Source organism: Opisthocomus hoazin, chromosome 2, assembly GCF_030867145.1.
Source record: "Opisthocomus hoazin isolate bOpiHoa1 chromosome 2, bOpiHoa1.hap1, whole genome shotgun sequence".
Classification (NCBI taxonomy): Eukaryota; Metazoa; Chordata; class Aves; order Opisthocomiformes; family Opisthocomidae; genus Opisthocomus; species Opisthocomus hoazin.
Genome location: NC_134415.1, coordinates 38,189,967 through 38,311,862, shown reverse-complemented (window position 1 = coordinate 38,311,862; position 121,896 = coordinate 38,189,967). Strand labels below are relative to the sequence as shown.

The 121,896-nt window shown below is 47.1% G+C and overlaps 3 protein-coding genes across 3 annotated transcripts; 2 read left to right on the top strand and 1 right to left on the bottom strand.

Annotated features, from left to right (window-relative positions):
- The first annotated feature begins 2,786 nt into the window (after window positions 1-2,786).
- Window positions 2,787-41,823, top strand: ACSS1 (acyl-CoA synthetase short chain family member 1). Its single transcript, XM_075413231.1, has 14 exons — window positions 2,787-3,084; window positions 6,851-6,947; window positions 17,314-17,513; window positions 19,154-19,329; window positions 22,042-22,194; window positions 23,919-24,066; window positions 24,370-24,507; window positions 25,101-25,193; window positions 29,732-29,844; window positions 30,781-30,907; window positions 32,565-32,692; window positions 34,764-34,827; window positions 35,405-35,523; window positions 37,345-41,823. The coding sequence occupies exons 1-14, from the start codon at window positions 2,787-2,789 to the stop codon at window positions 37,516-37,518; spliced, it is 2,028 nt and encodes a 675-aa protein (XP_075269346.1). The 3' UTR covers window positions 37,519-41,823.
- A 2,229-nt stretch (window positions 41,824-44,052) lies between these two features.
- Window positions 44,053-60,657, top strand: APMAP (adipocyte plasma membrane associated protein). The gene is made up of 9 exons (XM_075413230.1): window positions 44,053-44,377; window positions 48,232-48,348; window positions 51,426-51,541; window positions 53,641-53,733; window positions 55,740-55,856; window positions 57,116-57,290; window positions 57,949-58,083; window positions 58,442-58,634; window positions 59,720-60,657. The coding sequence occupies exons 1-9, from the start codon at window positions 44,286-44,288 to the stop codon at window positions 59,927-59,929; spliced, it is 1,248 nt and encodes a 415-aa protein (XP_075269345.1). The 5' UTR covers window positions 44,053-44,285; the 3' UTR covers window positions 59,930-60,657.
- Window positions 60,658-67,972: 7,315 nt separating this feature from the next.
- On the bottom strand, window positions 67,973-73,730 carry CST7 (cystatin F). The gene is made up of 4 exons (XM_009939940.2): window positions 73,652-73,730; window positions 69,144-69,316; window positions 68,744-68,860; window positions 67,973-68,260 (listed from the first exon to the last, which is right to left on the bottom strand). Exons 1-4 carry the CDS (start codon window positions 73,725-73,727, stop codon window positions 68,183-68,185), a joined length of 444 nt encoding a protein of 147 aa, XP_009938242.1. The 5' UTR covers window positions 73,728-73,730; the 3' UTR covers window positions 67,973-68,182.
- Between the last annotated feature and the right edge of the window lie 48,166 nt (window positions 73,731-121,896).

Below are 121,896 nucleotides of genomic sequence, written 5' to 3'. Positions count from 1 at the left end.
AGCAATTCCATAACCTGTCTTTTATCCAGCACCAGCATTTTCTGGCATAATCAAGTGCTGTACTTGATGAGAATTGCTGTAACACGCCTTAGTTCTCAAAAGTCAACAGCCTGATGACAGCCTTCACCACCAGAAAGCCATAGCTAGGGCAAGTAGGCATCAGAAAATCCCAGGGACTCATTCTCCCCTCTCCTCAGCTCTCTTGGAGGCAAGAAAGGAGATTTGGGGTTGTGCTTGTCCTGCCCAGCAATCCAGTTGAACAGGGAGATGGGGTGGCCTCTAGGCTGGATTACATCCGAGCTGTGATGGTCACGGCTTGCTTTGAGGAAAAAGACAGTCAAAACTTGAGGGTGAGGGTGTGGTCTGGCAAAGCATGAGAAAAATAAAACTCGTTGGTGGAAAAGGAAAATCAGCCTTATATGGAAAAAATCCAGAGATAGGCACCTTGCGCAGAAGATTTCAAGGTCTACAAATGAAGCAGCTAGGTTTTCAGGCCAAAGTATTTAAATTCAAGCTCAGTTTTTTTGACAACTCATTTGCTTGTTTTGTGAAAAGCATTCCTCCCAAATCTTGAGGAGTAGGGGGTGGCTTGCATAGAAGTATTGTTTGATGGAAATCTTTTGATCAGTCCTTAAGCAAAGCAAGCGAAGGCTGAGCAGCGCTCCGTGCTGCGGTCTGGTGCCAGGCGGCACAGGTGCTGCGGTTCAAAACTTTGCACTTTGGCAAACCCATTCACTTGGCGTTTTGAAACACAAGGAAGGAATGCCGGGCCGCAGCAGCACTGCGGTAATGCAAACTTTATGAGGAAGTTCAGGGTATATTTATTCTTGCATGTTACCTATAAAACACAGCTACAAACGTCACAAGCGCCAGAAATCCAAATCCTGATAAAATCTGTATTTTTTACCTAGATAAAGTGTCTGGTGATGTTCCTAGAATAGGAAAACTTTACAGAAAACACTGCCTGTCACTATCACTGCTAGAATAAGCTTCAGCTGAGCATAAAGAATAAGTTCAAGTCTTTAACCTTGAACGTGAAACGTGCTTTGTCTGCCCAGACTCTGGGAGTGAGCTGAGCTGGCGATCAGGTAGCTTGGCACTTCTTAAGGATGCCCAGACCTTGCTGCTCGAACACCAGCTTCCAAACTCTGTGCTGGGAGGCTGGACCAGGCTGCCTCTAAAAGAATCGATTTCTTCATGTCCAGCAAAGCTGTCCGTACTGTGCACGGGGAAGAAGCTCTGTGTTACCTGCTGTAAAATCTCGCTGCTCATCCTTGAGTCTTTGCGCTATAAAGTCAGGGCTAAACCTGGTGCTGAAATTAAGACAGAGGACAAAGTAGTGTGATACCAAAGCCAGGAGCTCCACGTTGTGGTAACGACGATGCTCACAGAGCTGCCAAGCAGAGAGTGGACATGTACCTACTCGGAGAGACTTGCCCCGCTCCGAGCAAAGCAAGGACGGGGGTACGACGCGTGTCAGTGCGCAGTGTGTTCACACCTACCCGCGGGCACAACCGCTGTCCGTGCACGAGGGCTGGGCACGCCAGTTGAGGACCGCACCACCGCTGCTGTGCTGGCTTCGTGGTCAGTGTCCAGGCATGTGGTGACATCCCACCGCTGCTGTCGTTGGCAGGACAGTGTGTGTGTGCGCCCAGTGCTGCTCTGTGCGCCTGTGCCTGTGGTGATGAGGGTGTGTGCAGGGGGTGTCCCCTGGGCAGTGTCAGGGCAGGGTGTATCTCTGTGGGTGTCGTGGGGGTTGGGGGTTGCTCCAATTAAGAGGAGTGTGGCCAGCAGGTCGAGGGAGGTTCTCCTTCCCCTCTACTCAGCCCTAGTGAGGCCCCATCTGGAGTACTGTGTCCAGTTCTGGGCTCCCCGCTTCAAGAAAGATGAGGAGCTACTGGAGAGAGTCCAGTGGAGGGCGATGAGGATGGTGAGGGGACTGGAGCATCGCTCCTGTGAGGAGAGGCTGAGGGAGCTGGGTTTGTTCAGCCTGAAGAAGAGAAGGCTGCGAGGGGACCTTATAAATGCCTATAAATACCTCAAGGGTGGGTGTCAGGAGGATGGGGCCAGACGCTTTTCAGTGGTGCCCAGCGACAGGACAAGGGGCAATGGGCACAAACTGAAGCAGAGGAAGTTCCGTCTGAACATGAGGAAGAACTTCTTCCCTCTGAGGGTGATGGAGCACTGGAACAGGCTGCCCAGGGAGGTTGTGGAGTCTCCTTCTCTGGAGATACTCAAGACCCGCCTGGACACGGTCCTGTGCAGTCTGCTGTAGGTGACCCTGCTTCAGCAGGAGGGTTGGGCTAAGTGATCCCCAGAGGTCCCTTCCAACCTCGAACATTCTGTGATTCAGTGACACAAGGGTGCACTTGGGCAGGTGTCTCTCTGGGTGGAGGGCACCTGTGTGAGCGCTGCGGGTGTTCCCAAGGCTGTGAGGACGCGTCTCTCTGGATGCGGGGTGATCCGGAGCCCATGCGACTGCGGGGGGGGGGGGGGGTCTCGGGGTGCTCCCGGGGCCGTGAGGGTCCAGGGGGGTCTCTCGGGGAGCAGGGGTGCCCCCGGGTGCGGGGCCCGTGCGGTTGCACGGGTGTCTCGGGGTGTGGGGTGCCCCCGGCCCCGCGGGGTGCGGGTACCCTCCGGCGGCGGGGCGCTCCCGGGGCCGCCCCGCCGGGGGCAGCCCCTCCCCGCAGGCGGTCTCTCCCGGCGGGCGGGGGCTGTTCCTCGGCCGGGGGCGGCGCCGGGGCCGGGCGCGGCGGGGCCCCGACGGCGGCGGAGGGCCGTGGCCGATGGCGCTGGCGGCGGCCCGAGCGCGGGTGCTGCGCGCCCTCAGCCTCCCGCTCCCGCCGGGACGGGTGGCGGTCGGCGCCCGGCGCCGCTGCAGCAGCGACGCGGGGGGCCCCGCTGCGCTGCCGCCCGGCGGGTACGGGGTCTGGCGGGAGCGGGCGGCCCGCGACCCCGCCGGTTTCTGGGCTGAGGTGGCCCGGGGGACGCTGCGCTGGGACAGCCCCTTCCACACGGCCTGCCAGGCCGGCCCGGCCGCCGGCGCCGCCCGCTGGTTCCTCGGCGGCCGCCTCAACGTCTCCGGTAAGGCGCCCGCGGGCCCGCGCATCCCTCCGCGCCCCGCCGCGCCCCGGGGGCCGCCCCGCCCGCCGCCGCCTTCGGGCTGGCCGGGAGGTTTCGCTCTGGGGTGCTTTTCCCTCTCTGGGGGGGAAAACCCCGAGGATTTCGGTCGGGCGGCCCTCGGGGCGGGTCTGCCGGGCGTTGCGAAACGCGGGGGAGCGGGGAGAGGACCCGAAGCCGGGGATAACCCCGCTGAGCCTCTGGCCCTGGGGCGATGGCGAGAGGAGGCCCCGGCCGTGCCCCCCTCGACCCCGGCTGCGGGGGGCTGCTTGGTGCCGTGGTGGGCTCCGCGGCGCCAGGGTGAACCAAGGCTGGGGGACGGTGCGAACCCCCATCTTCTGCCGGGGGGGAAGCTGCAGCCTCTTCTCGCTCTGAAACGAGGAGCTGGGTCTCTTCCTCCAACTTGGCCGCACACGCGAAGGAGCAGAGAAATTGGCGGTGGCAGTCCTGACCGCCTCTGAGTTTCTTCCTGGCCGTGGCTGCCTCGGAGGCTCTTCTGTGCCGCGGCCGTGCTTCGTCCAGCGGGAGCAAGCCCCAGCCCTGTCCAGGGTACAGCTCGGTGGTGAAGTCTTGTAACGTTTCTTAATTTCCCATTCCCGAGAGAGTGCTTGCGTCACCGGTTCAGTAGTGCGGGAACTGGGACATCCCTGCCCACCTTTTTTCACGGCGAAAGAGCAAACCCTCCTCAGGTCTTTCAGAGAACATAGGGGAGGCGTCCCCTCCCAGGAGATGATTCCCAGCAGCGGACCCCAAGTTAATGGAGGTGTGTGTGCAGCCCTGCTTCTAGCACCCAGCCATAAGAGGAATTTTAGTCAGACTTTTGTTTTCATTGATTCCTGTTGAAATGAAGTTCTTGGCTGAGCGCAGGGACTTTCAGGGATCCGTTTCTTTCCTCTGTAGAGTGGAATCGGCACTTTCTTCCAGATCCCATGTGGGCCAGGTGTCCGAAATCCAGAAATTTCTGCACCCAATTTTAGATAATGTCTTGGGTCTGGTTCTTGTGCAGGCAATAAATGCCACTCAGTTTTCTTTCCATGGGTTAAAAAAACAATCATAGACCATTGAAACACAGATGCACAGAATTAAGCAATTTCTCTATTGCTGGTTTTCTTCTTTTAAAATGTGATGAAGGTGGTATTCGGCCACAGCCAGGTGACTGGTTTTCTGTTGGGAGGCTCTGGTTTTGCCCCTTAATCAATTGATTGGAATGCTAGTTGCAGAAACATTGCAACAGTTCTGGTTCCTGACCCAGAGCATGCTGTGTGCCCGTCTCCCAATGCAGCTGGACCACAGGCAGCAGTCATCTGCTGCTTTTTGCTTGGGGAGACCTTGTGGTAGGATGTGGGGGTGCTGCGAGCTTCAGCGCTTCTGAATTTGTTGCGCTGTAGCTGCTGGCCTGGAAAATACCCCAACAAACTACCGCCATTCCAAGGCACTGGGTGCTCAGGAGAATGTCTTACCAAAATGAATCCTTTCCAAGCATTGTTGAGGAGGCAGGAAAATGTATGAAGAAACGATTAGGGTATAGCAGTAAGGGGAAGGTTGTTACATTCTGTTTTGTGAAATGAGCAAGAGGCTCTCGTAAGCCTAGGATCAGCATGGAAATAGATAGCATTTGGTTCACCTGCCGGTTCTTCCTGAGCAAAGAGCTAAAGCTCTCACTTGGCTCAGCAGAAGCAGAAATTCCCTCTGAAGGCTAGTACTGCTGCTCACAAGTAAGAAATGCTGCTTGGGCAACGAATCCCCTTTAATGTGATTTACTGTATCATGGCGCAGTACGTGAGGGTGTTGCTGCAATGAGCTCGGAGGTGGGAGTTGCTAAGGGTCGTGTACCAAGCCACAGCAGATCCAATTACCTGTGGATGGACAGCAGAGGAAACCAGTGGGGATCTTGTAATGCTTATAAATGTCTCAGGGGTGGGTGTCAGGAGGATGGGGCCAGACTCTTTTTCAGTGGTGCCCAGCGACAGGACGAGGGGCAGTGGGCACAAATTGAAGCAGAGGATGTTCCGTCTGAACATGAGGAAGAACTTCCCTCTGAGGGTGACGGAGCACTGGAACAGGCTGCCCAGGGAGGTTGTGGAGTCTCCTTCTCTGGAGATATTCAAGACCCGCCTAGACGCGGCCCTGTGCAGCCTGCTGTAGGTGACCCTGCTTTGGCAGGAGGGTTGGACTGGGTGATCCCCAGAGGTCCCTTCCAACCCCCACCATTCTGTCATTCTGTATAACTGCTTAAAGCGCTCCCCATTAGAGCTTTTGTCCTGTATCGTATGAGGATGACCTAAGATGGCTTTGTCTCCTTTAGTTTTATAGTATTGTATATTACAGTATGTAGTATATGGGAATTTACATAAAAAAATAAAAGACTTTAAACAGCCGAAGAGCGTTTTAGCATATTTTTGAGACTGATAGTTGTTCTTCTAATGGAATATGCTGAATTCTGAGGGATTTCTCGCTCTGTGCACCTTTAGGGGCTCTTTCCCACCCGACATATGGTGGTGTAAATCAGCTGTGATCACAGAACAGTGGAGGCCGACTCCTGGGCTGCAGTGTACTTAAACTTCACAAATCATGACAGCAATAGGCGGCTTTCGTTGCACTTAATTTGTCTGGAAGAATGAAATCTTTCCCCACCAGTATTAATGTTTCCAGGAAATACGATCTGAAACTCAGAATTTTTTTAAGGGTTTTCTCTGAATTATACAGCAGTGTGCCTGACTGGTTTTTAATATTTGTCTATCGAAATAAAGTAACTGCCTTTGGAAGATTATAATGAAATAATAATCTTTATTATTTATATAATAAATAATATTTATATTATAAAATATATTATAAATATTTATATTTATATAAGTGGTTTAGGCTTGGAATTAATGCTTTGCAAGGTTAATCTCTAACAGGTGGGCAAGATGCTGCTGAACATGCAGGCAGGTTTGTTGGGTGGACTCTCTATAAGTTTCTTCAGGGTGGCTGCTCTCCCCAAGTCCGCTTGAGCGTCTCACATTGCTGTTCAGGTTTCCTCTACCTCTAGCTGTTGGAGGAGAGATATACCTTCAGAAGGTAATTTTATACCTTCAGGTTTTAGGAGGTGTAGCACACAGCTTGAAACATGTTCGTCTTTCCCAGATGTCTGGTAATGTGTAGATGTCTGTACTCCGTGAGTTTACCCTAGATCCTAGATTTCAGTTATTTTCAGTTAGTTGAGATTCAGCTTTTCCATTATACTTTGGAATAAAAATGTTTCACCTAGGCTTTAATTAGAAAATTCAGATGATGCAGTGCTAAAAATGGAAGCTGGGGAAGACAGTCTGTCTGATTTATGTAGTGAAATGCTGCTCTGTGGAGCAAAAACACCAAAAGAATGTCGTGTCTTTGTGCTGCTGGGAGCAGGGGAGAGATTTGGGCTGGTTTAAGCTTAGCTAGTGGAGCTAAGCTGAGCTGAATCAGCTCAGGCCTCTCGTGGGGATGCTGTCTCTAAGGCAGCTGTACCAATTAAGTGTAGTATTTGTAGTATTTGCATACTACAGTTATCGCAAAGGACAGCTTTACCAGTGCTACAAATGCTATCACTGTAAAGGACAACTTCCAAGTGTCATAAATGAGCGTGTGGCTAGCTAGCTAACAAATGCTGTTTCGTCTTGTGCTCTCTTGCTGTTACACTTGACCAAGCTAAGTTTACAGAACACATTGCATGTGGTCAGACGTTGTTTAAACCTCTGTTTTCTTACAGTAAATTGCTTGGATCAACATGTTGAAAAGTCTCCGAACAGAGTTGCTTTGATTTGGGAGAGAGACGAGCCTGGCACCGCAGTGCATATCACGTACAGGTATGGCATCTTCTCATGAGGCTTTACGATGCTTGACAATGTGGTGGGGTGGGGAGAAGAGCTGCTCCTCTGATATCAGACCCCTGGGAAACTCTACGTCCTTCCAAGGTACTCCAAGCCTGTAGGACACGCAGCTGCAGCGCTGTGACTAGGTTGTGGTGTCATGGTGAGATAGCTCCTGAAAAACGGAGGCATGTTCCCACTGAGAAATAATATCTGTCCCTTGGCTTCTTCATGGAGAGGGCGCCCTGATCTTAGACACCTGTATATAATAAGCATATTACAGCGTGAGAGGTACACTGCATGCACGTTCGTGACAGCTGCTGCAAATTTCAGATTGAGATCTGGCATCATCTTGTGGTTATGGTGGCCTGCCTGTAGATTCCCTCTCTCTAAGTGAGATCTTTTAGAAGAGAAAGGCTTGTTTTTTCTCCCTGGCTTGTGTACTCACCTACTAGTTTTCTTTTTGCTCGTTAGAAGTGTTCATGGGAAAATTTCTGTGAGCAGCTTTCAGTTTTAGCACAGCAGCAAATGTCTTGGTACAAACATCTTGTGTTGATGGTCAATAGCATGATACCAAGTCCTGGCTGGAGGGGATTTTGAAGCTCCCTGTGTTTCTCTTCCCCGTCCTCAGTGCAGTTTAGAGCAATCTTGAGGGTCCTCTGAGGGATGCTGACTTGTAATTGCTGCTATGGATTGTAGGGTTTGTGAGAATATTGCAGTTTTGAAGCATATTTTTCTTCTCCCTGCTATATGCCCTTATTTAGGAGGCAGATCTGTCTGAAAAAATGCGTTTTACGTCATCTGCCTCTCTAGTGAGGGTTGAAGGTTTCCCAGACCTGTACATTCCTCACTGCATATTTTAGCGAGCCATTTGTTTGATCTGCTGGATCAGAAAGCAGAGGAGATGTAGGAAATCCTAGCATATGTCTTTTGTACAAAATGTTTTCTGTAGCTCGTTGATAGTTAGGAGCTTCTTGAATCTAAATAGGTTCTGGTGGTCTGGTTCACCTCTAGCATTTATCAAAGCCCCTGAAAACCTTATTCGTTGGATTGAAGAATCTGGATAGCAGGGAGGAGTGGGTGTACAAATAGCTTTGAGAGATTAGTGCTCCATGCAACAGAAATAAACATTGGCTGATGTAAAGCTGTGGAAGGAGTGGATTGGTTTTAATCTTGGTATTGTTATTTGACAGGCTGTGTAGGCATGTTATGATATAAATGTGTTGTAACCAACTGGGTAGCTTGGCTAAGTGCTTTGAGTTTTGCTTTTGCTGTTCTGGTGGTAGAAAAGCAGATTGAACCAAAGGTTTCTCCCAGAGTTTGGGGTGGTGTACGTGCTTTTATCACTCTCTTCGTGCCCCAGGTGTGAAAATGGGGGTAGCTCAGAGTTGGGAATTGTGCTCTGATTAACGTGAGAAGGAGAGCAGCCTGTTAGATAGCACAGCCTCATTCAAGGCAACTCTAAGCTCCCCCTTAGTCTGTGCTACTTAAAATGTGCTGAGCTGCTCCAAGCCCTCAAACTGTCTTCTGGGGATCTCTGGAGAAATGAGAAGGCCTTTCTGAACAGTAACAGAACTGATTTTTTCTTGGCCATACCGAAATGTATTTGGAGGAAAGCGTATTTTCAGCCTGTGGATCTGTGATTGCTGTGGCTTGAAAACAAGTAACGCACATCTGAAAACTGAATCCATCTTTGTGTGGCCTTACAAAGACACAGTAATTAGCAACCAGAAAGAAGAACATCCAAGTGAAGGACAAGTTGGCAACCTCTATTTTGAAACTGCTGCTTGTATTTGAGAGCCACGTTCCTGTTTCTGCCTGATGCTTTTGGTGAGACGTGGCTGCATTTGAGTGATGGTTTCTCCTACAACATGGTAAAACAGGTTGCTTGGTTGTCTGCTTATCTCATGAAGTCAGGAATAGCTTTGTTGAAAACAGTGATGATATATGGTGTGTGCACAAGGAGAGAATCAAGTTTTGCCTCTTCTGTGACCTTTGGGCTGCATTTTTAAAGGTTTTAAATGAATCGCTAAGGTTTTCAAAGGCATGTTGGCACTGACCTCCCTTTGAGGCCGAGCTTAGTTGAAAACTTTCTGTAGTAGCATCTTCTTCTAGATAGAAGTTTTGTGAAGGAAAGCATAGCAGAAAAAGAGGTGGCCCAGAAACTGTGATGTTGGCTGAGTAGCACTCCGAGAGCCTTCTGTAGCAGAGTGATCTCTGCATGCCAGCCTCAGTGCACGACAGCCCCAGTGTGAAGAGGGCGTGAGTGGGATGCTGGATATCAGGAGGACCCAAACTCTGCTCCCTGTGGCAGAGGAAATGTGCCTCTTTCCTTAGGATTTGGATGCTCTGTTAGTGGTCCAGCAGCCGTGAATTCACGTGCTAGGAAAGTGAAGACTTTAATTTGGTCATTGCCTCATGGACCGGCTTTGAGGAAGGTCCTGGAATCTCAGCTGGGAGGTGTCCCGGTCTTATGTATAGAGGAGTACAAGGCACCAGTTTGTTGCATTATTTGCTTTGCAAAGCTTGCTGCTATGAGCTGCTTCTCCTCATAGATAAGCCCTGAGTGGCACAAGGAAAGACACACTGGTGGCGTGGGTGTTATCCCTTCTCCTCTGGGCAGCCATCAGGGGCCAGAAAGCAGCTGAGCGCTGGCCCCGTTCCCATCACGGCCAGCAAAGGAAGCAGACGGCTGTGCAGGAAAAGGGCTGGAACGGGCTTCCTCCTCCCAGAGGAAGGGGAAGGCCTCGACCAGTGGGGACTTCTCTATGCACTGGCAAGAAAATGCAGCCACACTGGAAAGCACTGTCCCAGCTTGCTCATCCTTGGGAGAAGTAAAAGCCACCGCTTGCCCCTGCTGCCCTGCTGCCTGCCTCGCTTGCAGTGAGCAAAGAGCTGGTGGGGCTGTGCCATCAGTCAGTCTACGGCCCCTTGCACGCTTGTCAGCAAGGTCCGTTGTGTTTGTGCAACTGGGTTCTGGTGCTCTGCTAGGAGAGGAGTTCAAACACCTCCTTATTGGCAAAGATGCACAAAACTGTGGGTGAAACGTTTTGGTTTCGGTTGAATGACGATTGCTGCCCTTACAAGCTCGGTTGTGACAGTCTTTTTCACTGCTGAGTTTTGTCCTGTCTCTCCAGCTGATGCAACTCAGCCTTTTGGGAAAATAGCTTCCCTGGTGCCTCTGGTGCTTTTTCTCCCCTCTGGCTTTCATTTTTATCAAGCAGAAATCCAACAAAGTTTAAAATTATGTCCAGGTTTGAATGGGAAGACAGGAGACTTGTTTTGTTACTGCTTTGTGTTAACAGGGCATGCAGCCCTCCTGGGATTTGGTGACTGCAGTCAGCAAAGTGGGGACAGATCATGCCAACCTTTTATCAAGAGTTCTGGCTCTCTGGAGACTAAACCACCATAAAACCATTGTAGGGCAGTAGCAAAGTAGCAGTTAACCCGCAGGAGCGTGCCACTGTGAGCAGCCAGCTGAATTGGCAGAAGGGTCCATCAGGCCTGGGAGTGTTTTGTTCTGCTCTGTGGATGTTGTCAGGGCCCAGGAGCTTTGAAACCTTGCAGAGGAATTCCCCAGCGCATTGCTGAGCCTGGGTTTTGAAGGGCACTATGTTGTGAAGTGCCTTATATAAGCAGGCAGAGTTGGTGGTTGGAGCTGTTGCGTTGCAGCCTTTGTAAGCTCAGCTCCAAGGAATGCTAAAGACAGCAGTTAAAGTTATGCCAGACCTCCCCCTGTCTCACAAGAGGTTATTTATTCTCTCCAGTGTTCCCTTGTTTACCATGGTCTCCACAATTTAGCCACCTGTGAGCCAGTGTTTCCTAGCACTGCAAAATCCTATGGATATTGCCAGAGGGAGCCGTGCGAAGAAGTGGGCAGCAGTACTTGTTAGCTAACCTGTTTTTGCGAAGGGTTGCAAGCTGGGTCTCAGCAGAAGGGTTTTAATTTACAAAGGAGCTCACTCCGGGGCAGAAAATGTTGCTGGCAGAGCGAATGTTCAAAATGCAGAATTTAAAGTAGAGAGAGGAAAGCAGAAGCTGAGGGGCCAGAAATCAGGGTCCTAGGTAGCTTTTCATAGGGTCCTAGGTAGGTGGAAGAGAAGTCATTGGACATGTTCATTAGCCACATCACAGCTATGCCTTTAACAAGCCAGCAGATGGTGGTTCCTCAGCCTAAGCTGAAATGATTAAAATTGTGTTAGAGATCCCAGGGAAGACTGCAGCTGGAAGCCACGTGGGTACTTACCAGGCTATGCAATGCAGAAGGTGTTTCCCATTGACAGCAAACTCTCACTTCTTTCCAGAGTTGGCTTCTGAAGTTAATTTGCAAGTGAACCTTGCCCAGGCTTTTGGCTTTCTCCATCCAAGGCGTCTCAGGGACTTTTCACTTTCTCACCTGAAAAAGGTCACAAGGGGTTCTCCTTGCCTTGGCTTCACGGTATCTGCAGGAAGGCCGGAGAATTGTGCTCGGCTTAGCAATTGAACCTACAGCTGAAAAATTTCATGTTGAGCTTTATATTTTTCAGTTATTCTCACTAAAATGGAAAAAATGTTGAGTTTTCCTTTTGGGGAAAAAAGGAAACGGATGTTTTATCTATTTAGCAAAAAGAGAGGGAAATGGAGGGTTAAACTGAGGCACTGTCACTGAAGCTGCGGTGAGGGTGGAATAGGTTCGTGCATTATCCTTGTGGCCAGAACATTGACCCACGAAGAAGGGATGGGGTGTGAAGACCTACTGTGTCCCGGGGGAAACTGAACTCACAGCTCAAACAACAGTGCCTGTGGAGTTGTGATTGCAAGGTAGAGGCAGGCTTTGAACTCTGCTGCTCCACAGTAATTCATGTAGAGCAATGGCTAGGAAGTGAGATGTGAAGATGTTGGGCTGAGAGATGCCCAAATCTGGTTTGGTATTGTTTTGTTTTACACTAATCTGTCTGGGGCATTTGACCTGAATTTTCAAATACTTTCAGCCTGATCCAAACTATGTTTCCAGGAAATGAACAGGTCACTGCAAGAAATGCTCAACCCAGCTGTAGTGCTGAGATGGCAGAGAGCATGGCTTGTGCTGAACCTCCTAAACAGTCACTGTCAAAGCCCATATGCAGCATTGACTATATTAGGGAAATGTCTAGAAATGCTTTGCAAAAGGCTGCTTCACAAAGAAAGTCTTGATGCGATTTTTTTTTTGGATGTGAAAAGAACTGGCATCCTTTGTTTAGAAAGCTGCAGGCTGTCTTGCGGTGGCGAAAGATAGCATCAGAATTCTTGGAAAAATGTTTCTGCCAGGCATCCCTAAAATGCTGCAGAGAAGTGCCACGTGCCAGTGATGGGTTTTACAGGAGTCGTTGTTCCAGACACTGAGCGGTGGGTTTTGGAAACACAGGCACCACTGTATCTGGGGAGGGATCTGCGAGGAATATCATCTGGTAGTTTCTGAATAGAGATGTAAAGATAGGATGAGAAGTGCTGTGTTTATTAGATTAAACAGAAGTACTGGCCTGAACAGTGATCTGCTGGCTCTGCTGAGGGCACAGCCTTGCAGGTCTTGTGCTTAGAAGTGACGCTGTGATAGCCGAGGAGCTACCTGCATAAAGGGTGATGAGTCTGTAGCGAAGAGCAGTGTCAATGTTCAAAGTCTTGTTTATGGGCAAAAAGGAGGAGGCACACGTTATAGAGAGGGCGCCAAGAGTTTATTCTTAGTGTAATTGAACCCATAACATTCTAATCCTACTAGTCAAGATCTAATTATTACAGAAGAAGAAAGAAAGAGGTCCTGTTGGTTACCCCTGACCCCACTTCTTTCCAGTGTCGGGTCCACATTGACTGGTCGTTTGCATTGTGGGGCCACCAGTTCCAGCCTGTGCTCCATCCCTTGTTGTCCCACGCCTGTTCTCCTTCACGCCATGTACTGTGCCTCCACTTCTCAAGGCCTCTTATCATACCAGGCCTGTATTTCTTTATGCTACCTCATTATGCTAGGGTTGTAAACCCGTGATGGTAACATAAAAAGATAAAGAAGCATAAAAAAAAAAATTAGCCATGGTTACCTGGTCAATTAGAAGAATTGCTGTTGCAGCTAAACCAAGTGAAACAAAGCTGCAGGTAGGTCGTGAAGAGCTCAGACAGACCGAGCATCACAAGCTGTGTTCCCAAGACCTTGCAAACTCAGAACAAAGTCTGTGGTGTATTGCTTGCCATGGCAGCTCTGTGTCACAGGGCTTCAGGGACACAACAGGGTCAGACTGCTCTGTCCTTGAAAGGAGATGGTTTTCCGTGACGGATCGTGACATGAAATAGCTATGTGAAGGGCTTGCTCCAAAGCTGATGGAAATCAGCAGGCAGCAGGTCAGGAGAGCAAACCCAAGAGCAGTTCTGTGATGGGATGGTGGTTACGAACATGGAGGGGGGGATCTGTGTGCAACCCAGCCTCTCCCTGCTCACGTTTCCTGCTGGCACAGCAGGAGAGCTCTTGTGCATGGCATTTAAAGCCTGCCAGTGTGTCACCTGCACCATGAGCAGAAGTGTCATTGGGGTAAGGCGGTGCTTCCTGCTGATTTTGGAGGTGCAGGCTTGGGATGGGTAAATTCACATGGAATCTGTGTTCAGCAGCTATCTACCCTCATGCATGCGGTACAATGAATGGTCTGGACTTGTCTGCATTTTTTGATCTGATCTTACGATCTGATTCTGCAGGGGATCTGCAGGGGATCTGCAGACCATTGTGCCGTGAACTGACTTTACAGTTTCTCGGCTGTCTCTGTTCAGAGGGGCTGGGCGCTTCCTTTCTTTGCAGCATGTTTCATTCTCCTGCAGTGGCTCTGCTGAGATCCTCCTGTTGTCTGCCTGGCTTGCATGCAGGGACGCGCCCCGGGCGTCCTGGGACCCTCTGTGTGCCCTGTGGCTTTGTCCATCTTCGGCAATTGTCCTGCCTGCCTCTGCTGAGTGTAGTGCCCTGCTCCGTGCTGTCCCTTTGGGCAGTTGCACTGCAATCCTTTAGGGTGCGGGCAGGCTGCAACGCTGTGAGCATCCCCTGGGCTTTTGCTCTTCTCCCTCTGCTTGTGGTTTGCAGAAGCAGTGCACCTCTGCTCTGAGCCTCTAGCCATCCTCTGTCCTTCGCTGGCAACAGCTGAGCTCTTCTAGAGTAGCTGTTTTCACTCTAAGCCTCTGCTTCATCTACCCTTCCTCTGTACCTCATGTTTCAGTGCAGACAGAAACTAAGTGAAGATGACTCCTTTTGCACTGTCTCATGGGCTCCAGGGTGACAGTGTCTAACTCTGTTCAGCATCTGGTGTATGTTTTTGGTAGATGTGCCCCGCTTCCAACACAGCTCCTGGCTGTGGATGGGAGGCACATCCTTCCGTGTGCCCAGCCTGCCGGAGTTCGATGGCATTGCTTCTGTGCCAAGGGTGGGGCAGTGCTGGGCCAGAGGCCAGAATTGCTCTTGGGTCTTTTAACTTTGTGTGATGGAGAGATTCCAATGCCAAGCTTGGCAGCAGTAGCAGGTGGGGAGGGTAGCAGCCATGGTTTCCTCCTGCTCAGTTCATTTAGGTCTATCCCACCCAGTTCTGCAGGGCAGTGACCCTGCAGGGTGCTCATTCCATCCCGGGATGTGTCTAGGTTAAGTACGGGAAATATGTAACCTGCTGGCCTGTACTGATTGCCTGCCTGTTAGACAGCAAAATGTGTGTGCAGGAGTGAGGGAGTCAAGGGGAGGATTCCCAGCATGGCATTTCTGCAAACTCCCTTTCCTGAACTGGAGGGGAAGCCTGGGTTGCTTCTACAGGAGCCAGAAGACACACCTGATGCTCAGGGATTTGTGGATTTCTTTGCTGGAGTTCTTGGCCTCACTTTCTCTTTGCCTTTGTGTCCGTTACCCCATGTGCTGCACCGCCAAGGGACCTCCAAGGCCTTCCTATCTGGGCCTTTGAGCACACAAGAGAAAGCAAAGCGAATAGATCTGGGGGTGAAGACTTGGTCCTTATTGTCTGTCAGCTTGCTCACACACTCTCATTAAGCAAACGTTAAATTGGGGTTAATCATAACAAAACACCGAGAGCTTCTGCCGTCATGGTCACTGAATCCTGAATAAGCAAGCGAACCACGGCGTTGCTCAGAAAGGACGCCCTAGCCAGAGCTCTGCTGGCCTTTCTGTTCCAGAGAAAGAGGCTGCAGCTCTGAAAGCACTTGGGTATTTTCCATCGCGGATAAGTGGTTTTTATTTTGCTTTCTCACAGCTGCCTGTGTGGGGCTTGTTTCACTTCCTGTGCTCTGCAGTTGAGCAGCTTAGTTTCGTTTTGCCTCTTTAATATTTATCCACATTGAGATTTTTCTCTAATCCAGCGGCCGATGAATTCTGCGACCTTTTAGTACAAGGCACAAAACCAAACGTTGGGTGGGAGTTTATGGTTATTGCGTGGACTCGCTCAGTTCATGAAATTAGTAAAAGTAAGCGAAATAATACCTCTAACAGACTGTGCGCTTATGTAGATAGCAGGAACACACACAGTAATGAAGCACTTGGGAAGAGGTATTGAATGTTGTGCTTCAGAGTTTAGGCTGATCTCTAGGTGTGAGGGATTAGGAGGAAATTCGGTCCAGGGTAAAGCCACTCCATGTCTGCTCTCTGCAAGGTTGTGGTCTCTCTGCGATGGCAGCTGTTGCCAGCAACTGCCAGACAGCAGGCGCTGAGCATGCCTGGCTACCCCTCTGAGTTCCTGTGCTTCAGGAGTGGTCTATTTACTTGATGCTACAGGAATAGTTGTAAAATACATAACGTAAAGTGCAGTGGCTGGGATTCAAGGATCATTTTCCTTATCTTCCAGAAGATGGCAGGGAAGTGGTATCCCTCCAGCCATCACTGTATCTGTCTTCATACTTTCTCGACGGCTGTGTTGCTTCACTGCCCTCACAGGGCAGATGGAGTTTTATCCTAAAGAAGTAAGATGCCAAGTTATTCTTAGCCCATGGTTTTGTTATGACATTTCCAAAGTGGAGCACTTGGGCTTTGCCTATTTCCAACTTGCATTAGTTTAAAAAAAGAGATGAAACAATTTTTCATGGACCAGAAACAACATTTCATTTTATTTGCAGCTTAGCCAGCAGCTGAAAATTGGTTTTGTTCATGTTATTTTTTCACAGCTATGGCCAGTTCTGGGAGATAAAGACACATTGGTAGATTCATGCTTTACAGCATGGAATTCAGACCCCCAGAATTCATTTGTTCGTTAACAGCTTTTGAAGTCCCTGGTGGCATAGCTTACAGACCCCTGAGGGTTCACGGGTGACAGGTGATTGTTCTAGGGAGCAGAAGATCTCTCCCCTCTGGGCTTCAGTACTCAGTGAATTCCTGAACCCGGAGGACAATTTTCGTTCCTGATGGTCTCGGCGGGTCTTGTCCTCTGAGCTGATGACTGGCACCAGTAAGGGGTGCTCACCTCGTTCCTTGGCATGGGACCACTCCTCGCTTGGCACAGTTGTCTGTCTTCTTCTTAAAGCCCTTCCACTGCAGGCACACAGAGCTGTTCAGTTCATGACAGCATCTTGGTCCCAGGCATGCCTGCAATCCTGTTATCCCCCATGCAGGCATCAGAATAAATGTATGTGCAAGTCCTTGCCCACAAACTGCTTTTTCCTTCCTTAGAGGAACGTTTCTGCTATTAAGTCAGCGTGTCGCAGAGGCAAGCCGTGTGAAAAGAGCCTTTGTTCCTGTTCTCCGTGTTCCCGAGTTTCTCTATGCAAGAGCAGCTGCGGTTCCACTCAGAGCAGTATCTCTGTTCTGCGAGGCTGTTGTGTTCTGCGGCATGGCAGGGTGAAGTGACAGCGGAGGAATTTAAATTGCAATTTAAAGAGAAGCTACTAGTTTTGAAGCATTTCCAGCAGTTCCCAACATAAACAGTGCTGGGACTCTTTGGACAATGGCTTCCATTTCATTCTGTGTTTATGCCACATGTATTTTCAGTAGCTTCTGACTGAGCCTTGTGGGTAAAAAAGGCATCAAGGGTGGCTAAAATGGACACTGACTTCTGGAGGTGGCAGGACAGCCACTGGCTTGCTGGCTGCTCTGCCCACACCAGAGGCTGGCAGCTCTGGGCAGTGCCTGCGGCTCGGTCGCTTGCACTTCTGCAGCAAGCGCGGCTCTCTGTCCCCCTTTTCTTCTCTCCCCAATGGCAGCAGCAGTCTGGCTCTCACCACACCCCAAGCCACCCTTCTTTAAGATGCAAAAGCTGTCGTGCCCTATACTGCTGAGATGACAAGGTCCAGAGGTGATTGTGATGCCTCGCTCGGTTCAAGTTCATCTTTTTTTTTGCTTCCCAATGTAAAACAGGTTGTGCGGTCGCATGACAGTGTTGCTTCTGTGCCGCAGGGAACTTCTGGATCTGACTTGCCGTCTTGCCAACACCTTGAAGAAATATGGGATACAGAAAGGGGACAAGGTGGCCATCTATATGTCCGTGTCTCCCTTGTCTGTGGCAGCCATGCTGGCTTGTGCCAGGATTGGTGCTGTTCACACTGTGGTCTTCGCTGGATTCAGCGCGGAATCCTTAGCTGGGAGGATCATCGACTGTAAGTAGATGCAGAATGGGGAACAGACCCCTCCAGACAGTGCTCCAAGGCATTTCCCAATTCTGTGTTTGCTAGGTAGAAATAAGAAAAGGTTCATTCTCAGCTGGTGGGGTGGTTCGCTCTCCTTTGCAAAGTACTGTGAAGGGCCTTTTCCTTAGCGGCAGATGCAGTACCCTCTGGCCGTAAAATACTTTAGAAATTGCTCAACATTCAGTCTGCACTGGGTTACTGCCAGACAACAGTGAAGCTGGAAGGAAAACAAGAGCTCAGGAATGGGGTCTGATTTGTTCTTTCGCAGTATAATCACAGTGTTTCTTTGATGCTCCTGCACAGTGCTAATTTTGCAGTCGAGATTGTGATCCTGTGATTTATGCATAGCAATGGAAGTGTTGGCAGCCTGCCCCCACTCTGTTAGCCGTTGTACCAACAGACAGAGCTGTGCTTAGCCCCATGCACTTGTAGCGTGTTTAGGTAAGAAGTAATGGTAAAAATACCAGCAGAACAAAATAGCAAGGGGCTCATGTCCTAGCACAAGTCTCTTTATGGCTAGTGTGAGGGAATAAGTCTTGCAGCAATTTTCATGCTTTTTTTCTGTTTTAGTAGAGTTAATCTGTAGAGAGCAGGTACACATTTTGGTTATCCTTCACTTTTGGCCGCTTGTGTGGAGATGATGAGCTAAAGAGCCATTTCTCTGCAGCCACGGCTCTGTAATTAACGTACTGCGGTACAGTTTGTAGTGCTCTGCCAGAGTGCTGCTGTGCCCTGTGGCTTCCAGGAGGTTTCCCCTCAAGGTACAGGTGAGTTTCAGAAGGCTGCAGATATCTCGGAGCAGGGTAACCCCTCCGAGAGGCTGCTGAGTTTGGTGCTGTTCGCTTTAGTTTGCAATGGACAGTTATATGCAGTCCCAGTGAGAGGATGAGAGAGGGGCGAAGAAGGTGCTTCACTGAGGTCATAGGAAGTCTTGCACTGGTTTCAGTGTGCAAGCTGTTAGGGTAGAGCAGCAGTATTCACTATAACACAGATAACCGGGAGGAGACTGTTCTGCATGCCAGCTTTGCAAGGCAGGAATTCACAGAATCACAGAATGGTAGGGGTTGGAAGGGACCTCTGTGGGTCATCTAGTCCAACCCCCCTGCCGAAGCAGGGTCACCTGCAGCAGGCTGCACAGGAGCTTGTCCAGGCGGGTCTTGAATATCTCCAGAGAAGGAGACTCCACAGCCTCCCCGGGCAGCCTGTTCCAGTGCTCCAGTGAGTGATGCATGGACTAGGCTTTGGGAAAGACTTTATCATATTTGTGGTAGGTGTTGGAGTGGACTGGTGGGGAGGGGGAGAATAGCTGCCGCTGAAGTGTTTTAGGAAGATGAGACTGACAGCTGTCAGAAATTATTTAGCTGGGATGGACCCTGCTTTGGGGTGGAGGAAGTGGACTAGATAACCTCTGGCGGTCCCTGCTACCCCTAATGTCTGTGGGTCTCAGGTTTTAAAGTGTTTTTGTCAGTGACACTGACTGTTTTTGATTGATAGAAGTTCTGAGTATTTGTCACACATGTTGTACTATACATCCTCCCCAAAAGCAGTGAAAGCAGGGTGCATATGTCAGAAAGCAGTCTGGTATGTCTGCTAATTCTTTCTCTTTTTAGCTGGATGCAAAGCAGTTATCACCTACAACCAGGGAGTCAGGGGAGGCCGAACTGTAGAGCTGAAATCGACTGTGGATGAAGCTGTGAAGAACTGTCCAAGCATCAAACACGTCTTTGTGGCTCAGAGGACAGATAACAAAGTCCAGATGGGCGACCGTGATATTCCCCTCGAGGAAGTATGTTGGTGTTGGTAAACCTTGCCTGTTTCCCTTGCTGTTTCTTGAAGTATGTGATGTTTACTGCACTGGGGGAGAGAAAAGCAGCGCACTAATAAATGTAGGGACCAGCTAACACAGACATCTCTGAGAGACCTGATGCAGGGCTGTCCAGAACAGATGTGTGAGTGTCTTACTGAATGTGTAGATCATCCACACTCTGGTATTTGGCTTTGGTCTTTGATCCGCTGTAGGCTACACTGGGAATCGGTAGCCCAGGAAGATCAGGCAGTCTCTGTACTTTCCTTGCATATGGGTGCTGAGCTAAAAGCCTATGAAGCAGCTGCTGCACTGCGGCTCTGTACTCTAGTGTAGCCGCACCAGACCTGCCAGCAGTGACTGGCCTTTACACTGCTTCTGGAGCAGGTTTTCAGTGTGTGCTGCTCCTCCCGTGCTGCCACAGTAGGCTGGTGGGCTCATGGATACAGCTTGTTGCAGTGACAGCATCTGTACGTTCCTGCAGTCACCTAACTCTGTAGACACCCACTCGCACTCTGGATAACTCCTTTTAGATCTGAGGGTTGACTAGATCATCTCTCTCTCCATCTGTGCCTTTTGGACCTGACTTCTGCAGGCAAAAAGAAGGTGCCACTTATGACATACGGTCTTCATCCTCAAATGGATTGTCTGTATTTACAGTCTGCTGGGATTGTGAGTCGAAGCAGCTCAATCTATGTCTGATTCAACTCAGCATGGGCAGGGGGTATGCTGCTCCATTTCAATAGTCTTGCAAACAGTGCTGAGATTTAAGGAACAAGCGTTTCCTGAGACCCAGAGTGCACTGATACCTTTGCCATTTTTGTTATTCTGTGTTCAGACACTCTGTTCTGCTTTGTCATATGCACTCATAGACTGGACACTGTTGAAAGGCAGTGCAGAAATAATCAAGTCCTGGAGAGACTTAATATAGCCTATGGACAGTGTTGTGATTACCCCTTGATGAGAGCACAGTGATGGCTGGGGAATACTTAGAACCTGTGCTTCCTGGGGAAGAAAACAGCAGTCATTTCAATGTGTTTAGCTAGTACACAAGGGACTGCAGCCTAATGGAGAAGTAGTTTTATCAGTTTGCCGGCAGCAGTAAACAGAAAGTCCTCATTGCCATAATGCCTGGAAATCGCCTGTCTGCAGCCAATATAATTACGCAGGAGTCCCTATGCTGGTCACATGAGATAGGAGCAACTACTAAGGTAAGTTAAACAGAGAAGGCAGCTTTTATTCGGAAATTATCTTACTCCTTCTTACTCCACAAAGCACATTCTGATGATTTTCCTTAGTTTGCAAACAGCCTGAGGCGCTTTGGTGATCCAGAAGCTGAGTTCAGCCCATTGTCAATTGTAGGGTCTGAAACATAACAAGAATTAAACCATTAATGCTGTTAACTCTGTCATGACTGATATTTATGGCAGTTGTTCTTTCCAGCTCTTTTGCTATGGCTTACTGCAAAATTTAAGCCCATGTTGTATTGGAGCATATGAAAACTCCATCTTAGCTTCAGAAACTGGCAAGTCAACCAGCATTGGCAGTGCTGAAATGTCACAATAAATACCTGAGGTGGGCAGGAGGGCTGTAACTCAGAGGCAAAGAATTACATCTGACCCTATCAGTTCTTCGTATTTTACTAAGCTTTGTTTGCCAGACATTTATAAATGGTTGGACCTGCTGTTGGTAGTGTTCACTTGTAAATATAGCATGTTTACAGTATATAGTTGTAAAAAGGCAGTGCCTAGAAATCCCCTCAAAAAGCCGCCTAATAACCCTTGTGTGAATCATTATTCATCTAGGACAGTACAGAGCTCGAGAGAAGCAAGCCAGCTTTGCTTTTTTTACAGCCATATGTTGAGCATCTGGAACACACAGTGATTATTGCAAGTTTGTACACACGTAAGAAAAATGTTCCACCTCTTCCTGAAAAACCTACAGTCCGGGCAGACAAGCCCTCTGCTGCTACAAGGTGCAGTGACCACAAGCATCTCTTTCAAAGCACATTATTTCCCCTTTCTCTGCTGGACTGGGGACACAAGCTGGGCCAAAAGTTTGCTCTGACTTAGTAGAACATTGCCTCCTTCCCTTCCGTGGTTCTGACCTTAGTGGTGAGGAGAGGATCTCACCCACCCGGCCAAACAGTGGAGTATGAGGAGAGAAAAGCACTCTTCTTCTCATGGGTAGAAGCAATTAGAATTTGAGGATCAAATGGACAGGATAGTCATTCACTGCTGGCGCCAGAGAAAGGAGATGAACGCGCAGTTTAACTGTAAGCACTGCAGTTTTATAAGGAAAAGGAAGGTCCTAAACAGTATCCAGTCAGCCTTGCTGCTGCTGCCAAGTGTGATTCATGTTTGCAGTCACACTTTGGTTCTTTACCAGCAGCTTGCAAAGGCTTGAAATGTAAGCTATGACCTTCCATTTTTCTCCTGAAACATTATTTAGTCTGGTCAATTCCCCTTGACTTCTGCACCCAGCAGAGGTATTGGTGGACAGGCTGGGTGCTATATGTCCATGGGATCCTTACCACTGTGTAAGCACATATAACCAATGATACCTTCATGGACTTTATGAGGGGGCAGGAGCAATGGTGGTTCTTGTCCCTGGACACTGCTGACACGCTTACAGATGGAGTATTGGTTGGCTCTGTATAGCCAAAGTCTTCATTACCACCTTTTTTTGCCTTAGGAGATGGCCAAGGCAGCTTCTGTATGCACTCCAGAGAGCATGGACAGCGAAGATACCCTTTTCATGCTGTATACTTCGGGGAGCACTGGGAAACCCAAAGGAATCGTTCACACCCAGGCTGGATACCTGCTGTATGCTGCAGTCACGCACAAGGTAACTCAACTGCATGCTTAGGAAAAGGTTCACTTACCTTCTGACAGTACTGAGAGGGACTTGGACTGAGGTGGGGGTTGCTGTGTTCTGTGTTCGCTGTCCGATTGGGTTGCTGGGTGTAAACAAACTGAAAAATGTCTGAGAACATGTAATTAACCTTCAGGATTTATTCCTGGGGAATACAATACTATGGAAACCAGAGCCTAGAGTTATGAAAGCAAGGAAACTGCAGTGCTGCTACTTTTGCATTTAAAATGTGCTAGTGTTGCAGGCCAAAAGTTGCGGACATTAAAGTGATGCAGCTGAGGAGATTCTGGTAAGTATCTTACTGGCATTGGTAATGTGGATATTTCTGTAGTATTCTGCAGTGGGATGCAGGCCTTTTTAATTTCAGAGAGGATCAGGACTCTTAAAACAACCTCTTTGCTTAGCACTTCTTGTCTGCAGATCAAATATTACGTTCATGCTCTGTGGTTGCACCTTTTTGCTGCTTTTTTATGTGATCTAGGCTAAATGGTTTAAACCCCTTTCTCATGAGAATAAAAAAAGGTACTGCTTCTTGAAGCTGCTGATCTGAGCTCTGCATATGGGAAGGTAACAGTGAAATGTGGAGAGGATTGCAGTGAAAGATCTCCATCTGGCTTTAGCGGTATCACCCTGTTTGTAATCACACGCAATTCAGGCAGAGGTTTTCTTTCTTCAGGCTGACGCAGTTGAATTTTTAGAAGATTTGAATGTGTGAGGGTCAGATTTCTCTGCATGAAGGGTATTTGTTACATCAGCTTTTCTAAGTGGCAGTGTAATTGCCAAGGCATCTCTTTTTTAGTCCAGAAGGTAGATCCTGCACCCTGGTGCAGATACGTAGGGAGGCACTGGGTGCAACTGTGGTCCCTTTAGAGGTACTTCAGGGCCTGACAGGGAAATGCATTTGCAAAGGTGAGGTGAGATTAGCTCTGCTAGGTAGAGGGATCCGCTGACCTGTGTGGCCTTTGTGGTCTTTGCACACTCATGTGTGACACTTTGTCATACGCTCAAGGGTTGTTTTTTTTAGTTCTGATCCACTTCCTTTCATTTAAAACATAAAGCTGACTCTGCCTTATGAGTCAGGATCTCTTCACCATACGGTTGAGGAGTTAGATTTACAGTGGGAAGCATTTTCCATAACCAGGACAAGATAACGAGTTCTCCAAGACCTTTATCTTGAATTTGATGAGCAGGGAGAGGGGAGCATCTGAAAAACAATACACCGATAGAGAAGCTGAGCAGCTAAGAATGTTTTTCAGAAAATGTTTCCTGGGCATGTATCAGTTTCTCCAGCTTTCTCATGGAAACCTGTTTATATTGGTGAGGGGTCTGAGCCTCCGAGGCCTGCGGCTTCCCTGGGGTTCAGGGTCAGCTCTTGCACGTGGGTATACTGGAGTAGGCAACCTTAGGTATCCAGGGCTTTGGTTGTAGCTTTGTTGCTCCAGTCTGAGCAGCTCCTGGTACAGCCATGCTCCCTGTATGTTTGCAAAAGCGATCAGGAGATTGGAAGCCCTGGTGCTGGTCCCTCTGACTTGCTTCACCTTGGACTGGCCTTTGTGTTGGTGTGTCCTACGTGCCTGGCTCCACTCGCCCTGTGCGCTCCCTTGCTCCTGCTTGGATGTATCCAGTCCAGCACCTTACCTTTAAGCTCTTTGCTCCTGCCAGCAGAAAGTCAGCTGGCCTTACATTTATCTTTGCAGTATGTATTTGACTACCAGCAAGGCGATGTTTTTGGCTGTGTGGCTGACATTGGCTGGATCACGGGACATAGCTATGTTGTGTATGGACCACTCTGCAATGGAGCCACCTCTGTCCTGTTTGAAAGCACTCCAGTGTACCCCGATCCAGGTGAGGAAGTGGTGGGCAAAGGTTTGGCTAGACATGGCAGTGTGACAAAGGAGATTTAGAAACCTGTCCGGTGCGACTTGCCTGCTCAGGGGAGGTAAGCTCCATTTCTTCAGAACATGTGTCTACAACATCTGGGAACATCTGTGCATCCAGGGTGAAACCCAAAAAAAGAGTTGCCATTGGTTTTGCTCAGTACTCAACAGTAATCACAGCTTTAGCTTTGGCTGTTAACCTTCCTGCTGAGCATTTGTGGCAGTATGTCAGTGTGCTAGACAGATAAAAAGCTTGTTTGTGATCTTGCAGGTCGTTACTGGGAAGTGGTACAAAGGTTGAAAATTAATCAGTTTTATGGAGCACCTACAGCTATACGCTTGCTGCTGAATTATGGAGAAGAGTGGGTGAAGAAATATGACCGATCTTCCTTGAAAACCTTGGGATCAGGTAAGGGGCATGAAGTCTTCCTCTGAAAAAGACAAAGGGTTTTAGCTGGTGAAATGAAGGTACCAGAGGAGTTCGGCTGACCAGATGGGATGTGGTTAAAAACAGATAATAAAGCAGGCTCCCTGTCTGGCTTTTCAGATATTTTCTTCGCAGAAGGAGAAACAAACTGAAGTTGGGGCCATTGAACCTTAGTGTGACTGCCTGTTTCCTAGCTTATTTTGCAGGATGGCGTTCTTTGCTAGAAAGATTTATTCAATGACATCACTTTGAATTTTACTGACTTAGGTGACCCAATGAGCATTTTCCTGCATTATTTAGGATTCTAGAGGTTCTTATACACGACCTGCATTGGTTAGTTACTTCCAGTGATATTTATTGCTTGCCTTTTTGTCTTTCTGGGAAAACTCAGTCCTCAGTTACATGAGTGCATTGCAGTCCTTTGCACATCCCAGTGAATATGCTGTAAGCATTTTGCTTTTAAATATGCATTCAGTGTGTTGTGCACCAAAAAGGAGAATGAACTGTCTGCAACCTCCAGAGTCTCAGGCTGCTTCCTTTCCTTATTCCTTCCTTCCTTCCTTATTTTGGTCTAGTGGGAGAGCCCATCAACCACGAAGCTTGGCAGTGGTTCTACCATGTGGTGGGAGAAGGGCGCTGCACTCTCGTGGACACGTGGTGGCAGACAGGTAAAGGCATCCTCGGGGAGAGTGGAGGGTCCTGACCATTGACAGGTTGCTGTTGGGTAGAGGAGGATTAATACATTTCAATTCAATTCGATGAGTCTGTCAAAAAAACCCTCCTGGCATTTTGATCAGCTTTTGGAAGTCGCTGGGGAGTTTCAGCACATAATAGCAATATAATGGCATGGAAAAGCAATGGCAGTGGTGTTTGTTTTTTTTCATTTTCCACTCTAAATGTTCTTTGATATTTTGAATGCTGGAAAATCTCATTTGGTTCTAGAAACAAGAGGCAGAGACTTAATTTCTGGGCAAAGCTGGGAGCAGGCAGCTTGAATTGGAAACCTGCTTTTCAATTATTTATCCAGCTGTACTGACCTTGATACGGTCTTATCATGAAAGGGCATTTACAGCACCATATAGCCACAATCTGTACTTGGGCGTGCTTTGTTTCCCTTCCTGGGAACGGTCAGAGGAGGATGGAAAACTAAGCTGTGTAGTCAGAGGGACCTAGTGCAACTGCTGTGGTGGATTGGAAAGGAGTGAGTGGAGGCTTGCTGCCTGTGCATCAGGTGGGTAGGGGATGGCAGTTGTCACCCACCTGGGAGCAGCTTCTCCCTGCAGTGGAGTAGTATGCTGTAGTTGCTTTGGCCCTGGACCTTTGATACCTCAAAAAGAACTGCAGTTCTGTTTTGGCAGCGTGCCTGGCCCAGCTGCGTGCATCAGTGAAGGCATGTTGTCTGTTTACAACCTGCTGGACATAGTGACTGGCTCTCACAGATCCCTGTCCGGTTGGGGCAGTGCTGGTCCCTGCCTCCTGCCCTCCCTGGGCAGCAGCAGAGAGCGGCCACTGTGCTGCATTCTGGCTGGGGCTGTGCTGCCTGGTGGGGCCCTGTGCTTGAAGGAGTCCTGCAGCTCCTTCCCAGCCACCTCAGCACCCGGCCCTTTTTTCTGGGCACCAACATTCAAGAGTTGTTACAGGTGTCTTGCAAATATGTCCCTCTGAACTCATGAACCACACAGTTTTCCATGGAGCCAGGGACTTCAAGGATGCAGCACAGCTGCTGGCATTCTGCCTCTGCTGAAAAAAAACCCCGTCCCTACTATTAAATTTCTAGCTGCCATTGGGCAGAATATTGATTCCCTTTCCAGTCAAGCTGCTCCTGATTTCATCCTTGTTCCTGCTAGCAGGCTGTCTCTTCAGGAATCCCTGTGGCCCATCTCAATGTAATGAATTAACTTCTGGCACACAACCACGTTCTGTTTAATCCAGACCAGACTTGCAGACTCTTTTTATTTTCAGATTTGAAATAAAACAACCTCAGAATTCAGAGTAGTAGTGTTAACAACTGTCCACTTCAATTACTGATCTCTTAAACCGTCTGGGTTCTCACATGCTGAGCAGAAGGAAAGCTGACTGGCTAGGTGCTGTGTGCTTTCATCCTCACTGCTCTGAAATAAAACACCATGGAGAAGCAGTTGATTACTGTACAAAGACGGAGTTGCGAAGAATCTTTTTTTGCCCTAACGTTTTTTTGTTTGTTTATCTTCGGTTAACTGGTGTATGCAGTGCCCATTCTCAGTGCCAAGTCTCCTATTTCCTCTAAAGTACAGGTTTAGATCTTGTATTAAATGGTATTTCTCCTGGGTTTTTGGAGCACCAGCTGTCAGGTGAGAGGTTAAAGAATGTTTGCTGGACAGTCTGCAAGTGCCAAGTGCTGGATCTTACCTTGAATCAGGCATGGTTTTGCAAGTAAACAGTTACCAGCTGCTGGAAGCACAATATAATGATGAATATTCATTACATCGATTTTCTTAGAAAGTAGAATCAATGTTTCTCTACAGTGGATGCTTCCAGTGAAGAGGAAGCCAAATTAATCTTGGAAGCATTATATACGCCATTTGAATATAAAGGGAGTGTGGAAAGAGATCATAGAAACAGTCTGACGGATGCTGGTTCTGGTCCTGCAGTCTCACCTCTTGTGGACAATTTCAGTATAGCTTGTTAATTGTACTGTCGTATGCATTGTCCTCTACGGTATGTTGCTCTGAGAAGCAGCAACCTGTTGCCAGCTAATAGAGGATGGTAGGCGTAAAGATCAGCAAATGGTGATTTAAGAATCCACTTGAAAGTCTCTGGATGAGCAAATGAGTGAGGCAACAATTATGAGAAGCAATTTAAGTAGTGTGGTATGTGCAGATGAGAAAGACAGAAAATTCCTATGGCTCTTGCTGTTAAAATATTAGGTAGTGCTGTGCTGTGATTGACAGTAATAGAATCAAAGCTGTGTTTGAGTTTCCGGTGTGTAGTTCTTCCCAGTGCAGAAGAGACACTAGGTATTTTTACTTTTGTCACTGGTTTTGTAAAAAAAGTACAGCTGTTGCATGCAGCTGTGAACAAAAGCTGTTTTTTAAAGACATATCTGAATAGGCCCTGAAAGCTTTTGTTGTTGGCATCATCTTACAGCGATTTAGACTGGGCTGGTGTTTCTGAGATGGATTCCCCCTGAAGTGGTCAGTCCAGTCTATCTGTAGTGGCGAAGACAACGGTGGCAGAGAGTACATGCTCCACCCTGCGTGCCAGAGGTGATTTACCCACTGCAGAGGGGAGCCTGTTGCAATGCATCCCCCTCCCTGCTCAGACTCGGCTGTCCTTGCTTAAAGTCTGGGTGGATTTGCACTACGATGACAGCATGGGCACAGGTGATGTAGAAAGATGTCTTTTCTTCTGCCAGCTCTGCCTCTGAGACAGACTTTGTAAGGGCTTAATAGATCCTAGAAGCCTTGCTAGCCATCATTTGTCAGTGGCTAAAATTGGTACTTTTAAACCAGTTTAAAATAGGTCTTTCCCATGCAAATAATTTTTAAAGCACCCCTGCCACCATGCAGTTGCTTCTGGAATGTGACTTCACTGCCTTATGTGCAGCTGGCTGCAGGATGTGTAGGATGTGGCAAAATGCATGTTGAAACATGGCTTGCAGTGCTGTGTTCAGAATGAGTACTGGCTTAGGAAGAGCAACCACCAGTTTAACCAGGTTCCCTGCTCTGATGCAGATTTTGTCTGTGCAAAGAACAGCAGGTGTCTGGGGTGCTTTTTTCTTTTTCTGAAAAAATTCAAGGTGACCCTTTGAAAATAAACAGAAACATGTGGAGTGGATGCATGCCCATCAATGAAATGTGAAATAATTTTATGGGTAAGCCACATGTGAAACTGTGTTCTGCAGGTCTGAAGCTTAGGGTTCTTCAGAGATCCTTCCTCATAGCTACGTCAGGGCAGCTGCATGCAAATTCAGTGTCAAATTCAGCCTTTCCAACCCCTGGTTTCAATTTTCATAAACTCAGCAAAGCCAGCAGAGGAATGCACTCTCAAAGTGGCAGAACATACCTTTATTTATAGAGCTGTTTTTGTTTCTGTCTTGTGTTTCTGAATTAGTTTTAGAATAGAAAAGATCTGACTAAAGTTGGAATCTGATTTAATGTTCATCCCAGGAGGAATTAAAAAGGATGATTAAAAGGTTCAATTTCAAACAGAAGATAAGCTCAACTTGCCTGCAAGGGGTGGGTTAATCTCATACTCTGTAATAACAGTAATTCAGACTCCTGACGTGCTTTTTATGCTAACCTCAGACAGCTGTAAAAACAGCACAGGGAGATAAATCCCCTGATGTGCTTATACTTCCTGTAAAATCACTTCTGGGGTAGGATATGGGGCTGGCGAGTACTGCCCCTGCCACCAGGCAGCCCTGTTAGTGTGAGAAGGACCCGCAAGGGTGTAAGTATGTGTTGGAGCTGCCTGCATTCGCTGCTGGTTGGTAGCTGGGGGAATGGATTTATCTGTGAGCCAACTTAGGGCCAGATGTAGGGAACAGAGCATGTGGGTTGAATCGATGGGGTCTTCACTGTGCCCGATTGGTTTGCTCCAGACAGGACTGTGGAAAAGCTCTTCAATGCACACGTTGTGGCTGCCGCTGCAAGGTCCACAGGCCTTCTGGTGCAAAGCCAGCCACTGTAGCCAGTGTACTGCTCTCCTCTGAGTGTTTGAAGAGCTAAGCCAGACATCAGTGATCCCAATGCTTGGGGGCCTGGTGAGCTGCTCTTCCCCTGAGGCAGCTGCTTGGCCCTACTCTGTGGTTTGTCACTGTTGTAAACAGTGGCAAGTGATTTTTGCAGCAAGCACTGAATGGGGCCAACAGAGAGTAGAAGTAGCTCTTAATCCAAGCTCACCTAGGGGGGACCTGCATGCAGCTCTCCGCTGTCTACCTACTGCAGTGTGACCTGTAGACACTGCAGACCTTAGTGTTGTCATCCTGGCTGGCCAGATGTTTTTCTGTGTTTAAGCCTTTCTTATATTCAGAAAGAGTTCTTGGTTTATCAGGTCTGTGCTGCTTTCAGGTAGCTGTGCTACTTGATGTTGTATAGTTTCTTCCCAGTGGCTTTTAGTTGCAACGTGGCTTTGCTATTCTCTTTTTTAACTAAGAAGAGCTGGCATTCACATTCACGTAGCATTAAATGGACCCCAGATATTTTGTTTTTCATTATTCTTCCAGAAACTGGTGGTATCTGCATTGCCCCACGGCCTTCAGAGGAGAAAGCTGAGATTGTTCCGGCTATGGCGATGAGACCCTTCTTTGGGATTGTGCCTGTGCTGATGGATGAGGATGTGAGTCGAGGCTGTGCTGGGTGCCCAAAAGAGAAGCTGCTGTGTGTTTCTGTCTTAGTTGCCTTTCTGATGGCAGAGTAAGAGGATCCGGAGGGATGTTTGTTCCTCCATTGAAATGATATGATAGATGAGCACTTTATGTATTGAGCATTTCTCAAATGTCCATACAGATTGACAACTGGGCATTGCAAGCTGTCTGCAAACCTCTAGGGAAGTGTTTGCATTTTCAACACCACCTTTTGGTCTTACACTGCTTCTGATTAAGAGCTGCTGCCTCCATTTATGAGAGCAATCAGAAGTCACAGAGCTCCTGGGAACCAGGGAGCTGAACAGTTGGAGCAGTGCATGCGACATCCAGTGATGTGGCAAGACTGGAGCAGCCAGAGGGACTGGTGGAGTTTTCCAAGGAGAATGCAAGGCATGAGGCCCTGCAACTGTGTGTGCCTGTGAGAAAACTGGTGCTGGTCTGTGAAGCTGTGCCAAGCGATCCCCATCTGCGCTCCAGTGCCCTGTTAAACAGTAAAGCATGTAATCTCCTCCATATACAGTTTGGTAATTGAATGTGGCAGTTAATAAAAGTGAAAGTGGAAGGCAGGGGTCCAGGCAATTCCCTGTTAACCTCATCCCAGGCCTCCTCTGGCTGCTTGGCACATCTTTGCTGTCATCTTTGCAAGTCTTGCCCTCCAGAGAATCACAGGACTCACTTTTAGTCTTACAGCTGTCTTATCTGCTGTGCCACTGGCCTTAAGGGGTGAGGAATGCATGATGCAGACAGTGCGTAGCAGCTCCATGAGCGGATTCGTTTTCTCCACCTGTGGCCCTCCCCTGGCAGTCTGCAGTGAGCAACAGGGTGACTCTTGGCAGATCAATGACAGAGAAGCACTTTCTGTTCCTATTGTGTTCACCTGATCATCCTTCCTGTGCTTGAACCTGCAGGGAAAGGTTATAGAAGGCAATGATGTGTCCGGTGCACTCTGCATTGCCCAGCCATGGCCTGGCATGGCAAGAACAATCTATGGAGATCACCAGCGATTTGTTGATGACTATTTCAAAGCCTACCCAGGTAAGGAAAGCATCAAGGAAAGGAAGTTTGCACTGCAGTGTAAGCATATGGAAAGTTTACAGCAGCGCTTTGTGATATTTCTGTACTGGCCAGATCTTGGCTCTTTGGGCTTGTGTGTCATGTGTTGCAAGCGTGCACTAATGGCCTTAGATAGTGTTGACCTTTCAAGCTGCCAAAAGGGAATGTATTTTTTAGAAATTTTTAATGCCAAAATTTTGAAGTCCAAATACCTTTTCTTTGGGGCCATTTGTGTCTTGCTTGGAAATAGGCATACTGGATGGGAAAGTACTGTCTACATTACTGAATCTCACTGCTGCTGTCACAGGCTGTGTTACGTCCTTCCTTTTTTGAAATGTAGTCAAGTTGTATCTGGCGAGTAATTAGAAGAGGCAGAAAAACATTTTTTGTAGGAGATTGGACACTCGGAGGAGAAGCTGAAACGGGTTTGAAAGCTACAAGGTAGACAAGAATTAGAGAGACAGTCCTGTAAGTTGTACAAAAAGGGCTGGAAAATAAGAATAGGAAACTGGTGGAAGAAGTTGCATGAGCCTGTATTCCCTTACTAGTCACTACATGTTCGCATCTGAAAACGTGTTGGTATTTAGTTGATAGTTGTTTAATTGATTTGGAAGGGCAGGAGGCATGGCTGAAAGTCCATGAATTGGCCAGTAATGGGTCCTGGCAAGAACCACGTTCAGATTTCGCAGCACTAGCTGCCTGCTGCTGCTTAGAAGTGCCATGGGAACAGATGCGGACATGGCTTTGATGAAAAGCCAACACAATCTGTGTCACCAGATATGTCCTCAGTGTCACTGGAGTTTCCTGGAACCAGTGGGTCTTTTTCAGTTTCCATCAAAAGTTTGAGACTCTCCAAACACCATGCTTATCATGAGGTGGGGTTTTTTCAGCTAATCTGATAACAGTGTTTCTGCCATGCTCATATGCTGGAGAGGGACAGTTATCTGGGATCTGAATCCTTGTTAGCCAGGAGGGAAAATGCCTTTTCATCAGTCCCAGTGTAAGTGATTCAAAAAATTGGCAGTGTTCCCATGTACAAAATGTAATAAAACTGCTTCCTTTCAGCTGGACAGTTTTCGTTTTCCACGAGCGCTGAGGTGTAGCTAGCAGCAGACCTGAGTTTGACCAATAGCCCACGGCATGATGGCAGATGCCATTTGAAGAGGTTTTATCTTAGAGCTGTATGCACCGGGCCTGAGCACACAGTTGCTGTGCAGCTGTAGGCATGTAAAGCCTAGGGAGATCAGAGAGCCCCCCTTGGTTTTGTAAATCCAACAAAGCATCACTGTGTTGTGTTGCTGGACTTGGTTTTAGTACGGGGAATATCAGCCGCTGTTTGCTGCTGATTGCCTACAGTGATTTTGCCCATCTGGGCAGAGATCTGACCTCCTCTGTCTTGGTGCTGCTCAGGTGCTTACTAGGAGCTGGCAGAGCCCAGACAGAGCAGACGAAGGTTGGGGATGGCAGAGGGAAGTGGTGTGTGGCAGGTCACACAGCTGTCAGTTTAAGAGTCCCTGTGAGCTGCCGGATCCACCCTGCCCTCCTCGCCATCCTAGAGCATAGTCTGTTCTGCATCAGAGCCCAAGGCAATAGGCAGGCACACGTCCTGCTGCTGACCACTCACGTGTCTTTGCTGTAGGTTACTACTTCACAGGGGATGGTGCTTACAGGACCAAGAAAGGCTATTACCAGATAACGGGCCGCATGGATGATGTCATTAACATCAGTGGACACAGGCTCGGGACGGCAGAGATAGAAGATGCAATGGTAAGTTCTGAGCAGGTAGAGGTCCCTTGACAGGGCGTATCTGTGGGGCAGGATGGCCCCTTGAAAGAAGCTTTATGAATTAAAATAAATGCAGGGTCTGGTGTCTTCAAACCCCTGCCCCTGCATACACAGAGCAGCTTGATGCATAATGAATAGCAAATGTGTGAAAGGAAACAGCTCCCTTATTAAGGAGATAACAAATGGGCAAGTGAGAGAGCAGTCATGTCGGGATGTGGTTTAGTAGGCATGGTGGTGTTGGGTGGATGGTTGGACTTGATGATCTTAGAGGTCTTTTCCAACCTATGATTCTATGATTCTATGATCGTGGGCAGTCCCTGCAGTTGAACTGTCAGAGCTGTGTTTCCTCTCAGTGATGTTGTATTGTTGCAGTTGTAATTTTGGATACTGTTGGAGTGCCTATAAGTGATTGTATCTCCTGTTTGTTCCTTCCCCTCTGCTAACAACTAACTGCTCCTTCCCAGATCTGTGGTTCTTGCTCATCTGAACTAGCTGAGTATGCCTGAGAATTCAGCAGTGTTAAATATGAAGTAACCTTGATTCATGTCAGCTGCAAAGCTAGCCTGTCATTTTGAGAGAAAATAATATTAGCTCAGGGGATTGAAAACAAGAAGTCCTTAGAGAATTTATCTTCAAAGCTAGACCTGAATATTTATTTCTATATTATGTGCCTTGCCTGCAAATGGCACTTAAATGTAACATTTGATAAACCTGAGCTATGTCTGCATGGCATACAGGATCCTACTATCTCCTCTGTGAGTAAAATTTTGGCTGTTAGGGTTTCTGATGGTAGATACAGGATCCAGTTCCTCTCCTAGTCTGTGTATGTGTGTGTATATGCAAATACATTTATATGCTTAGATTGTGATTTTTTTTTCATATTTTAATCTAATTTAAGACAGCGTAATCCAGTTTTTGTTTGGGATTCAGATATGCGATTTCTTCAAGGCTGTACACAAATTGTCTTCTCACTGCAGAAGGACATTGAATTAAACTCTGAAGTGGGGAGATACGGGTTTGATGGGTGGACTATTCAGTGGACAAGGAATTGGTTGGATGGTCGCAGCCAGAGGGTAGTGGTCAACAGCTCGATGTCCAGATGGACGTCGGTGACAAGTGGTGTCTCTCGGGTCCATACTGGGACCAGTGCTGTTTAATATTTTCATCAATGACATAGTGAGATCGAGTGCACCCTCAGCAAGTTTGCAGATGACACCAAGCTGAGTGGTGCAGTTGACATGCCAGAAGGACGGGATGCCATCCAGAGGGACCTGGACAAGCTGGAGAGATGGGCTTGCATGAACCTTATCAAGGTCAGGTTGCATGGGGCTCTGAGCAACCTGGTCTAGTTGAAGATGTCCCTGCTCACTCTAGATGACCTCTATATGACCTCTAGAGGTCCCTTCCAACCCAAAGCATTCTATGATTTTGTGATTCTAAGTGAGACAGAATAAATCACTGCTGTGTAGCATAATAATAAAAATATGCAATTGGCAAAACAACCCTTCCCCTCTTCTGCAAAGATGAAGAAGCCTGATTCTTTCTGCCTTCTGGTGTGCTTTAGGCACTTATAAACACCAGTCAAATGTGGACTGTGATGTTTGCAGCTTCACTTTCGCTCTGCTGGCAACAGTTCCTTGTGCCACAGAGCAATGCAGAACTGGTTTTACTTGTGATTTGGCCATGGCTGGTCACCACTTTGGACTGTAGCCATGCACACACAAGAGCATAGACAAAGAAAGAGAAAGTAGGTTCTGAGCTGGTGCAAATACAGCTTGGTGTGCAGCAGGCTTAGCAGTGCATGTAAGAGTACTGATTTGTGTGTTTAAAAGCAGGGTCAATCCAGTGAGTAAATGCTAGTCTCAGAGATGTGGCCATGGCTGTGGCCTCCAGCTGACCATGCAGTAGGAAGGCAGTTGGGCTTTCAGCAGGATCTGCCAAGGGAAGGGTGAGATATGGCAAGGTGTTTTGTTCCTAGAGCAACTGATGCAAACTCTGCAGGGCTTGAAGCAGTTCTTATGCTCCATGTATTTTTGTTTCTCTTTTTGTGAAGGCTGATCACCCTGAGGTCCCTGAGACAGCTGTGATTGGGTATCCACACAAGATCAAAGGAGAAGGTATGTGAAAAGCAGTGTCCTGACATGACACCTACATACACTTTCCTTAATTTCTAACCTGGGCTCCGTGTTAGGAGGTGCCTAGGGAATGGGATGGCAGTTATTCTTAGGTTGACTGGCATTGCAGCCCCAAGAGGCAAAGACTGCCGTGAAAATAACCACATGTTCCTAAGCTGGGTGCAGGTATTACTCCCTAAACTGTTTTCACACATAGTATTTAGGTATGCGGTGGAGCTTCCTTTAAAAGGATTGTGCTCAGAGGTGTCCTTTGAACAGAATGGGAATAGCTGATTTGTGTTGGCCAGCTTTTGATCCCAATGACACTTCGGTAATTTATGTTGAGTTGTCATTGTCACTGAGATCAGTCTGGCCCATAGATGCCAAGACAAGGCTGGGCCATTGTTTGAGGGCTGGAGTCTGACTCTCTTCTGTAAATAGGATCTATGGTTTTCTTGGCAGTCCCCAGATTGTGCATAGGAATCATGTGAAACCTTCCTCGGCATTTGAATGAGCATCCCTGGTCTTGCCAGCCAGGATCTAATATGAGGTGTGTGGCTTCTGCTTATTTGTCTTCCAGGTGCCTTTGCTTTCATAGTGTTAAGGGAGCAGACAGCTCATACAGACCGTGTCAAAGAAGAGCTCAAAACCATAGTGGCTTCCAAGATAGCAAAATATGCTGTTCCTGACCACATTCTGGTAAGTGGGAGACTGTAACTGGTACCAGGAGCAGGAATGGTCATATTGAGCGAGCCTCACCTTCCTGCCTGCAGTGCTGCTGTTGTCCCTCTCTGGCAGGGCAAAGAAGCAGGAAAACAGAACTAGCTAGAGGGATCCCTAGGTAGGGGAGGACAGGTGCAGTGGTCTGCATGTGCTGCTTCTCCATGCCTGAGGATCAGCAGTGACCCGGAGGCTCGCTGGGATATTACAGCTGCTCCAGCCTGTGGAGCAGCTTCTTGGCGAGGCAGTTAACAGAGCGTGTTTTAGAGCTACCCTGAAGGCTGCTCCATTTGGGCCAAGTGTTGAAGAACCCTTTAAATGGCGTGCACTCTCGCATTGTGCTTGGCAGGAGCTCTGGCACAGGAGAATCCCAGGCCCACTGTGTGCCTTAAGATGCACTTGGTGTCCCTGTTCACCGTGCAACAGGATTACTGTTCAATATAGCTCTTGCCCTCAGCTAAACCCTTGCTGAAGCAATGTAGTACTGCTCTCTGTGGCCCTGTGCAATGGATCACATAAAACCCCACCAAACTGTAGATAAACACCACAACCTTCAGCGTCAACGAGAGGCAGAATGACAGTTTCCACTGCCCAGCTATTTTGTGTTGATAATTAGCATCAACCCCAGATCTCAAAGCACTGGCTGTTTCTGTTGCATAGCTCTGACAGCTGTGCAGCCTGACCCTGGGAGCACTGATGAACTCCAGGCTCTGTTTCAAGCCTCCTCACCTTTCAGCAGCTCCCTTTGTGTGTTTGGGGAGAGTGCACAAAGCTGCCCCTTAGCTGCCCCTCAAGGCCTGCCTGCATCCATTCCACTCCGTGCTTGGAGGCAGTGACCAGACCACTTCTCTGAGGGGCTCTGCTTTAGCCACGTGCTTGGAAGGTGGACACCGAGAGACAGACTACAGAATACAACAGGAGCAGGCAAGGGTGGCTCATTCAACTTGGAACAGCCCAGGACTTCCTCAGCAGATTGGAGCAGTTTCCAGAACTTCCAGGTTTGCAAGGAAACACCTCTGTTTCCCTGTGTTTGGGGATAGTCCTGCAGAGAAGTCCTACAACTCTTTCCTTGCATGTTAGTTAATGCCTTGGAGTTTTGTAGCCTACTAGCCTGATGATGTAGCAAAATGTGAGACCTGCTAGTGTCTCTGTTCGGTGCTTGAGGACTCTTTACCAGGCTCAAGTTTATGCTAAAGCCTTTGAATCTGCTGCTAAGTTCTTTGCAGGAAGCATAGCCAAGGCGTTTAACATTCTTGTGGCTATGAAAGAAGGCGTGTAGGCTGATAGATACAATCAGGCAGAGAGAGACATCAGACAAGAGTTATGGCTTGAGTAGGAGACCCTGTAGTTGGCGTGCAGTAGTGTGCTTTATATTCCTGTCCTGCGAAGGGGAATATGTCTGTCTGTTCTGGTAATGCGTTGAGATCTGTGTCATCATCAGTGCCTGAGTTTTCAAGTGTAACTAGCTTTCTAGTTCAATAGTTAACAGCTTATTCAGGACCTGATTCTCCAGAGCGCCGTGTGTCCTGCAGCACCCAGCCTGGAGATACACAGCAATGAGTAAATGGGGAACAAAGTCCACTTAAAGAATAAAATGTATAGCACTGGGAATTGATGCTAGTGACACTCCTTTCCTTGGACATAAACTAGTGTGCTCAATGGTCTAGGATTTCCCAGGACCCTCAAAGGAGCTGTGGCCATGAGATAGTGTGCCAGGCTTAGGACAGTTCAGCCAAATTTCCTTGTGGTTTCCAGCAGGACGTAGGTTCTAATACACATGTGTCTTTCCCTTCTGTGCAGGTGGTGAAACGTCTTCCTAAAACCCGATCGGGGAAGATCATGAGAAGGCTGCTGAGGAAAGTAGTCACAGAACAATCAAGCAACATGGGAGATGTCACAACACTTGATGATCCAGGTGTTGTCAAGGAGATATTGGATGCCTACCAGAAATACAAGGAGAAGAGTTCCGCGTAACAGGCAGCTCTGGAATCTCTCCCCTCTGGAAATGTGGAAGGTCTCAAATAACCAGGCAAATGACACAGTTCTCTCTTGGTGTTTTTTATAAAAACTCTTTTCCCTTCTAGGGGAACAAGATTTTCTGCTCCACAATGTATTTTGAGATGCACAGAGCTAGGAGCAGTCTGCAGTTTTGCACAGTCAGTGAGATCCCTTTCATTGCTTTTAGGGCTGTTGTAGAGCAGCCATTGGTGGTTTCCATTAGCTATGATGAAATTTAATACTAGCTGAAGCAAGATGCAGATGTTAATATTTCTCATTTTAATGTTACTGTACAGGGAAATGTTTTTATACAATACTTTTGCTGTTTTAAAAGAAGCCCTGGAATACACTTCAATTTTTCCTTCAGCTTGGATATCTGAGTTCAAGTAGCTGTATTTCACTGCAATTGTTGTGCCTTTTCAGCAATGTTGGGTGTTCTAGTAGATGTTTCACGTGTGTTATTAGGGAAATGAGAAGGACATGGCTAGTCTGATAATTCTTTCTTGTGTTTACCCAGTTGTTCTAATACCTCCTTTGGCTTTTCTCATAAGGATTTGTTCCTACCACTATATATCCTGGGACTTGCCAGACATGGTGAGCCTCTGTCCCATCATGTCCCACCTAGGCAACCCAGCACTAGCACTTCCAGCTGCAAAACTGAGCCACAAAGCCTACTGCTGGACTGTTCCTACAAGTCCTCAATGCATTGTCAGTTGCGTAGGAGGGGGTCTGGTCCCACATTTTTTTTTAATTCTGCCTTGAGAAACTGAGATCACCAATTGGGCTTTTAAAGTAACTGTCCTCTTCCTCATTGGTGATGACAACTGGATCAGTGTTGTCTGTTGTAGTTCACTTCTGCATATTAGGAGCGGTGGTCTACAACTGCTAGATCCTTGTTGCCAGTTGGTGATTTGTGTAGGTGCCTTTGTTACTAGAAGTCACTATGAAAGGGGACGATGTTTGCTTGCTGTCTGTCAGAGAAGCATTGGGAAACAAAATCCTGAAGTGCTCAAGAGAAGTTTGAAGCTGAGAGGGATGTGCTGGAGGGTTCATTGTGTCTTGCTGGGCTGTGTGATTCCTGACCAAGGAATGGTTATTTGGCCCACTCACAAATGGCCGGTAATCTTGTTTGCTTCAACAAAGACAGGCTCCAGTTTGAAGGTAGGTTGGTTCTCTTGTCAGAAGTTACGACTTAGTCCTTATTGTTTCAAGTTAGGCCCTGCCACTTCTGCCCCTTCTGCATGCTGTCGTGCTGATCTTCCAAAGAGTTAAGTGACAGGTGGGTACCCGCAAATTGCACAGTCCACAAAGAAGGAAGTGCCTCTTAGATGCCTTCTGGGAAGCAACAGTAGCATTCTAGACCAGTAACCTCAGAACAGCAGGGAGCAATAGCCTTAGTCTTTCATACGCTTTCAAAACTGCAACTAATATATTCAGTGTTTTACTTCTGGACTTGTTTTATCATTAAAACATTTTGATTGAAGCACTCCTTATATTTGGGCCATTCAGAAGAATTTGCTAGTAAGGTCATCTGTCCTCTGCTACGCCTCTGAAGGTCATGGAAAAGCCTGTAGGTGCTGAATGCCTTTGAGACTTCTGCCACTGCTAAATTTGGTTGAGGGTTTCAGAGTGGATGGAGGGGCCACAGAGCATGCCAGGAGGGCGTGGCAGGAGACTCCTCCCCTCTCCCTGGGTGCAAAAGCTGAAGGTATATGCCAGTGTAAAGTGCACAGTGCTGATCCTGGGAGTGTGTCCCACAAGGGCCGAGGCAGAGCTGCTCCATCTTAACCTGCCTAAGCCAAGTGACTGCTAGCCAGCATTCCAGTGCTGTGGCTGGGGTCTCTCCATCAAACTTTGCACTCCTGCCTCTGTCTTTCTCAGATGACAGTCTCCTCAGTTTCATGGAGCTGTGTGTTTTGGCCTGCCAAACCCCTGAGTAAATGGCACAATCGCAAATTTGTGCCCTAGTTTTACAGGAGTGACTTAGTGCTGAATTTAACTGGAGCAGCACTGTCTTTTCCAGTGGGATTGTGTACTGGAAAGACAATTTGTGCACCTAACTGGAGGCAGAAAAGGCAGGAGGGAAATGGCTAGGTGATCCTGTAGGACTGGGACAGGTGGTGAGTGAGTTTTTTGGTCAGCAGAGATTCTGGTACTGAATGGGGAAGCAGGCTACTCGTGGTACGATGTGCTCTCAAAGACAGGCATGTTGATTTAGATTCCAGAGTTCCTCCTGAGTACACTAGCTGCATTTGCTGTTTCTTTTTTAAAATTTATTTTAAATGTCTCTAGGGACTGGCTAATACAGTAGGGAATATTGGGCTTCATTAAAATTCCCATCCTTCTGACTGCAGTCCATTTTTGCTTAAGGTAAGTGGACACGCTGTGGACTTTGTGGGAAGTTAAAGATCAGAAGGTTTGATAGAGTTGACAGAATGTTAATATTTTGTGAGACAGCCACTACACATATCCTCTATTGCCATTGCAAAAGAAAAAACCCTCCTGCTTAAGTGATTTTCACATGGGAAGCAGCCAGGAATTACTGTTTTTTAATACTTTCAGAAAAAGTAGACTCCCTTGTTTAAACAAGCTGTCTCCATGCAGTCTGAAATGCAGCATGGAGGAAGAAAAATTACTTTTGAACAAGATTACACACTTTCCTTTTAGTCAAGAAAGCCTTTCCTATATTATGGATATAGAATTTCCTTGTCTTGTTGATCTGAAATTTCCATGCTAAGATGTGACCCAGTGGTCACAGACACATGGTTGAATTCATCTGAACTGTCTCACGAAGAGTAGCTATGTGAGGAGCAATGTGCTTTGGTGCATTGAGACGTTCGTCGTACGATTCCTCTGCTCAGGGAAAATGGGAGGCAGGCACGCTCCCTCACCTGCATCCCTGTTGTCTCAGCTTGCATGGGCTTAGGGACCATGGCTACCAGGGGGGTTACAGACTGGTCAGGTAGCTGCAGCAGCCCAGTAAATTCACAGCCTTGCCAGCTGTGGTGTGTATAGACTGTAGGTATAAACAAGCCTCATACTGTGAACTTCTGAAGCCTTACAAGCAGCTTTGCTAAAATCTTGTCACCAGCATGTGCAAGATTTAGAGTGCCACATGCCTGCCATCCAGTACCCCAATGACCGCTGTGTTTCTTCCCTGTGCATTTCCACAGCCGACCCATGGTCCTTGGGGTGTCCATCTGCTCAGAGGCCCCGTCAGGGTATTCAGAGAGAGCGGGTGGTTCTGTTTTGCTGCCCACATGGTGTTCTGCAGCGGACACAGCTTCTGCTGTGCAGCCTCAGCCCACATCTCTCCTGGTGAAACTGCACTTCTCCAAGTACACCAGCATCAACCCTTGGAGCCAGCACCCCGTGCTCAATTCACCGAATAGCACCCTGAGGCTGGTAGTAAGAGAGCTAGACAGAGCTTGGAACTGGTACTTCTTACAAAAAGAAGAATACTGTGCTTCACTGGGTAGGCTACTCATAGAAAGCTTTGCCAAACATGAAATTTTCCAGCCAGAGAACTCCCACTATCTTCTTTTTCCCCATGATTTCTGCTTACTACAGCAGTTGCATCTTCAGTGCAAGCCTGAGTCAAGATTTGCATTTTCATTATTCCCTGGACGTCATGAATATCAGCGCTGGTGCATGGCAGCAGTGCCTTCTGCTTCACATGCAGCAGTCTCACCCTCCCCCAGGCTTGTGGTTCAGGGAGGTGTTCAGCCTGCAGAACTGGCGCTGATGTCCTCAGTTCCTCAAATGCTAGCAAGGAGGGAGCCTGCGAAAGACCCTGGGCCTGCAGTCTTAAGAGCTGATCTTCACTGATCAGTGAAGGAGGTAATGATATATGGAATACTTTACAGTGGGATCGTGGGACAAACTTGGGGGTAATTGCTTCATTTAGAAAAGCAGAACTGTTGAATTCTTCTAAACCTTTGCGTGTCCATGTGGGTTATTTACCAGATTGCCTTTGTAGCTTCATTAAAAGAGATCGGGAGTCAATTTTACCTGTTGCAGTTTGTTGCAAAGGGCAAATGTGCTTGCTTTCTTTCCCCACTTGGTTTTGCCATTGAGACCTGGTCATAGTGCCTTTACCCCACTGGAGATGCAGACCATGATTTTCTTAATTTTAGAAAGGGAAAGTCTGTCTTTCTAGAGATGAAGTGTGTGTTGTACAGTCTAATGTGTTAAGCCTTGAACTTGATTTTGTTTTCTTGCAATTGTGCTTTAAACACATTTATTGTCCTTGAACAAAACCAGTTTCTTCAATGATCTCTGTAGTCATATTTTCATTAAAGGAAATACCTTCCTCTGTGTGATGGGTTGGCTTTGCATCATAGGTGTCCGGCCCTCCACACCCTAATGGGTCTGGGACTTCTTCAGTCCTTTGGACTTGTTTCTGCCTGTCCTTGTTATTTTAGTCTGTCAGCACAGACCAAAGAAAGGCAAAGGACTTTGAGATCAGGATGAGTTATCTTGTGGTCCACACTGCTGTTTTGCTTTGCTACTTTTCTCGAAAGAGTAGGTCACAGGAAATGAGTTACTGCCAGAAAACTGCCACAGCAAAACAACTCAAAAAGTTGAAGAACTAGAATTTGCGTGTCAGTAAGCTGCATGTCTTGTGTAAATGCTGAGATCCCACTGCCCTACACTCATTTTCCTGGGTGATGCAAACAGAGAACAATAAGTGGGAACAATTAATTACCATTAATTGGTATGGACGGTTCAGTTACTAACCTCCTGGTCTTGTGCACAGCATCCACAAGTAGAAAAGGAGTGAAAACAGGATGTGTATGGGGAACATGAAGAGACCCCATGGTGTAGAAAGTGAGTGTGTATCTGTCTCAGAGTCGAGCAGATGAGAAAAAATTTGTTTCTAGGTGTCGTGTATCGCTTGGAAGTGCCAGGAACATATCCTCTGCAGGCCACCTTGTCCATTAAGAAGTGAGGAAGATGGTGTTTCACCCTGTGCGCACCACATGGATAACACTGTCGTTGTAATGCAGGGACAGACACTGAACATCCTCATTAGCCACTTCTCCTGTTACCTCCAGCAGCTGCTTCTGGTAAGCTTCCAATGCTGCTCTTAGCTCTTGCAACCCTCTGGCAAGTGTCTCCGACAAGTCACGGAAAGGGCTAGATAGAAAGCCAGGTGCCCATCTCCTCACTTTGTGTTTCGCTACGGCAGCTGCCCTGATTTATTTACTGGGAATTTATTGGTAAAATGGAGGCTGTTTTCCAGCCTAACACAATTATATTCAGGGGCTGTCTCTGGGGCCGGTTAAAACCATGGAAACTGGTTTCAGCAACAGGTTCCTGTTTTTAAACTAATCGGGGACAGATGATTCTTTTTCAGCTTGAAAACAGACAGTCTGGATGGGGAATTGTCTTCTGGCTGAGTCTAGAGGCGCAGCGTGTTTTCATGGCAGTGAGCCTAGCCCTGCTTTGTCCTGGATAGAAGGATTTGGGGATGTAACCACCTTTTGGGGTGGAAATAGTGATGGCTATGCAAAATTACCTGCCTATAAACACTGGTAATGAATGATCTGCTGCAGCAGCTTTTTCACTCTTGCTTGTGTTCCTGTGCAGCTGGTGTGTATCTCATTGGACTTCTTGCATCTGCAGTGACAAAGCTTACTTTGGCTTTTCGGTCTGTTGAGGCTGGGAGAGTGGAAACCCCGTGCTTTTTAGTGCTCATTGAAGACTCGATTACTTTGTTTTTCTACCTGTCGAACCTTGGGGATGCCATTTTACTCCTCTGTGCCTCAGCCCTCTGCACCCCGAGCACGACAGTGGCCTCACAGCAGAGCTCGGAGGAGAGGTTGTGAAATACTCTTCACAAGGTCCTGAGGCGAGATGGCTGTTCTGGAAAGCGAGTGCCTTCAGGGAACAGTGCTGCTAAGCTCTCTTGCAGCTGCCGGGCCTGTTGCCTGAATTCAACCCGAAGAAAAGCTGTGCGCTTCCCCCTTCCTGGCCGCAGCCCCTCTCTGTGGAAAACCCACACGTGTTGTTATGAGGCACGATGCCAAACAGCCTTTCCCGCTCCTTGGCAGCACGCAGCTGGGGCGGTTCCCCCTTCCAGGCCCAGTCTGTTGGGCTGCGCTTGCCGAACCGCCGTGTTTTGTCCCATCTTGGCGCTGACCCCCGGGCTCCTTCCCCTAACGCCGCTGCTCCTGAGCAAGGCAAAGCAGACAGAAATAAAAATTGAGCACATCGTGTTGCCCCAAAAGACCGAGACAGGATCGGGGGGGGGGGGCGCGGGGGTCACCCCTTGCATCTGGGGCTGAGTCACCCCATGGGCGCGCACGTCGTTGAGGGGGCCAGGCAGAGGCGAAGAGAGGCCCGGCAGCTCCGGGAGCCGGCGGGGGGATTTGCCTTCCCCGTCCCGGAGCCCCGCGGCGACCCTCTGCCTTCCCGCCCCGCCGGGGGCCGCTTTCCCGCCTCCTTCCCTCACGCTTCCCTGGCGCCATCTTGTGGGCCCCGGCGAGCCCAGGCCGCGCCCGGGGGAGGGACGGCTGCGGCACCACCGGCGCTACCCACGGGAGCCCCGGGCCGCCCGGGAGGCGGCGGTGGATCTCGCGGAGACCCAGGGTAGCCATCAGCACGGACTGCCCAGCGGCAGGGAAGGACCCCACAGCGGCCGCGGGACTGGAGCACCCTTCCCCTCCCGCCCGGAGGCGGGGCCGGCGCCCTGGGGGCGTGTGCGGAGGGCGGAGGCGCCGGTGCGCGGCGGCGGCAGCATGAATGAGGCGGAGGGTCTGCGGCAGCGCCGGCCGTTCCGCCCGCAGGTCATCACCGAGGACAGCCCGGCGCAGGAGGCCAAGGAGGGCAGGTAGGGCCCGGCGCGGTGCCCGTCGACGGGAAGGGCAGAGGGGCCCGCCGCGACCGTGGGAGCGGTTCAGGCCTAGCCTGAGGGGAGAGGAGGGCCGGGCTGCGGTGTGACGGGGGGGGATGCTGAGGGCCCGGGCCTGGCCGGTGGCTTGACCCGGGAGAGACGCCCGGCCTGGCCGGGGAGCCAAGGAGGAGGGTGCGTGGTGGGTGGGCTGGGGGGCTCGGCCCGGTCCGGCCCGGCCCGGCCCGGCCTGGCCTGGCCTGGCGTGGCGTGGCGTGCGGTTGTACGGCGGTGGTTGGGCCCGGCCTGAGGGAAATCTGCCTGGGAAGCGTGCTGGGAGGGGACATGCCCCACCGGCCTGGCCTGGCCCGGGTGAGCGAGGCCCTGGTCTGGGCCGGAGTGCCCTGACAGAGGTTGTCCTGGGTGGGAGGGGCTGGCAGACTGCCCCGGGGCTGAACAGGCGCCGCGGGCGTGGGGGGCCAGGCCTCAGCTCACCCCCTTGGTGGGTGTCGGCCTGGGGGTACCGCTGCCTCCCCGCACTCCGTCTCCGCAGCGGGTGCTTCTCACCCAGTGCTCCTGCTTCTGCTGGAGGTGGCTGACAGAGGCAGGGGGGAGTTTGGGTAGGGCCTGCACATCTGCTCCTGCCGAGCTGCAGGAACAGCTTTTAACTGAAAAAGTGGTTTAATTTCTGGCTGGGTTTTTTGTGGTTTTTTTTTTTCTTTTTTTCTCAATGGGTCTGTTTAAGTACTGTTTATCTTTTGCTAGTCAAGAAATAGCAGTTGTCCAATTGTGGCTTGCACAGATTTATTGTGGGTGGAATGAAGTCCTGTTTAACTCTGGTGAGTCTGCTTACATTTGGCAGTTTAGTTTAAAAAGTAGTCTGCAGTTGAAAGACTAGTCCATATGTGTCTGAGCTAGAATAAACTTATAAACAGTCGATTTGTTTGTGGCTAAGTTAAAGAAGATTCCGTTGCAATTTTCTGTGTAGGAATTTTATAAAAAAAAATTAGCTTCACTGAAACCAAAGGCAATGGCTGCAATAAGAAAGTGGTGATGTTTGCTTTGCCTTCTACTGAATGAAGCAGTTGATGACGGGTAATACTTTGGTTCACCATCTGTTACGTCTCTTCTGATTTGAGTACTTTGCAGGTTCTTATCTCTGCCCTTCAGGGTCATCAGAATGAAAGACTGTGTGTGGTGGCTTGAATGTGTAGACTCTGTTTTTGAAAGAGACCATCAGGATGTCTTAGCTTGAGAGACTGCTCTTCCTGGCATCAGCCTCTTGGTAACTGCTCAAATCAGTTGAATTTCTAGGGCTCCAGCTATGATCCAGAGTATCCACAGGTCCTATGCTTGTGAGACTGTCCTGCATGAAACCAGTGGAAGAAGTTCTAAAGGTTGTCCTTTTCCTGGCTGGGAGCTGTGACAGAAGCTGTTGATAACAGTTGCTAAGGCAGGCTGGACTTCTGGCTATGGTGACCCACAGTGTCATCTTGCCAGCCTACTGTCTGTCTTCAGTAACTGGTGCAAAGGCTTCTCTTTTTAGTTCTTAGTGACAACTGAATTGCTGTTTTTATAGCTGGAGTCCTGGTAAGTTGCATTATTGAGGTTTGTGGCTGGAGTCTGTGTACAGTTAATTATCAGAGATACAATTAGCTAAGGATTTCTGTTTTGCTTATCAGCGTTGGTGAACCATTACTTCAGTGATTCTTTCCAGTGACCAGTCAGTAATTTACAGTTGTCAGTGTTCTGTATTGGGTATGTTTTGTTTGTCTGCTTTTAAAAGGATTCTGAGCCGCTGACTTTTTTTTTTTAGTGAGTTTTTGGGTTTTCTCTAAATTCTTGTGGCTTCAGCAGTGTCTAAAATAGGTCTTGCAGTTTGCAGGCTTGAAATGTGAGTTTGCTTGTAACCTCATTCTTCCTGCTTTTTTCCTTTATTGGCAATTCCTTGCAAGTTTGAATGAGGATCAGAAATAAGACCTTTACTTACATCATGCCTACAGGAGCTTTAATTAGGCTGGCTTTGGCAGATAAGTTCCCATTCATCTTTATCTGCTTCTTTTTGTGTGAGCTGTTCTCAGCTGTCGCAAAGATGCTCAGATGTCTGCTGACAATACTTTTATAGTATTGAGCTTTCATCTTTTGAAGGATAGTGGAAGGACAAAGCTGATAGCTGAAGTCTTTGTGTAAACTTGGGGATCGCCTCATATCTCCCAGGCACTCTCGAATCCAGATCCAAGGGAAAACAGACTGGGAGGCTGTTGCTTCCTCGAGTCATCTACTGTTAGAGCAGGAAGTGCTGAATTCTTCTAATTAATTACAAGGGCACTCTGGCTCTTGTTAAGGGTGAAGAGGTCGGTGCAGATGAGAAAAGCTTATTTGAAGCAGTTTCCCAGCCTGGTCCAGCTCAGTCAGAGACAGGCTTAGTGCTATAACGCTGCTGAAATTCATGATGGGAATGCTGCGCTCTTAAGTACAAGAAATAGGTATATTGAAAAATAGATTTTGAGCAGGATTACTTGGGCATGCTGGTGGAAAGGTGGTGCTCAGGTGGTGAGTGCCTTGAGGGAGCTGGGGAAAGTTTGATGACCAACAGCCGCAGTGCTGCTTGGAGCAGGCTGAACTGTCGGTGGCTTTGGGCTAGCAGCGGCAGCAGCTCTTGTCATGGCAGGCTGTCAGCACACTTGTAACAGTCACCTCAGCACAGCCTAGTGATTTGCGCAGTGGCTTGTGATGGCTTATCGGGTTCTGTGCAGAGCTGGGAAAACTGGGGCAGGCCTCCATCCTAACCACCCATGTCTGCTGCCAGAAGAGAGGGGCTGGCAGCAGCTGTGCTGTCAGGAAAGAGCTGTGGTGGATTATGAGTATTCCAACATCTGTACATTGTGCATGCAAGCAGTGACCAAATCCAGTTCTAGTTCTCTCCTTGCTGTTCCACCTGATAATCCCAAAAGTCACCTTGATGCTGATATCAGTACTGCAAGTATGTGTCATTAGCTCCCCAGTTGAGACATTTGTGCTCTGGGCGCTAGTTTGTATTTCATACTGTCTGGATGACTGGCTAATGAAGGACAGAACAGTGGAAATGGTCCAAGGATTAATGCAGAACCATGAGGCACCATTTGCCTTTATTTAATTGATACTGCAAGGAGACTAGCTGGCTCTGGCAGTGGATGGTTCAGAGTAGCTAAAATGGTGGGAGCTGCTTTTCCAGTTCAAGGCTAGGATTTGTCGAGTGTGGCTCCGTGCTTTCCTTTGTAACTGCCTGATTGATGCCTCTAAACTTGTTGACTACAAAACCTGTTTTTCTCCTGTGGAAGAAGAGTTTTTACTTTTTTTGTAGTGTGTTTTGATGGGTAAACAGAAGATACTTGGTTCCTTCTCTGTGCTGGGGCTTGGATTTCAAACCAATGTTGGCTAAATTAAGCAAGCATTCATTTAACTTCCTCTAATGTTTGTTGCTGAACTTTTCATCCAAAATTTGTGCTGGGATGGGAACTGTTGCCAAAACTGAAGATCAAGTTGAAAGAACCCCCAACCAAACAACATCACTTCCCCTCAATTGTTGGTTGTTTTCTTCTTTTTTAGTCAGCTGTAACTTGTAGCATACATGAAACCTGTACATGAAAATACTCTGCCTCATATGGTGCCGGTATGCAGAGACTGGATAAATACCCCTTTCTCTTAACCTGATGAGTTCAAAATGGAACTTAAAGGTCATTCAGGATGGTGGTTGGGCAAAAGTATTTCTGGTTCCTTTTGGGAAGAAAATAGGCTGTTAAAGAATTTTTAAAGACTATTGCATCTTACAACAGCTTAGCATGCTAATGCTGTTTTTTGTCTGGTTTTGGCAGTACTTACAGCAGCAAAGTGTTCCGTGTTACCTTCCTGACTTTGGCTGCGTCTTTAACTGTGCCCCTGCTTGGAGTAACTGTTCTACTGGATTGTCCTATAGACCCTCAGCCTATAAGGTAAATTGTTGCATTGTTGTGAAATAAATGTTACTGAAGCGTAACCTTCTGGTATGTGTTCTGTTGGTTTGTTCTTTTTTTTTCCAGCAAACAAGAGTCAACTGTGCAAAGTGGTTCTAACTGAATTAAGAAATTGGGGAGTGATTGCAGTATTATCCATTGCCATGGCTTGCTTTGCATACTCAGTGTGTTTCTGAGCCATCTTGTGCAGTTGTGTGTCACTACTGATCATTGAAGGAGCTGAATTACTTTCTTTGATCGTTAATCTAGAAAATTATTTTCTGCTGTCCAAGTTGTCAGTGGAGCTTGTGATTACTTACGTGCATTCTTGCCTTCTGTGAGACAAGAACTGCATTTTCACTGAGGACCAAGCTGTACCTCCGCTATTACAATTCTGTCAAAGATAGACTGTTACCTGAGGATGGAAATTGAAATGAATAACCTGACTGGGTTGATTTGGTGCTTTGTACTAGCAGAACCATGTGGTGATGTTGTATTTAAGTGCAGATCTCATAAAGCAGTGCAGCTACGTGATTTCTGCCCTGTCTGAATTCATAAACATCTGAATCGAGGTCGGTATCAAATGTGTAGTGTAACAGTGAATCACGTACATGGGAAGATGTGACCTGTGTTGGGAGAAGTTGTCTGTGAAATGCTTTGGCTGCTAGCGTAGGGTGGAGTCGGGCTGTTTAGTGCTCCTGGCATTTTGAAATAATTGAAAATGTTCAGTCTGCTAAATATTTATGATCAACTTGGTAATTCCTTAGTGAAAAGGAACAACAACACTGTAAATATCCCTAGAGTTGAAAGAAACTGTTAGTGTTGTAGGGTAGTACTTACAAGTCTTGCCAGTAGGCTATTAGATCTAAGCTGCCTCATTGCAAATCATAATGAAATGCTTTCTGCTCTGGTTGAGTTGAACAAAACCCAATTTCCTGTACTACATTGCAACTGAACAATAATTCTGAAAGCCAATAGGATATGTCTATAATGCTTTTCTTATTATATAGTCCTGGCGTAATTCTGGTCCAGGGTAACAGTATTCTGCATGCTTCCATTTCTTACTTTAAGTCCATTTTACAAGACCAGGAGAACTATTCTTCCCTCTCAAATCCCTGGCTTATATTCTTAATTAGCTTCTTAGCTTCTCTGCCAGAAGTGGTTCCAGTCTGTGCAATAGATAGGATGATTCTGTATGATGTTTATGAAATGTTTTGAAAAAGCTCAAGGAGGTAGATGCTGTCTGATTCAATCCCTTCAGTGAAAGAAAACATAGAAATCTCATTTGCCAATAGCGATGTTATTCCTGTAAGCCACTGAAAATAATGAGGAGTAAGAGGGGGGAGAAAAAAGCAGAGTGATCTGTGAAACTCCACGTGAAATTCCTGCAACTCTGATTTATTTCAAGTTCTTTCTGTATGAGCCTGTCTTGGATAATATTGATCCCAGGGAGGATTTTTTGCTTGCAAACACAACTGTCCAAAGTTCCCAGTAAATTAGTTCCTTATCTGAAACCTGTTACCATCTGAAACTCTAATGCTTGGATGAAGGGATGGAAAATGAATTTGTGTTAGCATTGTGAAGACAACTCTGCTGTAAATCTTCTGTGGACAGGACCTAGTAATTCAGTTGGCTTTGCTACTGTGGTAATCTATGCAGAAAGGGAAGTTTGCTGTCTGTAGCCAGACAGATAAAATTTTTCTCTCCTTCTGAATTATTTGTGTTGTGAACCTGTTTTCCTTTATTGTCATGGCTTTTATAGTTTGCAATTTCAGTTGCCTTTTTGCCCCTAGTCACTGAAGCTCTAGAAATTGTAATGATTTTCCCCATATGAGCAGTAGAGCTGCAATGTAGTTGGTGACAAACAGGTCCTGCATCCTGTGAACTTCAGCGGTTTTGGAGTCAAACCTTGACTTTTTAAGATTTTACAGGTGGAAGACATTTGCGTATGGTCATATAAAGAGTTAAAAAAAAAAAAAGATTTAAAAATTCTTTCTAAACTTGGCCTAGGGAGCTTTAGCATACTCTTGTGAATGAACACCTAATGAGCTTGCCACCCTGAGCATGTGTGCAGCTTTTAGTAATAACTTGAACTTCTTAACTCATGGAGACTGAGGTGACTGATGTACGTGTTTCTAAGAACCTAACATATTCGAGTTTGTCAGTACAGTAAAGGCTGGCTTTGAAGCACAGTGCTTTGGAGCCTGATATTTAAGTTGAAGTTGTGTAGGCATCTTACTACTACACTTCTCCACATTACTGTAGTTGGTTGAAACTCCAGTTGGCTTGAACCTGGCTATTTATGTGAATAAGGGCTTGCAGGATTGAACCTTATTTTGTAATTTTGAGATTTCAGTTCAATACTCTTTAAGTTTATGTGCAACTTATTCCATTGAGTTGGTCTTTCTCTATGGGAATGCATTCAAGTCATGAACGAGAATGTATGTTTCAATATGGTACGAAAACATGTGTGTCCTAGTGCTCAAACTACTGTAACACTTTTTTCCCTAGTTATATGGGATATACATATGCTAGTTAGCAATTAAACATTACTTTTTCTCCATGATGGAAATGCTATACAGTGTCAGATCTCAGTGTATTGTAAAATTTCAGGCTTTTAAATTTTTAAACCTTTTTGCCTAGGAATTTGCGTATATCTAATTAATAAAAATATTCAGGTACAAACAACTCGTTCAGCTGAGTAAGAAAGCAGTTATGCTTTTGTGTTATGGCAGTGCAGAAATCCTTTGCCTTTGTGTAAGATAGATGAACTGGAAACGTGTTGTTGGACTTCAAGCTGTATAGATTTTGAGATGCATCTTAGAAACACATAACTGCAACTTTTCTTATCAGCAAAACCAGCAAATTCTCATCCTTGATAAACAAGTCAGTTTTTCAGCTTGTCAACTGTGTTTGCTTTTTTGAAATATGCTATATTTAGCATATAATAATATATAATAAGCTTAGATCAGGTTTGTGGGAGCTGGTGAACTAGGAAAAAAATAATCCAATATGTTGCTCAAGAGTGTTTGCAGATTTGTGCAGAGAATCATGGGGCCTGTGTTCTGTTTTTGCAGTTTGAAGGAACCTCCACTGCTGACAGGTGTGCTAGAGCCGAATATCAAGTTACGGAAAGCTGAGAGGTTATGGGAGAATCAGCTGGTCGGACCAGAGTCCATTGTCAATATTGGGGGTAAGCAGAATCACAGAATAGTAGGGGTTGGAAGGGACCTCTGTGGGTCATCTAGTCCAACGCCCCTGCCGAAGCAGGGTCACCTACAGTAGGCTGCACAGGATCTTGTCCAGGCGGGTCTTGAATATCTCCAGAGAAGGAGACTCCACAGCCTCCCTGGGCAGCCTGTTCCAGTGCTCCGTCACCCTCAGAGGGAAGAAGTTCTTCCTCATGTTCAGACGGAACTTCCTATGCTTCCATTTGTGCCCATTGCCCCTTGTCCTGTCACTGGGCACCACTGAAAAGAGCTTGGCCCCATCCTCCTGGCACTGGCAAAATAAGCTTTTAAAGAAGAGTCTTTAAATGTTGCTCCATTGATAAGTGTTTGTTCAGCAATTTAGCTCTTATATAACAGACTCTGGAAGTTATTTTGAATATGCAGGTTTTTTAAAAAATAATTGTGTTATGCAGCAAAACCTGGCTACTGTATACTGCTTTCCTCCTCTTTCCCCAGTATAAAATAAATCTTGTTGCCACATTCAAAATCCCTGTCTTCCAGGACTGAAAGCATCAGCAATATAGTCAGAGGCTGCTTATGTTTAGAGGAAGTGGTCCCGTTTTTCATTTGGCTAGCTCTTAACCGGGAATTAATATTTACAGGGTACTACCTACTGTTTTAATGCTCATTGCCTCTGAGGCAGCTGAGTTTTGTGGTGTTAATTTTTGCCTATATGTCAGAAAAAAAATCTCAAATTGTTAAATAGCATATTTACATTTTAGTGCTGTGGCATGCATTACAGGTGCCATCCTATACTTCTCTCTTATGGCATGTGTGTTCTCCCCAAATCACAAACCCATGCCACCTCTGGGCAGTTTCTTAATGAGGTGGCTAGAGTTGTAATAGCATGACATCCACTTAGGAGGAAACCAGCTTTGTGCAGGGGTTGTTCACTGTGCCTCCCGAAGGGGGGTAAGGCTAGAAATTACTCTTGCAAGGAGTCATTGACTGTTTTAATGTGAAAAGAAAAGGGCGTGGGAGTTGCAAGCAAGGCCCTTACTGAAACATCGTTCAGTACAAGAGATGCTCAGTAGCCATATGATTTATTTTCCTTCTGCTAGATCTTCTAATAAATTAGTAAAATATTTAAAAAAATTATTTTACCCAGCAAGAAACTTCTGTAAAATCCTTCCCCAGATTACGCTTTTTCTACCTCTCTCTGTTAACAATATGCTAAAGTAATTAGCTGAAGCCACTGATTCTTTACTGTCATCTAGTTCCAGCAATCTCATTTGAAACTTTTCAAGGGAACCTTCCTACAAGGGATAACTGACCTTGGTGAAATAATCAGCCTCACTGGGAATAAGTTTTGTATGAATAAATGTTGAAGTAATCTTATTCCCTTTTGAAAGTATAATTAGCAAACTCAAAAATTCAGTTAAATTGGAGATGGAAAAGCCCAAGCAATGGACTTTATTAATCCAACGCTCTTTCATTTAATTTGATTGTATGGAAAAGTTAGTGTGTTGTTTGTGTTCAGTGAATATCTCTTATGCTATCACATGGCATGGCATGAATACAATAATTGGGCAATGCTTTTGGTTTGAGCAGTTGTTCGGTTGTTGTGGTTTTTGTAATTCTCGAGAACGGGTACAATATGGGCATTGGCAGGTGTCCAGCAGCCTGTGTGGACTGTATCAGAATGAAAAGTTTTATCTCGTCGGTGTCTTGTTGAAGAGTGGTAAGATGGATGCAGTGCCTGGTCACATTTTATGATGACATTGAAATTTGGCCAGAGGGATCAATCCAATGATAGCCATTAAGTTGTTACATCCACTTTTAACCAAGGATTTGGACCACTTATGGGTGAAAAGCTTCATGTCCCATATTCATAACTCGTAAGGCTTAAATCCTTCCTCTTCTTTTTGAGTTGTAGGAAATCTAACCAAACACTCTTACCTGCCTTCATCTTTCCCATTCCCTCTTTATTCTTTTGCTATGACTGAAGAAGACTGTTACTTTACTACATCTTAAACACAAATTCTACTTCAAGTTAGTAAAAGGATCAAGTAGAAGGATGTTGGCCACTACTGTTTTGTGATCACACCAGTTGTTTTTGCAGATGTGGTGTTTACTGGGACAGCTGATGGGAAGATTGTCAAAATTGAAGATGGGGAAATAGAAACAATAGCCAGAATTGGCCATGGTCCTTGTGGTGAGTGACAGCTCCTGAACATTAGTGTACCTGAAAACATCTGGGTCAGGGCTTGGGTTGATTAAACTGATGTTCTGACTGGATTGCTCGTGCAAATGTGTATATTCTTCTGTAGAGATTTGTAGCAGAAATACTAATATATTTGTATGAATGAAGTATGAGTGGAAATATATATAAGTACTGCAAGGAACAGTAGAACAGAGGGCCAAAAGAATAGGAATGGGTGCTCTAGATAACAAAGGACACTGTTCTCAGCAGTAAAATTTAGGAGTGTGTGGTTTTTATGTGATGACTACAAGGCCTGTGCTCTCGAAAGGCTGCATTATGGATGACGTGTTGGTAGAAGATGCTGCATTTCATCAGCAGGAGGAAGGCAAGGTTGAAGTGCATCACAAATAACATTCCTTTTCCTGTTAGTCCATCTAGAAAAAGCACGTATCCTAAACAAGAAAAAAATGAGCAGCAACCTGGCCCAATATTTATGGAAGCTGAAGGCAGCAAGATTCTGAGGTGAAGGGCCACCCCATAAAAGCTGAGGACTCCTAAGCAAGTGTGAGTGAGTGAACTCTGAGATAATGTGTGAGTGGGAAAGATCACCTTATTTAGAGATTTTTGAAAATAAATATCACCTTCCCCATCTACAGAATTTTGCCTTGCATTTTGTTGTACAAATTTCTCTTCCTCTGTTTGCAAGTACGGTGGGGGGCTGTGGTGGCTGCCCCTACTTTAGCAGAGATCTTCTGCTGGTCATTAGATTTCTGTTTTCTCCCTACTAAACTACAGTTATGTGTTGTTGAATTCCACACGTCTTTGTGAACTGCTTATTTGCTTCATTTAATGAGATTTTGGGAACTGAGAAGAACTGGTAGTGGCTTGTTTATTAACAGAACTCTTTTTATGGGGAAGCTTAATGTCAGCCATCTCAGTACTGCCTGGGCAATCTGAGAGGCGTGGCTGGTGTTTGTGGGGCTGTGGGTAGTTTTGTTTGCGGTGACACTGTAGAAGCTTACACGAGGTTCTGCAGCCCCATGCTGGTTGCCAGTTAGACAGAAATTATGGGCAGGAGCTGTTGCTGTCTTTATATAGCCTGCATGGACATGTTTGTATTTTAGCTATGTAATTTTACTTGGATGTTCACATGATCCCGCTCTGAACTGATTTGGAAGCACTCTCTTGGCTGCCTACCAAGTAGGACAGCCTTGGTGCTAACAGCCAATGAAATCTGCTGCCAACTGATAGGAAGCTGGACTTCCAGCTGCTGCTTAGGCATGAATGTGGTTTGGGATGGATATGAAGAATCACCTCGCCACTGCTCATTTCAGTTGGACTTTTACAACTTGGGGGAGGTGGGAAGATTAGACTGTCCTATTTCTTTGGGGCCAGAGGTAGTGGGGACCCTAGACTTCTGTCTTGCCCTCCTTGAGTTGGGGAGGGAAGTGGAAAGGCTGTAGCTGACTACCTTCTCCAAAAGTTTCTCTTGCTGATCTTTCAAACTACAGATGTTCTGAAGTTCTTAGTTCCCCAGGACTCAATAGGCAAATTTTTCAGATTTGCAGTATTCCCTTTCCTCCTCATTTATAAGTCTTCAGTGTCGGTCTGAGAAACCGGCTGTTTCATGACAGCGTTGGACCTTTCCAGAAAAACAAAGTTTCAAGATGTGCATGTATTTTTTTTTTTTTATTTTGAAAAGAAAAAGAAACCTGTAGTAAAACAGATTCTTTCTGAGAAGAAGCATTTAATTAAATCCCATTTTCTGACATTCAGCCCTACTTGGGGCAGCTGTTATCTAGCTACCAGCCTGGCAAATCATATGATTATCTCTAGACTGGTGAAAACATGGGGATATCCATTTCACTCACACCTAGGAAAGTAAGAATGATTTCTTTAATGAATGTGTGTGGTGCTGGCCGCAGAGTTTTGTTAAGCTACATTTTGACCTACGTAGGTAGCCTGAATGCCTTGTATTTATTTCTATTTGGAAAACCATTTTAAAATTGTTTCCTAAGGAACCCGTGAAGATGAGCCAACGTGTGGAAGACCACTTGGCATTAGAGTGGGACCAAATAACACCCTTTTTGTGGCAGATGCTTATTATGGACTCTATGAAGTTAATCCTGGTACAGGTATGACTTTTCTGCTCAGAAGTTCTCTTCCGCTGACAAATCTGGACTTCATTTGCAGTTTTGCCAGACACTGCAGGCAAAACAATGCCTGCTTTCTTTGTAGAGCGGTTTGGAGCTGTCTGGATGAAATATGCTATGCAAGAACTTGATAGTTATTTTCTTGTAGCAGTCGCTTCCTCTCTATGTCTGTCTGGATCAGAGTTACCAGTGGTTTATCTTCGGGTGACATATACTTTTGGTTGTCAAAATTGGTACCTCAGGATCCGTGAATAAATTTCTGTGTAGCTGTTTCAGTTTTCATAAAGAGAAAAAAAAAATATTGCTGTTACGTACACTTTTTGTCATGTTTGCTGTACTTTTGTTTCTGCCTTGATCTCACTGTGTGGTAATGAAGAGCGCTTAACTTCCATGTAACCCCAATCTGTAGAAAGTGAAGAAAGATGTATTTTGGTGTGGCTGAAGATCAAGTGGATTGTTCCTGCTGAGAAAGGCACTGCTGCATCATGCCCTTCGTTGTATGTCCCTGAGCCAGATCTCAGTTTTAGGAGCTGTGCTGTCAGAGAACAGCAGTTGCTTTCCTGTAGGGTTGATTTTCTGACAGTTCATATCTCCAGATTGGCTTCAGGTGGGGAGAGGGAGGCTAGCTAAATGCTAAGAGAGATGTGGGAGGGTATGATCAAGGTCTCCCCTTTTGATGGCAGACAGCTGCCGTATTAGCTCAGTCATGATGAAACCAAGCAAACAAACCAACCCAAACCCCATGCCCAAAGATGACTTCAATAGATTTTGGTTAATTATTAGAGATTTGACGTTAATAATTTGCCTAGTAATATGTAGCAGAGCTGATGGTGTCAGAGCAGTTTAGTGAACCTGCTGTTGTTTCAATATGTAGAAAGTACTACCCTTTGTTCCTGCAGATCTATGGGGAAAGAGGGAGTAGTGATTGGCTTGCCTGCATCCTTCTACAGGGTTGGGACCTGAGTTTGCACTTGGTTTCATATAAGCTTCAGAAACGTGAAAAGTCTGGCGCTTATCGATAGGGAACATCATCTGCTGTTTTTCTGAAGAATATTTTCTTCTGGTCATTGATGTTTGGTGTTGAGTTCCATTACAAGCCAAAACCATATTACTGAAGAGGTAGGAATAGAAAAAATGTGAAGTGCCTGTGAATTTCATGTTAGTATTGAACTCCTTTTCAAGGCAGAATATACAAAAGCTTGTCTTGCATGTTTTTTTTTTTTTCTTCTTTTTGTAACCAGGTGAAACAAAAATGCTTGTGTCAACCAAAACACTAGTTGAAGGTCAGAGGTTGTCGTTTGTGAATGATCTTACAGTGACCCGGGATGGGAGGAAAATCTACTTCACCGACTCCAGTAGCAAATGGCAAAGACGGGACTACTTATTCTTGATTATGGAAGGCACAGATGATGGGCGGCAAGTATCTCTTCCCCAAGGCATTTAACATATTGTAAGCTCAGCTGTAGGAATGGACTTCATCACTTCACAGAATCACAGAATGTTAGGGGTTGGAAGGGACCTCTGTGGGTCATCTAGTCCAACCCCCCTGCCGAAGCAGGGTCACCTAGAGCAGGCTGAACAGGGCCATGTCCAGGCGGGTTTTGAATATCTCCAGAGAAGGAGAATCCACAACCTGCCTTGGCAGCCTGTTCCAATGCTCCGACACCCTCAGAGTGAAGAAGTTCTTCCTTGGTCTTCAAGTTTTTTCTCTTTATAAACCACCTGTGCAAACACTGCTCTGCCCAGGAGAAGGTCAGAGAATGTGTGGATGTTGCTAATGAGACCTGCAGTGAAATAAATGAGATTCCCCTTTTTCCTTCAAGAGGACTTGCATGGAACATCTGTTTTAGAAGGGAAGGTGTTAGCATTACGTTCAGCCTAAATCCTTCATGAATGCTGCCACTCTGAAGTCCCTTAGTATTTCTCCCGTGTTCATAAACTAATGCTTCCCAGCAATTCTGCCTTTTTACTTAGGTGAAGTAAATGTGAGAAAAGATAGAACACCTGGAGAATGAAGCCAAGATGAATAAATGTTTGTCTTCACTTAAAACCATATACAATGCTTTCTTTTTAGCCTGCTTGAATATGACACAGTAACAAAAGAAGTGAAAGTCTTAATGGTGGGGCTGAGGTTTCCCAATGGTGTCCAGCTCTCTCCTGCAGAAGACTTTGTCCTGGTGCAGGAGACAACCATGGCTAGAATCAGGAGGTGAGTACGACTTTGCTGAAATTATTACTACTCTCTGTTTAGAGATTGTTTAAATAAATTAGTTGAGTGACAAAATAAACCCTACACTCTATTCATGCCTAGTTATCAATGGCAAAGAAGGTGGCCTTTCTCAATACTTAAATTTTTTCTTTCACTGTAAACATCTGGACCGCATAATATTTCCATTGTATGCTCCTTAAGCATAGTAGAGTAAGCTGACTTTTTCTGGGGAGAGGAATTTCCCTGTACCAGAACAAGGGAAAAGAAAATTATTTAAGTGAATTCCTGCTGGGACTTTTATTTATTACTTAGACTGTTTGAGTTAAAATGTCCTAATCCTACTGTCTGTAACTTTCAGGTATTATGTGTCTGGGCTGATGAAAGGTGGAGCAGATATGTTTGTTGAGAACATGCCTGGTCTCCCAGATAATATCAGGTTAAGCAGCTCTGGAGGATATTGGGTAGCTATGCCAGTTGTCCGGCCCAATCCTGGATTTTCTTTGTTGGATTTCTTGTCTGAAAAACCGTGGATTAAAAGAATGATATTTAAGGTAAAAAAAAAAAAAAAATTAAAAAGAATTGTTAAAAAAATCACCTTAAGTGTAGGAATGGAAGTGATAAATGTTTGTTTGTTCTGTTTCTTCTTCCTCAAGGAAGATTTTTAAAAACTTTCATGCTGTGGTTAAAACTGTTGTGGTAGAACAGTCCTTATATATTCATAGGTAGTAAAACTAACATTTCCTCCTCTGAGTAGGAGGTACACATCTCTTAAGTTGCCTTCCATCTTGATCTCAGGAAAGAAAAAGAGACTATCTCTGCCATAGCCATGCAGCAACACAAGATCTACATTTGGCTATGTGAAGACTTCACCTTTGTACTTGAAGTGCCTAAACTACTTTTTACCAGGTGTCTGGAGAGCATTTGGGAAGTCTGACCTGTTCTAGTGACTGCCTTAGGCATCCTAGGAGACTGTGTGTACGTTATGTATGCTGCTAGGTGACACTTTGTTCTGACTCCATATGCCAGTTGTTATGTCACATCCCACTTTAGGATAAGGATGAACAAGAATAATGTACTTTGTAAGGGATATCTGATGCTAAAGAAACAGCATGGTGCTTTTTGAACAATGTGAAGACTTGAAAATACTTCCGTTCTCAAAAAAAAAACCACCCAAAAAACAACAAACCCAAACCCACAAACCAAAAGCAACAAGCAGTGTATGGGATGGAAGTGCCACTTCAGCTAAATGAACTCTGTGATGTCCCTATAAAACCTGTTGTCTCTCCTGGTGTGATGCCAGAGCCTTAACGAAATGATGCTGTGAGGAGCAGAGCATGATGTCTGCTGCTTGGCATCAGCTGCACCAGAACAAGCTGATGTCTCCTGCGTGGACATCCTTTCAGTCTAGTGGATTATGCTTCTGCTGGTCTTTTTTTTTTTTTTTTATAGTTGGCTTTTCAGATGTTAATGTGTTAAGCCTGTGTAATAGTGTTTATTCAGAATGTGCACTTATGTTCTTAGCTGCTTCTTCCAGGGAGTGTAGAATGTATTTGAGTGTATAAGTGTCTGAGATCTAATTGTGGAGGACAAAATATTTTATTGTTAATTTTGTTTTTCTCTTTTCTTTTTCTTTTAGTTGCTGAGTCAGGAAACCGTGACAAAGTTTGTGCCCAAATATAGCCTTGTTGTTGAACTTAGTGAGACAGGATCCTACAGAAGAAGCTTTCATGATCCCAGTGGAGTGACAGTGGCTTATGTTAGTGAGGCACATGAGCACAACGGATATCTTTACCTGGGCTCCTTCCGGTCTCCGTTTATTTGCAGACTTAATCTTCAGCATGTTTAAATGTCCATCCATGATAAAGTGTCACTGTCCTACAATACTCCAGAGTACAAAGGAAGCGTGTGCTTGAAGCAGAGTGTGACCAAGGACAAAAAGTGAAAGAATCTGTTAATGTGCAGTAGCACTGTTCTGTTGCCCTAGGAAAATGTACAGCTTGCTGTACCTGTCCTCTTCCTTGATTTCACTGCTCTTGCTTTGGAGTTGGTATGGGTAATTATTAACATCTGAGGAGCGTGGTGGGGCATCTTCATATGGTTATGTGCTTCTTAAAGAAAATCCCTCCCCAGCCCTGTTTGGAGTCGTGTTAAACAGGCATCGTCTGTCACCTTTAATGCAACTGTATGTCTTCTCATGCTGGAAGGATATGTGATGTATGGAATTTAACTGTATATGATTTGGATTGAAGAGGATGTCTTGCATGTGTTGATTTCTGTTTTAGAACCTCCTGTTTAGGAGTGATTACAGTGCATGTTCTGATGTCATACCATGGTGCTGTGGTAGAGGCAGCAGCATCCAGAACATGACTAGAAATCTAGCTATGCCATTTGGGTTTCTTCAATTCCAGCCCGTGTAATCAATGTCAGACAGTACAATTAACTGTTAATTAACGTGCAGAACAAATTTGATCATTATCTGTAGACTCCTGTGTTTCTTTATAGTATTGTAGTCAGATGATGAATGAAAGTTGCATTTTCTATGTTATTAAAGACTAGTTCCAGTGGGTTTATAAAGGGTCACTTGTAGTATTTCTTCCGTGTTTGCCAGGTCCTGTAGGTCTCCTGTTCATGTTGTAGGTGGCCATTCCTGAGAGAAGTGGGAGGGAAGAGGAATCCTCTTCAGCATGCTTTTTATGGAGAACTGGTAAAGATTTCGGCAAGGTTGGCATCTGAGGATGGATGTGGACTGAAAGGGCCCGTGTAAAATCTAGTAATCTAGCTTTGGTGGGAAATCTTGAAATGCGGTAGTAGCTCATGGATGCTTTCTGGCATCTCCAGAGGAAATAGAGAAAGTAAACCATAACAGATACTCTGCCTGGTAAATCCAGAGAATGCTTTTCTGTAAACCACTACGAAGGAAAGGCTGTGTTGTTACGTTCTGAATACAAGGTTTTGCATCTTGAAGAACTAAAGAGGTTACTTCAGCAGCTGTGTGATTTAGTGGATTGATTCATGCTTTGAGATTGAAGATTCTCCTGCTTTCTCTTTTTCTGCCACTGGGTGATAGTCAAACATAAACTTACGCTATTGCTCAATTTCCTCACCTTTGAAAAGGAAACAATATTTGCTTGATAGGTAATGAAAAGCACCAGAGAAGGGGAAGATGATGTTAAAAATGTTGTCTGCTTTGATTGCCCTTCTACGCTTGTCTTTATTAGTGGAGGGATATGCAGATGAAAGTGATTATTTTCTGTCAGTGCTTCTGTCACCTTGTTCTGTGTTACTACCAGGCCGCAGCAGTCCTGTGGCAAGTAGCTCTTGGTTGCTGGGTCAGGCTGGCTTGTTCCTGTGCAGGCCAGGGGCCCCAAGCCCTTTTGCTTGGCGTGGTGGTTACTGGAGGCAAAAGAAGCCTAGCAGGTGAGTTGCTGAAGGATCTGACCTTTGGTCCAGCTGAGTCCTATCTTAATTTGTGGACAGTGATGGAGTGACACTATGATAAAATTGAAAGGCTGGAGAGGCATGACCTGCTGGGGGGAGGGGGTTGGGGAGGGACAGACTTGTTGCTGCAGGAACCCTGAAGAAGGGCTGAGCACCGGACATGCAATGTCTCTTTCTCAGAAAACCCAGCACAGGATAGGCTGTTTAGACAACAGTTGGTTAGCATTGCTCTGTCAGCCTTCGCAGCTATTTGTCCCATTCTGGTGGGATATGAAAGTTGAAGTTGATAGGATCTTAAATTGAGGTTGCAAAGCAAGTCTGTTGTGGGGTTTGTTTCATACTGGTGCTTTGGTAGCCCTGGGGCAAGCACAGCTTTGCCTGTTGTTACATAGTTACTTCTAGTGATTAATTTGCCAAGGTATCCAACTGAGTAACTTGTGCTGTCTTTTGTAATGTAGTAGACCTCATCTGTTTTGGCATGCCAAGTGTGATGGCTTTTGTGTGACTAATTCTCTTTTAAGATGTGGTCCCTGAAGTTATGAAGTGTGAAAGAAAATAAGTTGTAGTGCTGCTGATGCTCAAGGGGTATAAGACTCACGAAGAGTTGTCTCTTGAGAGTTTTTCGGTCTGATCCTTCTACTCTTCCACCCCATCACTCCTTCCTGGCTACTGTTGGACACTAACAGTACACTGATGATCCTGTGATCCCACCAAAAAGTTCTTGAGTCTGTTTTAGTTCTCTCTGAGCTCTGTAGCAAGTACAGCACACACAGAGGTCATGTGAATAACTTGCCCTTCTTGGGAAGGGGAGAAGAGAATGCCAAATATGAGAGGTATCTAGTAGAGTGTGGCTTTGTCTGGTGTGACTTTTCGGTGGTCTAGTCCAAACTGTCAGACAGTGGCCAGTTATAAGTATCTCAGGGGCAGGTGTGAGAAAACTAGAAATGGTTAATCATGGTGGAACTGAAGCACAGAAGCAGCTTCCCGTAACACGAAGAGAGTTAATGCCTTTATTCACTGGGGCTGTTGCCCTCTGAGCTCTTCTCTTAATCCTGTGGCAGCAGGGAGGGTTGTTCTGCCAAGTGCTACTGTCCGGAAAGGAGACTGGACACCGTGAAGATGTTGGAGCTGTCTGCACAGTCTTCCCTATGGGAGCCCTGTAAAATCCAGCAAGTCAGTGATGAAGGCTAGTGCTGTAGCAGGAAGCTGAGTTGATGCTTTGGGCACCTGAATCCTTTGGCCCTGGGGTCTCATAGGAGTTCAGCCACTACTCCTTTCTGACTGGTGGTGCAGATTCTTTGCTGGCCAGACCTCTCCAGCTGTGCAGAGTGGGCCTTTAGCTACAGCCACATTAGGAATAACTGCAGGCAGACAAAAGGCAGGCTCTGCACTGAGGGCAGGAGGTGAATTCTGGGAGTAGGGTTCAGAGGCAAGCAGGAATTTGTGCCTGTACCAGTCTTTATGGTTTCTGATGTCTTGCCCTGCCTGTCATTGTGTCTGCCCTGGGCAGTAGAAATTTTTCATTGTTCTTGTCTGTGCTCCATTGGAAAGTAGTCGAATAGCTGTCAGTCTAAATGAGTTTGTCTAAAGGTTAAGCCTTTGGATAGAGTGTGCAGTTCTTCTCAGTTTAATTTCTCAGAATGAATAAGGCCTGTCTGTTCAGCCTCTACAAACAGAGAGAGTTCCCTGGGTACAGGTCCAGACAATCAACAGTTCCCTTAAAAAAAATAAAGACCACTGAGGTCTGTAAAGCACCAAATCTAAACTGTGGTAGGTGGCACAACTTAATATCAGTCTGAGCAACAAACTTTGCATGGTGACAGCCTGCTTAACCAGGCCATTGGTATTTCATTTGTCATAAGAACCTTAACATTTCATTTTAGCTGGACATAAATTTGGGTCAGTCTTTTCCTCAGAGGGAGGTGACGTGCCTGTCTCCTGTGTTTTGATAGTGACTTGTTGTCTGCAAGGTTTTTTGGTGCTGTGCCCTGCAAGATAGAGCTCAAGCTGAAGCAGAGTGGGATGGTGGCATGTGAGGCACCAACGTCTAGGAGAAAGTCAGTATACTTGATGCTTCCTAGTGAGAGAAATGTCTGACCCAAGACTGCTGATGCCTCCATGGCCACTAAAATTGAAAGGAGGTCAATTACTGCCATGATGGCTGCAACATTGGCAGGGGACCAGGGTGGAACTGCAGTACCAGGTAGAGGTGTCATTGTGCAGTTTAAGGATCTTATGGCATGTATCTGAATGCAGGGTCTGTATACCTCCAGTCCAAGGAGACCCAAAGTCTGCAGAGGCTGAAAGGAATGCCTTTCCTGAGCTCAGATGGTATTGGCTCCCATTCCTGGTGCTGTGCTGGATCCTGATAGTCCATACTTTGTATGGAAAAGTGGAGTGGTCTGCTGTAGAACCCAGGTGAAACAGGTTGACTGACACACAGCTCTTTCATTACTAAGCATAAGGGGTGCTGAAGAATAGTATTTTCATAGAACCTCAGGTGCTCTTAGATCCTCAAATGCAATACTTGCAGAGTAATGCAGCAGCATTAAAATGCCTGTGGAACAAAAAAAACTGCCATGAACTCTTGGTGCTTCTGTGAAGACTGCTTTTATGGGCTCATTCTGCTTCCACAGAAGTGTGAATCAATGGCATGTTAAGTTTTCAGGTGGATGGCAACACATCTGCCTTGAGCAATGGGGAAAGGTGGAACAAGTTGGACTTGGAAAAAAAACGGCTCACTCTGATTGATGGTGTCAGTGCAAGAACATGACACCTTTGCAGCTCTGAGGCTGGCTCTTCTCTAGCGTGGACACATCACCCACACTGGAAGAAGCAGGAGCATTTACAGCAGTATCTAAAGATCTTGTCATGGCAAGATTGTTTCTTGGTGGCAGGAGACGGGGGCTGTGGCTTGCGAAGAAGGGAGGAAGCCCTCTCTGCACAACTCCCAGAAGAGCCTGAGGGTGCTTTGTGTGTGTCTTACTCAAGCTTCTTTTGGGACAGACTATGGGACTATGGGAACAGTGCCTGGTCTCCTGAAGAACTTCGGGATGTGTTTGCATTAGCATAAAGCCCTGCAGTAAAACAGCCTAAGGAAAAGGAACTGAGCTGAAGTATACCACAGCTGTGCATTTTAAGGATGTATTTTGTTTTGCTGTGTTGGTGGAACAGATGTTTCTGTAGGGCACAAATTTCAAGAAGATTTTGCGGAAGCTATTTTAAATGCTGTTCCACAGCCAACTGCCCTGTCCTCTTTCTGGTGCAAACTTCCCCTGTAGTAGAGTTGTTGGAAGATAACTCATGTATACCGCTGATGCTTTTATGCAAAGGTTGGTATCTCAGTGTAAATGACTGATGAAAGTGATTGCAAAGCCTTGGGATAAATCCGATTCCTTTAAATCTGTCTCTGCTTTGTGGCAGTAAACTTTGCAGATGAGATAATGACCTCCTAAGCTCCTGGATCTGTCTGATCAGTGATCACAACAGAGATCTGATGATGCTGACACTTGGACGTGCTCATCTAACTTGCTTAGAAAACTGGGTGCTGTAAAAGTATAAGCACATGGAGCAGCTCATTTTGCTGCTCTGTTTGATGTAGGGACTGAAAAACTTAGCGGTAGGTGATTGTAGTTAGCCATATACAAGTTTTTTCCTCCCAGCCAGCAGAATTCTCCTTATCTAGCTGCTGCCAGTTAACCTTGTCTTGGTTCTGTGCAGCTGTGTTCATGACTCCCCCAGCTGTCAGTGGGTCCTGGAAGTCAGTCAGGTTGTGAAATTGGGTACAACTGTTGTAGAAAGGCCTTCCAGGTCCTGAATGTGCTGCTGATGTGAAGAGAATGCAAAGTCTGTCAGTCAGCAATGCCGTGTATTTTGGTGGCAGGCAGTTTGTTTCCTATGCAATTTAAAAAGTAGGAGTGTGAGAGGAAATACTTGCATAGCAAGGCTTTTGAGCAAATGCAGATCTCTGTCTGAGGATCGCTGGGCACAGCAAAGCTCTGGTGAAATGCAGGCTGGCTTGGTTTGAGTAGCGCTGTGTGTGTGGAGGTCTCCTCAGTGTGCAGCTGGTCCCTCCATGTGGCAGACTGCTAGGGACCTCTGGTTCAGGTGAGGCTAAGTATCCTCATAAGCATGTGAGCCAAGAAAGTATATCGTACACTGAGCTCACTTCTTCCAGCATACTGGAGAGAGAGCTCTGAAGCTCAATGAAGCCACCTGTTCAGCTTGTTTGTAGCACTCCTGTGTGAACCCATACCTCTGAAGCACTAGCTTTGGTTGTCCCAGAAGCTCTTAGTGTCACTGCTGGAATTGCTCATTTTTTTCTTCAGCACCTGGGACTGGCAGGAACAGCTTCCTGTTCTCTCCTTGTGCCCTAAATCTTCACTAGAAATATTTATTTTTATTTAATTGCCTTGGTAGCCTGGAATAGATGTCAGAGCTTCAGCAAGCTCTGCAAGGGTATGAACTCCCTGGAGTGAACTGGTGAACAGTTAACCTTGTTGTAAATTCTAGCAAAAATGCAGAGAACAGCGACATGGGCTTTTTTGACTGCTGCATGTCGTTGTGATTAAATGGTACTTAGCTGCAGTACTTCAGGTCTGTGCTAGCAGTGTTCTCCTGATGCAAGACTCTTTAATTGTCCAAATGCTTCTTGAACAAAGTTCTCTGGGGTGGTACACAGAGCTCAGTTGACTTTAGCTCTGCTGCTTTCTTTGGTGCTTATGAGAATTCCGTTACCTGTGGGGGGGATGATCGATGCTGCTATTCCAGTGTGCCTTTCTTGTTGTAATGTTACACCAAACACTTTGCTGCAACTGTAAACATAAGGCTAATCTGTCTTTCTCAGAAGGTGCTTGTCTCCTTTCCTACTGTGTTGGTTGCAATGAGCTCATCTGTGTTGCAGTAAACGCTGGCAACAGTTTCATGTAAAACATGCTTCCAAACAAGCCTGTTTGGATAGAGGGGTCTGTATGATCTTGCTGCATTTGTCTTGAGAGAGCAGCAAGCGTATGTTGGGTTTGTCAGCCTGCATGATGCCAGGTTCACCTGGCTTTTACTTTTGTTCCTTTGACAAATGGGGAATTGAGTCAGTGAGGAGACTGAGATGAAGCCCATTATGCCAGGGGTTTGAAGGGCCACACGTGGGAGACTGTTCTGTGGTGCGCTTACTGCCTGTATGGATCTCTGCGCAGACCTGAACTGATTGTGTGCTGCCTTCTTGCCCCACTGTGGCACGTCGAAAGGCCGATGAAACCTGTCACTGAGCACCAGGCTGTCCTGCTGGCTGAAGGGAGAAACGTGGATCTGCCTGGAGCTGACAACCTTATCCAGCTAAGAGACTGCTGCCCTCAAAGATAAGATGAAACATAGCTGTCTCTCTGGCAGTGTATGCTGAATTTGAACTGCTTCTGAAGCAGAAGTTTAGACTAGCACAGCCTGCAAAGGTTTGCTTTGGGACTACTTGGAGCAGAGACCTCAGTTATGCTGTTAATAGATCCATCTGTCTTAAGATCCCTGGACCTTGGCCTGGAGCCTTTCTTGACTGAATGGTTGTTATAAAGGCTGAAAGTGCAAGTGTCACTGCTAATATGAGTTGCAGTATTGCTGCAGAAAGGCAACAACTATCAGAAGAAAAGGGATGTTTGTGGAAATAGTGTTTTTCATAGCTTAGATCAGGGCCCTATCATTTCGAAGTGCTGCTCTGTGTATGACTGAACATGGGCCCAGAATTTTTTGCTGTTTTAGAGGAGCAGTTACCCAAATCCAAAATAAAGGCTTTAGTCCAGTGTAAGCAATGATCTGCCCATGCATGAAGGGTGAAGGCTGAAGGAATGGTGGATGCCCACCTGGAGAAGACCATCATTCTACTAAACTTCAATATAAGCTATGGTCAGCCAGAGATTGAAAGTCTTATATTGACCTGAATGAAACTACCTGCTTTAACCTCAGCAAAACTGTGCTGTGGGAGTATGTTTGGGTTTATTTGTCTTGGCATTTGCAATCATGTACTGGTTAGTCTAACTAGTGCTTCTACTTTAATCAAAAGCTGTGTAATTTCTGGGTTGTGGGTGTGTTTCAAGACAGCCTTATCCATACTCTTGTCTTGAAGAAAGAACAACTCTACCTCACACATTTCTGACAGATATGTCTAACCTTTTCTCTAGCACTGGATGCTCTGAAGACTTTGTGTGTGTGTATCCCCAGGCAAAATATGTAATTGTTGTAAAGCTTTCCTTAGTATTGTAGCCACTTGTGCCGTGGTTTAGACTTGTTTACATCATAGCTGCATGAAGATTCATCACAGAGTAAAGCAAGTCCAACAGAGCTTCCTGGGTGTGTTCACGCTCCTTGGAAATTCAGCAAGAGGGTGGATGGCTCTCTACTGAATGAATGACAACATGCTCTCATCTGCAGTTTAGTTTTGGAAAAACAGATACATGACTGGATAGCAATACATTCAGTTAAGGCAGGTCTCCTCTTTGTCACTCAGATTTTGAGCAACTTTCTAAGGGAGAAAAACAGCCATATGCTTTGAGAGAAAAGCTCAGTGGCGATTCTGTACAGCTGTTCCCCACTTCAGTTTTGGCCTCAGCAGTCCAGGCAAGGAAAAGGTCGTGGTGGTAGATCCCCTGCAAGTCCGGCTCTCATGTGGAAAGGTGACTCAGTGACAGCGAGCAACGGCGACAGATGCTTTATGTAACCAAGGCGTTATCCAGACCTCAAAATAGCATCTTAGCATCTGCAAGTAAAAGGGGAATTGGTGATGAAGTTCAGGTGGCTGATGGTTGTTCTCAGCATTGTGGGCCATGATGGAGTAGGAGCGAACATCTTTTTGTCTGCCCCCCTTTATTCTAGGAAAAGTACTTTTTGCTAAGCAATTGTATCTTAGTGGGAAAGCCCCTGAAAGGATTTCCCCCACCCAGGAAATCTCTCTATTTACCACATACTCTTATTTCTGCACAGTTTCACTCATTTATCCAGGAATATGAGCTAGGTGGCAATGTCTGGTTCAACTCCTTGTGGACAGGAGCTGGCCCTGGACTCATGAGAAGTACTATGCTGCTTGTACTGATAACCCTGCCTTGCCCCAGCTGGCTCTGCACAGAGGAGTCTTGTACATCTGTGGGGACATGGCAGAGCTGGTCTGAAGGTGACTACACAGCTAGAGATGGCCAAGGTTCACCTGCAGTTACTGGGTATCCCAAAGTAATGTGACACATACCTGTTGCAGGATTTTTTTCCTCTGGAAGTGACAGCTGTCTAGGTTGGAGTGTTCCCTCTTCTCACACACGGTGCGTCCAATTTCCACGTGGAGCATGTATTTCAGTCCTCTGACAATCTAGAGATAGTAATAAGGGATGCCAAGATTTTAGCTAGGAGTCGAATGCTACATCTGTGAATTGTGTGTGGTGGTGTGGATAGAAGTGTGTTATGTTGAGTTACTAGGGTGGTGGAGCCCTCCCATGCAGCAGTTGAATGGGATAGAGGGACATGTGCTGTTTATCTTCGGGCACGCACAGCAGTCCTGAGGAGGATCAGGGCTCCCATGTCTTGGGTGCTCTGTAGGAGGGTTAATTGGTAAATGGTTTGGGAGGACCAGTAGAAGTCTGGGCTCTGCTTACCTGTACCATGGCTTTGTTTATCTGTGATTCCTTAAACAGAAAGAGGTCATTGGAACTGTTGTTGTATCTGTAAACCCCAAAGCGAGCTGCCTTGCGAACGCCAGGATTGTCGGTGTTCATCGGGACAGGGAAGCCGGGGTTCACAGTCGAATGAGGTGGTGGTACATATGTAGCTGAAACAACAGAAAAAATGAATGCAAAACACATCAGGTGCCTGCAACAGTGGGAGCTTCAGCCTTCTGAAACAATGCTAAACCTTCTTACTTGTCCCATGCACCTGTGCTGAAGAAGGACTCTGCTCACATCCATTTCAGAGTAATTTTCCTTCATGTGTTTGAAATGGTGAAACAATCCTGTGCGATGAAGTGACAGAAAAAGACGCCGCTAGAAGTGATAGCAGAGCTCTAACTTAGAAGAAGCCGGGGTATCATGAGTATTGTTTAAAATCTCTCTGGTACGACTCCTGGCTCATAGAAGGCCCAACTTTTAATCTTGCTGTAAAGTAGATCACATTGCTCAGAATACAGTATAATTTTTGATAACTTCTCAAACACTGGCTGGCAGAGCCCTGCTGCTCTTAGTTGGCAGGCCAAGTTTGACTTGCAGATATAAGTCTTTCCCACCTCCCTTTAATTCTTTGATGGCATCTTGAGGTGTCTGTTTTAAGGGGATTTAGGTGGTGATAAAGGTGGGGGGAAGATGCCCTCTCTCTACATGCTGACAAAGGAGAGGGTGTCCCTGTTCTCCAGCTAGGCAGGGAAGGGCCTGGGGCAGCACTTGCAACTAGCTCCGCACTGTCCTGGAGAACGGGCTGCTTTGGGTGCTGACGTGCTGTTGCCCTGACCCAAATGCCAAGGGCCATCTTGTTATCAAAGCCATGAAGTGGAGGAGCAAGGTGTGTAGGAAATGGAGATGGCAGGGGGGGCTTTCAAGTTTGAGCATTTCTTTCCACACAGTCCTTATTGCTACGTTTTCTTACTTGGTTCTGTGGATAATTTCCTCATGCCCTGCTTGTTTTTTCAATAATTTAAAAGAAGCTCAAAACTTACAGTTAATACCAGTATTTCCTCCCCTTTACGCTTAACTTCCCTGCTGTTTTTTCCTCATCTGAAATACAAACAAGAGGAAGAAATCCTCAGCCTGTGCAAGCTGATGTGCAGCCACTGCTGATGCCGGGACCTGCCAGTGCAGGAGGCGGCCCTTGGAGTTTGCACTCTGTGTGTGTGTAGGCAGTGAGCCTGCACGTGCACACAAATGTGCATACAGAGCTTGTACTAGATTTGCTGTGAAAGTCAAGCTTTTTATCACCTCCAACTTTTTTTCACAGCTAGATCTCTCACTAACAGCCGAGCAGAGAGCATAGACTATGTATTTTAGCCAGTTTCTACTGAGAAACTCCAAAGTGGAAGAGAGGGGCAACCTGGTGACCCAGAATCTATTTTAAAAAACCCCCAAACCCCAGCGTTACATGCCACCATTGGCACACGGGGCGGCAAAAATTCAACTTTCAGGTTACTTGTATATGCCCTAGTTACTTTGTCTCACCCTCCTGTGTAGGCGGTAATGGCTGCACCCCCTTGTAACACTGCTCACGGATTAGAGCGTTGACCTGCAAAGGAGGGACCCAGTTCCTCAACCCCAGGATGTCCAAATTCACACCTCTTCCTGGCTGATACACCAGCTACCTTAATGACCCCAGTGTTGTCCAGCAGGTGGGAGCAGAGAGACCTGGGCGGTGTGTGTCTGAAAGGTGCAGCTGTTCTGCGACTGGCTTTGTGTCTGGTGTGGAGGTGACAAGCTTTCCTGTCCCATGTCTCTGGTCTATTTTGGGACTGGGCGTGCAGCCAGTGCCGAGCAACCTCACGGTGTTTTTTTCACTGAACAGCCCAGATTCCACTTGTAGTTCCTGAGACTATTCCCTAAGGGGTAATATTTTCCCACTGCAGCAAGGGTGGGATTGAAGAGTCAGAGACTCACAACCATGCAGCCTAGGGCTGAAGGTGTTTCTCAGGCAGCACGTCTTATCCAGCAGTCAGCTCATGGGTAAGACTTTCCAAAGCATCTGTTTGTTATCTTGTCCTGAACAGGGACTCTGCCAGGGGGTAAAGGTGGTGGGACCCACAAGTGATTCAAGAGGGCCTTGCAGGACCTGCCTGAAGCCAGAAAGGAACCCTGGGGCAAAGCAGGGCCTTGTTTTGGTCCTTGCCCATAAGGCCAGCTGTCCTCTTCCTCAGGGGTGCCGTGCTCTTTCCCGTGCCATCGATACCAACTCTGTAGCTGATAGGAACAAGCTTTTTCCTGAGCTCACCTAACAACTGAGACAGCCTGCCAGGCTGAGAGCAGGTCACTGGCTTGGGCTCATCTGGCTGCTCTCCAGACCTTGCTTGAATCTATGCTCTTGTGGCTGTTGGAAAGTCAGATGTGGTAGTGGTGGGGATGTTGACAGCAGATGCTGTCCTATGTAGTAGGAGAAGACAACTGCAGGCTTTATCAATCTTAGCACAAAGTCCCTTTGTGGCTTAACAGCCCTCAACATCTCTTGAGTCATGGTGACGTCGTTTTTAGGCACGGGGTGGCAGGGTGAGTGAGGCTGGCTGAAGTCACACCGTGTGTATGGGAAGAAAACTGAGTATGTTCCTCAAAGCAAGAGGCAGAGCCCAAAGTGCCGTTATTCCTAACTCCAGTGCCTGGTAGATCCAGTAGTGTCACTCATGGCAAGGCCTCTGAAATGTAACGTCTGGAGAGGCAGGCTCACAGTCTAGCAAGCTGGACCATGTGTTGTAGAAAGGTAGCAGGCTGGAAATATACCGTGTGTTGTAGGCAGATGGTAGTCTAGTGTATTTTGCCCCAGCTTTCACCAAAGGGTACTGGGCATTTTACCTCCTTCACCCATTGCAACTTGCTGTTGGGAATGACTCCTATCAGAGCAAAGTGGATATAAAATCTCCTGAGCCCTGGTGGGAGAACTTTACCCCCCTGTTTTCCCGTGGTGACCCGGATTCCTCAAGGCTAGGATTTGTTTTTCTTTATGTGCTTTGGTTCTCATTCAAGGTTGCACGGCGCACACACTGGGCTGAAATCACTTTTGCTGTTTGGAATAGTTCGCACCACTGTATTTCCAAAACCCAGATACTCTCTGGTGCGAGGCACCTGTAGTTCTGATTTTCCCCATTGCAGCCTTTCTTAACTGCTTATTCCCTGGGGACCCTCTTGAGGGCCATTACCTTAAAAAGCTGAATGTGTGTAAGGTGATGGCCCCACTCCAAGAGCAAAGCAGAGTGGCCCAGAGGGTCAGTTTAACAGTGCAGACATTACCAGTATTGGTGAAACACTTGTCGTCCCTTGGGTGGGAGCAGAGGCACTGCACCACCTGGCCAGGCATGTATAATACTCAGAGGCCCAGAGGGTGTGATCTCATGACCTGGGAAAACAGCTCTTACTGCTCTACAGGGAGATGCTTAGGGCCAGAGCATTTGTATTTCAGACCCCATCCTTGCTTCTGGGTTTGGAAATGTGAAGAGAGAGGGGAAGAATCTGGCCCTTCTCCTCTTCCTCCTGCCAGACGGTGGTAGGGTAGATGGCAGAGGAGAACGCTGTGCGCTCTTTTCTTCCCCTGAGTTAACTGGCAACTGCCCGTTATTAAGCAAGAGAGTGCTGTTCTTGCAGAGATGAGTTGAATGTCGTATTAAGAGGCCCTTGCTTGTGCTTTCCTCGTTAAGGAATAATTTGGTGGCCCTGTTCCTGCAGTATGAGAGCAATCCTGGGGATGCTCTCTCCTTGCCTGCAGTGAAGCAAACAGGCAGATTACAACAGGTTGCTTGTTTTTGTCCCATCAAGTGCTTTCAAAACCTCCTCCCCGTTACTAGGAGCAAGGCTAACTTTATCTTTACATTTAAGACACAGCAGAGTTCCTGCATGCCTCTGCAACCCCCAAAGGAAACCACAGCCGAAACAAAAAGCTACTGGCTAACCAAACGCCATCCCTGAGTGCATTCGTACTTTCCGTGTGTGGGAGCCAAAGTAAGACTGAAGTAGAGCTAAAACCTTCAGAGAGAGAACACTCCTGTCTGCAGCTCCCATTCTAAAGATTTAAGGCCAGCTGCAATCAAGAGAGTTTCCTTGCTCAGCAAAGAAAGAAACGATACGGAGTAGTGTTTCATTAAAGTCAGCTAATCGGCACTCAAGTGCCCATCTGTACTTAGCAGTCAAATTGTTACCTACAGTCTTTAGATTTAATAATCAAGGTCATGCAGAGTTTAAACACCGACTAATAAGTTAAAACCAAAAGTTGACTTGAAAATCCTGAGATGATGTCCCTGGATAACGTGGTTCACTACAAGGGGAGAAATTCTTTTAAGCAGTTGGATTTTCAGCTGCAGTCTGAACCCTGCAGTGCTGAGCCAGCACGGGCGGCAGTTGGAGAAGGGCTGTCATTTACCAGTGCATTAGAAAGCAGCACTCACAAGACCTAAAGCACAACGAAAACAGAACTTATTTTCCACTCTTACCATCTGATGTCCTGGTGAAGCCCCAGAGCGCTAAGCAGCAAAGCGCGGCGAAGCTGCAGGGGAAGTTCACTGCCATCTCCACCCCTTCAGAAGAGAAGCCCGCCAGCGAGAGGAGTGACCGCCCTCCTTCCTGCAGGGGAAATGTTCCTCGCTGGGTGCTCTTATTGGCTAGGAGGAAAGAAAAAATGCACCCTAAACCCCCCTGAATCATTGCAGCTCTGATGCAGACTTTGTCTCCTGCCGATGACCACGTACCTCAGATCCTCCTCACCAACCTCTGGCTTGGTGATGGCAGTGCCAGTCCTGCATCAGACCAGGGACTCTTGCTTCGTGATCCACAGGGGCTATGCAGAAGCATGGGCAGATATGTGTGATGTAACTCTGGGAAGTGGTATGGGGAGAGTAACGGTCTTGTGCTTTAAGATCTATGTAGAAATTTAACCCCTAAGAAATGGACAGTGAGCCCTGGGGATGTAGTTCTCGTGTGTGGATGTCTGTGTGGGGAGAAGCCTGACAGAAATGGGCCCAGTCTTGATTCCCCTGATGTGGAGAAGTGGGGTTTGGGTGAGGGAGACAAGGAAGTTTTAGGGGTACCTACTTGAGGGGGCTGTGTGGAGCAGGGCCAGTAGGAAGAAGATTTTGGTTTTGATGGCGGAGAACACTGTGACTCACATTTACAAGAGGTGTTTTGACAACAGGAAAGGGCTGTGTTAGGCTCAAAGGGTGTGAGGATTTTTGTAGGTGCTCTCCAGAGAGCAAGTGAAACACAAGGAGACGGGTATTTTGACTCTCTGTGGCACGCAGATTTTCAGCTCCAGGGCTGGATTCCCAAGGGTCGGTGCTTGGTTTCCAGAGAGGTCACCTCCAGGCAGAGTTCATCCATGCTGACAAGCTTGCAAGTCCAGGGAAAGGAGTTGATTGCCAGATCTTGTGACAGACCTGAGATCACCAGCTGCTCAATTCAGGAGACTAGGAGATGAACTGGTGTCTCACTGAAGGGCTGAGAGTGGTGGACAGTGTGTGTACCTTTGTCTCAGGTGAGCAGGGAGATGGTGGTTGCCTTTCACTTGCCCTGGCAATAAACTATGCTCCTTTCTGAGCAAAGACATTGTATCGCCTGAAGGAAAGTCCTAATCTAGGTCAGTGTAAGTGGTGCATATGAAGCTGGAGAGCAATAATCTTAGTGTTTCCTTGTAAGAAAGGATTAGATAAACCCTCTTTTGAAACGACCCACTGAGAAGCAATGGGGCAAGCATTGTGAGTCGTATTTATCATCAGTCCTACTTGCATAGAGCTTCTGAAACACCCCAAAGCCTATGGAAAACATTGACAGAGCATGAGAGGGGCTATACTGGGGTCCCCCCCTGCCCCCCTTTCATTTTCTGAGCTAACACAGTGACCTGTCCCTCACCTGTGGCACAGGTAGGGACTCGCTCTTCTGCATGGCTGAGTCGGGTATCTTCAGCCCTTCTTTTCTCCTCGAGAGCTGCGCTCTGTCTTTCTGCCTTACTGAGAGGCTCTGGAGGGGTGTCTTTGTAAGCCTACAGCTGAGTCCTCCTGCAACATGCAAGAGAGGGGGTGGTCGGGATCCTCGTCGCTGGATCCCGACGCATCTCCTGTGTGTTGCAAGAGCCTGTTTGTCACCCTGCCACATGATGAACCAGAAAGGAGTTCAGGCTTCCTGCAGGATCTCCGTCCCTGCTCTCTTTGCTCCTGGTGAGCTCACAGCCTTCTGATCTGGGTCAGAAAGGGCCCAGCATGAGGGTCCGCTCACGGGTTTGGGGGGACCTTTTTAGAGCATAGATTCTTTCCTCGCTTAAAATGAGTGCTTTGGGACACCGCTAGCAGCCCTTTGAGAGGGTTGAGCGTGAGTAGGGACGATGACTAGTGAAGGCAGAGGGGTGGCGAGGTGCAGCTCTGGCCCCCCCACCTTCCTAGAGGGCACCAGAAGGTCACTCACCATGGCGAGCCCACCCGTGCTTGCGCCAGGCACCCACGGAGCACATCCAGCAGTTGCTGCTGCATTGCCTCCAGCCTGGGTGCTGGGGAGACTGCAGTGCCCTTGCGTGGAGCCTCCCCCTCTGCACAGAAGCCTAAGGCAAGTGCAGACCTCCCACAGAGCAGAGTTGTCCCTGGTGGGGTAGGGACAGAACCCAGGGGCAGTGGCCCTGTTTCAGCCTCCTCCGAAATCAGCGATGCCCTGGGCTTTCCTCTTGCCTTGGAGATTGCGTGTGGTTTTGACAGATCAGCTCTTGGGTGCCTGAGGGTTGGTGCCCCAGGGCAGAGGGGAGCATGCTCTGGATGTCAGGGCACAAGCGCCCACAGTCTGATGCAAACCTGGCTTGGTCTGCCTTCTGCTGTCCTGCTGTGGTGGCATCTGTGCTGCCACAGACTTTTTGCTGGGGAGCTCAGGACCTGCTCTGGGACCTGCTCTTTCCTGAAGTCCAGTGTTTCACTGTTAACAGGGTTTATAAAACCAAACAGTGACTTAAAGAAAGTGGCGTGTGTCTGCAGAAGGCATGTTTTCCCTTCCTGCTTCCCTCTCCCCTTCTTTCCATAAAATTGCTCATTTACAGCTCTTCCAAATCAGCTTTTCCTTTTCCTAATGACCCTTTTATGACTCGGCTGAGGAAGTTTCTCCAGTTCTTTTCTCCTAGGAAGTAACAAAGTGCTCACTAATGAGCAATAGTATTAATAGTGCTAGGTACTATTATGTAAAAAAAACCCCAAGAAACAAAAAACCTACCAAAAAACTAACCCCCCTCAGCTGACAAACAGTAGCAAACTCCTCCAAGCCCACAATACGCAAAGACTTGTTTTTGTGGGGGAATTTTTGTGCTGTGGAGGAACTTGTGATTGGAGACTGGGACTGTTGTCCCTTTGCCCTGTCTCATGCCAGCCCAGTGCCATCTCCTGAGACACTGCTTTGTGCCCTGAATTCATCCGTAGAAGGAGTGGAGCAATGTGATGTCTCATCTGACATCCAACCCAGGAAAATGAGGCAGATCCTCTTCTCGTTGAAGATCCCTCAGGGTCCCTGGTGGGGATTTCACCCACTTTCCCTGGAATACACGTGTAGACCACCTCCTCCAGACCAGCACAGTGCATGTGGGACACTCTGCCCGGTGGTTTCCACTCTCTAATTTTCTCCGTATGTGGCTGTTCCCGAGTGAGCAGAAATGCCGAACAGGGAGAGGATGAGTTTTCTCACTGATTACCCCAGGGTAAACAGAGCATTTGCTTTAAGCAAACAGCTAGCCCTGACCCAGTCTAAATCAAGCTTGTGATCTTTCTGCATTAAGCAGGGTTAAATAGATCTTAAAAGACTTGTACGCCTGAAGAACCCTCGTGTTTGTTTCTGTGTCAGTAGGGGATGTTTATTGCAAATTGTGGGAGACCAAGTCCGCTCTCTTTTCTGCAAGGAAGCCTGCAGAGTCTGTTTGTTCTCCCGCTGTTGGGCTGGGTTATTAGAGGCTTGGAAACAGTGTGCAGCTGTGGGGGGATTTTTTTTATTAAAATTGAAAAAACCCACCACCTTTTATTATCCATAAATCAAAGATGTAATTATCTTCTCCTTTTCCATTGAAAAAGCAAAAATGTAGTAACTGAAGTTTGATTTTTCATAACATTTGGTGCATGAGGTGGACTTTTTCAGCATCACTTATTACTTCTGTCATTTGAGGCACACCTTTGGCCACATAGCACAACCCAGGAGTTGCCACCGTGGCTTCCTGGAATAATGCCAGTGGGGTCTGCAAGGGATCATGTTGGAATTATACTCATGTAAATACGATCAGCATCTAGCCCTGCACCCACAAGTTTTCATCTGCAGTTCTGACTCGCTCTTTGCACTTCACGGATCAATGGGGGACTGTAAGAAAAATTAATTTCATTAACTTTTGCAGGGGCTTGGAGGGTTTGAAATGTGCTTTCAAAAGTTTTAAGACACATTTACCAGTGTCAATAGTTGGGATTTTTTTCCCTTTGATTTTTTTTACATTTTCTAGGCCTTCATCTGATCCCCAGGGCAGTTAATTTAGTTGGTGTTGCTTTAATGAAGGGTCTGAGCAGGAGGATGCTTTTTTGACTCTCAACTGTAAGAGAGAAATCCCCACATTTCAGCTTTTGGTAGACGAGTACATGGGAAAACTGTGTTACTTTGGCAGAGTGGCATCAGCAGACTTTAAGCCTTAAGGGTGAAAGAGGTGGGCATGATGTCTTCTTCCACACTGGAGACCTGCACTTGGCAGATGTTGAAATATGTCGAGGTGTGGAGAAAGGACAGTCCAAGGAAGAAGGACCAGGATAAAGCATTCAGGTGAGGACCCAGCTGCTCCATTGCCTTCCTCTAGCAGGAACACCTCGCCAGCCCTGTCTTCCGTAAGTGGAAAACCACGCAGCTCATATAGCAGCAGCTTTTAAGTACAGGGTCACCTGGGCAAGCCACAGGCTTGTGTGCCCTGTAAGCAGGCATGTGGCTGAAGAAGTTTGGTCAGGCACAGGAGAAGGAGGAAAATGGTTCAGAGCACACATCCCTACATAGGATTAAGTCAGCAGTGGTGGCCACAGTCGGGATGATGTGTCTGTGCACTTGGCAGCAATAGGGTGTAGAGAAGAAACTGGTGTTTCACACTAGTGGGTTGGCCTCACTCTGGGAATTTGTCTCCTAATGCTCCCTTGTCTCTTCTGCCAGGTGCTCTGTAGCTCACCAACACCCCACCTGTCCCTCCACTGCAGAAGTTGCTCTGGTTTTTCAAAGGGATCAAGGCTTGTGCAGTTGCATCTGTTTTTGTACTGGCAATAATTTTTGAAATGATGAATTTCAATCAAACATGAAAGCAAGCTGGAAGACTTGAGGATAATCTGTTTACCATACATTTCTAGAGAAGGGAAGTGAGACCCAAATGAATGGCTGGGCTGAGAGGAGGGGGAGGACAACCATGGGATTATCTAGTCTATCCGCCAGTGGCATCGTCAGCTGGTGTGCAGAGATTGCCTACAGATTGCACTGTGGGGTATTTTTGAGGGATGGGTGTATGTAAAAACCGCTCCATATTTTACCTTGGGGCTGTTCTATTTATTTTGAGATGAACAAACCTCCCATACCTTCCTCCTCCATCTGAAGATTTGAAATAGTTCACTTCCAGGACAAGCCTGCTCCTCACTGCAATGAGAAAGGAGACAGACGTTTCACTGGGATCCTGGTGCTGTTCCTACTGCAGCATCCAAGGTTTGCTGCTTGAATTTAAAATCAGCTAGAGCCTGACTACCTCAGTAAGAACAAATTTTCCATTTCTAACAGGAACATGATATACAGATGTCCAGAGCAAAGGTCCCTTTAGCCCTGAACCTTCTTCTGGCACACAGCCTGGAGGGGAGGATTCTTGTTCTCCTGAGCTACCCTGAAAGTATTACAAATACAGTTAATCAGCTTGTTCTCAATCCCATTTGGGGACCACATTTTGCTGGGAAGTACAGATCAGGAGATGTCAGTGACCGTGCAGATGTTCCCTGCCTCAGTTTTCCCACTGGGTTTTTCCATATTTTTGCTTGTTTCGCTGACGGCCATCTCTGGTCAGGACTGTGTACAGCACCTGGCACTAGTCACATCCTACTTTGTGACAGAGCTTCTTGGCAAAGCACAATGTAAGACGAGTAATGATGAAGCGCTACCAGTTTAGCTCTTGCCACTGTGGCACTTTGCTTTCTCAAACAATGGTCCACATGCAGCGGCTTCTCACTCCACTCTGTTACCCCCTGGCGTGGTGCTGAGCGTAGTCAGACGACTGTGCAAGCCCCTGCAAACCTCTTAGCAACTGAATTAAGGCTTGAGAGGTGACTGGGAGAAGCGCTGGGTCAGCCAGCCCACTTGGGGCCTTTTTGAAGGAGACTGACCCATTTAAATAGATCTTTTTCTTATCACATTGGGAAGTGCCTGGGCAGAGCCATAGGCTTAGGCAGACACGATGTTTGCTAATTGCTTGTGTTTCAGCAGTGCTGAAGGTCCCTACCATGGACTAGGGTCTATTGTGCAAGGGGTCCATGGAAAACACCCACTGAATGAACTTGTGAATCCTTCCTGTTAGACACCAGCTACTACAGTGGGCAATTCAAGGCAGTTAGTAAGTCTCTAGTTTGCTGGTGTGAATGCTCCCAGCTGCTGGTGACATCTGCTTTTCCTCCCCTTGCTTTATGCTGGAGGAAGTGGGGCCCCTGTTCCTCTGTCTCGGCAGCGGAGGGGGGAGGTTGTGTGATGGCAGATGAGCTCATCAATGGTGGGTAACGCTGGAAGAAAGGGGAAACGCGGTCTGCTTGGATTTTGCATCCAGGTGCATCTGCGTGGGAATGCACACAAGCATAAACGCAGATTCATTGTGTCTTGCCCCTAAACCTGTGTTAGGGCAGTGGCTGAAAGAGGCTCTGAGAGCCCCTTCTTGTCCTCTAGGGTATGGTGCAAGGGTGGCTTCAGATGATTTGGTGTTTCTCTTCCCAGGTGTCTTGCAAATGAATCCATTGTGCATTCACCTAGCCTGCACAGGACCTGTGGAAACGATGCAGCATATTCTGGGGACTCTGGACTGGTTGGTCCTTTGTCCAGGCCTTTGCTGGGTCACCTGGGTTAAATTATAATTAATAATTCTCTCTAGACAGGGCAGATGCTATTGACAAGAGAACAGAAATTGTGCTCTTGTTTAAGAACAGGGTGTTGGGAAATCATGTTGAAATGCAGGGTCCCTGTGCTCTGCCATGTGCCTCGCATGCCTGGGAGGAACGACTGCTGTCCAAAGACAGCATGTGCTGCACTCACTCTGCACGTTTTTAAATATGATCACTTCTCTTTTGTGGGGAAAATTGACTGACTTCATGGTTCTGGATGCACTGAAAGTATTTGCTGTGGTGTCCTGTGGGAAAGTATGGGGGGAAGCTGCAGAGGGTCTAAAATGCCATTCAGGTGGCCAAAGTAGGGGTTGCAGCCAGAGGCTGTCTCAGGCCGGCAGCTGTCAAGGATGAACACTGTGTTTTCTGTAATCAAGCTCAGTCTTGACATGAGCCAGGAAAAAACAAGTGCAAGACAGTGAGGCATACTGGTGCTGCAACGTAAGCCTGTGTCTGCAGTATAACTCTGTGTCTGCAATGCAGCGCATGCTGTAGGTCTTCCAGTATGAAGGAAGATGAATCTGTGTTCTCTAGCTGTGTTTAAATAACCCATTCACAACTCCATGGAGCTTCTCCATCTGGCAGGTACCCAGGTACTCAGCACTACTGAGACTTGGATTTGACAGCCCCAGACTGCCTCTGCTGCACGATGTTCCCTTTTACCACCACTGCCAGCTCTTCTCTGGTGCTTCAGATCTGTGAGGAGCAACCATAGGCTGATTCGAGGTGGGGCAGATCTATCATTTCATATGCAGGTGGCAACACCAACATGTGCAAAATCCTCCCTGGGCTAGGAGAATGGTGCCAGAGGTGTTCTCCAATGGACAGCAGAAAAGTGTTGTGTCCTGAATATAACTTAAGCCAAGCAAAGCAATGTCCATTACCTCGATACCCTAGGCAGAGGGATAGCTTTGCACTGCCCCTCTCCCACGAGAGATACACGTGGGTGCCGAGGCTCCGGGCAGCAAATAAATTCCCTTTCTCTTCCCAGGTGCTCTGCGTCTCCCTGCAGTTCAGGCAGATGTAGAAAAGCCACACTGCCACCCAAAGCCTGTAAAGCAAGTGTTATCTACTGAAATCCACAGCTGAAAAATGTGGTTAAGCCACTACTATAGCAACAAAACTGAAGAATCAATCAGGGCTTAATTACCTTTCGAGAATGCAACTTGAGCCATTTCACTGCAACTCGCATCCCTGCCCTTCCACTCCCCCTGAAAGGCAGTGCATGCATTTCCCTGCATTCAGCTTTTTTCCTTTTAACAGCAGATAATCAGCTTAATAGAGAAAAGATTGTCCTTACAACACAATAGAGGTATAATGGAGAGAAATCTGCCTTGAGGGAAAAAAAAAAAAGAAAAAAGTGTGGCTCAGGTATAGCAAAACTGTGGGTGGTGTTTGGAGAGTCTGGGGCAGGTGTGTGAATCAACATTGACATCTTTCCTTGGGAAGGAGCGTTGTGGGGCTGCTGATACAGCTACTGCCTATAGAAGTGGGAGGCGGAGAAGAGTTTGAGGAAGTTTTTGATCATTGGCACTAACCAAAAGCTTCAAGGCCCTTGTCTGCAGACAAAAGGGAGTTCTCAAAAACAGCTCCACCTGGGGTGACAGTTATGAGTGGCACCTGCTTCCTTAGTGCCTATGAAGCACACCAGGTAGTTGACAAGAGTGGAATAGCTGTGCTTAAGTTTTATGAAAGAATCCAGAGATGATGCTAGCCTCCATGCTTCAGAGCACCATGTGAGCTGAGCAGTGGCGGTCAGGGAACAACGTGATTGTTGGTTACCTCATCTCCGGGTCCTATGAGATTTCTGCACTTTTCTTGGAAGGAGCAAGTACCGCTCACTGTTGTAGACTGGCAGAATGAATTTAGCCATGTTGGAGACACTGGTATGGAATTTTCTGCGGAAAATTTTCTTTTGCAACGCCAAAATATATTCCTGTGAAAGGAGCTCTTTCAAGTACCGTAGAAGATTTTTTCTGTTTTCCAACAGAACTATAAATTCAGAGAAAACCAGAGTGCTTTGGATTGTGCTGCTGTTAAATGGGGCTGCCACAGTCCATCAAGGGAGCTGTGATAAGACATGCTGTGTGCGGGCTAGCAGAGAAAGAGCAGCCCAGGTGGGAAGCGATAAAGCTGTGTATTAACTTTGATCTCCCTCTCGGGTAGTCTCAGTTTCCCAGCACACCTAGTGGTACCTCATTTTGCAGTATGTGCCCTGGGTGGAGCCAAGCTCCACCGCTTCCACCTCCCAGGCCCACAACCAGACCCCCTGCTCTGACTCAAGGTCTCCTCTTCTGTACAAGACCAATGTGATGGGAACCTGTGTGTCAGTGGTGGGACTGTTGCCCTTGGTCCTTTAAATTGGCTTTGCTGGCCTGTGTCTAAGGGTGAAAGGTGCTAAAAAGTGAGGAGCCATCTCTGGCAATGAGACCCAAGCTGCAGGAGGGGAAAAGACCTCCTAGAAGCTCACCCTCTCCAACCTCCTAAGCAGCTGTGGTGATCAGGTCTTCTGAGATCTTCCTCTTTCTTCAGACTGCTGACATTTCTGAGACAGTGGGATGTCAGGCTTAGGGAGTTTCAGCAGAGATCAGTGAGTGGCTTTCTCTGTCAAAACCAGCTTTTCCCTGCAGAACATAATTACTTTGTCATAAGCTGCCTGAGAAGACCCATTGCCAGTATGAGTAATGCAATGAGGCAAAATGAGATTAAGGCCCTGCAGAGTTTCTGTGTGAGAAGGAAAGAGCTGGAGAATTTCAAGTGAACACTAAGGTGTGAGAAAAATTCCCTGGGTGCTCTGGTAGGTTGTTCTTCTCCTCCCCACTGTTGGGCAGCCCAGCATCTTCAACCCAGCGTGCTAAGGAGCCAGAGGAGATGGGGACAACAACCATGGGATGCTTCCACCAGTCAGTGGTTTCTCTTGGCATTATTCTGGTGGTTTGGTCCCTGTCTCTTTCTCACCATGCTTGTGCCAGTGGCGCTCAGCTAACAGAGGGGACGGGTGGGCAGAAAGTGGGACTTACACTGCCCAGAGGGAACTCGGGGTCAGGTAATGTCATGGCTGTGAGTCTGTGGCTGCTGGCGCAGAAGATAAGTGGTGAGGGGAGCATCAGCCAGGTTTGAGACACTGAATGAGTGTTATCTTGTTATGCAATCAGCATGCACTTAGATGAAAGGCCCCTGAGGTGAAGTTCGTGAGAGAGGAAAGGAGTTGTCCACCATTAATACCCTGTGAAGGTGAGGGACAGCAGAGATGATAGGGGGTCTGCCACTGGCAGGGCAGAAAGGTGCAGCTACAAATTTGTCCAGCAATACCTTGGGGGGAAAAAAACCCCCAGACGATTTACAGGGTAGGTTTAGAAGCATTAGGGAGGCTTAGGCAAGAGTAGCTTTGGTCTATGGAAATATAAATGTCTTTTGCATAGGTACCCTCATCCTGCAGGATGTGTATGGCTTTGCCTAATGAGAGACCTCGTCAATTATCCTGAACACATTCTCTCTTGTCAAGGGCTGCTTACTTGTAGGAAGACATCATTCAGAATGCCAAGGCACCAAGACATTTGCGTGAAAACTCGGGGAAGCAGTTGTGTCACTGAGGAGCTGGGAACATTTATCTTTTCTCCCTCGTGTGAGTACATTTTTCTTTCCAAAACAGCAGGGTAAGAAGTAAAAGGTGGAGTAGAGCTGAACTCAGAGTCTGTAAGCTGCACTCCTGCTCTGAACGGGGCTGAGGGTCCAGGACCCTGCGTGCCTGTCCTGGGTTTGGCCAGGACAGCGTTAATTTTCACCGGACTCCAGGAAGGGGCACAGCCGGGGGGGTGGGGGCTGACCCCACCTGGCCAAACAGAGACTGGTATTCCATACCATGGGACGTCACGCGGGGTTCCGGTGCGGGGGGGCAGCGCGGCAGGGACTCGCTCACGGCTTTGGGGGGGGGCGCGGCGCCGGTCCCGTCCGGGAGAGCAGCTGTCTGGGTCGTGCGGTTCGTTGTTGTGTTTTCTCCTTATTTGTATCATTGTTGTTCCTGTTTCCCTCTGTTTGCTGTTCTGTTGAACTGCCCTGATCCCGACCCACTGGTTTCTGCCTTTTTCTTTCCATTCTCCTCCGCACGCCGGCAGGGGGAGGGGCGGCCGCGTGGTGCTTTTTGTTGCCGGCGGCAGCCGAAACCAAGACAGTGCCCTGTGCTGCACTGTGGACAGGGCTCCTTCTTGGGGTTGATAAAAGATGACAAGTGTTAACCTTGGAGCAGGCAGAGCTTGACACAAAAGGCTAAACCCTTTTGGGATTCAACCAGAAGCAAAAGAGTTTGTTTCCCTCTGTCTGGGCTCCCATGCATGGAATAGGAACTGCATCGTGCAGGAAAGCACTCGGTGCCGAGCTGAACGTGAACCCCCTGGTTGATGCAAATGCAGTTTCCATTCTAGAGCTTCCTTTAGATCTGATTAGTGTCAAATGGTAAATCATCTCCACTAGCTTGGTGTGTCTGCCTGACCTCAGCTCTGGAGCCACACTGCTAAACTCTAGACCTGTAGGAAAGCCAGAGTCAGTAACTAGGAGGGCTTTCTCTTGATTTACAGGGCCTGTGACCTATAAGTCAGCAGGTATTTAATTCTATTTTATTTTCTGTCTTCTGTAGGTCAGTTTAAATGGGAGATGCAACTGAGTCTGAAAGCCAGTTCATGAAGGGCTCTTGGGTGCTGTGTGAACAGGAAATCTTCTGCTTTGTTTTGGATTTGTTTCATTTTGTTATGCAGAAGGTGCAGCTATTAATGAGGAGCTTTTGGGAATTGAGCAGCCATCTGTCGCACTATTGGGATGCCTTGTGTGCCAGTCCCATCACACACAAAACCCTGTCCAGAGGCCTGGGCTCTGTTATTAGCAGTTGCAGACAGGGTGAACACACCAACACCAAATGCTGATTGCCCTGACACTGGAATAGGCTTGAAAACCTTCTCCCAGGCAATATCCAGGCAGTAGATAAAGACCTATGTGACAGCGTGTCAGGGATATCTCTTGGGCTGGAGTAAACATGTGCTGGGGGATGGCATCAGCTCATCTAGAAGGGGTGAAGCCAAGCCATCACCACTTGGGTTGGCAAGACTGGCAATGAGCCTGCCCGCCTTTGTCAGGGAAGGCAGAGCTTCAGGTTACTGTCACCAGCAAGGGCCGAGCAAGAAAAAAAGGGACCTAGAGAAATGCAGAGACTGTGCAAACGCTGGGTCCAGCTAGGAGGAGTCATAAGCCCGGTGGTTGTGGGCCTTCCCTGGAAAGAGGGAAGCAGGTGGGTGCTGGGGCCAGCCTGACCAACCCTGGAATCGGGTGAGCCATGCCCTGCCAAGCAGCAAGTGCTGCCCATGTCACCTGACAGCTGAAAAAAAGCAGGAGGAATGGCAATTCTCCACGCTCAGCTGGGAAACCAAACCAGGAACAACTCTGACTGCAAGCAATGCCTGCACTGGTGCTCTGAGGAAGCAGAAAGAGTGTTTTCCATGCCCGTGTTGCCTGCCTGCTCTTTCTCCCCTGAAGAAGTCAGAGTCAGGGGCTCTCCCCAGCTCCCGCTGTTTCCAAGTGCTCTGATCCTTCAGGGTGAGCTGTTCCAGTGCAGCGGAGCAGGGGAAGCAGGGATGGCTTTACATACAGGGGGTCAGATTGCACAAAGAGCCCAGCTGCAAAATAACCTCGAGAAAATCTGCATGAAGCTGTGAGTAGGAATGGGGGAGCATGCTGATTTGGAGAAGAAATCGGAGGTTGGATTCACAGGGCAGAGAGGATGTCACTGCTGGAGAAAGAATTGGAGCGTATCTGGGGACCTTCTGAGCCTGGTGTCCTTGGGAGGGGGCCAGATCTCCTAAAAATGCCTTGCTGGATAGCTGGAGAGCAGCGAGGGAAGGGTGACAGAAATAATGTGTCAGGTAAGTGTGTATGTCTGGCACTTGTGCAATAAGGGTCTGAAAGCTTTGGTGCACAAGCTTGTCTGTGGAATGGGGAGCAGTGGGGATGAGTAGTACTTGTCTCAGCAGGATTTGGCGGTTTGGCCTCACCGTGGCTCGGGGTAGCTGCAGCCTCTTCCCCTACCCCTCCAAGGGGTCTGGCTGCCGTGTGTAAGGCCGAATGTGATCTGGTGCTGTCGTAACCTGGGGTTAGGCTGGTAAAACAGGTAGGATGTGAGAAAGAGCCGTGTGAAAAAGAGCAGTGAAGAAGCCTCATTGGCGTCTCCTCTCCTTAACTGTGGACCTGCATAAAGTCAGGTCCTCGACCTGGGTCCTTGCCTAAGTTGTGCTGTAGGTATGCCTGTGCCTGGCCCTGTACCTTGCTGATCTTCACGTTGCTTTGCTGATGTGGATTTCCAGCTTGACTGTCCCATCTGTCTCTTCATCACGGACCTGCCTGGGGATCACCAGGATGTGGCATTACCTGCCTCTGCTCTCCGTGCTCAGGCACTGTGGGACTGCACCCTGGTCGGTGAGGACACTGCCCTGTCTTGCTATCACCCTGGGCCCCAAGATCCCCTTCCTTCGGGAACAGCCCCACTTTTGCTGCACCCTGACACAGGCTGTGGGGACACCATGAAAACCTGCGTAAGCAAGTCTCTAATAATGCTTTCCATCCTCCTGGCCCTGCAAGGATGTGGTCAACAGGTCTTTCTGACAGTCTTTGGAAAGTCAGAGAGGCTGAATGTAGACAGAGTTGGTGCAGATGAGACCCTAGGGAAGGGAATCTGGAGCCTGCAGTACCACCACAGGTTGAATCAGTGGGGCATCGTGTTCCAAGCAAGCATTTTTCACTTGCTGTGTGTGTTGGTCCTTGGCTGTAATAACATCCTGATCGTGCTGCTGCAGACCCTAGCCTCAAACCTCACTTCAGCACAGTAAGAGGAGGAGTACTGGGTCTCAAGCTGTGCAGTCCAGGAACAGAGAGAGGTCTGGGTTTATAGACATGTCAAGGTAGGAAGGTGGCTTGAGGCACTTTTAGGGAGAGCAAGTTAAGCTGGTGTGTAGGTAGCCTAAGCCAGACTTTTCATCAGGTACATGAGAAGTTGTCATACCTTTCCAGTCCCAGAGCTCCACGGCCCTTGAAGAAAGCCTTTCTTCAGGATTCTGGCCATATGAGACATCTGAACAAAGGCCCACAGCACAGGACCTCAATGGCGTTGTGGTTGGAGGGGCATGAATGCTCCCCCAAAATGCACATCTCATGTCCTGCCTGTGGGAGGGCAAGATGTGCGGTCCTGCCCTGGGATTTGCAGGGAAAGCACTGGACTACCCAGGGACTGTTGCATCACCTTCAGCTGCATCCACACGGCAATATAGGCTGCCTTCATGGAAACCACAGTTCTCACTTGCCTTCTGTATCAGCTAAACTGACCTTTTAGAGAAACAGCAGGCTGATTACAAAGCACATTTTTTGTGGTTAATTTGTGTTCCACGTGGCCTTTTTTGCCCTAGTCCTTGCCAAATGGGAGCTAGATTTTTTGCTGGAGCTAAAGGAGAACTACAGGAGCAGGGCCAGGACTGGGACCCTACTGTGTTGTGGTGCCTAAACAAAACTGCAAACCTATTTACTGTGTCAAAAAGGAGTCTGATGAAATGACTGCCCAGGGAGAGGAGGTTTCAGAGGGCTTCTTAATAGGAGAAGATGTAATAACCAGTGTCTGGAAACAGAAATCAGCAAAAATCAACCTGGAAATACAATGTAGATTGTCAGAGTGAGAGTAATCAGCCATCGAGATGGATTGCCAAGGGACTGGGTTCTCAGTCAATGTGAGTCTTTAAATTAAAGGGACATGTCTTTAACAACCTGCAGGTAACATGGCAGGAGAATTTTGAGACTTCATACAAGGCCATTAGATACAAGCAGTCAGTCTGTGTGTGTGTATGTGTGGGGAGTGCTGCCTCTCTTCAGCAGTGCTCCTAGGGTAGAGCCTGTCTTGGGTTGGATGCATCTGGAAGAGAAATGACCAACAGGACCAAGAATGTGAGGAAGCTGAGCAGCAGACATTTAACAAAGCAACCAAAGAGCTGCACAGTAGTCTCCCCCTTGGTCACATCTCTGGATGAGCTGGGTGGAAGAAAGGGTAGAGGAGGCCGTCAGCAGAGTTATAAGAGCAGTGTGACTAATGAGTTGTCTAATTCCTCACCTGAACTCCATATTTCAGGAAAATAATTTTTGTTCTGGACAAAATGAAAACTCTTGAACCTGCTAAGCAGTGAAGATAAAGGTATCTCCCACTCCCAGCTGGGGGCCTGAGCCAGAGTTTGCTAGATTTGTTGAAAGTCACCATTGTCCAGCAAATGGCTTAAGATGGTCATTGAATGGGGTAGGTAGACACAAGGTCAGTCAAAGGGGCAGATGTAAGGTAATCTGTGCAACCGTTTTTTTTGTACAGTTCTTGATTTTTCAATGACCTCTTCATACTGGAAGCTCTTTTATAATGCCTCTTGTAAGTTATTGCACTGCCACTGCTAACCAGAAAACCATTCTCATTTTAGAGAAATATTTGCTTCCACAGTAGTCAGATGAGGTTTTCAGAATACAAATTCAGATATAACTTGTCGGAACTGTAATGTAAACTTTCGCAGCTTTTAGATGCTCTTTTTAAAAAAAAATTTAAAAAATTCTACAGTATTTTAGCAATGTTGTATTAAAAGGACCCATCCAGCATCAGAAGCTGTCATTATTAATCTGGAAGTGGTCTGGGCTGTACTGTGTAGGAGCATACCACTGCTTGGTTCACATTACTGATTACAGTACAGTGCCCACAGTTAGAAATGCAATGAGAAAGGTGTAAGAGCGCTTTTACACCAGGACAATTGATTTTGCCTCCTGAAATGGAGTGACCTTGGAAGTACTTTTGGGTTTGATAACCTTGTCCACATGAATTACACTCAACAGGCAAAGCAAAGAGCTTTGACCTCCGACAAAGCTTCCTAGCCAAAGCCTGGGTATGTCACTGGACACAGCGTCGGTGGACTTTGGATAAAGCCTGTAGAGCATAAAGCTTTACAGAAGGCAGTTCTCCAAAAGGGTCTTTCCCAGTCTGGTGTACTCATTTAATGTGTAGTCCTCTCTTATCTGTTTGCATTGTACTGCTTGCTGAACTGCACTGTTGTCTGTACATAAGCTCTGTACTTAGAGGTGCTCTTCACTTAGGGCTCCAGATTTAGTTATTATTTGAGCTCGGCTTGATCCTGGCTATGTCATTAAAAAGAAAGAGAAGTTTCTTTGCCCACCTCTTCTCCTTAAACTTCTGTATTGCTGCATTTTATGCTGCACACATTCAGAGGGTAATAAATTCAGTCATTTTTGGTCTAAACATAATTCCTTAGTAATTGCCATCTATTTATTTTTATTGGTAGCAATATCTTAGTTTTACGAATGCAAGATCTGGTCTTTTCCGGCAGTGTCTTAGGGAAGGCTTGCTTAATAAAAATAAAAATGCATTTGGGAAAGTTTAAATTAGATGGCTTCAGAGAACTCTCTTTTTCGCTGAACATGGCAGAATTCATTCCCCAACAAGGCCATGAGGGGATTTAGGGGGTGGAGAGCAGGATGAAACCCTGCTATCTGTGAAGGTTTAGGACATCTCATCAGCTAAATGTGCCTTGAAACAGCAGCTGGAATGAGACTCAGATCCTGAAAGGCCAAGTGTAGTGGCTATTTCACCCTTGTCAACAAGCAGCGGCTCCATCCCAATTTGCGACCTTCCCCTTCTCTTCCCATGCTGGAGGAGCCTTTACATAGCTGCTGATGGCCTTTGGGGTGGCCTCTTACTGATGTACAGTTTCCTGATTCAAACTGAGCATGGCACGGGGAATGCTAGTTATTATTGTAATTTTTCCCTCCCTTCTGCAGTTTTCTTTCTCATTTTTTGATTTATCCACACTGAGAACAATAAACCCCCGAAACTCACTCCAACCCATATGCACATGCAGCACAGAGCATCCTTCTGATAGTCACATTGAGCAAACTTCAAGAGAAAATCTAGGTAATTTTCATCTCCATTTTCATCTCCATTTCACCATCAGATCATTAAAACGAGAGAAGTAAAACATCTCAGAATAAAAATGACAGGCACAAAAGCAGGTCTTTAAATATTAGCAGCTTTAAAATTAATGTTTGATGAGATTCCGTGCTGGCTTTTGATTACTGGTGCCTTGTACAAAGTTCAGCTATAAGATCTGAATCTTTTATTATGTATTCCCAGGAAGATAAAACACAGTTATTGCTAGTGCAGTTTGGCTTCTATACCCTTAACAAAGATGCCTGTTCCTTGGTTGCCATATGCTGCCAAAAGGGATAAGATTTTAATTACCAGTCAATAAAGTCCCTTTGCGTTTTTCATGGTAATAGACCTAAAAGAAGTTATTTTTACTCACTAGTTATATAGTGCCTCTTAAAATGTCAATGGTTAGGTGCATACTGGGGTCACTGAAAGTCAGAGGGGTGTTTATTGCCAAATCATGACCCCCTACTCTCCCATCTCTCTTCCCTGGCAGTGGTTTCTGCAGAGGGACACCCAGACTCCTGCGAGCCCCATGTGTCAGGTCATCTGTGACTGTCACTTGTCCCGTGCCAAAGCACGGAGACAGCATTAGCAATTTGCCAGTTGGACTCTGCATGAGTGTGCGTGCCTGTCTGTGCACAATTTTCTATGTATGGTCTCTGCTGCTGGCAGGAATGTTTCCTGTAGGGCCCTTGCTTTTATTGCTGCCTCTGGCTGTGTCCAGGAAGCCGTAAAGTGTAGTAGAATGTGAGAAATAGTTTCAGTCCTATGCTGCTCATAAACACTTAACCCAACTTTTCAAGAGGAGTACTTAATCAAGAGGAGGGGAATATGAAGTCTCTTCCAACTCACGCCATAAATGAGTCCTTTAGCAAGGGTAAAGTGGGGCACACAGAGCATTGCTGCTGCTTCCATGGGCTAAGAAACTGGCTATAATGATTGTTCTTGGACAACTCCATCTCATTCAGATGGTGGATCTAAAAAACCACTTGATTCCTGGAACAGAAGGGGACCACAGCCCCAGTGATGTGACTGATACTAAAATGCTAAACCCAGACGTGTTCCAGTGCTTATTTGTAAAGCCATTCCCCAAGCATCCTGCGGTCGCCACTGAAGAGAGGGGGGGTGCCTCCAGACTCGTGCCTTTCCTGTGGCTTGTTCTGGGAAGGTGCCTGCCTTTCTCTCGCTGGAGAGGGCATGGAAAAAGAAATCAGCCTCCTGACTAACATCTTGAGCATCTCCAGATTCACATTGCATTTGGAATTCGCGCTGGTGAGGTGAGGGTGACAGAGCTATTCATTTAGACATTCCTGGGGTAAACCAACTGCTAGGATGCACACAGACAACACCCCAGAGGAGTGTAAAAGAGGATGGATGGGAGATGTTCTGACCGGCGCTGAGCATGGAGACACTTCTCCAAACACAGTGGTCTGTGTAGACAGGGATGGGTCTCTCACCCTGCAGGCTTTCAGCTCAGCAAGCGATTCTGGGTCATTGCTCTGCGCTAATTAAATTTAGCTGGGAAACTCCTGGGGGTGTATCAGTGCACGTGGGTGCTGCTCTATTGGGGCAGTCGTGAAGGAGCATTGCTTTGTCAGAGCCTTGGTCTGCATGTGGCTGGATGAACATCAGCATCAGGGAAGCAGAAATTGCTTCCATTAGCAGCTGAATGGTTCTGCAGATGACAAATACGCTGCTTCTGAAGACAGAGGGCATGCTGACACAGTTCTGGGAGGTTAAATACAGGCAGATTCAGCACCGGAGACACAGGTTGTTTCACAGAGAGGGACAAATCCTCTTGTCTTTACAAGTTACCTTCCAGGAGAGAGGTGGCTTGCTTGCTTGCCAGAGCCTGCACGGGGCTTGACTCAGCTCTCTGTGGGACTTCCCTGCAAGAGCAGACCCCAAGGTTTCATTTGGGCTGTGAGCAAGTCAGATGCTGTTGGAGGTGCAGAAGCAGAAGTGGGTATTACGCTGTGCCTGCAGCAAGCTGTGGGGAGAGGAAATGGCGGTGAATAAAAACATCAGCATCTGGCCCAAAGAGACTCCCTCGCAGCCAGCAGGCTGACAGCAGGGAAATCCAGGTGGACACAGTGGTTAGTCTGCCTCGCTGATCGTGGCAGGCAGCTGATCTAAATTCAGCTGCGGTGCAAAGCCCTGGGCGAAGGAAGTGTGAGGGCCATGAATGTTTGCGAGAAAAATAAACAGCATCATTTGGAGTTAAGGAGGAGCACAGGGTGTGCTGGATGTGGGATGTTGGTGTTGAGAGCGATTTGCTGGAACAGGGAGGATGTACTGCCTCTGGGTTCTCGAATAGTGACGTGAATGATGACAACTGATGTGGGTCTTCTCCCAGAAGGTTCATCCTGCTGTGCAAGGAGGTCCCGATATTGTAATGGGCTCTGGACAGGGCCAGCAGCCTGCCTATATGAGGCAACTTATAGGACTGGGAGTCTAGCCCTAATGCACGTACCTACTTTGATGAAGTGCCTTTACATACTGTCTGTGCCTGGGCAGAGGACACTCAGAAGGTCTCATCAGGGAAAGAGTTTCCTTGAGACTGTCCTACATGAAAGATATCGAACTCTTTGCACTGGCCGTGGGGTTCGTGTCTGTTTTTATTAATGACTCCGCGCATTCACCAAAGAGATGAAGCCAGTGCGTGGGTCCAAAATGTAGCTGCAGAGGAGTAGCTGTATTTCTTAGTGCTTATGCTAAATCAATCAGTCTATGTGGCACAAGGAAGAACTGTCTTGTAGTCCTTTTGAATTTTATGTGGTCTTAGGGCGGAAGGCTGTAGCTCACAGACAACAAATCGATAGGGTCTTTTCCAAAAGCTGCTAAAGCAAAGCCACTTTAATAGGAGGCTCCAGGTAACTGGTACTGTTAGAAGAAGTTGATTTTAAACATCAAATGTGCAGGGCCTATCTCACCTAGGAGAGACCGCGGATAGTCCCAGCTGCTCTTCACCCACCATGCACCGTCACCCCTGCCAGGCAGAGTGCTCTGGGTGCTTGGTGAATATGCTCTAAAGTTGTGTGCGTACCTTGAGGAAGAGAGGCCAGCCCCCCCTTCTTTCCTCAGTTTCCCTTCTGTGAAATGGCAGTCCTCTCCTACAGACTTCAGCCCAGCAGCATATGCTAGGTCAGGCCGGGGAAAAGATGAGATGCTTCTCTGCACCCTGCCGTTTGCTGGGGTTTTGTCTGCATCAGCGCCTGAAGATGCAGCTCCCCTCGTTGCCGGCAGTCGTGCAGGCAATGGGCAGCCTCATGCTTGGTGCTGCTGCAGCTACTGCCTGTTGCAACAATGTTGTGTTTGCTCTCTGAGGTGGCAAACAGTTCCTGACCCACGCTGTTAGACTCCCATAACAGCGTGGCTAATGACCAGCAAAGCTTTTGCATTTTTTTGCAGCCCGTTTCACAGGCCATCTGGTGAGCCTGGCTGGAGGTTTGCAGGCGGATGGAGAGTAGACGTCCAGCTCTAAAGACTTACCTTTAAAGGTGACTTGCAAAAATCACATGCTGCCACAAAGGATACCGAGAACATCTCTTAGTGAATATTTGGCTCAGAAAAACTAAGCAAGCAAAGCAACAACAGCAATAAACAATAAATCCAAAAGAAGAAAATACCCTGACCTCTGTTCTGGACTTGCAGACGTTCTTCGCGATAAGTTCTGTAGCAAAACAGGAATGAACTCTGTGCTACCGAGGTAGACTGCAAATGGGTGGCAGGGAGCTAAGCAAACAGTGGGGAACTCGTATGGCATTGAACTAAGCCATCTACTACTATTTTGCCATCGCTGAGAGGAGAGTAGGACAACCCAAATGCCAGACTCTGCAAAGGGTGCACCTGCTGAGAGTTATGTCTCTTCATAGCTTTTTGACTGTGATTGCTCAGCAAGAGGGAGAGGGGGCAACAATTTATGCCATTAGCTGGAAGCCTGGGATCCACGTGCACAACATCTCCTGCTGTCAGCTGTGGCTGAATTTCAAGCAGTTAAATTTGATGGATGTGGGAAACAGCAGGCTGTACTGTGAGGCTGGAAAAGCAAGACAGGCTGCTGAAGAGGTGGATGAACTGTGGTTTATTGTCAGGACAGAGATTCAGCCTCAGCATTTGGGACTTTTGCCCGTCCCAAGCATGTCTCTGGGGTTCGTGTTCTCCATGGTCTGTAGTAAGGTCAAGGCAGCTTTGCTGGAGGAGTGTGCTTGCTGACCCATGAACACGCAGGTATTGTGAAGCTAGGGATGTCCTGCAATGGTTGTCACTTTTGGGAATGAGGGCAGGAAGGGAAGAAACACTTTTTCTGCTTGGTACACTGTGTCAGTTTGGGTAACAGAGGCAGCTGGTGCCCACCAGGTCTAGAGCTACCGCTTCTGCCTTTGCTCTGCCTGTCTGCAACCACCTCTTGAATCCCATATTGCACAACATCTTGCACTAGCCCCTGGGATGGAGGACTGTAGCCAAAATCCTGCTACTAGACACAAAGATAGTGCTGCAGAGAAAAAGTGGAGTGTCCTAGGAATAACAAGCTGTACCATGACGTTTCACTGACAGTGGGATTGTCAACTCTGCTCCTGGTGGCTGATGACGCAGGAAAACATGTTGTAGCCTTCTGCAGGGACAGGTGAGGTTGTGGGTGTGGCTGTGGGTGTCCATCACCGCCTGAGGTACCTCAGCCCTGCAGTTTTGGCAGGGAGGGAAGTTGGGCCACAGAGCAGCTGAGGGCTTGGTACCTGGATGCTGTCGAGCTTGTTGATTTGCTCCAGAGCTTCCTTCATGGTTTCAGTGAAGCTACACTGATTTACAGTGACACAGAAATGAACCTGCTGCTCTTGGTGGTGCCAGGAAGTCATCTGGTGGTCATCCACATCCGCTGTCTCCTAGCTTGACTGAGGTGAAACTCCCAGGCTGCTGTGGGCACCGAAAGCATGTGGGCAGAGTAATAAATGAAACAATGCAAGACAACGCTCCTAGGCACTCTCCCATCAGTGTTACTCTTACATTTTTAACATTCCCAGTACGTTTCTTTACCAAGGCCAACCTAGCAGTTAATTCTCAGTCATGGTGTTGTAGTTCGTGTGGATCAAAGGTCATTGCCAATAGACAAATTGTGTAAGGTTTGCTTGGTAAGCGGTTGGGTATCAGAGAATTGAGTCTGGCCTCCTTAATCTTTTAGCAAGTGTAGATATACCCCCATTACCTGGAGATGTGGCATGTAACGATATTTGGCTACTTGGACTTTAAGGGCATCTGTTTTGTGAGGACATTTGGTAAACAGCTACTCAGGAAAAAAAAACCACCAAGAAACAAGAAAATTAATGAGTGCTCAGATACATAAATCCTAATGAACAGGAGATAATGAAGTCAATAATGAAGACCAGAGCTCTCAGGTCCCAGGTCAACGGCCACTGAAGGGACCGCTCCAGCATAGCCTTGGAGCCTGGCAGCTGATCCAAAGGGGGAAAAAGATTATCATGGGTCTAATGGGAAGAGCAAACCTATGATGGAACATTTCAGCAGGCTTATGGGATTGTGTAAAGCTTATTATCAGATGTTTAAAGGGATTGTAAGAATGTATAAAACATTACATGATGTTTAAGGGAAGGGTCAGAGGCAGGGAAAGGGAGGGATCAAAGCGAATCGGGGAGGAATAAGCACAGGAGAAAGGGTAGGAGAGGAGATAAAAGGGACCAGCTGTGTGTAAGCAGGCTGCTGATCAGCAGTCTGCTTTTCTGGCTGACTCCTATGTCTGTGCTTCAGCCTGGCCTGTCATTATATTAAACCTGATTCATACTTTTTCTTCTCTCTCTCTGTGTCTTGATGCATGTGGATATGTGTATGTTTCACTGGCAAACTTCAAGCTGGACTAGCTAGTGAGTAGAAGACCAGAACATGAAAGCTCAAGCCTGGACACAGGGTAAGTCAGACCCATGATTTGGGCATGGATTCTGGATGGAGTAAATGTCTGGAATTGGAGGTTTCTGCTGATTCATGTGTGCCTGTGGATGAGGAGAGTGAGGAACCGTGTGTGTCCACTGGTTACCTTCAGTCCTGATCAGCTGGAGGGGAAGGGAGGAACAGGTGGGTCTGCTTATGTTGTTCATGTTCATGTGAATGATGTTGATGGTTTTGTTGAGGCCAGTAAAGCCACTTGTTCTTTGTCCAGGTTGGTCTGTGGGGCCAGTTGCGTGTGTTTTGGATGCATCTGCATCTTTGGGACACATGTTTTGATGTGTGGAGACACCCACAAATTGGAAAAGTGGCAAACAAACAGACTAGTGAGGAGAAACTCCTTGGGTCTTCAGTCCTGCTGAATTCAGCTTCTCCTAACATGATGCATTTTAGAATCAGCTTTGCAAAATGCTGTTCCTCGCTTAAGGAATGTATTTTAGCCTGGTACCATGGTGGCTTTCATGGAGGACTTGTTGCAAGAACTTCAGATTTCAGCAGAACAGGCATTTCCAAGGTGGAGTCAGCGACTTGCTGTAGTTATGTGGCAAGCTAAGAAGTCCAGCTGATCTGTGGAACCAGACTAAACATGGACCATTTCCAGTTAACTCTTTAAATGTAACTGGGAAGCTACAAAAAGTAGGAAGCCTTTATCCAAAAATCTTGGGAAGTGCAGTCAAGCACCATATCTTCCAAACCTAAATAGTGTGCTCATATTCATCTTCTGTACATGCTGTATACCTGGTGTTTGATGGTGCATGTCTCAGGAAGGTGCTCTTTTGGATTACCAACACTGAAATAAGTGGCCCAGATATTTTCTTTCTGGTAATATAATTGTAAATGGATTTTGCTTCTAAAACACCATGACATTGACTTTCTACAAAGTGACAGTCTTGTCTCATTACCTAGATTCATTTGTTGTCTGATGGATTTTAATAGCAAAGATCTGAAATCTGATGATTAACCCTCACCCTCAAAAGAAAAAAGGAAGTTCAGAGCTGTGTCATATCCTTAATGGAAGCTTCAAAAAGAAGCATGACAAGCAGCATTTGGGAAGAAATTCACGCTATTGGAAGTCTGATGGCTGGGAGTCTCAGAAGGAAAACATTGAAGAAGCAGAGAGAGGAGAGAGAAATCTTGGATGGCAGAGGAATTAGCATCAAACAGGCAGACACAGTGTCTGTGCTAAGAAAGAGCAGATGTGTCTGTATGTCCAAATATCCTTTGCTCTGACTTCATCCCCTGCCTGTACTGTGGTAAATATTTCCCTGAAAGTGGTCTTTCTTATATTTGGGTCCTCAACCTCCTGGCTCCAAAGGATCAGCATCACTCCCCTAACTTGAATGTGGTATGGGAAAACCGGGGTGATTTAATAAACAAGATTTTGCAGGGTGTCTTATGTGCCACAAAGAGCTAGATTTCCACCAGGATGGATTTGACTTATGAACTTAACAGATGCTGCTTCTGAAATTCTGAGATGGAGTACAAGCCCCTTGCACTAAACACAGGAAGGGAGTATAGCATGTGTACAGAACATGCCAAGGAAATATAAGGTGGAGGAAAAAAAACCTTGGGATTGGGCAGGGATACTGGGGTAAGGCTTGTCCACTGTGTTTTAAGATTTGCATAAGAGCCTCTGGGCTCATTCCCCTACATGTGGCAGCTAGGAAACTGCATTCTCACTGTGAGTCTTCCAGGATGCAAGCCATGCTGCTTTGCCAGAGTGATGTCTGCTGGTTTAACAAGCCGCATTAGCCCAAGATGGATTGCCCCCTTCACAGCTTGAAAGATCAATGCCATTTGCAGCAAAGACAGTCTGCGCTCTCTAGGATTACTGCTGACGTGGGGTGTCAGGCTGCTGCCTGCACAGCAGCGCTGGTGGAGGCCCTGCTCTCCCATAGCTGGGCATTGTGCTGTGGTCGTGGGCAGTTGCATGCCTCCTGTGCTGCCTGCTGCGATGCTTGCAGCCATCTCTTCCACTGGCTCAGTGACCATGTACACATGAGGATTGTTCATTTTGGGATCCCTTGCAGGCAGTTGTGCAGTCCCAGTCCCATACAGGTGTTGTCTGCGTGGTGGAGCAGCAGGGCTGGGTTTGGAGAGGGCAGACTAGGCATTCCTGGAAGAGTGAGTCATAGAATAATTAAGGTTGGAAAAGACCTCTGAGATCATCAAGTCCAACTGTCAACCTAATACCACCATGCCTACTAAACCATGTCCCGAAGTGCCAAGTCTACATGTTTTTTTAACACCTCCAGGGACGATGACTCAACTACTCCCCTGGGCAGCCTGTTCCAACGCTTGACCACTCTTCCAGTAAAGAAATTTTTCCTAATATCCAATCTGAACCTTCCCTGATGCAACTTGAGGCCATTGCCTCTCATCCTGTCGCTAGTTACTTGGGAGAAGAGATCAACACCCATATCACTACAAACTCTTCAGGTAGTTGTAGAGACTGATAAGGTCTCCCCTCAGCCTCCTCTTCTCCAGACTTCTCCCAGTTCCCTTGGTTACTCCTCATACAACTTGTTCTCCAGACCCTTCACCAACCTCGTTGTTCTTCTCTGGACATGCTCCAGCAACTCAATGTTCTTCTTGTAGTGATGGGCCCAAAACTGAACACAGTGTTCAAGGTGCGGCCTCATCAGTGCTGAGTACAGGGGGATGATCACCTCTCTACTCCTGCTGGCCACACTATTTCTGATACCAGCCAGGATGCCGTTGGCCTTCTTGGCCACCTTGGGCACACTGCTGGCTCATGTTCAGCCGGCTGTCGACCAACACCCCCAGGTCCTTTTCTGCTGGGCAGCTTTCCAGCCACTCCTCTCCAAGCCTGTAGCGTTGCATGGGGTTGTTGTGATCAAAGTGCAGGACCCAGCACTTGGCCTTCTTGAACCTCATACGACTGACCTCAGCCCATTGATCCAGCCTGTCCAGATCTCTCTGCAGAGCCTTCTTATCCTCGAGCAGATTGACACTCCCACCCAGCTTGGTGCCATCTGCAAACTTACTGAGGGAGCACTCAATCCCCTCATCCAGATTATTGATAAAAATGTTAAACAAGACTGGCCCTAAAACTGAGCCCTGGGGAACACTGCTTGTGATCGGCTGCCAAGTGGGTTTAACTCCATTCACCACGACTCTCTGGGTTCGGCCATCCAGCCAGTGTTTTATCCAGCGAAGAGTACACCTGTCCAAGCCACAAGCTGCCAGCTTCTCCAGGAGAATGCTGTGGGAGACAGTGTCAAAGGCCTTACTAAAGTCCAGGTAGGCAACATCCACAGCCTTTCCCTCATTCACTAGGCAGGTGACCTGGTCATAGAAGGAGATCAGGTTTGTCAAGAAGGACCTGCCTTTCATGAACCCATGCTGGCTGGGCTTGATCCCCCGGTTGTCCTTCACACGCCTGGTGAGTGCACTCAAGATGAACTGCTGCATAATCTTCCCTGGCACCAAGGTCAGGCTGACAGGCCTGTAGTTCCCCGGATGCTGCTTCCGGCCCTTCTTGTAGATGTGTGTTGTATTGGTGATCCTCTAGTCATCTGGGACCTCCCGTGTTAACCAGGACTGCTGATAAATGATGGAGAGTGCCTTAGCAAGCTCCTCTGCCAGCTCCCTCAGTACTCTTGGGTGGATCCCATCTGGCCCTATAGGCTGACAAGTGCATATCAACTGCTCAAGACTACACGGTTGCCTCAGTGAAGCCCTAGCCTTCTGCTCATGGTTGGGACCAGAAGGGTAACTGGGACAGGGAGGTTATGGGGTCATTGGTGGGGACTATCACAGCCTCCGTGCACACTCTTTTGCCCATGAGGCTGGGTTTTAATCCACAAAGGAATTGCTTCCTTTGGCTGGTGGTTGGTGAGTCAACACTAACCTGGTGTTACCCCTTCTCCAACAAGCAGATATGTAAAGGTCAGACAGACCCTTTGAATCAGGCTGGGGGGATAGCAGAGTGCAGCTTGATTTACAGACAATGAAGGAAAACTGTGACCTGCTGCAGGTTTGGGGTCTCTGGGAAAGCACAGAGCATCTCAGGGATTGAAAGGCTCAGGGATTGAAAGGCTCAGCACTGCAGTTTTAGTGGCTGGATGCTTCACATGGACATCTCACATGAGGTTTTTGGGCTCATGCCAAATGCTCTTGAAGTATTTCTACAAACTTGGTCCCAGAATAAGAAAGGTTACGTGCAGGAGAACAGAAGTAAATGGATAATTCATAGCTAAATGAAAAGTCAGTGTGAAGAGTCATGTCTAATGGGTTTCCAAGACCTGGAAAGCCACACAATGTCCTTAGGCTGTGCTTGCCTTTATTTAAGTGGTAATTTTTTTGTGATCCCTGGGAGAGAGCGAGCATGTGTGACAGCAAAGGAAAAATGTGAGGCCTGAAGCAGTGCCCTTAAGTTAACTTCAAGATGGAGGAGACCCAAATTTGGTGCAAAGGCTATTGTGAGGCACGCTGGTGACAACCTTGCTGCCATGCACCAAGAGAGGCATCTGGGCTTACTTCACGGCTGGCTGATTTTTCAGGTGACCTCCCCCATCCTCCCCTCCACTCATCCTGTGACTTGGCTCAGAGAACGGGAGAGGTGACAGCTTTTGTTCCTTTAAAGTCATTCTGAACAGATCTGGACAAAAAGCTAACTGAGTGAAAAGTGAAAGAAGTCTTAGGTGGGTATATAAGCATACAGGCAAAAAAGGCAATGGAGGGGTGAAATAGGGAATAACAATAGCACCTGACTCTTGTTCAGGTTTCTTGCTGAGACCCTGTACTGGCAGGTCAGCATAAAGTCTCTGGTCCTTTGCTAGTTATGACCAAATTCATAACTAGCAAAGTTACCATCTCACCGTATCTAGTGGGATGTGTTGGGTTTTACAACTGCAGCTGGATTCAGGCACTAACAGTGAAAGAAGCGATTTCCCTCTTTTAGTATTTCAGGCTATTTTCAGATAAACGACTGATGTTCTTAGCTGATCTTCATGCTTTTAAGAGCCCATGTCTGACCGTCTGTCTCCAATTAGTCCCTTCAGCCTTGCAGTCTTCTCTCTTTGAAGTTCTCACACTTCTTTTCTGCTGCATTAATAATAAAAGGAACTTCAAAGCACTCTTAAAGTATCATTCTCCCCGTTCAAAGCAGGATAACTTCACCCCTCTGGGAAGAGGTGGGACAGACAAGTGAGGTGAATTTTTTTCCTGGACTTCCTTCTCTTAATAACCATTGGTTTTTTCTCTCTAACTTGTGTCAGTTGGCTAAGAGAGTACTGTGGCAGAGGCCCTGGGCAAGGCACAGAATGAGGATTCAGGTCTGAATCTTACCTCCACAAAATGACTCCTACCTGATCACTGCATACAATGTTGTCTGTATTGTTACTTTCTCTTGCTCCTAGAGCTGTCAGTATCTTTCCTTGAGCTGTGCTGTATGTATGCCTATTCCTCGTCCTGTACCTTGCTGATCCTGGCCTCACCATGTTGACTTGACTTCTGTGCTTGACCTTGAACCTCTCTCATCACTACAGACGTGCCTGGTGATTACTGGTATCTGTGGTTCCTCTTACTGGATGTGCTCTGCTCTGCTTGTTCAGGTACTCCTCTGGGACTGTGTCCTTGCTGTTAAACAAGGATATTGAGGAAAGGGAGTTCTTGTGGACCAGGTCTTGTGTTTCTGACAGTGGCCAGAAGAAATGAGGTGCACAAACAGTTGTTTCTCTTTGAAGGCCCTTCGCAGCTTCTGGCAGTTAGGGCAGGACCTGTTGAGCCTGCAGGTACAGCTGTACCAGGCAGGCATTCATGACACTATCTTCTCTCAGCATAGTGGGTACTGTAGACCTTTGTGTGCCAAATAACTCTGAATAACTCCCCTTCTCTGCATCTCTCATGAATTCAAAGGTCATCTGTCCATCTAGATTCATTTTTCCAGAAGCAGAGTCCCTGTCAATGTGTCGGAGGTGAAACTGCTACTATTTTACGTGTGTTGGGCTAGCAGTTCAAACAGTATAAACAGCAAATATTGCATCATTGTTCTTCACTGAACTAAGCTCTTGGATCTGAACTGGGTGTTGGTGATTTTTTGCTTTTTGGTCTGTTCTGTCCAAAAGCCATTAAGTGGAAGAAACTCACTTGAATGCCTCTGGAGAATAGGATCTGTTAGGTGGCTCCTCTGCTTCATTATTGATGAGGAGAGTTAGCTTTACTGTAACATGCTTCATGCACAATGGGAAATAGGTACATACTGTACACATGAAAGCCAAGGCCAAAGTAACAAAGAACAACCTTTAAATAACTCCTATGGTCCATTAGCCAGGCAATAAGACCTGGTGGGTAAAGAATACACTCAGAGAGATCTCTCAGAAAGCCCTGCAGAAAATGACTTTTGAAAACTCTCTGTAAAATTGTTGGCATGTATGTGATTTGTGTAACTAATAGACAGTATTGTTTGCACATGGCATGGTCATTAAGAATGACATGTTTGGCCTCACCTTTGTGTTGTGCGGGAACACCTTGGAGACTGTGATCAAATTAGTTGAACACATACCATCCTTTGTCATTTGCAGATATGATATGCCTAGGTTTGGATGGTTAATGGGTCTCCTGGAGTCTTCTCTTTCAGCAGGTATGGCATGTTCTTTAATTTTCTCCCTTTCCAAGCAGAAAGTAGTCAAAGAGAAGAAAAAGCCTATGAACAAGGGGAGGAAAGGAGGTTGAGGTTCACACGTGGTGTATCTGGGGGGAAGCTAACTCTGGTTTTCTGTGAGCCGACAATGTGCACTCACAGCCCAGAAGGCCAACTGTATCCTGGGCTGCATCAAGAGAAGCGTGGCCAGCAGGTCGAGGGGGGGGATTCTGCCCCTCTACTCCATTCTGGTGAGACCCCACCTGGAGTCCTGTGTCCAGCTCTGGAGCCCTCAGCACAAGAAGGACATGGAGCTGTTGGAGCGGCTTCAGAGGAGGGCAACAAAAATGGTCAGAGGACTGAAGCACCTCTCCTATGAGGAACGGCTGAGAGAGTTGGGGCTGTTCAGCCTGGAGAAGAGAAGGCTGCGGGGAGATCTTATTGTGGCCTTTCAGTACCTGAAGACGGCCTATAGGAAAGATGGGGAAAGTCTTTTCAGCAAGGACTGTTGTGACAGGACAAGGAGCAATGGCTTTAAACTAAGGGAGGGTAGATTTAGACTGGATATAAGGAAGAAATTTTTTACAATGAGGGTGGTGAAACACTGAACAGGTTGCCCAGAGCAGTAGTGGAGGCCCCGTCCCTGGAAACATTCAAGGCCAGGTTGGACGGCGCTCTGAGCAACCTGGTCTAATTGAAGATGTCCCTGCTCACTGCAGGGAGGTTGGGCTAGATAACCTCTAAATGTCCCTTCCAACCCAAAGTATTCCATGATTCTATGAAATAAGCAGGAATTTGTGCTGGTGGATCAGAGAGTCACAGAAGGCATCTCTGAAGACTATCTAGTCTAAGTCCAAACCCAGCATCAACTGCAGCGGGTTGCTCAGGGCCTGACCCATTACTCTCAGCTGACTCACAGTCCATTCCAAAGCAAAGCTTTGTACATTCCTGCTTCTCTCTCACATAATAGGGAACTCCTCATCCTTGCTGTTCTGGCCACTTCTGCCTAAAGAGCTGTATCTATCCCTCAGAGCCCTCAAGGCATGTGAGCCTGGAGGCACCACAGGAGACACCGCATCTCCATGATCTAAATGAGATCATAGTCCTGTAACTGCATATAGACTTCTAATTCCTCCTGTTTGTTCACCACACTGCATGGTTTAGTGTTCAAGCACTTCAGAGAAGCACCCAGCTGTGCAGATTTTAAGGAAGAATGTGTGAAAGCTTTCTCCATGAAGTTGTCTTGTAGGAACTTCCATAACTGTGTGTGTACTCTGGGGCTGAGCCCTCTTCAGTCCTGCACTGTTGATTATGAGGTCTTTCTTCTCCATATCACCCTGCAGACTTTGCTGTCAACACACTACACCACTTCCTTACTTAGCTGGGGGTTGTCATTCCCTACCCCCAATCCTTCCTATCTTAGAGCTCTCCTCGCCAGGTTACCAACCTGTTGGCACAGATGCTTTTGTTCCACTTAGGTGGATTCAACCTCTCTCTAGCAGCCCTTGATCTGCAGAGAAGGTCCATGATTGTAAGAGCCCTGTTGTCGTCTTCAGGTTTACAACAAGCTATGGATTTGAAGGATCAATGCACTCTTCCCTAAGCTTTTCCCCTCCTCCCCATTCCCTTTTAGAGGCAAGACAGAGGAGAATGCCACTTTAGCACCCATGTCCTTGGCTATCATCCCCAGACCCATGTAGTATTGCTTGATACTTTCCAGGTCTCCAAAGGCAATTTTGTTTGTGCCTACATGGATGAGTAGTGGGGGATAATAGACTTCTGAGGCTTTTCTGGCCTTCAGACTATCCTCAATATCCTCAAATTTCCCTAGACAGTGTCAGGCTGGCAGGTGGAGGCCTCTGTCCTGCACAGCAGGGAGTCTGCTATTGCTGTTACTCACCAATTTCTCCTGCTGCTGTCATGTGATTTAGGCTCAGCTGACACCGATGCTGCTCTAAACAGAACTTCCAGCCCCTCGTCTGCTACCATGGCACCAAATCTATTCTGTAGTTGCAGATCTGCAGGTGGAGCAGCCACCTTTCTTCTGGTGCCAGAAGTCACCAACTTCCAGCCTTTTCCATCATGGGAGTCTCATTTTCCCAATCCAATGAATATAGACCCTGAATGCTCCTCTGCCTCTACAGTTCTTGTAGAGCTCTTGTAGAGATCTTGTGCTCTTTTTCATAATCTCTAATGCTGTGCAGACTTCTCAACTCCTCCTGCAGCTCCTCAACAAGAGCTCACCTTCTGCAGGCAAGAACATTTCCCCCGCCCCAGCCTCATTGAGAGGACCCAGGCACATCCTGCAGCCCCAGGCCTGCAGTGCTGCATCCTTCCTTGGGAGCTCAGCCTGTGTTGAGGTCTCTGATGTGCCAGGATTAGTTGCTGCTGTTGGTTTTGAGCTGTGTGCTGTGTTGCATCACCACCATTGCTGAGCATGCATACACTGTCCTCAGCAGAATTTCTGGCTCCCTTCTGCATGCTCATCTGTGCAAACTGGTGCATCTGTTTTCACATTCTGTTACAGCAGCACAGAATGATTTTTGGTGCTGTGTGACACAGTGAAAACTCCAAGTGGTGGAGATGAAAAGCTTCTCTTATTCCCAGGTTCAGGAGCAAGGAAATCATGGAACAGGAGGAAGACTCAAAGGCACATTTGCAGAGAGCAGTCGTTCTCTTCCAGTGTCCTCCTGGCTGTGTAGATCCCTCTATGTAGAACTTCACCACCTTTTCATCACTTCTATTTCAATGAACCGATAAAACCCCAGGCCTAGATGCTTATCTGGCATACATATCTTGGCCAGGGCTCATCAGGTCAAACACAGCATGGCTATAGCTGCTTCACTGGTAAGGTGCTAAGCGGAGTAGGGCAGAGGACTGGAGCGGTTTTCTTCTTCCAGCATGCCTGCCTCCTAAGAGCATTACATTTGATGACTCCTGTGCAAAAATGCAGGCAAGTGCAAAATCTGAGCTGGTGTTTGATGATGGGGAAAGAAGCAGTCCCATCCAGAGCTGTGATAAAGAAGGAGGGGCTTCCCTGCTATATAACAGTTTCGTTCCTGGCTGGGGTGTGCTGGAATAACTCAGCTACTTGTTTAGCCTGTTTTAGAGGTATCTTTGCTGAGGTGGGTCCCAATTAGAACATCTTTCTTCCATGTGCAAACATAGACCTTGCTGATATTGCTGTGTCCTAGGAGTATCTTTCACAGACAGCAACTGAAGGAGCAATTAAATTCTTTTCTACACAGTAGTGGCTGAATGAGTGAAGGCTACTACCTGAAGGCTAGGCTGGATGAAAGCATGGGAGCTGAGGGCTGAGCAGGCCACAGTAATATGTGTGTCTGTTGGGATGAGGAGGGAGAGAAGAGAGAGCTTGGCTGGGGAGATGGGTGGAGAACAGCGAAGGAAGAGTCCTTCTGGCAATGATGAGAGAAGAAAGCCAACTGTATTCTCTGGGCAGGGGACTGGGTGGAAAAGCAGGCTTGAAATTAGCAGGCAAATTATTTTCTCTCTGAACCACACTTTGAAGAAGTAAGATGTTGAGATAAACTCTTTGTAAACAGATCGTCATCCAAGAAAATCTGGCTTACGCATTTGCTTGCTTTTGAAAAACTCCGAAGATGGGTTTACTGCTTACTCCAAGAAAGTCAGTAATATCATACTGGGAATAGCTTTGAGTCAGCTGGGGCTTAATGTAACATGGCATGTGTAAGATTTTGGAGCTTGATGCCATCTGCTCACAGAGAGCACTGGATCGGTGTAAGAATGCCAACAAACAGGCTTGAGAAGCTTTTGAAAATGAGGAGGGAAATAGCAAGCTCCAGGGTGTAGGAAAATGATGATTTTTCTTCTGTATGACTGTTGTGTTTGTGAGATTGGTTAGCCTGTTTTTTTAATCTGCTCCCTTCCCACTGTCTCTGGGGAAATGCCGGCAAGAGGAGAGACGTGAGTCCTTGAGTGAAACTGAGAAAAATATGGCAACGAGAGTAGTAGACTAATCAGGCAAAAAAAGAACTTTCACATGGTTTTTGGAGACAGCACTTGTGAACAGCCAGAGAATTAGGGTTGGTGGGTTAGTGGCCATTACAGCTAGTAGCTTTAAGATCTTTTTTAATTCAGCTCCCAATATAATCTGTGAGGTACCTAGTTTAAAAAAAATGATATATAAAAAGTGTGAAATTTAAACCCAGGTGGTATACCTAATAGGAATGTTTTTTGCTCCAAGAGTCAAGATAATCGTACTTTGAAAAATTCTTTTGGTATAACATTAATTGTGCCCTTTCTGTGAAGCGTGACATAAACATGTTTAAAATGGATATTCATGCCCAAACCATTTCCATTATCAGCTAAAAAGATTTGGGTGTTATGTTACAGCTGAGATGTTTTAAATAAGCAATCTCTCTTGCTGTGCTGTTTTCATGCTATAATGGAGGTGCTTAAAAGAGTGCACAGGTATATCTTTTTTTCCTTCTGTGCAGAAAATACAACTTTGCTGCTTTCCAACAGCTGATGCTTGAATCCGTACAAAATACTTTGTGTGTATGCAGATTGCCTGTCACAATGTTTAGCTACTTTAAATTGTTGCTCAATAAACACTAATTTTATTTCCTGAACCCTTGTCCTACTTTTACCTGTTACAGATGAAGAATAGATTATTCATGATAATGAGGATTATTAATATAGATCAGTTTCTGATTGCTGGCTTATTTCCTCCACTGGCTACTTGAAGGGCCGTTACACGGATGTTGGTGCTAAATTGTTCAGGCAGTGCCAGACAACATAAAAATATGCAATGTCTACAAGTTGGGGTGTGGGAAGTTGAGTCAGTTTCAGGAGCAGCCCTGGGGCAGGTCACTGGGGGTAAGGGGGTAGGATCTCCTTCCTTGGAGGTTTTCAAAACTCTGCTAGAAAAAGCTGTAACTGATGTGATCTAGCTTTGTTGGTAGTGTTGCTTTGAGAGAGATGTTGAACTAGAGACCTGCAGAGGTCCTTCTGAGCAATGCTTCTGCAAGTGTATGATCACAGTCTTCCTCTCCTCTGATATGCTCTAGAGTTGGAGACCAGCTTCATTATCTCTACCTTGTGACACCTAAGAGTGAGAGCAAAGGTGCAAATCCATGCCAAAGCCTGGACTCATCCTTCTTCATCTTCGTCTGCTCCTTGGTGTTTCCTGCAGGGGCAATTCATACCCAGTGTTCTCTAGAAGTCAAGGGTAAAAGACTTTTGCAGGAGCCCCAAAGCTGAGGGTCAGGGTAGGCATGTGTTTGAAGCCATGGTCCTCCATGGAGCCCAGATGGTGGCTGTCTTGCTGTGCTGCAGGTACAAAGGGGCCTTAACACACAGTTCGGTGTGTGTAAAGTAAAAGGGCTAAGGAGAGACTGGTAGCCAGTGTAGCACAAGGGGCGGTTTTGAAAGTGTGGGAATGAATGAGCAAGGCTGAAACTCAAAAGTACAGTATGTGGACTGCAGATCATGGACTTGCTGGGGTCAGATCCCAAGCCCGTTGACCTGAACAGCCTTAGCTTCTGGGAAAGCATCCCAGAAAAATGTGCTTGTCTACCATCTATTTGTAGCTCAATATTTCTTCCTCCATCACCACTTCTGTGAGTTACTTTGATGTGTAACTGTTCTTGGAAGCCAAGAGGTGGAACAAAACAAACAGATGAAGGTGGGGTTACAGTGGTGGTAGTACTGGAAACTAATGTTCTCTAGATCAGTGTAATGGTCATGTCACTTGGTAGTTTGCCAAAGTCAGTTTTTGCTTCTTTTAGTTGCTCTCTGTTTTACTCCAAAGTCATTTTTTCAGTACTTGTGATGATGTATCCTGAGAGAAATACATAAGGTTGCTTTAAGGATTAGCCATTAGATCCAGCTGTTTCAAGACCGTAAGCCCTGGAAGTGGAAAAAACTTGATTTGTGCTTGCAGTGCCTAAGGATAGCCTGGGTGATTTCTGAACTCTGAGAAGAACTTTTCTTTGGGATTCTAAGGTATATATTTTTGTGAAAGGAACAAATCTATAGTTTTTCCCACTGACTCTTCTTTCATTTATTTTTATGAAGTGATCTTGTCATGTGCACAGACCACTGAATGACTGAGTTTTACCTGAAGTTCATGAATGCATTAATTTTCAGTCTGTTATTCTCTTCTGCAGCTCAGTATTTAGTTACATAGTGTGTTATCAAACCTGTAATCACCCAGAAATCCCCTTACACTGCCCCCTCTTCCAGTTACTGCAGGTCTGCAAAGAAGACTATGCAATAAAAATAAAATTTGGAAGGTGCTTGAAATGCAACATGGAGTGGGGAGGAAGGAAAAATTATGGTTTTGGTTTTTTTTGACACAAATAAAACTTTTTAACAGACCCACTTTTATACCAGTGTTCGTGATACAGAGTATGCTGGAAAAACTGCTTTGGTGAATCACAGAATCACAGAATGGTAGGCTTGGAAGGGACCTCTATGGGTCATCTAGTCCAACTCTCCTGCTGAAGCAGGGTCACCTACAGCAGGCTGTAGAGGACCTTGTCCAGGCGGGTCTTGAATATCTCCAGAGAAGGAGACTCCACAACCTCCCCGGGCAGCCTGTTCCAGTGCTCCGTCACCCTCAGAGGGAAGAAGTTCTTCCTCATGTTCAGACGGAACTTCCTATGCTTCAATTTGTGCCTGTTGCCCCTTGTCCTGTGGCTGGGCACCACTGAAAAGAGCTTGGCCCCATCCTCCTGACACCCACCCTTCAGATATTTCTAAGTATATATTAGGTCCCCTCGCAGCCTTCTCTTCTTCAGGCTAAACAAGCCCAGCTCCCTCAGCCTCTCCTCGTAGGGGAGATACTCCAGTCCCCTCACCATCATTGTAGCCCTCCGCTGGACTCCCTCCAGTAGCTCCTCATCTTTCTTGAAGTGGGGAGCCCAGAACTGGACACAGTACTCCAGATGGGGCCTCACCAGGGCAGTGTAGAGGGGAAGGAGAACCTCCCTCGACCTACTGGCCACGCTCCTCCTAATGCACCCCAGAATGCCATTGGCCTTCTTGGCAGCCAGGGCACACTGCTGGCTCATGATTAACCTGTCGTCCACTAGGACACCCAGGTCCTTCTCCACAGAGCTGCTCTCCAGCAGGTCCGTCCCAAGCCTGTACTGGTGCATGAGGTTGTTCCTCCCCAGGTGCAGGACCCTGCATTTGCCTTTGTTGAACCTCATCAGGTTCCTCTCTGCCCAACTCTCCAGCCTGTCCAGGTCACACTGAATGGCAGCAGAGCCTTCTGGTGTATCTACCACTCCTCCCAGTTTGGTGTCATCAGCAAACTTGCTGATGGTACATTCTAACTCTTCATCCAGGTTGTTGATGAAGAAGTTAAACAAGGCTGGGCCCAGTACTGACCTCTGAGGGACACCACTAGTTACCGGCCTCCAACTAGACTCAGCGCCGCTGACGACAACCCTCTGAGTTATGCCATTCAGCCAGTTCTCAATCCAATCCACCTAATCTCAAACCTAACCCAGTTCTGTTGTCATACCCAGGTGGATTAGCATGAGCTATGCTTGGTGTTTCACCAAGCAAGCTTGGATGAAAAGATTCTGGTTGCACTATTTGGAGAGATCCTTTCTTTAGTTGTATGGTAAAAAAGGCCTTTTGAAGAGTGGTGCAGGGCAGCATAGGGGTACTGGAGAACAGGCTGCCAGTGCTGAATTTGTCAGTTTAGATCTGGAGCGGAAGAGGAAGATTTGGTGTTGGAGAAGATGCTGGAAAGAACAGAGGCTTTGAGGTTGGAGATACCACAAGAAAAGACAAGTAGCCCATCTGCTGGAGTCTGCCTACACATTCGCGGGGTGTGGGGTATACCAGAGTGTAAAAGGGAAGAACTGCAGCCTTTACACTGAAGATGTGGGCATGAGGTAGACTGGTTCCACAAAAGCCATGGACACAGCCTCCCAGAATGACTCTGCATCAGCCTGCTGCTGCGAAGTGTGGCTTACAGAGGTGGTGCAAAACTGCTCTCCCTTTCAAACCTCTTGCTTTGAGAGCTGTTGCTTCAGTGCTTTGCCAACTCTTCTCGACCAACAATCATCCTGCATTGCTCTCTTCTCTCTCCCAGGACTGGTTGCTCTAGTTACCTCTACTGCTTTTGGGCCTAAGCATTATCTCCTTTTCCTTCTATTCAGGTGAAAAGTCAGACCGGGTTTTGCTGTTGTTGTTTCCCTTATATGTTGTAGGCACCAAGACCACCAAGACTTCCACCCCGCACTCTCTCAGGGCAAGCCAAAAGAAACCAGCCTTGTTTGTTTCTTTTGGAGGTCCCTCTGTTAGCAAGGGTTAGCCTCTGAGCACCCGTTAGCATCTGAGTTCATCTCCTCAGCAGCAGGAGCAAACACGCTCCCTGGTGTCGTGGGTCCTGGGCTTAGTCAGAATAGATCGACCTCTCAGCCTTTCTGCTGTAACAAAATGTAATCTCCAAGTCTCACTTGCTTGGACTGAAGGGGGAAGACAGGTCGAGAGAAAGCAAGAGCATCAGTACTTAAGCTGCAGCAGTTTTTTTGACTTTTTTGAAGTTGTTTGCCATACTTTTGACCCAGCCTTGCACTCTCAGTAATAGCAATCAATTCTGTAGCTGCTTTAGTGGGCTGGGATTGTCCTCTAAGTCTGCCCTGTGCTCATGAACAATTTCTTTAGGATGTGGAGGCTGAAAAATTCAGCCCAGGGCTCCTGGGGTCTTTTCCTCACTGTCTTTTTGATTCAGACACTGGGGTCATGCTGGAAGGAGAACTTTCCTGATCTTCCTGATGTCCTTTCTTTCAGTGTTCTTACTTTTCCTTTTGGACACAGGAACCTCCTGACACCAGTGTTGGAGAGTGATTTAGAAGATGCTCATTTCTGCTGGTGAGACCCAGGCCCAGGACAAAATTGATGAAAGTTGGGCCTCCTGCACAAAGCCCCAAGCTTGTGCACTTATAGACAGAAATTCCCTGCAGTAGTTTAGGGTCTGGCTGACACCAGCGGGACTGGAGGCTGGAGGTGCATTTCTCCATGGTGGAGAAGAATGAATTACTTGTTTCTCACAATTTGGTCAAGTCCAGCTCAGGCAGACAGCTCAGGGCCCAGAAGTTGGTGGGAGATGTGGAAGTACATTCTTCCTACCATCCCACAGTGACAGCAGTGTCCTCCAGATGTTGCTTTCCTGCTCCCTCAGGCGTGGCTCCAGCAGTCTAGGGATGTAAAGGCATGGGCTAGCAATGGGATGTTTTCCACTCCTCAAGTAACATCCTGTGTCTCACAGCCATAGAGAGTGGAAAGCAGAAGTATTGACCCATCAGCTCCTGTATGGAGTGCGTTTTGGCCAGCAGCTAGATGAGCCATCAGGGTTATCATGCAGTCCTGGTACACAAGGCTAGAAAATGCAACCCAACCTCCCTTCCCTGCATTGGTACCGCACACTAAGTACGCACCTCTCTACGGGCAAACGAGTTCTCAAGTCTTCTTTACTCATCCCCCTTATGAGGATGAAGCCCTTTCAGTGCCTGTTGCAGTTAACTTTCTGCCCTGGCTAATTGGATTTTGCACGGTGCACAACAGCATTTCAGTGGTGGGGCCGAGAGGTGTGGTAGCACAGCTTCTGATTGTGACAGGACGAATTGTGTCTCTGAGCACGTGCCGAAAGTCCATCTCCTGCAATGTGCCAGTCTTTCCGCATGATCCCATTATGTAAGGCAAGTAGGCTGTGCCGCTTCCAGTGAGTGAGTAAAGCAACGTGCTTTGGAGCAAGATGAGAAGAGTTACCTTTCTGGGTTAGTTTTGTGCTTGGGACAGTGCCTTGCTTTCATGAAGAAGTGACATGAGAAGACATCACTAGGATTGCTATGTCTTAAGCTGGATTTTCAGGCAGCATTTGAAGGCTTACTGACTGTGTGTGTTGATATCGTCTGAAAAGAGCAGGCAGCTCCATGCTAAAGGTTTTCTGGCTGTTTGTGTTGTGCAGCTGTGTATGGTTTGGCAGAGGCATGCAGAGATCAGTCTGGGATGTTCAGGGATCCCAGACAAGGAGCAGCTGGCTGTGGTTTCTACGCCTTGCTTTTGTTGTTGAAAAGCCCTGTAGTGGGCTACAACCCAGTTTTCTTTGCTAAGCATAGGGTCCGTGTTATGTGACAGAGCAGGATGGTTTCTGACAGCGCAGTTGTGCATGTTGGAAGGTTCAGCAGGAGTTGCTGTCTGACACCTATTCAGTGTGGACTGTCAGAGGGTAGAAGTGCAAGTTCCTTTGCCTCGAAGGGTGTGAGTGAGCCAAATGGGTTGAGCTTTCCAGCAAGTTGGGCACTGTTGAACTTGGTGTGCCACAGGTGAAGCACAGCTGGTTTGCATGTCTAGACGTGATTTTGCAGACGATAAATTCATGAGAGTCTGGCCCTGGGCTCCTGGGGCAAACAGGGAGCAGAAAGACTCCCAATGGTTCCTCTTATCCTGTGTGCAAGGGGTGTACAAGCTTTTTTTGTAAACAGGCTGCAAAATAAAGCACCTGGTCATTGGGTCCTTTTAGTGAATCTGTAAGGGTTGGGCCTTTGGCTGGTTGTGCCTTGGCCATCTAGATCAAGGGGGCAGGGAAGAGCACTGGACCTCCTGTCTTGGGCTGCATGCTTGGCTTGCACTTGAATGGCAGCCAGGGTGATGGCCTGCATCCAGATGTTAGGGTCAAAATGTACAGTGGACATAGACCTCTGCAAGACCTGGGCAGCATGCCAGGGTTTCCTCACAGGGACAATCCCTCAAACAGGCTTTCTGGCAAGATGGCAGGGCTTAGCCTAATGTGGATTATTAGCTTTTAACATTGGTATGGGGACGTAATAACTCTTTCTAAAGTCTGTGCTGAACTGGGCACTGGGAAAGGCTGACATTTAACTTTCCAAAAAAGCTCATTTCAAGGACTAATTCACTGTAGTGCTCTTCAGATTTATTTTAAAGCAAGTAATCTAAGAAGCCTGAGGAAAGTGGAATTTCAGGTAGTCTAGAGACCAGGTCGGCAGGGGATTGCAGTTCTAGAGGGGTGTCTGGGGCTGCTAAACTCTACACAGAGACCATGACTTTCAGGAGCTGGTTTGCTTCTGGTACATTGGTCATATGGGTGGAAGACAAATGTGCTCCAAATTTTTAGAGCAGCAGATATTTTTCTGCCTTATTAATGTGTCAGGCCCCATAACTACACAATCTGTAGAGGTGGGTTTTTTTGTTGTTTTGTTTGTTTTTTTTCTAATTTCCAAAAGGCTGAATGGACGTGAAGAAGAAATGGCTCCCTTCTATACAGCTTCCAGAAAGAGGCAGAGAGAGGCAGCACTGTGCAGTCCTGGGTCCAGTTCTCTGCTAAGGGACCTGTTGAATATTTGAAGGCGGGACTGCTCTCCCCTAAGGGAGTCACTGTTTCCTGCCTGCCCACATTGCCAGCTGGCTGCTTTGTCATGGTTTGTGTGAAGCTTCTTGTCTGGTAAAATAAAGGTAACTTTTAATGTCTCCTGCTCTGAATAAAGGTATGTTTCTGGAGCCTGCTTTCTCCTCTGTAGTGGCCAGGACTCTCTAAGGTGAACCCCATGCAGGGATGCATATCAACATTAGCTCTCCATGTAGGCTTCCCTTCACTGAGCTGACTGGTACGTGGGGGGCATACAAAAGGGTACTCGCACTTCTCCAGGAGTGTGGGCTCTGTGTTACATTCAGATGTCTTAAAATCAATAGATTTCCTCACAAGTATGCACAAGCAGGGCTTCCAGCAACACAGAGAGGTTCCTTGAGCAGAGCTTTGCCTGAACTCCTCAGCCTCTAGGATTAACAGAGTTTCTAGACGTACAAAGTTAAGTGGGACTGGATGTCCTGATTGCTGGCAGGCAGGCTCTCTCTAGAGGCGCCAGCTGTGACCTCTGGGTTCTCGCTTGGTCTCCATTCAAAGTGCATCTTGCAGTTCCTGCGGAGAAATGCAGATTGCCTTCCCCTCCCTGTGCCAGGACACCCACTGCCTGGACAGTGCTATAGGCACAGCTAGCAGACATGGCCTCACCTGTACACCCAGTTTGAACCCTGTGTCATTCATGACTCTAAATCCTCTTACCAGGGAATGGAAAGGAGACAGCCAGCAATGAAGATTTTTTTTTTCTTGCAATGAGAATCTACCAGCTGTGGAGGTGCTCCTGGCTCCCTTGACACTAGTGAGGATGCGCAGAGACATTTGAAGTTGAGAAGGGAGTGGTATGGTTTAGATGGTGGCAACAGCAGTGCTCTGCAGCAGGAGAATCTCAGAGATACTTGGGGAGGACATCTGTTCTGACAAGTGCAAGCTGGTTTGAATGGGAAAGCGTAGAGTCCAGCCCCACATCTTGCTGGGTGAATGGATCCAGGCACTGTTGGTGGAGGTCTTCCAGAGGATATCTGTTGCATTTGTCCAAGGGTGATCACAGCAAGACATGTATCTTGTTTTGGGGTGCATGCATGCGGTGGTTAGCACAACAGCATCCTAGTTCCTGAGTAATACTTCCTCTGAGAACCTGTGGTAGTGAAAACTGGAACTTTATAGTATAAAGCAACCATTTTGCAAAAGAAAATGATATAAGAGTTGACGTTATTTCCTCTTTGGCAAGCCTGCCTGTCCTTGTGAACTATGGTGTCTCTGTGGAGTGTATCACAGCTCCAAGCAGGGGTGGCTGAGCAAAGTCAGGAGCTGGGGTGTCCTTTGACTGCCATTTGTCACAGTGGTTGTGTGAAGGAGGGTGTCTAGTCAGGTCTTTGCAGGGCAGGATGAAGTGAATTTGTAGAGGATGGTGATTTCTTGTGCTACTTGAATACCTGAATCTGGGGTCAGCAATTCTGAATTAGGGTGGTTCCAGAGGAGACTGACTGTAATTTTACAGAGTTTTCATTCTGCATATCTTTCTACATGTTGTCCTGGCGACTTACCCACTCCTGATGCCAGAAGGAAAAGAAATGCTCTGGTCCAACAGGGGAGTGGGGTCTGCTGTGGAACTTGAGATAAAACATCTCTTTAACACCTGCATCCCACACTCCAATCTTCCCTTTGTTTTGAAAGGCCATCCTGCTCTGCCATGTGGTAGAATAAGACTGGTTAACTGTGAAGGGACAAATCCCTTTCACTGTGGCAGGTTTCTCAGATGACTCTGTCTAAGGAAATGATGTTCCAGCTGTGCAGGAACTGGGAGTGCAATAGTGGGAAAAGCTGATGGCACTCAAATCCACTAAATCCTAGACCTGCTGCTAGCCACAGTGGGCAAGGAGTCTGTCTTCTGAGTGTGACCAGCGTGAATCCTGTTGCCTTGTTGATTTGCTCTTGTAGGCTTTAGAGAAATCAGTCCCTAATCTAACAGAGCTGTGTTTGTGCAAGCTGCTTTAATTGCAGTATCCAGCTCTTCTGTACTTAAATGCTCTGTGTCAGGATGTCTGCTTAGTGTGTACTTCTAGTGACCTTCACTTTATTTGTCTAATTGCTTGCAGTTCATTTGGATGATTCCAGTAGTGCCTGCTAGCTCTGATTAAAACTGTTTTATTTACACAAGTGTAAAGTTTCTTCCTCTGACTTATTTGCCTAAGTAAATAAATACTTAGATGCATGTTGAGGTATCCTGAAACATTGCTATGGGATGGGATGGATTGAAGAGCTGAGGTAGGTACCTCACATCTTACTGCCTTGGGGGACTTGGAGTCAGCTGTTGCTGTCTCCCGGTCCCTGACCTGCAGTACTGGGCTCCAGCACTTCCTGGCACGGGTAAGGTGCTGCATAAGGAGAGTTATCTAGGAGAAAGGGCTCTGCACATGTTACACAAGGAACGCTCAGGGCAGGGGTGACTGAAGTAAAGGGAGCAGGAAGAGGAGACAGCACTTTAGCAAAGCGAGCGGTGCGCATCCCCTGGGCTGGGCTCTCCCGGCGCCAGCGCTCCAAGGGACAAGGGAAGACAGCAAGAGATGGGGATTGCTAGGAACTGCCGACCCTCTGCTCCAAGCCTGAAGAAGGGTGCTGGTTCCAGCTGGCAGGTGGCAGGACATCAGGAGGAATCCTTGTCTAAAAGACCAATTGCTTGCTGTGCCCACAAGTGCTTGCTTTCTGACCAGAGCTCAGGGATGTGTCCACTCCGCTACCCAGATGGGGAAATGCAGGAACAGAGAAGGCCCGGGACCTACCTTGTGTCATCCAGATGTTGCAGTGGCAGGGCTGGAGTACATCCTTCTCTTCCTGGGACTTTGGCTACCTGGTATGGAGCAGGCATTCAGCTTTGAAGAGAGCTGTTGGAGGAGGTGCTGCTAAGAAGTGCAGTGGGGACTCCTCCTGCCTTTGGTTGGATTTGGATTTTAAGCTGAAGGTCTCACTGGGTCTGTCCTACCAGCTTTATTAGTACGTGTGGAACTGGATCCTTGTTTGTGAGGCCACCACCTCTGCATGTGTATGTTGCTTGGCTCCTGCTTCTCTTTCCTCATGGAGCGGCCACCCTTGCTGCTCCTTGACACTGAGGAGGGTTTCGGCGCCAGCCTTCCTCACTCTAGCTTTAGTTACCAAGACAGATCCTCTAGCAGCAAAAACAAAACCCAGGAGTCCTGATTCTCAGCACTTTTATCTATGCACCTTACCTCATCACACAAGACAACTTGTGCCTTTGCATCACAGGGTCAGCCACAGTGGAGCATCCTGGGTGGGCAGTCCTGGTGCTCAGAGGGATTGGGCTGAGTGGGCACTGCAGCACAGAGAAATGCTAACCTAATGATGGTGGAAGCCCTTTCACAGCCAAAGTCTGCCCTGAGGAAGACAAAGGTTCCCAGACACTCAGCTGTAGCACTGGGGGATAGGAACGTGATGCCTGGAGAGGGTCTTGCTGGGAACTGCCTTGCATTGCATCCTTGTGTATGTGGTGGCGTGGGGAGAGGCTGAGTGTGGTTTGGAAAGTGTAGGCTGCTCTGCAGGTGTTTCTGGAAATCAGGTGTCTATGTTTTTTGTGTCAGTTTGGAAAACAGAGCAGAGCTTCACATAGGCTTGTTAGCTTCTAAGAAGTGTCACAGAATTTCAGAATTGTTGAGGTTGGAAGGGACCTCTGGAGCTATCTGGTCCAAACTCCTTGCTCAAGTAGGGTCACCCAGAGTTGCGTAGGACCATGTCCAGGTGGCTTTTGAATATGCCCAAGGATGGAAACTCCACAACGTCTCAGGGCAACTTGTGCCAGGAATCAGTCACCCTCACAGTGGAAAAGTGTTTCCTGATGTTCAAACATAACCTTCTGTGTTTCAGTTTGTGCCCATTGCCTCTTGTCCTGTCATTGGGCACCACTGAGAAGAGCCTGGCTTGATCTTCTTTGCACCCTCACTGTCCTTGGAGATCTCTAACACCCATGGACAAAGCCATGATCCTGGCTGGACTCACTTTGACTTGGAGGTTAGACAAGAGAACTCTAGAGGCCCTTGCAACCCTTCATTTTCATGTGATTTTATGGTGAAGCTTGAGGGCTGTACCTTAAGGGTACCTTCTCAGAGACCAATAAGGGGACCAAGCTACCACTCACCGAACAGCTGTAGCACTGAGTGAAAGAACACGATTATCGGCAATTTTGCCCAGATTCCTCTTTAGTCAGAGCATACCTCTTTTTAAAAGAAGCCTTTAACTTTGATTACTGCAAACACTCCAGTCAAAGGCACTCAGCAGGTAGCTATGGCAACCCCTGAGATAAGTGGTCTAAAATATACCAGGTAAAATAATGAGGGGATAATAATACGGTTTTAGTTCAAATAAACTATTAAGTGTGACTAATGGTTTTACATTTAAAAAATATTCATACACCATATTTCTGGGTTATAAATTAGTAATGGTTCGAGGCCCATTGTTCATCCCACTGCTGTAGGTGGTCTCCAAAGAATACTGTTAATATATGCCTTCTGCGTTTGTTAACCCAGCAATCAGCAGGAGAAAAAAAAGTCTTGTAGCTCCACAAAATAAAACTGTTAAAGGGAGAAGAGAGAGTGGGGAGGGCTCAGGGAGGCAAGATTACCCATGCAGAGAGAGCTACAGCCCCTTCTCAGAGGCTGACCAAACTAGTTGAATGTGACTGTCTCCTCAATACTTTTTCCCCCAAAACCAGCTTTATTGGACCCAAATCAAAACTAGCAATTAGCAGCTGGGTGAAGAGTGCTGTGCATACTCAGGACAGGACTGTTTTTACCCAAGGAAAGCTTATGGCTTAAAGTCTCATGTATTTTCTTAACCTGTGGTGAGGAAAAGTGCAGCTGGCATTCTCTGATCCTGAGGAGCAGATCTCCTGTGATCGCTCCTCCAGCAGGACTGCTATCCTGTTAGTGATGGGACATTGCAAGAAAGCAGAACTGCTGTAGCTGCTCATGCTATTTCTGATGGGTAGTGTTCCTTTAGAAATCTTGATTTTCAGAATATAGCCACAACAGAAATGGGAGACTATCTTCCCTCTTACTCTCCTTTTCTCCGTATAGGTTTCCTGTCTTCATCTTGTCCTGAGCAGAGCCTGTCCCTTTCTAAGCTTTCCTTTGCCTTTTGACTGTGTGATTTGTTTCACACAGAAACAAATAGACCTGCCCTGACATCAGAGAAGAATTCATCTTTCAGACCTGGCAATACCCCTGAGGATTTTGGATCATAAATGTTGCACCAATCATTGCAGCTTATTTAGTTGGTTCACTCTGAAACATCTAACACATGAAAGATTATTATGTTAGTTTTTTCCAAAGTACTGGCATTATGAAGCAGACATAGTAAACCAAAAGTGGTATGTGTCCCTTTTATGTATCCTCCCACATTTCTATGTAGTTAGAGAAACCCCAGAAGATTATAAGCAAAGGGGCTTTGTTGAGTTAGTTTTAATTCTTAATAACAAAAAATATATCTGAGTGTATTTTAGGCCAATGGAGAGGATCATGTGAGGAAAAACATGGTTCTCTATGGGGTTGCTTCTCTATACAAACTTTGTCATTGATTTTTGTTTTTACAGAGAGTCTTCCTGACCGATTTAAATTCCTCCTCCAGGAGCTCTAAGTATCTCTGTATGCTTGTTTTTGTCAGGTGTTGCCTCTGAAAGAAGTTTGCTTTGTATCACAGCAACAGTGTCTTAAATAATGCAGTATGCAGTGTTTAATCGGCCATTACCCGGGGCAAGATTTTGCAGGTAGGAAAGGAAGGAGAAGAACCAGAAGATGGAAGCGAAGCCCGTCATCCTCTCAGGCAGTGGGTCCCAGCAGACAAGGCAAGGTATGCTTCCAGCTCCCTGCACAGCGCAGCAGTGTTTCTCTTTTGCCTGGTGATCTCTCCTGCCCTTTCCCAACTGCTGCGCTTCACAAGTCATACTGCAGTGCTTTGGATCTGTTGCTGGCTAGGGAGGATCTGCACCATCCTCCTCCATATTAGTATCATTCCCTGCTATCTCTAAGGCATTTTGAGATGAGGGCTCACTTCTTCACAGAGGTGCTCCAGGCAGCTGTGGTCTCAGCAAAACCGGGTCTTTCTTAGGCCTGGGGTGAACCGGGGATCAATGTTCTGCATGTCTGTTAAACTGGGCTTCAGCCTACCTTTCCTCATCAAGTCTCACTCCTCTGGGCTTGACACAGCATGGACTAGATGTCAGGCAAGATGATGCTCAAGACCACCAGCAGTTCCTTTCCAGCCCCTGTGCTCCTTGGTCATAGCTAGCTTTTTTGTTGTTGTTTTCTCTCATTTCCTTTTGCTGCCTCCATGCTGCCCCTCAGACTGCAGTGAGGCTTTCTCAGCCTCTTCTTTCACAGGCTGTTGAAAAGCTGTTCATACAGTGAAAAAAGAAAGCCAAAGCTCAGATCTGCTGTTGAATTTTAATTCTCTTGTTGGCTGTAGCAGGGAATTAGCCTGTGAAAATCAATGGATACTAACACTTTCCTGCTGGCCAAGTGCTAAACTGAGCATTGTCAGCTTTTAGCAACGACAGCCAAGCCATACACTGCAGTCCCCCAAATCTCATCCCGCTCAGTCCCTGTCCTCCAGCTCCGGGGCCACAGCTGGCTGGGTGTCCATCCCCTGCCTCTGAGTGCTGAATGCCCCTTAGCTGTAGTGGGTACAGCAGGAGGCTGTGGCAAGCATGGGTGACCCTGCAGGTAATGCTGGACATGTAAATATTTTATATTTAAATGACTGTTATCCACCAAGAAGTATTTTTGTGTTAATGTAAACCAAAAGCCACAAAAAAAGGGGTAAATAAAAGGGGGAGAGGGAGGATAATTCTCACACCAGTGGTAATAGCTTCCAAGGATGAACCTGCCATAACATGGGAGCGTATAAAGCCATGGGAAAATCAGGTGGAAAATACTGCCTGAGAGGCTCTGAAAAACCCTGCTGTGGGAGTTCTGGTGAGAGATTGCAGATCTGACAGAGAAAGGCAGGCTGCAGATGGAAGGCTCTGAGTGTTACAAAGGTGAAGGTACTGTGCAACCCCACACAATACTGTGCCTCCCTTGATCCTTTGTGCTCACTCCTGTAGCTGACAGGTTCTGAGGAACAGCCTGACTTGATGGAAGTGCTGGGAAAATGGCCATGTCCCAGGCCCTTTGCCTTTCTAGACTCCAGAACATCATGTTGCTTCACGTTCTGAACAGCAGTACGGAGTATTACTCTTGTTAGCAATGTCAGTCTCTCCTTCTTGGCTTCTGACTTGATGTCGTGGTTTAATCTGGCAGCTGGCAACTATGCACTAGACAGCTGCTCGCTCATCCCTCCCCTTCACCCTCGGCGGGAAGGGGAGGAGAAATGGACAAAAGGTAAAACTTGTCTTTGAGATAAAGACTGTTTAATAAGAGAACAAAGTAAATACAAGAGAGGATTTGAACTCCAGAAATGAGAAAAGAAAGAAAAGATCCCACCCCTCTGTCCAGCGCCATTCATAAACTGAGCATGGTGTCTATGGTGTGGAATATTTCCATTGGCCAGCTGGCTATCTGTCTGGCTGTGCTCCCTTCCAGGTCCTGCACACCCGCTCATCAGCTGAATACGAGAAACTGGAAAAAAGTCCTTGA

Excerpts from the sequence above, each read along its gene's own strand:
- ACSS1 (XM_075413231.1), top strand. The coding sequence starts at position 2,787 with ATGGCGCTGGCGGCGGCCCGAGCGCGGGTGCTGCGCGCCCTCAGCCTC. Across the intron at positions 29,845-30,780 it reads CTGTGCTGATGGATGAGGAT|GGAAAGGTTATAGAAGGCAA; the intron begins GTGAGTCGAGGC and ends TTGAACCTGCAG. Across the intron at positions 34,828-35,404 it reads ACACAAGATCAAAGGAGAAG|GTGCCTTTGCTTTCATAGTG; the intron begins GTATGTGAAAAG and ends TTTGTCTTCCAG.
- APMAP (XM_075413230.1), top strand. The coding sequence starts at position 44,286 with ATGAATGAGGCGGAGGGTCTGCGGCAGCGCCGGCCGTTCCGCCCGCAG. Across the intron at positions 44,378-48,231 it reads CAGGAGGCCAAGGAGGGCAG|TACTTACAGCAGCAAAGTGT; the intron begins GTAGGGCCCGGC and ends TGGTTTTGGCAG. Across the intron at positions 57,291-57,948 it reads GAAGGCACAGATGATGGGCG|CCTGCTTGAATATGACACAG; the intron begins GCAAGTATCTCT and ends CTTTCTTTTTAG.
- CST7 (XM_009939940.2), bottom strand. The coding sequence starts at position 73,727 with ATGGCAGTGAACTTCCCCTGCAGCTTCGCCGCGCTTTGCTGCTTAGCG. Across the intron at positions 69,317-73,651 it reads CTTCACCAGGACATCAGATG|CTACATATGTACCACCACCT; the intron begins GTAAGAGTGGAA and ends CTGTTGTTTCAG. Across the intron at positions 68,261-68,743 it reads GGAAAAAAATCCTGCAACAG|ATGCTAAGATGCTATTTTGA; the intron begins GTATGTGTCACA and ends TTTTACTTGCAG.